The 110,468-nt window shown below is 42.3% G+C and overlaps 2 protein-coding genes and 1 long non-coding RNA gene across 3 annotated transcripts; 1 reads left to right on the forward strand and 2 right to left on the reverse strand.

The window, feature by feature from the left end:
* Positions 1-1,289: 1,289 nt before the first annotated feature.
* Positions 1,290-19,185, reverse strand: LOC107973209 (acyl-coenzyme A synthetase ACSM5, mitochondrial-like). The gene is made up of 12 exons (XM_063796324.1): positions 19,101-19,185; positions 18,254-18,424; positions 16,251-16,422; positions 13,496-13,649; positions 9,694-9,773; positions 7,759-7,882; positions 6,449-6,529; positions 6,202-6,303; positions 4,632-4,759; positions 4,444-4,543; positions 1,897-2,016; positions 1,290-1,472 (listed from the first exon to the last, which is right to left on the reverse strand). Exons 1-12 carry the CDS (start codon positions 19,183-19,185, stop codon positions 1,389-1,391), a joined length of 1,401 nt encoding a protein of 466 aa, XP_063652394.1. The 3' UTR covers positions 1,290-1,388.
* A 421-nt stretch (positions 19,186-19,606) lies between these two features.
* On the reverse strand, positions 19,607-108,683 carry ACSM1 (acyl-CoA synthetase medium chain family member 1). The gene is given in 15 exon segments (XM_009430451.3): positions 19,607-21,076; positions 30,333-30,427; positions 30,548-30,716; positions 38,148-38,267; positions 39,476-39,575; positions 41,243-41,370; positions 50,710-50,811; positions 51,341-51,421; positions 54,431-54,554; positions 75,881-75,960; positions 83,978-84,137; positions 85,682-85,822; positions 96,390-96,597; positions 99,316-99,526; positions 108,598-108,683. Coding segments are annotated over 14 exon segments (1,659 nt in total). The 5' UTR covers positions 108,622-108,683; the 3' UTR covers positions 19,607-21,076; positions 30,333-30,416.
* LOC107968806 (uncharacterized) lies at positions 88,538-96,315 on the forward strand. Its single transcript, XR_010152304.1, has 3 exons — positions 88,538-88,622; positions 88,819-88,967; positions 93,293-96,315. It is a non-coding gene; the product is annotated as an uncharacterized LOC107968806 (long non-coding RNA).
* Positions 108,684-110,468: the final 1,785 nt, after the last annotated feature.

A 110,468-nucleotide genomic window follows, 5' to 3' on the forward strand; every position in this document is an offset into this window, starting at 1 on the left:
ATATTAGAGATAGAGCCATAGACTAAGAAAATCTGCCCTCACCCACGTGGGCAGGCATCATCCAATCCATTAGGGCATGACGAGGAGAAAAAGGAGAAAAGAGGAATTTGCTCCTTCCTTTTGGGCTAGAATATCTGTGTTTTCTTGTCCTCAGACGGTGAAACTCCTGGTTCTCGATACTTTGCACTCGGACAGGGAGTTATAACATTGGCTCTTCTGGTTTTCAGGCCTTTGGACTCAGATGGAATTATACCACGGGGTTTCCTGGATCTCCAGCATGCAGATGGCAGATTGTGGAACTTCTCAGCCTCCAAAATCGAGTGAGCCAATTCCCATCATAAATCCCCTCTCCTGTGTCTAAATATGTCCTATTGCTTCTCCTTCTCTGGAGAATGCTGACTAATACAGACATAATACAGCAGTCTTTGGGGTTGATGTATGAGTATGTGGAGGAAGAACTAGACATGAAGCAGAATGTGCTTTCTTTAACATAACTTTTTCATTAAAATAGTTCTATGTGCTTAGTACAAAACTTGGAAAATACAGAAATGTAGTGAAAAAGGAAGAAGAAAAACTACCATCCATTATTTTCTCTCCCTCCCTCCTCAATCTCCAGGAGGATTACAATTAACTACAGTTTTCCCTTTATTTTTCAGACTTGGGATTCTCCAGTATGCAAATATTTTTATTCTGATTTTTAAAATTAATATAGCTTACACTTTTCCCAAGACATACTAAACTGCTCTTAAATATTTTAGTGGCCACATCATATGTTATTGAGTTAATCTACTACAATTTTGTTAATCATTTCCTTGTTGTTTGGATGTTAATTGTTAATTTTTTCTTTTTTTTTTTTTTAGTTTTAATGCTGTGTGATCATCTTAGTGCACCACACATTTTCTGCATTTTGATTTTTTCTTTTGTGGTGACTCCCGAAGGTAGAATTTCTGAGCTAAAGGATATTTTATTTTATGTTCCTGCATATTTTTACCAAATGGTTGCATACAAAGGATGAAAGCTTTACATTCCCACTGGCAGAGAATGAGTACCCACAAGTGCCCCAAGTCTATGGTAACCTGTCCTGTGGAGGGAAATCTGAAAGCTCTTAGTGAGACCAGTGGGCAGATGCTGAGCCTGCCCCCAGACAGAGGGAGAAGTCGAACCACCAAGCATTTGCTAGGCGGCGCAGCATCTATGTGGTCAGGGCCAATGATATTCTTTTGCTCTTTCCAGCATTGCCCAGTGATCCTGGGGATGCCATTTGGAAGCTGCACACCTTTGACATCTTTAGGGTTGAAGAGATGATGCTCCCCATGGGGGCTGACCAGTGATCCATTAGTATCTCGTGGACTCTTAGGAGGTCTACGGGGCCTTCCTGGGGTTGCACCTCATTTCCCCCACTCCTGACTTCGCAATTTACTCCTTTGGATCTTTCCAGAAACCATCTTTGGCAGTTCTGAAACAAAGGCCACCTAGTGACCAAACACAAAACAAAAAACACTTGGAAATCATCATTTCTCAAAAAGACTTTTGTTTTGAAAGAGACAATACTGTCTGCCTGTCCTTGGAAAGCGTCAGTGATTCAGGGTTTCCCCCTAAATGGCCAGAAGCAAAACAGCTGGAGCCTGGAGCACAGGATCATTTTGACAGCATTTGAGCACTACCTCTTGTATCTGATTAGTGGTAGGGATCAGGCTGTTCTTAGAGCAGGAACAAAATGTGCTTTGGGGAGAATCCAAGTGAAGAAATACAGAAAAATGCTGAAGCAGCAGCCAGGGTTACAAGTTTCTCCATATCCCCAGTGCCTGGCACAGGGCCTGGCTCTGAGTGGGAGCCTAGGCAGAGCGTGCCCATCTGATTCCCAGATCACTGTGCCCTGGAAACCCTGATGTTTACCTTCCTGGGGTATTTGTATGGAGCAGTCACCCTTTTCACATGTTCCTGGAGTTCCCGCGTTAGTGCCTCTGGGTCATGAGAGGAGTAGGCTGGAGTAAGGACTATAAATGCCTTTACCACCTGCAGGAAAACAAAATACCCAGAAAAGATCAGGCCTCGTATAACAACTCTTTTCTCCTTAAGTGAGCCTTGAATAAGTGCCTACATTTACCTTTGCACCATGAAAGTTCTACTAGTTTTTTTGGGCACAGCCAGTGACACAAACAACATCAATTTTTCTTTTGCTGGCCCTTCCAGGTGTGACTATTAGGAGGATTGACCTTTCCGGGATGATTTCAAACTCCTACCTCTTTCTCAAATTACTCCCCATACTTGGAATGACACCATTTGAAGCCAACATCGCTTCTCTTAAGAAGCAAATATTTTGGAGAAAAGAGGTTCATAAACTCCTAGGGCCATTTTCTTCCAGATTTTCCTAATGAGAAAGGTAGGTAGGCATGAGTTTGAACAGGTGGGATTGAGGAAAATGCAGGCACTTTCAAGGGGAACTAGGTCTTTGGGGGTCTGCATGGATGAACATTTGCAATCAGCAGACCCTGAACTGCACCACTTCTGTTCCAGACATCCCGAGGGACATTCTGCACCTTGGGTCTCTCTGCCCACAACTTTCCTTCAGGCTATCTTATGCCAGGCAGGAGGAAGTGTCCCAGACTCAAGCACAACATACATAGTTTCTGTTAGGAATGGAAGGTCACTTGGATGCTTATTAATTCCAGCATTCCTATCTGTTAACAGTAGTCTATTAAAGGGGTAGCTCACTGTCCTTGCATACTTCCCACAGGGAGGAAGGCCACTATCATTTCATGTTCAGACAGATATGCTTTTAGAAAGAGCTTCCTCTTACTCTTACTACTGTAACTACGAAACATTTGTTGGACACTTTTTTTTTTTTTTTTTTTTTTAAGGCAGAGTCTCACCCTGTCGCCCAGGCTGGAGCTCAGCGAGGTGATCTCGGCTCACTGCAAGCTCTGCCTCCTGGGTTCACGCCATTCTCCCGCCTCAGCCTCCTGAGTAGCTGGGACTATAGGCGCCCACCGCCACGCCCGGCTAATTTTTAGTATTTTTAGTAGAGATGGGGTTTCACCGTGTTAGCCAGGATGGCCTCGATCTCCTGACCTCGTGATCCACCCGCCTCGGCCTCCCAAAGTGCTGGGATTACAGACATGAGCCACCGTGTCCAGCTCATGTGTTGGGCACTTTCTACACACCAGACTTAGTTCTAAGCACTATACATGGATTAAGTTTGAGCAGACAGCCATTTGTCACTGTCCCAGTTAACTCACGGCATGCAGAACTAGGCATATGTTTGAGGTAGATTTCTTCAGCACATCAATGGGACTCCACACCTCCCTTATTATACATTAATGGCTTTGGATTTTAGAGGGGAATCACTTGGCCAAGAATGGCTGGCTAAAATGCAGATTCTCTGGGCTGCATTCCCAGTCATTATGATTTGGTAAGTCTGACTTTAGGTCTACAAATCTATATTTTAAACAAGAATCTCAGATGATACAGTTGCAAGCAGCCCACGAACCAGACTTTGAGAATCTCTCCTGTGGTCCTGGTGCTTCTGAGAATGCAGGCTGATGTTGCACTAACTTTCAAAAGGTAACTGTTGTGCTTTAGGATTATGTTGGATGTAAGCCAGTGAAAAGTACCTAAGTCTGCCTGGAACCTGATCTTTCCCATAATATGCATTCTTCTGGGACCCACAGAAAGACCTCCTGGCCGGGCACGGTGACTCACACCTGTAATCCCAGCACTTTGGGAGGCCGGGGTGGGTGGATCACCTGAGATCAGGAGTTTAAGACCTCCAGCCTGGCCAACAAGGCAAAACCCTGTCTCTACTAAAAATACAAAAATTAGCCAGGTGTGGTGACATGTGCCTGTAATCCCAGCTACTGGAGGGGGGCTGAGGCAGGAAGATCACTTGAACCTGGGAGGCGGAGGTTGCAGTGAGCCAAGATCATGCCACTGCATTTCGGCCTGGACAACACGGCAAGACTCCATCTCAAAAAAAATAAAAAGATTTCTCCCATGAAAGCCCAGCTTATTAAATTTGGCCCATCTTTCTAGTATATCAAGGTCATTTTGGATACATATTCTATCCCTCTCAGGTTACAGCCATCAGCAACTATTACTGGTGTGCTTGCTATGTCCTCATCTGCAAATAGAAAAGACTTTTTATTAGATAGGATGGATACAGAGCCTGCACCTCCCCCTAAGATCTCCTGCCCCATAGCCAGCCTCTCTGGGATGTAGTTGTGTCCATTTAAAAGCAAAGTGTTGGTGTTTTCCCATTATGTCCCTTTAGAGAGTAATCGTATCTCTAAAGACATGAAGGCAACGTGTGTCTGATGGTGGCATTTCAACTTTGTGGCACATGGATGGAGGTGAAATACAGGACAATCTGAGCCTTCCTGCTTGTTCTGCTGGGTGCTAATAGGTACAGAAGCAGGAGGCCATGTTCTTGGGTGCACTGGTTACCTCTCCCCTGATGGGGTCTGGGCTGCTGACCACAGCCGACTCCAGGACAGCAGGATGCTCTGCCAGGGCACTTTCTACTTCAACAGGCCCGATCTGGTAGCTGGAAGGGAAAAACAAACTCTTCCAAGTGGGCTTCCCTCAACCCCCATGAAACTTCAAAGGGAGGAGGAAAGTGCAGACAGCTTGACCTTGAAGAATTGATCACATCGTCGTTTCTTCCCATAAACCAAAAGTAGCCATCCTTTTCCATGCGAGCTCGCTCGCCTGTGATATAAAAGCCCCCTTGTTCTGATGCAGCTGTCTTCTCAGGATTGTTCTGAAAGACAAAGACAACCCGTGAAGGACCCTCTGGGAACAACCGCTAAGGCCAGTTACTGCCCCAGTAGCCCCCTGTAGGAAGCTGGAGACCACTCAACAGAAAGTTCAGCAGTTCCTAAAGTCCCGGCTGCCCAGAGTTCCCCAATGGACAGGGAGCTATGGCCCTGTTTAGTTGTGGGATTTCCCTCTTTTGATTGGAATCAAGCTGCCAGCCAATGGTTAAGGGCAGCCACCCACCACCATCCTTAGAAGGGGGTCTAGAAAGCACAGTTGAAAGCAGGAGGGTGGGCACAGGGCCACTGGCTGTGTTTTTTAGGACAAGAGAACACATGAATACTCTTTGTGCTCAGGAATCACTGAGGGTAGAAAGTGAAGGGCTAGGCCGGGTGTGGTGGCTCATGCCTGTAATCCCAGCACTGTGGGAGGCTGAGGTGGGTGGATCACTTGAGGTTTGGAATTTGAGACCAGCTGGCCAACATAGTGAAACCCTGTCTCTATTAAAGATAAAAAAATTAGCTGGGTGTGGTGGTGCATGCCTGTAATCCCAGCTACTTGGGAGGCTGAGGCAAGAGAATTGCTTAAACCTGAGAGAAAGCTGTGAAGAAAAGAAAGCCCAACATAAACACCAGCCAAGATGAATACAAAAGAGAAGCAGTTACTGAATTATCCCAGAAACTTGGACTGAAATCCCAGGTTTGTGCCCTGCTAGCAAACCACAAAAAGAATCCTGAAGACAGCTCTGACACAATAGTGCAGTTTGACCTTTATGTATTTATTTATTTATTTTATTATTATTATTATTATTATTTGAGACAGAGTCTCCTTCTCTTGCCCAGGCTGGAGTGCGGTGGCATGATCTTGGCTCACTGCAACCTCCTCCTCCCCGGTTCAAGCGATTCTCCTGCCTCAGCCTCCCAAGTAGCTGGGACTAGAGGCATGTGCCACCATGCCTGGCTGATTTTTGTATTTTTGGTAGAAACGGGGTTTCACTATGCTGACCAGGCTGGTGTTGAACTCCTGACCTCAGGTGATCCACCTTCCTCGGCCTCCCAAAGTGCTGGGATTACAGGTGTGAGCCACCGCAACCGGCTGCAGTTTGACCTTCAGAAGCTCCTTTCCTTTACTGCGCCTCGATTTTCTCCTCATTAAAACAATGGTGCTGCCCTCATGTCATATGTTTACGCTTTCAGACACACCCACGTTTAAATCCCATGTCCTGCCTGTACTAGCTGCATGATGCTGGATAAGTCACTTCCCCTTTGTACTAGCTTCCTTATCAATAATAGTCTTCCTTATCAATAACAGAACTTTATTAATAATAGTAGCAACCTGCCTCATGCAGTCATTGTAAGGATTAAACAAATAGATATTTACAAAGTGTGGTGCACAATGCTTAGCACACAGTAACTGTCATGAGAACAGCTGTTCCCCGTCTCTTACCAAATAGCAATTGAAGAAACAGAAGGGCCGGGTGGGTCTGATACGGATGGCAACATTCCCCTCTTCTCCAGGAGGCAGGACGTTGCCCTCATCATCCACAATCTGGTAAGGAGATCATCACAGAGGTGCATACATGAGTGTCTACACCCTGGGCCCCTCCAGCAGCCCAGCAGCCCGTGCCAGCCAGGACTGTGTGTCTTTCTCCTCTCCATGCCAGGCCTTGCCAGAAGTTGGGGGAGGCTGCTACCTGCACATCGTAGGGTGGGGACGCCTTCCCCATGGATCCAGACTTGATTTTCATGCCTTTTGGATTGGCACAGATGACAACCTGGGGAGAATGCAGTACAGATAAAGAAGAGCCTTTCCACTTAGCTTCTTTCCTGGGCCATGCCTGTCTCTCACCCTGCCTGATAACTCTTTCTCTCATCCTCTTTTTTCTCCTGCCTCACTTTCTTCTTTCTTTCCCTTCTCCTCTCTCCATTTCTCTCCGTTCTTCCTCCCTTCTTTCTTTTCTTTTTTCTTCCTCCCTCACTCCTTCCCTTCCTTCTTTCCTTTCCTCTTTCTTTCCTTTCTTTCCCTTTCCTGTTTTCTTCCTTCCCTCCTTCATTTTCTTTCCTCCTTCTTTTTTTCATTCCTTTCCCCGATATTTCATTCTCCATTTTCCTCTCTCCTCCCTTCTTCTTTGTTCCCTATTTCCTTCCTTCCTTTCATCTTTTTCCTCTTCCTTTCTTCCTTCCTTTCCTTTCTCTTTCCTTTATTTCCTCCCTCCCTTCCTTCTTCATTTTCTTCCTATTTTCTTCCCTCTTTCTTGCCTGTCTTTCTTCTTTTCTTTCCATAGTTAGCAAACAATTATGGGGCACTCCAGTGGGCACTCAAACCTAAAGAACTTAACCCATCTCTAAGCCAAAAGACTCAGTTGATCCCCAGATCTCTTCCTAGATGACTATAGAGGACGCTGCTTAGAATCTTGGACTCTGAACAGTGGCAGATGTAGACTGTCTTGGTGGAGACAAACAATGCCTTCAGCAGTGAGGGCTGGTTTGCTGGCATGGTATAATTGTAAAAATACTTTAAATTACCTTTTTTTTAATTTATAAGTTGTGTGTGTGTGTGTGTGTGTGTGTGTGTGTGTGTGTGTGTGTGTATTTCAATAGCTTTTTGGGTACGAGCGTTTTTTGTAACGTGGATGAATTCTATAGTCGTGAATCCTGAGATTTTAGTGCATCTGTCACCTGAGCAGTGTACATTATACCCAATATGTACTTTTTTTACCCTCACGCCCCTCCTCCCACCTTCCTCCTTCTGAGTCTCCAAAGTCTTTTATACCACTCTGTATGTCTTTGCATCCTCATAGCTTAGCTCCCACTTATAAGTGAGAACATATGGAAATCAAAAGGGAAGGAAAGCTGATGGAATTTTGTTATCGGCTTCTCCCCTGGGGGAAGGGTGGTCCCTGAGAAGCTTCAGGGAGGTGACAGCTGGAGAGGCAGGAAGCTCTCGAGGGTACCTGGGGGGTGGGGACCTGGGGGGTAGGGACCTGGCCCCTCCAGCACTCACCGTTTCAGACTGGCCATAGCCTTCGTAGAGCTCCACACCGGTCTGGTGTTTCCACTTCTCCCTCACGTCAGGGTTGAGGGCCTCTCCTCCGGTCAGACAGTGCCTCAGGCTCTGAAACTGGTACCTTTCTCAGGCAGGAAAACAAGGCCACCTACGTCAGGATCTTCATACCACCCCGCCCTCTGTTGCCACTGCCCAGATGCAAACACCACAGGCACTAGAGGGTAGATGCCCCTGCTTTTTAATCTTCTCTAAGTGAGTCCACCCACTGGCTTTGCAACCATGCTCCTCATGGACAGATAATTTTTAAAAGATCCATCCTATCTGAGTTTGAGATAAAATCAGAAGCTCATATAATAGGTTTTGGCATAATATGGTGAGTTCCAGGTAACTTGGCCAAAATAATTTAGTTGGAAAAAAACTGATTGATAATAAATTGGTTAGGACAGTAATCTGATTGAAAAGGATAGATCAATTAGAAATTGAAAAGATAGGCCAGGCACCATGGCTCACACCTGTAGTCCCAGCACTTTGGGAGGCCTAGGTGGGCAGATTGCATGATCTCAGGAGTTGAAGACCACCCTGGTCAACGTGGTAAAACCCCGTCTCTACCAAAAAATACTAAAACTTAGCCAGGTGTGGTGGCACATGCCTGTAGTCCCAGCTACTTGGAAGGTTGAGGTGGGAGGAAAGCTGGAACCTGGGAGGCGGATGTTGCAGTAAGCCGAGATCATGCCACTGCACTCCAGCCTGGGCAACAGAGCAAGACTCTGTCTCTAAAATAAATAAATAAATAAAAATAAAAGAAAAAGGAAAAGAAAGGAAAGAAAATTGAAAAGATAAAAATTAGACCCCTAAGAATCCCAAAAATTCCTACAGATATTAATTATGTTGCAAAATGCCCTCTCTGTTCAACAAATCATCCAAACTATAAAAAAAAAATCAGTGATTGCAAGTACATTTTTAATCTTGGAGGAGAGGGGAGATCAAATTGGCTTGATTAAGTTACTTATTATTACCAAAGAGCATTCAACGACATTGTTCTTAACGAGGTACTTGGAGCTTGCTTTCAGCCAAAATCATCATGTGGAGATGCACACATCAGATCAATGAATGGGATGATTTTCTTACATTGGAGAAGAATTCACTTTTAGAAGCATGTAAGAACTCCCTCTTTTGGACACTTGGTGGGTAGATTCATGTGATTAGGAAAGATGAGAGGACGACTCCTCATGACTTGGGGGAGGACAAAAGAGGGAGAACAGATCAGGGTTGGTGGATACTGAAGGATGGTGGGCCTCTCTCCATATACCCCAGCAACTAGCCCTGTTCTGCTAGAAGATGTTGCTTTGGCTTCACCCAGGATGGAGCCATCATCAGTGCCTTGTCCCTTTCTCTTGGGTGCCCAATGGCATGTGCTCAGAGAACAGTTGGCTGGGGTTAGTCTGAGGCTGAGAGTTGGGGCATCTACTGTGGTGCGGGCTTGTTAGTTTCACCACACCTGAGGGCCCTGGCCACAAACCGCACTCCATAGGTGGCTAACAATTGTCCAATCATTTCTCTTCCCTCACAGAGGTAGCAGACACACTGCTGACAGAATAGCCCATGGGTGTATGGTGTGAGGAGAAGCCTATCTCAGGTGCTAAAATTTCAGTCTGCCTTAAATCTATTTAGTTCCATCTGGATGCAAATTTTGGGGGGCCAGAAGCTTGTTCTTGAGGGGCATCTGTGAGATTTACAGGTATGTTGACTTGTCAATGTGTATGTGTATAAATGTGTGTGGGAGAGAGAGACAAAGAGAGAGGCAGAAAAATATATAGAGGGAGAGACAGAGAAAGAAAGAGAGTTGGAATGAGAGGGTAGTTGTGTGTGTGGATACCCATGCTATATATTCACATACTTAGGCCCTCAAAGCACGAAATAGATGGGCTGTACCTGGTCAGATCCTCCTGCACAAGCAGCCGAAAGATGGTTAGAACACAGCAGAGGGTGGTTATCGGGAATGTGGAGAGAGTCTAAACAAAAACAAAGGGTGAAAGATGTCCTTAGAATCACTGGGGTGGGACCATGAAGATGGAGCCAAATGCATCTTTATAGTCTCAGTACCAAAGCAGAGAAGCTGAAAACTATGTGTGGAATCCAGCAGCCAACATGGTGTCCAGTGACCCCTACTTCCTGGCATGTGCACCTTTGGAGGATCCCCTCTCACCTCATACCAAAGTGGGTCTGTGACAGCAATGGCATACTGCCAAGGTGATGAATACCACTTTCAAGATTTGGTTATACAAAGACTATGGCTTCTTTTTTGGATGTTCTTTCTCTCTCCCTTTCTTGGATCCCCTGTTCTGGCAGAAGCAAGCCACCATGTTTTTAGTATGCTCAAGCCATCCTACGGACAGGTGCACACAGTGAGAAACTGGAGACTAGCAAACACCCAGTGAGAAATTGAAGTCTACTAAAAACCACCAGTGAGGTTTTTGTTTGGTTTTTTGTTTGGTTTTTTGAGATGGAGTCTCACTCTGTCACCCAGGCTGGAGTGCAGTGGCAAGATCTCAGCTCACTGCAAACTCTGCCTCCCGGGTTCAAGCAATTCTCTGCCTCAGACCCCTGAGTAGCTGGGATTACAGGTGCCCACCACCAGGCCCGGCTAATTTTTGTATTTTTAGTAGAAACGGGGTTTCACCATCCTGGCCAGGCTGGTCTTTAATTCCTGACCTCATGATTCACCCGCCTTGGCCTCCCAAAGTGCTGGGATTACAGGTATGAACCACTGTGCCCAGCCACCAGTGAACTTTTAAGCAATTTTCCAGCTTCAGTCAATCCTTAAGACGATTGCAGTCCTAGCAAATATCTTCTTTAAAATTATTGTGGCAAAATACACACAACATAGGATTTGCCCATTGGAACGGTTTTTAAGTGTATAGTCCAGTGGGATTAAACATTTCCAGAGTGTTGTGCAACCATTGCTACCATCCACCTCCAGAACTATTTTTATCTTCTCAAACTTAAACTCTGTACCCATTACACAATAATTTCCCATTACTCTCTCCCCTAACTCCTGGTAAACACCACTGTACTTTCTGTCTCTATAAATTTGACTACTCTTGGTATCTCATGTAAGCGGAATCATACAGTATTTGTTCTTGTATGACTGGCATGTTTCACTTAGCATAATGTCCTCAAGGGTTATCCACGTTATATCATACAACAAGATGTCCTTCCTTTTTAAGGGTAGGTAATATTCCATTGTACATATACACCACATTTTGTTTATTCATTCATCTGTGGATGGACACTTGCGTTGCTTTCACCTTTTAGTTATTGTTAATGCTGCTATGAACATGAGCATACCTTGCTGACTTCTTGATTGCAACCTCATGAGAGACCCTGCTCCCAAACCCCCTCATTAAGCTACCTCCAGCTTCCTGACCATCAGAAACTGTGAGATAAATGCTTGTGTTTTATAGTGCTAAGTTTCAGTATAATTTATTACATAGCAATAGATAATGAAAACACTATATCAGAGCTGGGGACAGTGCAAGGAGAAGGTCCATACATTGGCTGATCAAGCACTACATGGATAATGATGGTGATGAGTTTGATCATGATGATAATAATCAATATGGGTTAAGAATCTACTATATTTGGTCCACCATGCGATACCAGCTTACTCCTGCAAGAATGGCCATAATCAAAATATCAAAAAATAACAGATGTTGGCATGGATGCAGTGAACAAGCAACACTTCTACATTGCTGGTAGGAATGTAAACTAGTACAACCACTGTGGAAAACAGTGTGGAGATTCCTTAAAGAACTAAAAGTAGAACTACCATTTGATCCAGCAATCCCACTACTGAGTATCTACCCAGAAGAAAAGAAGTCATATGAAAAAGATACTTGCACATACATGTTTATAGCAGCACAGTTTGCAATTGCAAAAATGTGGAACCAACCCAAATGCCCATAAATCAACAAGTGGACAAAGAAAGTGTGGTATATAAATATATATAATGCAATGCAACTCGGCCATAAAAAGGAATGAATTAATGGCATTCGCAGGGACCTGGATGAGATTGTAGACTATTATTCTAAGTAAAGCAACTCAGAAATGGAAAACCAAACATTTTATATTCTCCCTCATAAGTGGGAGCAAAGCTATGAGGATGCAAAGGTGTAAGAATGACACAATGGACTTTGGGGACTTGGGGGAAATTGTGGGAAGGGGTGAGTGATAAAAGACCTCAAGTTGGGTGCAGTGTATACTGCTCAGGTGATGAGTGCACCAAAATCTTACAAATCACCACTAAAGAACTTACTCATGTAACCAAACACCACCTGTTCCCCAATAACCTATGAAAATAATTTTTTTAAAAAAAGAATCTACTATGTTTTGAAGCAACCTAAGTGTCCATCAACAGATGAATGGATAAAGAAAATGTACATATACACAATGGATCCATAAAAAAAAATGAGGTCTTGTTTTTTGCAATAACATGGGTGGAACTGGATATCATCATGTTAAGTGAAATAAGCCAGGCACAGAAAGACTAACTTCACATATTCTCACTTATTTGTGAGATTTAAAAGTCAAAACAATTGAACTCATGGAAATAGAGATTAGAAGGATGATTACCAGAGGCTGGGAAGGGTAGTCGGGGGCTGGGAGAAAGGTGGGGATGGTTTGTTGGTACCAAAATAATAGAATGAATGAATAAGACCTGTTATTTTAAAGCACATCAGGGTGACTATAGTCAATAAAAACTTAATTGTACATTTTAAAATAACTGAAAGAGTGTAATTAGATTGTAACACAAAAGATAAATGCTTTGAGGGGATGGATACCCTATTCTCTATGATGTGATTTTCACGCATTGCATGCCTACATCAAAACACCACATGTACCCCATAAATATATACACCTACTATGTATCCACAAAAGTTAAAAATTATTTCAAAAAAGAACCTATGATGTGCTGGCCCCTTTGCCTTGTATCATTTCATTCACTCAGCAACTCTATAGAGATATCTTATCCCTTTCTTACAGATGAGGCTGAAACTGCAGCTCAGGAGATTAGGCAACTTCCCCAAGGCCACACAGCTAGCGAATCAAAGGTGTAGGATCAGAGTCCAGGTCTGACTCTTTGACTGATGGCACAGCCTGTGCAGTTAGCTACCATGTGATACAGCTTATCTCAGTACAAATAATAAGAGCAGAAGGAACCTCTGACGTTTTAAGGAATGACAGTTAGGATGTGGGGGGCAGAAGAAAGGTGACCTGTGTCTTGACTGGGGGCACCAATCTCCTCCCTCCCCATGAGAAGACCCTGGGAGGCTGAGCAGGAGTCACCAGGACTCTCTAGTTGGGCCAGCTACTCAGGTTAAGCACCATGGACAGTAGCATTTGGAGTTGAGGCGTAGACTGATTTTGCCTAAGGGTTTGACAAATACCTAGGGTTTTGGCAGGAGCATTGGGAAGAAAGTGGTGGAGACAAGGGCACCCCATGCAGGAGAAATAGCAACGAAATAGTCTTACATCTAAGAATCTAGCTAGAGCATAGGCAATGATTGAAGGGAACCAGGTGGTCAGGAACCAGATTATGGAAGGCCAGGGAGCCACACCAAAGAAGCCTTAAATTCACTGATTTATATGTTTTCTCCTGCAGCCTGAAATTCTATATCCCACTCATCTCATTTGTATCCAACACATATGGGGTATTATTGGTTTTTCCTCTTACATTCAGGATAACTTTGGCATCAACTCGGGACAGCTCATGCACAAAAATGCAAGATCCATTAGGCCAGGCAGAGAAGAGAGTCCAGGCTGCCTTCACCCAGCCAGTGTCTGTCGTGTTCCAGAAGACGTCCGATTTGGTCAAGGCCAACCACCATCTGCCAAAAATTAGAGAATGTCAGTACCCTTGGCAATGACTCTACCTTTAAAAAGGATTGTATTATCTATATCACCACATTTGGAGCCCTGCTCAGTGGGTACTCACTTATACTTGTGAAACCTGAACAAGAACCTTCAAGTCAACTATTGTCTCAACCAGCATTTATTGAGCATCTTCCATGTACCTATGCCCTAGGCTAAGAATACAGAAGCAAAAAGAGTTTCCAGAAAGTTCACAGTCCAGTGGATGTGATATACAAGGGAAAAAAATTAACCTCAATACTCTGTGCTAAGGTCACTTTATTTAGCCAACATTTATTTAGCATTTAGTCTGGACTTAGCACTAGGGATCTAGAAATGAACGATTAGTCTTACTTTGAGGGCCTTATAGTTTAGGAAGTATAAATATCTAGGAAGCCCCTGGAGAGCATGTTTTAATAGAGCTAAACACAAAGCCTTGTGCAATTATAGAGAATAGGCACCTAACCCAGAGCAATGATGGACATGGGTTTCTGAGAAATGCTGTGGTGGAGGAGGTGACACTTGAGTTAGACATAAACAATATATAGGGATTATATAGGTGAGGCAGAGAAGCAGGAGCATCCCAGGAATGGGAAACAGTGTCTGCAAACATGGAAGACAGAAAAGCGGTCATGCACTTGAATCCTGGGACACACGCACTACTCATTCTCCCCCTTTCATTGGCTGTTCCCTTCTCAGTCTCCTCTGCTGAGTCCTCCTGGTCTTCCCCTTCAGTGCAGAAATGCCTCAGGCACTTGGTCCTGAGACCCATTGTCTTTTCAGTTTATATTGCACTTTGCTGATCTCATCCCATCTCATGGTATTAAATACCATCTTTACACTGATAAGTTCAGCATGAATCTTTCTCATTAACTTCAGACATGTGTATCCAAATGCCCACTCAACATCTCCACTTTTAACAAGGGGATGGAGATGTCTAAGAAGACTCTCAAATTGACAACTCCATAAACAAACTGTTTTCTTGCCACCAGACAGCTCATCCCACAGTTCTTCCCCCATCATTTAGTGCTTCCAGTTGTTCAGGCCATTCCTCTTAGAGCTCTCCTTGACTCCTCCTTCTCATTCCACACTGATTCTGTCAGCAAGTCTTATTGGGTCTAGGTTGAAAATACATTCAGAATCTCATCTCTTCTCCCACTACTGCTCCCCGGGCAAGCTACCATGCTTGCCTCTTAATGCACTGGTCATCTTTTTTACCTGTTTCCCCTACAGTTTCATTGTCAACCCAACATCCTGAGTGAGCCTTTAAAAAACATATTAGATTATGTCACTCCTCTGCTCAAAATATCCAACACTTCTCAAAAATAATTAAACATAGAATTACCATATGATCCAGCAATTTCCTTTCTGCATGTATACCCAAAAGAAGTGAAAGCAGAGACTCTAACAGATACTCACATGCCATTGTTTATAGCAACATTATTGACAATAGCCAAAATGTGGAAGCTACCCAAGTGTCTATCAACAGGTGAATGGATTATTTAAAATGTGGTCATGGCCAGGTGCAGTGGCTCATGCCTGTAATTCCAGCACTTTGAGAGGCTGAGGCAGGAGGATTACGAGGTCAGGAGTTCAAGACCAGCCTGGCCAACATGGTGAAACCCGATCTCTACTAAAAATACAAAAATTAGCCGGCTGTGGTGGCAGGCACCTGTAATCCCAGCTATCTGGGAGGCTGAGGCAGGAGAATTGCTTGAAACCGGAAGGCAGAGGTTGCAGTGAGCGGAGATCGCACCACTGCACACCAGCCTGGGTAAAAGAGCAAAACTCTGTCTCAAAAAAATAAAAATAAAATTAAAATTAAAATAAATAAAATGTGGTCTATCCATACAATGGAATATTTTTCAGTCTTAAAAGGGAAGGAAATTTTGACACATGCTATGACACGGATGAACCTTGAGGACATTATGCTAAGTGAAAGAAGCCAAACTGCAAAACAAAAGGACAGACTGCATGATGCCAATCACACGAAATACCTAGAGTATCAAATTCACAGTGATTGAAAGTAAAATAGAGGTTACCAGGGGTGAGGGGAGAGGGTAATGGGGTGTTATTGGGTAATGGGGGCATAGTTCTCATTTGGAAAGATAAAGTAAATTCTGGAAATGGATGGTGATCATGGTTGCACAACAATGTGAATGTATTTAATGACATTAAACTGTACACTTAAAATGGTTAAAAGGGTACATTTATGATATATGTATATATATGTTTATGTGTATGTATACATATGTATACATACACATATTTATGTGTATGTATATATATGTGTGTGTATGTATATATATATGTGTATGTATGTATATATATATATATATATATATATATATATATATATATATATAGCACGATTTAACAAGAAACCTCCCGTGGCTTTTCACCTCGCTCAGAGTAAAATCCAGAACCATCAAGATCCTTCCTAAGCTGCTCCTATTGGCTTCTCAGTAATTCTGCTGGCTCTCTGACCTCAGCTCCTGACACCTTTCCCCTCACACCACCCCCTCCAGACCACTCCCCACTTTCTGTTCTTGGATCCTCTAGACAAGCTGCTCTGGTACCTTCTGCTGGCCACAAAACCCAGTCCGTAGCTGCTCTGGGAGTGCTCGACCATCTCGGGGTCCCCGGTGGTTCCGCTGGTGAAGTAGATAGCCAGTGGGTCTCGACTCTTTGTCCTCACGCAGTTGTGCTCTGTAGATGCCTCCCTGTAAAACGTAAAAACACTAGGTGGCACTACCACAGTAAAAACAGTTAGTAGCACCAATAATATGTATAACAACAATATGACTACCGTTTCATAAATACCACATGTGAGGTGCTGTGCTGAAAGCTCTGGCTTGGGTAATCTGCAACCACTTCAAGGGGCAGGTACTATCATTATAACCCTTTTGCAGACCAGGAAACTGAGGCTCAAAATGGTTACATAACTCACTCAAAAGAGCCCATGCTTTCTTACCAAGGTATGAAGACTTTCTGGTAGAACACACACATGTCCATGTCTATAATTCTGCACATTTAGGCACAGCTTCCACCCCCATCCCAATTTCTAATAATTTAGAACTCTTTTCTAAAGGTTTCCCCCAATGTGGGGTTTTGAGATCTAGGTAATTCCCAGAGTTCTGTGATCTGGATGATCAGCTAATCCACGGGCTCTCATCCCTGGCTGCACTGTGAAGTCCCCTGGTAAATTTTTGGAAGAAACTTGTCTGTATCCACCCTGAACAAAATAAAATCAGAATCTTTGATGTTTTCTTAAATGCTTCTCAGTAATTCTAGTAACAGCCAAAATTGAGAACCACTGATCTAGGCCCACCTGACAGCTCTCAAAATCATATGAGCTGATTTTTTTTTTTTTCTTTTGAGATGGTGTTTCGCTCTTGTTGCCCAGGCTGGAGTGCAATGGCGTGATCTTGGCTCACTGCAACCTCTGCCTCCCGGGTTCAAGTGATTCTCCTGCCTCGGCCTCCCAAATAGCTGGGATTATAGGCATGCGCCACCACATCCAGCTAATTTTGTATTTTTAGTAGAGACGGGGTTTCTCCATGTTGGTCAGGCTGGTCTCAAACTCCCGACCTCGGGTGATCTGCCTGCCTCAGCCTCCAAAAGTGCTGGGATTACAGGCGTGAGCCATGGTGCCTGGCCCTATGGGCTGATTTTTTAAAAAAGTTCCCCAGGGCTCTTGCTCAGCTATGTCTGGTTAAGTAGGTCAGATGTGAGGCCTTGTCATCTGTATTCAAAACAGCACCCAGGTGAATCTGATGCAGCTGGTCTGTGGGGTGAGCATGCGTGACTCAATGGTTCAGGCCCCTGAGAGGCTCCTTTTGGGTTCTGGCTTCCAATCAGGACAAAGTCTCAAATTCTGAGATGGGTTTCCACCAGGCCCTTGCTCTAAGGCAAATATGGTCTCGGCTCTGCCCACTCCTGACTTGACTACTTTTTAGCACCTTGGGCAAGTCACTTTAGTTTTCCAAGTCTCAGTTTCCTCATCTGTAAAACTGGGTTAAAGGGCCCATCACAATGTCCTTTTCAGGGATTAAATAAGATGATGTTTGATCCATTATGGTGTTCTGAACACCAAACACAATGCTTGTCATGAAATAGATGTTCATTAAATCTTTGCTGCGTCAATGAATGAAGGTGAAGGCTTACATAGCACAGTATCTAGCAATACACTAAGTACCCAATACATGGGCACTAGTTTATTATTAACTGATCACCTGCTATGTGCCAAATGCACCATATAGGTTATTTCATGTACTCTGAATGGTAGCTCTAATAACTACCACCGCATTATAGAAGCAAATGAAGCACAGAAAAGCTGCTGACAAATCCAGCACTGACTGAATGAGGGACCTTGAACATTAAGGTAGGGACCAAGATTATGCTCAAGTCAGCCTGGCTGCCAATGGGAGTGTTCCTCTCTGATTCGCTCTCTATGTGTGGAATCAGCAATGCATTTCATCTCTTGTTGCTTAAAGGGGAAATGACTTCATTTTTCTGCTGTTCTCCTGGAGAGCCCCAATTCACTGGAGGAGTTCCCTGAAGTTCAGCCAGCCTGGCCGACTGCTGTCTGACACCAGCAGCTTGGTCTGGAGGGAGGGGCATTCGGCACTGATGGCGTCCACCCTTGGAGCTAGGGAGTCACTGGTGATAATGGACTTGGCCCTGGACGCCTGCAGCCGGTACTTGAGGTCCTTCTCCGTCAGCTGAGTGACACCTGGAATCATCACAGTCCCTGGCATAAAACAGAAGGGGATGTTGAGTGGATAGCGGGGAAGGCTTTGGGTATAGAGGTAAGAGATGAAGGCAGGAAGGGGCTGGGGAGGGTTGGAATGCATGAGCTGGAAGAGGTAACAATAATAATAATAACAGCCTAAAAACCCTAGCCTTCTGAATAAGTGCATGATCACTTACTCACTCAGCATCACTTAGTAGTCATCTTATGATTAGACAGAAATTTCTTTAAATGCCTGAAACCAATAAATCTCCCAGCCTTTGGGTGGGTGTTGGGGCACACCTTTAGCACTCAGCCAGGCAATTAACAATCCTGCCTTAGTCTTAATTTCCTGCATGCTCCAACTCTCAGTCTGCCAGAAGTGGGAGCCTAGAGTTTCCTCAGATCTTTCCTAAGCATGTGCAAAGCCCTGGGAAAGCACACAGCCTTACTTAGGTGTGTTGATTTCTAGATTTCCAGGAATACAATAGAATTTTTTAAAGCTCCCATAGACATTGGATTCTCCAGCTTTTCTTTTTTCACTCTTTGGTGAATCTATTGTTTGTCCTACTGTTATCCATCACCTTAGGCAACAATGAAGCTAAAACATTTGTCTGTAATTGTTTTGGACAAAAACCCCCAGGGAAAAGGCTTTTCTCATTGGTTGAGCTTCAAGTTGATTCAAATACAGTTTTACAAGTAGGGTCTTCCAAAGGACCAATGGGCAGCTCAAATAATAACAGTTCTTCATAAGTGAAGCTTTGAAAAAACTCCAACTCCATTCTGGCCCATCTAATGGTTGCCGTGATGCACCAGAAATGGGGGCTGTTATTTTTCAAGGCTACTACATAGCTGGAAAGTCCTTATTCTACCATTTTTTTTCCTGACCTAATCCTGCTTGCTTGTTTTTATCATTAGGAGAAGTCTTCTAAGGATGCCCCTAGTATTGCAAAAAGAACTTAGATTTTTGTAGGCCATCAGTAATGGAGCATCCTGGCTTCATCTCTTACATGCAATTCTCATTTAATTCTCACTATTACTCTAAGTAGCATATGGTCTGACTACCATTTTACAGATGAGAAAGTTGAGATCTAAAGAACTTAGGGCACTTGTCCAAGGTCACACTTCATGTACATGGATGAACAATGTCTATCTGACTGCAAATCCTGCTTTTAAGTCTCAGTCATCCTCATACCACCTTCATAAGTTTCACCACATCTGCTGACAGTTAATTTTATTGTATCTACTAACAATGCCATTTACTTCATATTTTTTCTTTAAACAATCTCTTCTTACAATTAACATGAATACAATTCTTTGAATTAAATTTTATGTTTCCAGTTTTGTATTCTCCAGCTTTTCTTTTTTCACTTTTTGGTGAGTCTATTGTTTGTCCCTACTGTTATCCATCACCTTAGGCAACAATGAAGTTAAACATTTGTCTGTAATTGTTCTGGACAAAAAGCCCCTAGGGAAAAGGCTTTTCTCACTGGTTAAGCTTCACATTGGCTGAAATACAGTTTTACAAGTATGTCTTCCTCTTATAAATGAAAAGTTAGTATCATGTAACACAAATAAAAGGTAACCATGAAATAGAGAGACCCAACAGACACAGATATAAGGGAAAATAAAGAAGAAAGCAGAGGCACAGAGACACACAAAGAAATCAGGGTTATCTTATTCAATTCTATGTATCTGTTATGATCTGCAAAAAGCTTTGAGCCTGAGCCCTATTCTTTCCTTATTTTATATTGTTTTGTTGTATTTTATTTTATTTTTTGAGGTGGAGTCTCGCTCTGTTGTCTAGGCTGGAGTGCAGTGGCATGATCTTGGCTCACTGCAACCTCTGCCTCCTGAGTTCAAGCAATTCTCATGCTTCAGCCTCCAAAGTAGCTGGGACTACAGGTGTGCACCACCATGCCTGGGTAATTTTTTTTTTTTTTTTTTTTGTATTTTTAGTAGAGACGGAGTTTCACCATGTTGGCGAGGCTGGTCTTGAACTCCTGACCTCAGGTGATCTGCCCTTCTCGGTGTCCCAAAGTGCTGGGATTATGGGCATGAGCCACCGCACCCGGCCTTCTTTCCTTATTTAGAAGAGAAGGGCATGACAGTGAGAGAGAGACATCAAAGACAGAGTAGCAGCAAAACAAAACTTCCTCCTTCAGTTGATGAACAACTGGAAGGGAATCAGAAGGGACATAACTGTCTCACTGTATGATTTGGGCTCAAGAATGCAGGACACTTCAGAGAAGGAACAAGCATGTCTAAGGCTCACAACACTGACTCAGAATTTTTTTCCTAAGTCTCAAATGCCAACAGTTTACATTTTAGAACTAGCAAAATTCCCAGGTCCAAATTTCCTCATCAACATGTCTTGGAGCCTTGAGTCTCATTGTGGTACATGAGGGCAGCCTCAGATGCCCCAGATGGACTCTAGGACAGAACAGCCTTCATCTCTTCCAGCCGACTCCACACATCCAGCACTTCATGGGCAAAGTTGAAGTATTCAGGCACCGGCTGCCTTCCCAGGCTGATGGCTTCCCAGGTGGCCACGATCTTCTGAGGAACAGGTAGAGGTGCTGGCTGCCCACAAGACCCACAGAATGCCCTGGAGTTCCTCAGTGCCTGGAGGACTAGGTGTCTCAGCCATGGTCTCATGCGGTCGCCTCCTGTCTGTCACCAAAGAGAGGAAAGAGGGCATTGTCATAAATTCTGGGCTTTGGGGACAACACAGAGGTTAGGAGAAACCTGTGGTCAGTGCTGATGGTGACTGTGGTCCCTACTGACTTGTAGAACAAACTCTCCACATTTCTGAGCAGAAAGTCTCAGTTCTGCTGTGTGATGGTCATTTCTCTCCTCTGACCCCGAGGTCCGTCCTTTTGACCTCTCACTGACTTGTGGGTCTCTGGGTCTGAGGTCAGAACTCAGAGCCCACTTCTCAAGGCTCAATACTTCAAAGGAAATCCCTCAAAAAGCCTTTGGCCAATCCTGAACTGACCTTGCAAAGCTGAAGACAGCTCTGGGGCAGCACCGTCCAAAAGAAATAGAATGTGAGCCACCTGTGCAATTTACAATGTTCTAGTACCATTGCCAATAGTTTGCCAATCCTCTCCCTTGGAAAGAGATATGAGACTTGTTCTTCCCATTTGGTCTTTGTCCTGAAAACAACAAAACCCAGAAAGCAGCACCTCTGCAAGATTTCCCTGTGTATCCTTGCATTTTTGCAACTACATGGCCAATTGACAGGGAAAAGATCCAATTGATAGAGTGTCTCAAATTGTTCCAACATATAGAACATGAATAATAATTATTTTCGAACTCTTGTTCAAAGGAAAACTCACTGACATGAGACAAGTGACTTTTGGCAATTACCATCAACATTTTATTATAAAAATGCTCATACATACAACATTGATTTGTTAACATTTTAATGAACATGACAACACATATCTACCCATCTTTCCATTCCTCTACCCATCCCTCAGCCCATCTTATTTTACATGTATTTCCAACTGAATTGGAGGCATCAACATACTTCCTGCTGAATAGTTTGGCAAGACTAACATTAACTAGAATTCAATATTTCTTTATAAAATTTTCTTCTAAAGAAGAGTGACATAGAAGAAAATATGCAAATCTTAAGTGTGAGTTTACTAACTTTGAAAAGTACATACACCAGCATAACCCACCTCCTTTTCAAGATCTACACTATTATGTCACCACAGAAAGTGAACTCTCCCTCTTCCTAGCCAATCCCTTTCTCATAGTAGGTTAATTTTGCTTATTCTGGAATTTCACGTATATAGATGCATGCCATGCCATAGGTACTCTTTTGTGTCTGCCTTATTCTGCTCAACACAATGTTTCTGAATCATTCCCATTGTTGCACAGATCTCTAATTCAATCCTTTCCATTTTGGACTCAGCATATTCTTAGTTTAACCTGTTGAATGGCTATCTCTTTTTAATTCGCCATCTTGAAACATTTAAAATTAAGATGTTTTCAAGAATATACAGTTAAATCCAAGGAATCAATGTAGGAATGTTATCAGAAGGTGTTGGAAGTTACTCAGGTGAAATCTTTGTCTTAATTCACATAAGAGTCTAATGGAATTAATATCAAGAATCTTAGAGAAACCCCATACTATTCATGCCATTTTTACGACCTCTACATTGGTTATGTTTAAGCACTAAAATTTGATACTTATTTCTGAATGAAATCATCTCTTTATTGTATTTTTTTACTTATGCTGATCTTTAAATAGCAAAAATTCATGTACTCTAAGAAAGAAGTATGATTCAGAGGGATTCTTTCATCATATGGTACATGACAAATAGATACAATGTCATATTCAATTTAAAACATAAGTAAATATAAGTAAATAAGTAAATAAAAGTAAATAACTTTAAAGAAAAGGTAATTACCTTATACCTAGCTTGTCTAACCCACAGCTGACAGGCCACATGCAGCCCAGGACAGCTTTGAATGCAACCCAAAATGAATGTGTAAACTTTCTTAAAACATTATGAGTTTTTTGTGTGTTTCATATAGCTCATCAGCTATTGATAGTGTTAGTGTATTTTATGTGTGGCCCAAGTTGAAGAAAATTCTCCATCTTCTAATATAGCCCAAGGAAGCCAAAAGATTGGACATCCCTGCTTTAGACCAAGAAAAAAGACACACCACATTCACAAAGCCTAAGAAGACTACCAGCCATGCGAGAAGCATGAGACTGGTAATTTCCAATCTTTCTTGAAACAGTGGAATCCCCTGGTGATATCTGAGGGTGCACTTACTTCTTGGAGGAGGTTGAGGGTTTCTAAGGATAATTCTTTGTGACTGAAATATTGTAAATGTCATTGACCCTTCTCATTATTTCAACTGTTATTATTCCAGGTCATCAATTTTCTGCCTGGCCATCTTCATCCTGGGCCTGACTTTTTTTGAATTCCTTGGATGCTTAACATTGTTGTTGTGTTCCTGGGAATTATTAAATTTGCCATTTTCTTCTGGAATATTAGCCTTGGTGTGAGTATACTGACTTCCTGTAGAGGTATACTTGTAATCATAAATAAGAAGAAATCATTTTAAACAATTCATGGTTCTGGACTTCATTATGAATATTGGGTTTTACCAAAAAAATCAGAAAAAAATAATTTATTCGCAGAAGAATTATAAAAATAGCTGCCATTTACATTATGAAAATTATATAGGTTTGTGTTTGTTTAGTAGGATGCCAACAGAGCTTTTGGTCAAAAGTATTTTTTTTTTTTTTACCTTTGTTCTCTTTATCCATGAGGGCAAAGATCATGTAAAACAATTTTGAGCATATAGTAGTTGCTTAACTAATAGGCATTGGATGAGTTATTAATTTGTGATAATAGTTCTTTCCCCTTAAATCCGATTGTTTGTTATTACGTTAATTCTGAGTCCAGAAACACAAATTTTTTAAGTGTTGATTTCTTGGATTTTTCAATGTGCTATTGCGCTTATTTTAAAGGCTAGTAAAACTGATCTTATAAACAATTGCTATTCTCCTAGTAAATGTTCCTTCAATGGTAATGGAAGCCATGTGCAGACAAGACACCCTGCAGCCCTTCAATAAGAGCTGGCAGGCTGGCTGGATGAGAGGCTGGCCAAGGGGGCAGCTAGAAGGCTGGTCCAGAGGAAGTCTGAGACGCCGGCACTCAGACCTCTCAGAGAGACTGGCTGAGAGGCTGTCTGGATTAAGAGCCAGACAAGAGGCTGCCTGAGAGGCTGTATGAGAGGTTGACTGGTTGAAAGGCTGGCTTAGAGGCAGGCTGAGAGGATGGCTGGATTAGAGGCTTGCTGAGATGCTGACTGGTAAGTTGGCTGGCTGAGAGGCTGGACAAGGGGGTGGCTGAAAGGCTTGCCAAGAGGCCGGCTGGCAATTTGGTAAAGAGGCTGGCTGAGAGGCTGGTCCAGAGGATGGCGGCATGGGAGGCTGACCAAAAGGCAGGCCAGGAAGCTGGTTGGGAGGCTGTTTGAGAGACTGGCTGGGGAGGCTTGGAGAAAAGCTGGCTGAGAAGATGGCAAGCTGATAATCTCACTGACCGAGAGGCTGGCTTAGAGGCTTGCTGAGAGGGTGACTGGCTGAGAGGCTTATTGATAGGTTGGCGGGAAGGCTGGCTGGCTGAGAGGCCAGTCAAGGGGGTCTTGGAAGCTGGCCAAGAAGCCAGCTGCCTGGATGGCCAAGAGGACACCTGAGAGGCTGGCCGAGAGGCTGACTGGGAGGCTGTTTGAGAAGCTTGCTGCCTGAGAGGCTGGCTCAGAAGCTGCCTGGTTGAGAGGCTGGCTTAGAGGCTTGCTAAGAGGCTAGCTGGCTGAGAGGCTTGCTCAGACGCTGGCTGGCAGGTTGGCTGGCTGAGGGGCCACCCAAGGGTGTGGCTGGGAGGCTTGCTGAGAGACCAGGTGTCTCTCTGGTTGAGAGGCCAACTGGGAGGCTAGTCGAGAAGCCAGCTGGAAGGCTGGCTGAGAGGCTAGCCGGGAGGCTCCTTGAGAGGCTAGCAGTCTTGCTGACTGAGAAGCTGGCTGATGGGCTGGTCCAGAGGATGGCTGCATCAGAGGCTTCCAAAGAGGCAGGCTGGGAAGATGGCCTAGAAGGCTGTATGGGAGGCTGTGTGACAGGCTGGCTGGCTGAATGGGCTAGCGACTGGCTGAGAGAATGGCTGGCTGAGAATCTACCTGGCTGAGAGAGGCTGGCTGCCTGAGAGGCTTGTTCAGAGGCTGCCTGGCTGAGAGGCTGGCTTAGAGATTGACTGAGAGGCTGGCTGAGAGGCTGGATGGGAGGCTGTTTGAGAGGCTGGGTGAGAAGATGACTGTTTCAAAGGCTGTCTGACTGACTGGCTGAGCTAATTAGAGGCTTACTGAGAGGCTGGCTGGCTGAGAGCCTGGCTGTGAGGTTGTTTGAGAGGCTGGGTGAGAAGATGACTGTTTCAAAGGCCATCTGACTGACTGGCTGAGTTAGAGTCTTACTGAGAGGCTGGCTGGCTGAGAGGCTTGCTGAGAGGCAGGATGGCAGACAGCCTGGCTGAGAGCTGGCTGCCTAAAAGGTCGGCTGAGAGGCTGCCTGAGAAGCTTGCTTGCTGAGAGGCCAGCTGGCAGGTTGGCTGGTTGAGAGGCTGGCAAAAAGGGCAGCTGTGAGTCTGGCCAAGAGGCTGGCAGTCTGGCTGCCAGTCTGGCTGGCTGAGAGGTTGACTGGAGGGCTAAATGAAAGACTGGCTGCATGGCCAAATGGCTGGCTGGGAGGCAGGCAGAGTGGCAAGTGAGTGAATGGCTTGCTGAGAGCCTGGCTGTGAGGTTGCCAGGCTGAGAGGCTTGCTGAGAGTATGGCTGGCTTAGAACCTGGGAGAAAGTCTGGATGGGAGGGTGGCTGGCTGGGGAACGGGCCAAGGGGCCACCTGGGAGGCTGGCCAACGAGAGGCCAGATGGGAGGGTAGCAGAGCGGCTGGATGAAGGGTGGCTGCCTGAGAGGCTTGCTCGCTGAGAGTCTGGCTGACTAGCTGTATTAAAGGTTGGCTGTGTGGTTTCCTGGGGGTCTGGTAGAGGGGCTGGTTGTGAGGCTGCATGACAGGCCTTCTGGCTGATAGGCTGGCAGGCTGGCAGTCTGGCCAAGAGACTTGCTGGGTGGCTTGCCGAGTGGATGGCTAAGAGGCTGGTTGAGAGGCTGGCTGCTTTGCCAGCGTAGAGGTAGGCTGAAAGGCTGGTCCAGAGGAGGCTGGCTGTGAGGCTGTTTGAGAGACTGGCTGGGAAGGCCAGCAGAGAGGTGGCTGGTTGGCTGGCTGAGAATCTGCCTGGCTGACAGGCTGGGTTAGAATCTTGTTGAGAGGCTGGCTGGCTGAAAGGCTTGCTGAGAGGTTGGCTGGTTGGTTGGCTGGCTGAGAGGTCGGCCAATGCCGGGCTGGGATGCTGGCCTAGAGGACGCCTGGGAGGTTGGCCGACAGTCCAGCTGGGAGGCTTGCTGAGAGGCTGGTTGGAAAGTCGGCTGAGAGGCTGCCTGGAAGCCTGGGCGACAGGACAGATCGGGGGCTGGCTCTGAATCTGCATGGCTGAGAGACTGGCTTAGAAGCTTTATGAAAAGCTGGCTTAGAGGCTGTTTGAGAGGCTGGCTGTCTGAGAGGCTGACTCTTGAGACCTCCTTGCTGAGAGACTGGCTTAGCGGCTTGCTGAGGGGCTTGCTAGCTGAGAGGCTTTTTGAGGGCCTGACTAGCAGGCTAACTGGCTGAGGCAAGTCAAGGGGGCGACTTGGAGGATGGTCGAAGGGCCAACTAGCTCACTGGTCAAGAGGCTCGCTGGGAGGCTGGTTGAGAGGCTGGCTCCCTTGATGGTTGGGAGGCTGGCTGATAGGCTGGTCCAGAGGATGGCTGCATGGGAGACTGGAGAAAAGGCAGGCTGGGGGGCTGGACGTCAGGCTGTTTAGAGGCTGTTTTAGAGGCTGTCTGGGGAGTCTGGCCAAGTGCAGGCTGTGTAGTTAGCTGAGAGGGTGGAGGTGAGAATGGCTGACTGAGCATCTGCCTGGCTGAGAGGCTGGGTTAGAGGCTTGCTGAGATGCTGGCTGGCTGAGAGGCTTGTTGGGAGGTTGAGAGGTTGGCTGCCTGAGAGGCTAGCTCAGAGACCACGTTGTTGAGAGGCCAGCTTAGTGGCTTGCTGAGAGGCTGGCTTGCTGAGAGGCTGGCTTGCTGAGAGACTTGCCAAGAGGCTGGGAAGCAGGCTAGCTGGCTGAGACGCTGGTCAATGGGGTGTCTTGGAGGCTGACCGAGAGGATGGCTGAGAGGATGGCTGGCTGTGTTTCTGCCTGGCTGAGAGGCTGGCTTAGAGGTTTGCTGAGAGGTTGACTGGCTGAGAGGCTTTCCGAGAGCCTGGTGGTATGTTACAGAGGATGGCTGCTTGATAGGCTGGCTCATAGGCTGCCTGGTGGAGAGGCTCGCTTAAAGGCCAGCTGAGAGACAGGTTGAGAGGTTTACTTGCTTAGAAGCTGGCTGGCAGGCTGGCTGGCTGGCTGGCTGGCTAGCTGAGAGTTTGCTTGGTTGGCTATCTTAAAGGCTGGCCAAGCAGCTTATTGTGAGGCTGGATGGCAGGCTCTCTGGCTGAGGGGCGGTCTGTCTGACTGAGTGTCTAACTTAGTGTCTGGCTGAGAGGCTGCCTGGTTGAGAGGCTGGCTTAGAGGCTTGCTGTGAGGCTGGCTGGCTGAGGCTTGCTCTGCGGATGGCTGGCTGAGGCTTGCTGTGCGGATGGCTGGCTGAGGCTTGCTGAGATGCTGACTGGCCGGTTGGCTGGCTGAGATGCCAGCCAATGGTGCAGCTGGGAGGCTTGCAGAGGCTGGCTGGCTCGCTGGTATAGAGGCCACTTAGGAAGCCAGTCAAGAGGCCAGCTGGGAGACGGACTCAGAGGCTGGCTGTCCCGCTGGCTGAGAGAGTGGCTCATAGCCTGGTCCAGAGGATAGCTGCAAGGGAGGCTGGGGAAAAGGCAGGCTGGGGTCTGGCTGAGAAGCTATCTGGGAGGCTGGGGAAAAGGCAGGCTGGGAGTCTGGCCTAGAGGCTGTCTGGGAGGCTGTTTAACAGGCTGGCTGGGGAAACCAGCTGAGAGGCTGGTTGACTGGTTGGCTGAGAAGCAGGCTGAGAAAATGCCAGGCTGAGAATCTGCCTGACTGAGAGGCTGGCTGAGATGTTTGCTGAGACAATGGCTGGCTAACTGTCTTGCTGAGAGGCTGGCCATGAAGCTGTTTGAGAGACTGGCTGAGGAGGCTGAGCAAGAAGCCGGCAGGCAGGCTGATTGAGAGGCTGGCTGTCTGGCTGTTTGAGAGACTGGCTGTCTGGCTGTTTGAGAGACTGGCTGTCTGGCTGTTTGAGAGACTGGTTGAGCGGAAGTCTGGCTGAGAATCTACCTGGCTGAGAAGCCAGTTTAGAGGCCTGTTGAGAGGATGGCTGACTGAGAGACTTCTAAGAGTCTGTTTGAGAGGGTGGCTGCTTGAGAGGATGGCTGAGAGGCTGCCTGGCTGAGAGGCTGTCTTAGAGGCTTGCTGAGAGGTTGGCTATCAGGCTGACTGACTGAGAGGCTGGCAAAGGTGGTGCATATAGGCTGGCCAAGAGGACATCTGGGAGGCTGGGCAAGAGGTTAAATGCATGAGAGCCTGGATGAGAGACTGACTGGGAGGCTGTTTGACAAGCTGGCTGCCTAAAAGCCTGGCTCAAAGGCTGCCTGGTTGAGAGGCTGGCTTAGAGGCTTGCTGAGAAGCTGGCTGTATTAAAGGCTTGCCTGGAGCATGGTTGTCAGGCTGGCTGGCTGTCAGGCTGAGCAAGGGTTTATCTGGAAGGCTGGTCAAGATGCAGTCTGGGTGGCTGCCTGGCTGAGAGGCTGGTTGCCTGGGAAGCTGGCTGAGAGGCTGCCTGCCTGCAAGTCTGGCTTAGAGGGTTACTGAGAGGCTGGCTGGATTAGAGGCTTGCCTGGAGGCCAGCTAGTAGGTGGGCTGGCTGAGAGGCTAGCTGCTTGAGAGGGTAGTTGAGAGGCTGGCTGAGAGGCTGGCTGGGAGGCTGTTTGAGAGGCTGGCTGCCTGAGAGACTGGCTCAGAGGCTGCCTGGTTGAGAGGCTGGCTTAGAGGCTTCCTGAGAGCCTGGCTGGTTGAGAAGCTTGCTAAGAGACTGGCTGGCAGGTTGGCTGGCTGAGAGATCTGCCAAGGAGGTGGCTTGGAATCTTGCCCAGAGGTGGGCTGGCTCCCTGGTTTAGAGGTTACCTCGAAGGCTCACCAACAGTCTGCCTGGGAGGCTGGCAGAGAGACCCACAGGCTAGCTGTCTTAACGGCCAGCTGGGAGGCTGGCCGAATGGCTGGGTGAGAGTCTGACCTAGAAGAGGGCTGGGAGGCTGGGCTGGCTGAGCTGCTGGCTGGCCAAGTGGCTGGATTAGAGGCTGAGTGGCTGGCTGGCTCAGACACCTCAGAGCCCTGGTCCATGGGTTTTCTTAACTATCAACCGCCTCTGGACAGGTAGGGCTCTAAGAAGCTACAAATGAGCTCTAAATCAGGGGTTCCCAGTACACATCAGAAAAAAGATCACTCATCCTGTAAACAGAGACTAAAATTTAAAATAGAAACAGCCATGGATTGGAAGAATATCAATAAACCCTGAAAAGAAACAGCACTGCTCCTTTTCTTCAAATCGTATGGACATTTAAAGTTCTGTACATTTATAGCTACTTTAACTTTCATATCTGTCCAGGTACTATCAAAATGTAAGAACAGAAATGGACATAAAATGACGAGAAGTACTGAGAAAAGGTAAGAGTGTCAGAAATTAACTGAAAAGTTTTAGGGTTATACCTAGAATGTTAGAAGAGTAAGATCACATGGAAATTTAATTTACTAATGGAGTTATATAGTCCACAATAAACAATTAAACAAAAAAATGAAGCTCCAAAAAATGTAAATAAATGCTTCTTTTCTTAAAGCAGACCTCATGGTGCAATATTGATCTATGAAGACATAGCCAGAAAACATCTGCTCTCATCAGCACATATAGCTCCCATTCTAAAATGTTATTGGTATTACTTTTCTCAAATGAAGGAAAAATAAAGCCTTGATGCTGACTGAAGGTGGAAGGGGAGCTGGTCCCTTTGCTTTCTAGGCTCCTCTTCTCAGTTAAAAGTAACCAAGATGTCAGAGTGGGGCAACGTCCACAGTCAGTGGAGGATCCTGAGCTCTGCCATTCTCAGGGGACCATCGAAAAGACATTCAGCTAGGGCACCTGAGAAAAATAGGGTCCTGCCACCAAGCGAGACACATGTTCTCTGTAGTAAGTGCTTAGAATTGCTTCCAGGAAATATAATTGTTACCCCACCTGAGCTCTCAACCCCAAAAGGAGAAGCAGGGTGTGTGGATTGTGCAGCAGAAGTGACTACCTTCACAGTGAGCTCCTACCTCTCCAGAAAGTGCTCTCTAGGCCCAGTTGTCCCTGGGCTGGCTCCTGACTCTTGTGTATCTCCATGACTCTCTGCTTTTCCATCATTTCCCATCTGGAAGACAGAGAAAGAATTCACTTGAAGAAGAATTAAAACACCAAGTTCTTTACTAGACACTCAAAGCTTCATCTTAAAACAAAAACATCCTTAAAAATGTCTATCACAATTACCTACCTGTGCTGCTTGTAGGCAGCCTTCCTCTCTGCCATCTCCCTCTACAAGGCTTTTGCACAGAGCTGTGGGGAGAAAAATACATCCACGTGCTGACCTGGCAGACTATGCCCAAAAGCAAGGGGGGAAAAACTGTCCAGTTGTCGAGGGCCTTTCTTATAGAAGGGACAATCTGAAAAAAACCAACACATGAGAAATTATATGTTGAGAGAGTCTAATGGCCATGGCATCATCCACATCAGCACCGAAGGAGCCTACAACTGTGGGGAGGAAGCTCCTTATCTTGCATCTGTAGTAGCTTTCTACTCACCCCCAAAGCTCTTGGGTGTCTTGAATTATTTTCCAATGGTTTAGAATCACTTTCATCAAATAAGCACCATTTCAGTATGATTTTAAATAATCTGCCATGTTTCTGTTATCCTCACAACTGCACCCTTACACTATCTATACACAGAAGATGTATTTCACATGGTTTTCAAAGTACAGTATGATCAAAACTGTTGCTATAATGATTCTTCCTCTTTTACTTAATACCTGCTGGGTTCTGAGTTCACATTGTCCTTACCCATTCTCATTCATCCTTCATTGGGCATCTTTGATTATAAAGCTCTAGTCTCCTTGTATTAATATCCTTGCCATATTTCACAGAGTAGAAATGGCTGGGCACAGTCCATTTGAAAAAATGTGGTTGATCCTACAACACGCTTTTCTAAGAATGACGGCAACGGATACCACCCCTACAATGGCAGAAATGAACTGAGTTTCTACACAGTCTGACCCCATTGGGGTCAGATGTTTTGCTACTTCACATGTCTTGGTCACTGATAAATCTTAAGGTATTTTGTTTTCTCTTGTGTGAATTCTCTCTTTCTCTAAATATTTCTTCTGACCATTTGTTTGTATTTCTGTGTTAACTGGGTCTAAACATTGTACAAAAGTTAAAAACAAAATACTCCAATGGAAGTTTCCCATGTAGCTGGTGTTCAGTTTCTGAACTCACTTGTAGGTGTGAATTTTTTCCATAACCAATTTCCCTTTTTCCTCCACCTCTGACAGCTGCCTCTCTTTTTCTGCTCACTCACATTCTTTCATTCTCAGCTTCCTGAGATGAAAACGGAGAGAAATGCACACACATGATCCACTTGCCCATGTGGGATTCTTTCTGCCATTCTGGCATCTGAAGGCCATGATTCAAAGGTCCCCCACTGCCTTCCCATACATGAAACAACTGATATTCAACACTGGGGAGGAAGAATTGACACCTCCCATTGACAGACAGAAATAATTTAAAAAAAAAACAACACTCTGGCCTGTTAGCAAGTCACCTGTAATTTCCAGCTCGTCTTTGTGGCTCCATAGTCCTATTCTTAAGTAAATAAGGACCATTAGAAGCTTCTATGAGATGTGCTATGTGTACTTCTGGGGTCAGTCTTGTGCTTGACACACTGAAAGCTCAGTTTAGTTCACTGTGGAAAATCAGATCTCACCAACTCATCACAACTAACTCCATCAAGATGGAGCAGGGGATCACTCTTCATCTGACTCCTCCCATAGGAAGACCTGATTCTCATTTACAGGCTGATGCCAGAACCCAGACAATTAGCCTTTGAGAGATCCTTCCAGGACATGATGTCCTTAACCCTGCAGTTCACTACAGCATGTTTCCATGACTCAGGACTGGAACTCTTGTCATTGACCTGAAGGCAAGAAACTGTTCTTCTCCTTTCCAGGGCAAACTCATTTCCATACTATGGGGACTCCAACAGACAGCATAACTTCCTGGCTATGCTTGTTGGACCTCCAAGCTCTCTGCTGCAGATCTGTGGATCCGTCATTTACATTTCATGACTTTGAGATAGACTTGGGAAAAGACATCTAGGAAATAACTGAAAAATGACGTGAGAATACCTCACACCTGAACTGTACACTTCAACATTGTTAAGACGGCAATGGTCATGTTATAAATGTTTTATTATGAATATTTTACCACAGGTTAAAATGTTTAACAATTTGAAAAGGAAGTAATTATCTTCAGTTCTCTAAGTTCTAGAATTTGTAACATTTCACCCCCTGCTCCTTCCCGATCCGGAGCAGAGCATCTTATTCTTTCCCTGCTCTACTCAGGATTCACTTTCCCTTATGTAACAAAAACATTGCAAATATTTTTTAAAATAATTACAAAACTTTACCTAGAAATCTGTAATTCAAATTAAAATGGAGATTAAAAATACAAACTCACAATGGTCAGGAAGCCAAGATCTTTTTTTAAATATTTATAAATTTGCATTACACTATTTGTAATATGTCCAAAAATATGTCCACACTGTATGGAAGAATGGGAAAAATATAAGAAAAAAAGGCTTACGGTTATAGATGAAAATATTACATAAAGACATGTTTATATATACACAAAACTGAGAGAGGACAGCTGCTGTAATAATAGTACCTGGGTTATATTTCAACAAAATAAACACAGATTGTTGTTTAGCCCAAGTTTATAAAAACATTAACTTTTGAAAATTAATGTTCACTTTGCTGCTGAAACAGCTGCACTTCATGTCAGATTTTCAAAGTCCATAAAGATTTGCATAACATAGTCTTCCTGGAATTATAATTCAAACTGAGAGAATTGAAGTTAGTTAAAAACACAATACCAAGACACCAATAACAAGAGTTCCCCTTCATATTTTAGAGCATTGCACATAAAGAAAGCAATCAGTAGCAACCTTGGAAATCCATATGGAAAGCAATAAAAACTTTCTGGGATGTATAGCCACTGCCACAAAAGGCACACATATTATTTTACAAACACTAGATTTATGAGTACTGGGGGAGAAAATGAATACGAAATGTAATTCAGACCAACTGACATACCAAGACTCACTTTTGTGCAAACAAAACGTCTCTAAAAAGCAGCCTCTGAGCTCTGCAGCACTTTCATCTTCAGCCTCACAGTGGAGGTGAGTGCGGCCTGGGCTCCTGGGAAGGACACACTGTTTCTGAGTAGCCTCTGTCTGAAAGGGACCAGGAGCTCTGGGCACAATGGTTAAAGATGTGGATCAAATGCACGAGAAGTACAAAGGCCATCTTTTCATTGACCAGGAAAACATCCCCCATCTTGGGCACTGTTGTCACATCTGACAACTATCTGGATGCAGCTTATCAGTAGTGGGCTCCTACCTAGATTAGGTCCAAAGGGGCAAGGAAAGCTTAGGTTCTGACAGTCGACGGCCATGAGCAAGGGGGAAGGTGGAAAATGCAATGAGGAAAACTTATCCAAGTCTTCAAAGGTGAGGTAGGGAAAGAGAGTTTAACTGATCTATGAAAATGCAGCCAGGTAAGGAGAAAAAAATTCCAACAAAGATTATCAAGACATTTCCTTCTTCATAACCTCAAAAGAAACAACAAATTCTTCTTTGGTTGGAGGTACTCATGCGAGGTGATTCTGCCTTGATGCAGTGGTTGCTCCCCATCACTAGACTTTTCCAGATCCCTCTCTAAGAATCTGGTGCATGCCGGTCAGAACAAATACTCTCATCTCTATAAGGTGCCCTCTCCTGAGGGTAGTAGTGAGGCTTATAATGTGAGGGTGGAAACTTTCAAAGTAAAAACCTGTCATTTCTTTATGTTTGGACACTCATAGGACTTTAAGACTCTTTCTGCTTTGGGTAAATCAATGATCTACACAAGACACATTTTACAAAACAAAGGTCAGTAGAGTTCTCATTCACATCCTGGTCATGTCACTCCTAGTGACTCTCGCATTGCAAACATCCCAGCAGGATGCAACCCTTTCCTCTCCCATCTGATTGGCTTCTCAGGCTACCTTCACACCGATTGGACATAGACTCCCTGGAGGCAGCTCCCAAGAGGAGAACACATGGATGACTCCGAAGTTTCTAAACAAATCATCAAACCAGATGACACAAAACTCAAATGACATTTCACTTTTTTGTTTTGTTTTGTTTGAGACAAGGTCTCACTCTGTCACCCAGGCTGGAGTGCAGTGGCACAATCTTGGCTCACTGCAGCCTCCACCTCCTGGGTCCAAGCGATCTGCCCACCTCAGCCTGGGACTACAGGCATGCCCCACCAGACTAGACCAACTTTTTTTTTTTTAATCTTTCATAGAGACGGGGTTTTGCTATGATGCTTAGGCTGGTCTTGAACTCCTGGACACAAGCGATCTGCCCACCTCGGCCCCCACAGTGTGCGAGGAGTACAGGTTGTGTAGTTTTATGCCGCCTGACACTACCCAACAAAAAGGAAGAAACCCCATGGGTCCAGCATCTACTTACATGGGTGGGTTGATGGCTAGAAAACCCCTGCAGGAGGAGCCAAAACAGCAGCCACCACACAAGTATGTCCTGGTCCTCTCAGGGCACCCTGAGGTGGCCAGGACAGAGGTGGGAGTGGCTTAGGACTGGGGGAAGGAAGGGGATAGGGATGGGGGTGGGATTGCAGTTGAGGAGGGAGGGGGAGGGCAGGGAAAAGGAGGGAAGGGAAGGGAGGGCTGTTGGGCACCCAGAGCAGGAGGAAGACAAGGGGCTCTGGGAAAGGATCCGGTTCAAACTAAGTCCTCAAGCACCGGTGGGAGATTCAGCTACAGGTTAGAGAGAAAGGCGATCAGCTATCAGTGAAGCAGCAGGACACTTGGGGCAGGGGAGTGGGAGGCTCAGGAGCAGGACTCTGGTTTCCGCCAAACCTTCTCCTGTCTGGAAGCTGCCTTAGCAAATCCTGAGGCTTTATACTCCCTCTTCACAAATCCCCGGCCCGGTACTTGGTGCCTCACAGTGGACAATCCACAAGAAGCTCGTGTTCTTCCAAGGTCCCCTCCCCCCACCTGAACCCCCACCCCCAACCCAAGGACAAGTCCTCTCTGGAACCTTCGCAGACCTTCTGATTTCTGGGTGCCAGCCCACTCTGGCCCAGGGTAGGGTCCTGGGGGGCACACCTCTCTTTCTCTCTTGACTTCTAGATCTGCTAAGCGCCATGCAACACCGCCCTGTCTAAACATACCGACACAGGGTCCCAGGCTCAACCCTGTGCCCCTGTCCCCACAGTCACCAACCCTGGCCTCTCTGGCATCTCAGGGCCCAGGAACAGCCCTTCTGAAGGCCCTGGAAGGGGCACACACCCAGCCCTGGGTTTGGAACCTGGAACATATCCCCGTCCAAGAGAGCTCAGGAGGGCCAGGTCATGCCTGGGTCTGTTCTCTCCACTGCCTTAGGAGTGCCCTGTGGAGTGCCATTGCCGTGTGGTTGTCCTGTGGGCTGGGGTCTGGGACTGTGTGCATGTCTGGATGTGTTAATCTGCACGTATGCACCTGTGCGTCTGAGTATCTGTGAGTATGTCACCGTGTAGCTGTCTCTGGATAGCTCTGTTTTTCTCTATCTTTGTATGCATTTGTGTGTCTTTCTTCCTGAATGAGTGTGTGTTTGTTGTACAAATATGTGTGTTTGTGACTGTGTAATGTGTCTCTGGGCATGTATGCCCCTGTGAGAGTGTCTGTGTATGTCTGTGTTCTGTATCTGTGTGTGTTGTTTGGTGTGTGTGTGTGTGTTGTGTGTGTGTGTGAATTCGCCTCTCCTTTGGGTGTCCCTGATTGTGTCTCTATTTGAGTGTTTACGTTTCTCTTAATGTCTGTGTTCTCTGTTTCCCTGCCTGTAGGTCTGTGACTGTGTGTGTGTGTGTGTGTGTGCATGCATGAGTGTCCATTGTGTGTGGGGTCTGCCCTGTGGGGCTGTGTCTCATGGCCTTGTGTATCTGTGGTCTCCTGGTGTGTGTGTGTGTGTGTGTGTGTGTGTGTGTGTGTGTGTGTAAGCCTGTCTGTGGGCCATACTCCTGAGTGCCCAGGTGAAGCTGGGGCGGTTCTGTGCCTTTGTGTCTCTGTGCTTGTGGTGTCTGTTTATTTACCTGTGAGTTCCTGGGTTTGTACACCTAAGAAATTGGCAGTCACAGAGGGCCCTCTGTGGGTGAGAAGGGGACAATATGTGCTCCTCTCATTCCCAGGCTAGGCCCTTTCTGCCCCTGCTCTTCTGAGCCTCCATTGGCCCCCTGGAAGTTCCCTCTTAGGCCCCAAGGAGGGATGGAGAAAAGGGTCAGGTTACAGAATTCCAGGCCAAGGATGTGAGGAGGGCTCCAGATGCCTGGACAGGGTTACATTCGAAGAAGGAAAATTGTCTGTGGTCAAGGAATTCTGGACTACAGGGACCCTAGGCCCTGGGAGGGTGAATGAGTGGGGTCCTCTGGCAAGGGCTGGGGGACAGAGTTCCTGGGTCACTGGGAAGATCTGATATGTAGGGTCCTACAGGGGAAAGCTGGAGGCAGGGCTCCTAGGCCCATGGCAGGGCTGCAGGAGTCCTGGGTCCCTAGAGGTCAGGGCTCTCACTCACACACACCATAGGTTGGGATGCATGTGCACACGGGCATTATTGGGGGACACAAAGGCAGAAGCCCATTGGGTGGAAGATCATTGAGTGGAAGACCACTGAGTGGAAGCCCATTGGGTGGGGTGGCAGAGGTGGTCTGGCAGGCAAATGTAGTCCCCAAACCAAGGCTGACCACCCTGGACATCCGTCCTGCCCTGGCCTTGCTGGGGCCTCATCCAGGCCATGGGCAGGAGCCATGGAGCCACATGGGGCATCCCTCCTGTACCCCTGTGTCCTGGCTATTGAAGGGTGCTTAGGTCTACCCTGAGATGCTGGTGCCAGGAGGGAGAATCTGGTCCCAAGTTATCTCAGGTTAGAGATTAGGGAGAATTACAGAGGGAGGGCATTTAACATAGGTTAATTCCCTGAATAAATGCTCAACACAGGGTATTGTTGATATCAGTATTTTATTACTTGCGTTATGAGTGCTCACCTGGGAAATTCTAAAGATACAGAGGACTTGGAGGAAGCAGAGCAACTGAATTTAATTTAAAAGAAGGAAAACATTGGAATCGTGGCACTCCTGATACTTTCCCAAATCAACACTCTCAATGCCCCACCCTCGTCCTCACCATACTGGGGAGACTAAAGTGACCAGGGATTTGCCTTAGGTGTGCAGTGGGTTCTGAGTTCACTGCCAATTACATCTGACCAGTCTCCTTTTTCCGCAAATCCACAGTGATTGAGTCCTGCTGCCATTTCCTAACAATTCTCCACTCTCCTCCTCTGCCCCTCCACAGTCTCCCATGCAGGCTGACACCATATGGTGGCCTTAATGGAGTCCCCAAGTATTTCAGGTTCTCCCCCTGGCCCCTAGAAGGTGGATGTACCCATGGGATTTGCTTTGACCCAGGAGATGTGAGTGGAAGTGAAGCATGTAACCTTGAGGCAAAAGAGTTGGGAGCCATTGAGACTGACCACCCTCTCCTTCATCTCTTAGAGCAGCTGACAGGTCCCATATGGAGGCTGCTCCTTTATTCTGGTGGCAGAATGAGATGTGGAGGGCAGGGCCAAGGAGAGCCATGGAGGACATGAGGCATGAGCAGAAAAAGAGCCTTCAGTGTTGTAAAGCTCCATTGTTTGGGGCTGTTTGTTACCTACGGTGATACCTAGCCCGTCCTAGCAGGGAACGCTTCAGGGGCACCAGATCCCTTCCATCTGCCCTCACTCACCTTCCTTGGGTACTTGTATGGGGCTGTCACTGACTTGACATGCTGCTGCAGTTCCTTGGTCAGCTGATCCTTGTCATGGGACAGGAACTGTGGGGTCAGGACAATAAAGGCCTTCACCACCTGCAGAATGAAGGCATGGGCTCACAGTGAGTGCCAACCTACTCCATAGCTTAAAAAGTCAATGTTTATTGAATGAGTGGTAAAACAAGGTGACACTGAACCCTACAGTGTTTTGGAAAAGGAGAGGACCAGGCGTAAATCCCTGTGTTTCCAATTCCCACTCCATGCCTTGAAAAGTTATTTGACCTCTCCTTAACCTCAGTTTTCTTTTCTGTGAAATGGGGACAATAAACCTTCCATTCTTCGTTTGGTTTCTTTAAAGCTTCCATGAGATAATACATATAAAACATCCAGCTGGATTTCATTTATTATTACTCCCGTCATCAATATTTTCATCATCATTTTTACTGTTATTATATATGTAATTCTGTGCCAGAAACCCAATGGACATTTCATAATTACTGGCAATTTATTATTTTTAGATTAGCAATGTTATCCAAGTTTTACTGCCCAAGGTCTCACATATAGAAGGTGATCAAGAAAGACTTTTTTTTTTTTTTGAGATAGAGTTTCATTCTTGTCACCCAGACTGGAGTGCAGTGGTGTGATCTTGGCTCACTGCAACCTCAGCCTCCCAGGTTCAAGTGATTCTCCTGCCTCAGCCTCCCAAGTAGCTGGGACTACAGGTGCCCATCCCCCATTCCGCCCACCTGCCCCCACCATGCCTGGCTAATTTTTTTTGTATTTTTAGTAGAGGTGAGGTGTCACCATTTTGGCCAGCCTGGTCTTGAACTCCTGACCTCAGGTGATCGGTCCACCTCGGCCTCCCAAAAGGTGGGATTACAGGCATGAGCCACCGTGCCCGGCCTAATAACACTTTTCAATATACAAATGCATGTATGTTCGGGAGCCACATTGCTGAGATGCCATTCTGCCTCCACCCCTCACTCTAGCTGGGTGATGTGGAGAGATTACTTAACCTCCTCCTGCTTCTCTTTCCTCATCTATAAAAAGCATAAGTGTTCTTATATTACTACATTGTGTGAGAGTTAAGTGATTTGGCATATATAAGTGCTCATTACATAGTATCTAGCATCCTTTTATTCAGAGCTACAGAGTCCACACTGTCCCCTGGTGCCATACCGTGTAAACGCACATGCACACTATGCCCTTCCACCAAGGCTGCACAGGTAAAGCCTGGATGCTTCCCCTGCACCTGCTTTCCTAGTGCCCACGCACAGACATGATGATCTCTGTGTTCTCCTCACCTCCCTTTGAATCGGGTCTGGGCTGCCCACCACGGCTGACTCTGCCACCGCTGGGTGCTCCACCAAAGCGCTTTCAACCTCTGCAGGCCCGATGCGATACCTGGAGGATGAAGGGTTCTGAGGCAGATGCCAGGGCTGGGGTGAACCAAGTCCCCAGATCTTCTGCTTTGGAGTCACAGCTTCCTTTGGCACAGAGGGTGGAGGTCATAGGAAGCCAGAGACCCCTGACTTGTCTGTGTCATGGGCCCAAAGTGTAAAGACCTGGACATTATAGGCTGAGAAATACAAGACTCCGGTGCTCCCGGCTTCTTGTCTCACTGCCTGTACTGATGGAGGAGGGCTAATGTTTTGTATCCTCAGAGCTTGGCCCAAGCAGCTTCCCCCAACACGAAATCTCTTGGAAGCCTCAAACTTGGTCTTAAACATGCGTGCAAATTCTGCATACTATTTCCCATTGTATCAGCAGGATTTTCGGCTTTTATTATATATATTTAAGGCTTACAACATGATGTTTTGATGTACATATACATAGTAACGCGATTAAAACACTCAAGCACACTAGCATATCCATCGTCTCACATAATTGCCTTTTTTTTTCTTTTGTGGTAAGAGCATTTAAAATCTACTCTCTGTGCAAATTTCCAGTACATCATGTTTTAGAAATAAAAAAAAAAAATCCCATCCAGGCTGGGCATGGTGGCTCACACCTGTAATTTTAGCACTGTGGGAGGCTGAAACAGGGGGATCACTTGAGGTCAGGAGTTCAACACCAGCCTGGCCAAGATGGTGAAACCCCATCTCTACTAAAAGTATAAAAATTAGCTGGACATGCTCACTTGAAGCCAGGAGGCAGAGGTTGCAGTGAGCCAAGATCAGGCCACTGCACTCCAGCCTGGGTGACAATGCGAGACTCTGTCTCAGAAAAATAAAATAAAATAAAATAATAAAATAAAATAAAAAAATAAAAATCCCATCAATTTCTCCAAAATATCCAAGGGAAATTGTTGCTGTAATGTAATCTGCCTTTTTAAAAATCATGTAGGGGTTAGGGACAGGGGCTCAGAGCCAGACTACCTCAGTTCAAACCTGGATTGCATCCTGTGCTATCTTTGAATCTTTAGGCAAATTTCCTCGCTGGTCAGTGACCCAGTTTCCTCGTTAGTAAAATAGGGATAATAATCACATCTCCCATCCAGCTTTGAGAGGTGGGTTATATAAAGCATTAAGGACAGTGTTTTCACATAGTAAGTACTCTAGGTTAGCTAAATAGTTATAGTAAATAATATATTTATACTAATAAATAATTTTATAATAATAGATTTATTATGCTCATAGATTTATAACAAATATATTCATAATAATAAAAATAAACAATAGCTAAAGCTTAGCTATTATTATTACTATGTTTGTCCTGTGACATTTCGTGCTGCATTAGAGGGGCACAAACATGAAATAGGCTCCCTGAACCTATGGAGACCAAGACAGAGTCTCCCTTCTCAATTCCACTCCCCCCACCCCACTGTAAATTGCACAGTGTCTTATTATGGCTCCTCTTCCAGACCCTCTTGAATTTCATTTTGCTTGATTCTTCTGTGTGCAGAGAAGGTTCGGGAGGTGCACTGAAGCCTGGAATCAGGGCACCATAGACACGGCTCTATTCAGATTTAGGCTGAAATTTCACCAGTGCATGAAAAAATGTCTAGGTAAGCAAAATTCCATGAGGCATGTGACGGCAACAACAGCCAGCCCAGCATCAGCCACACCTACCCAGAGGCATTAATGATGTCATCACTCCTCCCCAGGAAACAAATGTAGCCCTCTTCATCCATCTTTCCTCTGTCCCCAGTGTTGTAGAAGTCCCCACATTCCACTTCAGCTGTCTTCTCTGGGTCACCCTGCAAAAAGAAGAGAGCTCCTTTGTTGAAGGCAGTGAATTTAGAGGTGATGAGCCACAACCTTGGGTTCCAATCTGGGTTTGAATTCTGCCTCTGTTTCTACTCGGTACCTGGGCAAGTTTTGCCATTTCTGAGTCTATTTTCATTACATGTAGCGCATGATGCATGCGACTGCTCTATGAGTGGTTGTGATTAAACCAATTTCAATGACAATGTTTAAAAATATCAATTCTGCCATGTGCGGTGGCTCACGCTTGTAATCCCAACACTTTGGGAGGCTGAGGTGGGTGGATCATGAGGTCAGGAGTTCAAGGCCAGCCTGCCCAACATAGTGAAACCCCATCTCTACTAAAAATACAAAAATTAGCTGGGCATGGTGGTGCATGCCTGTAATCCCAGCTACTGGGGAGGCTGAGGCAGGAGAATCGCTTGAACCTGGGAGGTGGAGGTTGCAGTGAGCCAAGATCGCGCCACTGCAATCCAGCTTGGGCAACAGAGTGAGACTTCATCTCTCTCTCTCTCTGTATGTGTGTGTGTATATATATATATATATTCATTTTGTGTGACACTACACTAGAATGAAATTTCCATTATGGTGTGAACCTTGCTTACTGCTATAAGCTCAGCATTCACATAGAGCCTGGACAGATGAGAGGGGTCAATAAACATTTGCTGAGGGAATTTTCTTCCCTAAATACTATCTCATTTCATCCTCACAGAAAGCCTATGAGTCTAGTATGTTTTTAAGTTAACTTTTCATTTTAAGACAAATGTGGATGGCATGTAGTTACAAAAAATAATGTGGATTGATGCCCTGTACTCTTCACTAGTTTTCCACAGTGGTACCATCTTGCAAAACCATATGATCAGTATCTTAGGCAGAATACTGACCTTCATACAATCCACCAGTCTTCAGATGTCCCATTTCACTTGTGTGTGTGTGTATTTAGTTGTATGCAGTTTTATCACATATGTAGGTTTGTGCTTCCCCACCTCATCAGGAAGATCTCTGATGGTGCTCTTTTATAACCACACCCACCTCCCTCTCATTTCCTCTTCCTCTCCTCTCACCTTCCCTGACCCCTTGCTAACAACTAATTTGTTCTCTATTTTTATAATTTTGTTGTTTCAAGAATGTTATATAAATAGAATCATACAGCATATAACTGTTTGGGACTGTTTTTTTTTTTTTTCTCAGCATAATTCCCCAGAGATTCATCCAAGTTGCATGCACAAATGGTTTGATCCTTTTTGTTGCTGAACAGTATTCCATGTTATGGATGTAGCTGAGTTTTTGTTTAACCATTTACCTGTTGAAAGCCATCTGGGTTGTTGTCTTCAGGTTTTGACTATTTAGAGTAAAGCTGCTATGTACATTTGCATACATGTTTTTGTGTGAAGTTGGCACTTTTTTTGTAGCCCATTTTAAATAAGAAAAAAACCTAGGCTTGAGGGAGGCACATTTGCTTGCTCAAAGTCACTCAGCTGCTCGCTGAGAGAGTTGATATTTGAATTTAATTCTTGCTTCATGACCGATTCACTTGACCCCTAAGCAATAGCTCTTGTGGAACATGAAATGGTTTTAAGAGCTACCCGAAAAAAACATTTTAAAAACATCAAATTACATCCCTTTTTGGATTCACTTCTGATTGTTCTGAGTATATCAAGTTGATTCTTAGTTTAGTGCTGATATGCTTTGAACTCTCTGGAAGTCTCAAGAGGAAGACATGCTTCAGGATCAGAGCTTCCAATGAGAATAGGATTTAGGGAGACTATGAGAAAATTGTTTTTTTTTTAAGCCTATAGTTATGGTTATAAATGCCTTCTGTTTATGGCAAGTAATACTGTTTTCCACTCATGATATTAGATCAATGTGAGTGCCTTTATGGACTGAGTTGAGAGGTACAAGATGACATCAACAACATAAATGGAAGATGGAACCATACAGGAGTACAGTTTTTTTTTTATACAATTGAAGTTAAGTAGGTATTAATTCAAATTAGATTGTTACAACCTTAGGATGTTGTATGTAATATAGTAATCATAAAGAAAATATCTGTAGAATATAAACAAAAGAAAATCAGAAGGGAAAAAAATGTGTCACTACAAAAAGGAAACTAAACGTAAAAGAAGGCAGTTATAAAGGAAATGAGGGCCAGAAAATATTAAGCCACACAGAAGACAAATAGCAAAATGGTAGAAGTCCTTCCTTATCAGTAATTACTTTAAATGTAGGTAGAGTAAGCTTTCCAATCCAAAGGAAGGAATTGGCTAAGTGGATAATAAAACACGATCCAAATATACACTATCTACAGGAGATTCATTTTAGATTTAAAGACACAAATTCCACTGGGCGTGGTGGCTCACAACTGTAATCCCAGCATTTTGGGAGGCTGAGGCGGGTGGATCATGAGGTCAGGAGATGGAGACCATCCGGGCCAACATGGTGAAACCCCGTCTCTGCTAAAAATACAAAAATTAGCTGGGTGTGGTGGTGCGTGCCTGTAATCCCAGCTACTGGGGAGGCTGAGGCAAGAGAATCACTTGAACCAGGAAGTCAGATATTGCAGTGAGCTGAAATCGCACCACTGCACTGCAGCCTGGAAACAGAGGGAGACTCCAACTCAAAAAAAAAAAAAAAAAAGACACAAATATGTTGAAAGTTAAAGGATGGATAAAAATATATTCCCTGTGAATTGTAACCAAAAGAGAGCTTGGGTTGTGGGTTGTTATACTAATATCCGACAGAAAAAACTTGTTTTGTTTTTTTTTTTTTGAGTCAGAGTTTCGCTCTTGTTGCCCAGGCTGGAGTGCAATGGCACGATCTCAGCTCACCACAACCTCCGCCTCCAGTAGCTGGGATTACAGGTGCATACCACCGTGCCCGGCTAATCTTTTTTATTTTTAGTAGAGACGGGGTTTCTCCATGTTTATCAGGCTGGTCTCAAACTCCTGACCTCAAGTGATCCACCTGCCTCGGCCTCCCAAACTGCTGGGATTACAGGCGTGAGCCACGATGCCCGGTCAAAATAAAGTTTAAGTTAAAAATAATTGCAAAAGATAAAAAATGATATTATCTATTAATAGAAGGGTCAATTCACCAAGAAGATATAATAATCATAAACATATAAGCAATAAACCTCAGAGCCCCAAAATACATGAAGCAAACATTGTCAGAATTTAAGGAAGAACTGTACAGTTCTACAGCAATAGTTGGAGAATTTAATATACCACTTTCAATAACGAGTAGAAAAACCAGAGAGAAGATCAATAAGAAAATGGAGGACTCGAACACCACCACAAATTAACTGGATCTAGCAGACATATACAGGAAACTCCATCCAACGGCAGAAGAACACACATTTTTCTCAAGTGCACATGGAACATTCTCAAGGATGGACCATATATTAGGCCAGAAGATAAGTATTAATTAACTTTAAAAGACAGAAATTATACAAAGCATCTTATCAAGTCACATGAAAGGAATTAACAGAAGGAAAACTTTTAAAAAATCACAAATTTTCCCAATCTTTGCAAAATTAAACAACATACTCTTAACTAACCAATGAATCAAAGAAGAAGTCACGAGGAAATTTAGAAATTATCTTGAGACAAATGAAACAAAAAACACAGCATATTAAAACTTATAGATTGTAGCAAACACAGTGCTAAGAAGGTAATTTACACACATACTGTCTTAGCCCACTCAGGCTGCTGTAACAAAATGCCATAAACTGGGTGGGTTATAAACAATAGATATTATCTCTTAGAGCTCTGGAGGCTGGGAATGCAAGATCAAGTCACCAACAAATTTGGTGTCTGGTGAGGCTTCATAGATGGCTGTCTTCTTGATGGGGCCTCACATGGAGAATGGGACTCTTCTGGAGAACCCTACTGGAGTTGCTTTTTAAAGGGCACTAATATCACTAATCATCAAGGAAATGCAAATTAAAACCACAATGAGATATTACCTTACTCCTGCAAAAATTGTCATTGTTAAAAAAATCAGAAAACAATAGATTTTGGCATGGTTGTGGGAACACTTTTACACTGCTGGTGGGAATGTAAATCAGTACAGCTGCTATGGAAAACAGTATAGAGATTCCTTCCAGAACTAAAAGTAGAACTACCATTCGATCCAGCAATCCCACTACTGCGTATCTACCCAAATAAAAAGAAGTCATTATATGAAAAAGACATATGCACATGCGTGTTTATAGCACAATTTGCAATTGCGAAGATATGGAACCAACCAAAGTGCCCATCAACCAACGAGTGGATACAGAAAATGTGGTATATATACACCATGGGATGCTATTAAGCCATAAAAAGCAGTGAAATCATGTCTTTTGTGGCAACTTGGAAGGAGCTGGAGGCCATTATTCTAAGTGAAGTAACTCAGAAATGGAAAACCAAATAGCGTATGTTCTCACTTCTAAGTGGGAGCTAAGCTATGAAGGCACAAAGGCAAAGAATGATATAATGGACTTTGGGGACTAGAGGGCAAAGTTGGCAGGGGGTAAGGGTTAAAAGACCACACTGTTCAGGTGATGGATGCACTAAAATTTCAGAAATCACCACTAAAGAACTTATCCATGTAGCCAACAACCACCTGTACCCCCAAAACTACTAAAATAAAAAAATTAAAAGGGCACTAACACCATTCATGAGGACCCTATGCTCATGATATAATCATCTCCAAATATTGCATTGGGGGTTAGGATTTCAACATATGAATCTGGGGGACACACAAACATTCAGTCTTTAGCACATACGTTAAAAAAGATCTCAAGCCGAAAACCTTACACTTTAGGGAACCAGAATAAGAAGAGCAAACTAAACCCAAGCATAGCAGAAGCAGGAAATAAAGATTAGAGTTCATATAAATAAAATGGCAAATAGAAAAACAACAAAGAAAACTTAATCAAAAGTTATTTCTTTTGAAGAGATGACAAGTCTTCAGCTAGATTGATTAATAAAAAAGTGAAAATTAAAATTACTAACATTTTACAGAAATGAAAAGAATTATAAGAGAATACTATGAACAATTGTATGCTAAAAGGTTTGATTACCTAGATAAAATGGAAAAACTACTGGAAACACACAATCTACCAAAAACATGAGTCACAAAGAAATAGAACTCTGAATAGATCTGTAACTCATAAGGAGGTAAAATTAGTTATCAACACCTTCCAAAAGAGAAAAGGCCTAGGCCAGATGGCTTCACTGATGAGTTCTGACAAATATTTAAAGAAGAATTAAGACCAATCCTTTTCCAACTCTTTTTACAAAATTAAAGAAAAGGAAAAATTTTATAAGTCAATCTATGAGGCCAGCATTACCCTGACACCAAAGCCAGACAAACACTGCAAGAGAAGAAAACTACAGACCAATAACTCTTAGGAATATTGATGCAAAAATCTCAGCAAAACACTAGCAAACCAAATCCAGAAACACTTTAAAAGAATTATACATCATGACCAAGTGGGATTTATTCTTGTTTCAACATACAAAAGTCAACAAATATAATAAACCACATTAATAGGATGAAAAGAAAATAACCACAAGGTTTTCTCTCAGTTGAGGCAGAGAAAGCACTTGACAAAACTCAATACCCTTTCATGGTAAAAACACTAAATAAACTAGGAAACTTCCTCAACATGATGAGGCCACATATAAAAAACCAACAGCTAATATTATTCTCAATGGTGAAAGTTGGAAAGATTTTCTCCTAAGACCAAAAACACGAGGATGCCTGCTTTCACCACTTCTATTCTACATAGTCCCGGAAGCTCTAGCCAAATCAATCAGGCAAGAAAGAAAAATAAGAGGCATCTGAATTGGAAAGATGAAGTAAAATTATCTCTGCATGCAGATGGCATGACCATATATAGAAAACCCGAAGAATTTTACACACTCAAAAAAAATGTTAAAACTAATACATAAATTCAGTAAACTTGTAAAAAACAGAATCCATACACACACAAAAACTCAATTGCATTTCTGTGCACTAAAAATTAAAACTCCAAAGAGGAAATTAAGAAAGCAATTCTATTTACAATAGCATCAAAAAGAATACAAGACAGTAGTACTCGTAATAAATTTAATCAGGGAGGCAAAAGACTTGTACACTGAAAACTACAAAACGTTACTACAGAAATTAAAGAAGAGATAAGTAAATGAAAAGACATATGATACTCATTTATTGGAGACTTAATATTAAGATGACAATACTGCCCAAAGCTATCTACAGATGCAACACAATTCCTGTCAAAATCCCAATGGCTTTTTTGTTGTTGTTGCAGAACTAGAAATACCTATCCTAAAATGCATATAGAATCTCAAAGGACCCCAAACTGCCAAAACAATCTTTAAAAAGGTGAATAAAGGCCAGGCACGGTAGCTCACATCCATAATCCCAGCACTTTGGGAAGCCTAAGGCAGGTGGATCGCTGGAGGCCAGGAGTTCAAAACAAACCTGGGCAATATGGAGAAACCCTGTCTCTACTAAAAATACAAAAATTAGCCAGTCTTGCAATCTGGCCTCAAAAATAAAAGGAAATAAAAATTTTTGAAAAAGGAGAATAAAGTTGGAAAACTCACACTTCCTGACCTCAAAACTTACTACAAAACTACAGTAATAGAAACAGTGTGGTATTGGCATAAAGACAGACAGATCATTGCAATAGAATAGAGAGTCCTGGAAGAAACTCTCCCATATATTGTCAATTGATTTAAGTATAGGTGCCAAAACCATTCCATGGAGAAAGGTCAGTCGTCAACAAATAGTGCTGGGAAACTTCAATGCCCAATTGCAAAATAATGAAGTTACCTTACAACACATACAAAAGTTAACTCAAAATGGATCAAAACTATTCTGGTGAGTATATAAAATGGTGCAGCCATTGTGAAAGTGGTTTGGTAATTTATTTCAAAAAGTTCAACATAGAATTACCATGGAACCCAGCAATTCCACATCTAGGTCTATACTCCCAAGAAATGGAAGCAGGAACTTGAACAGATACTTAAACAACAGTGGTCATAGGAGCAACATTCTCAATAAGCAAAATGTGGAAATAACCAAAATGTCCATTAAGAGACAACTGAGTACACAAAATGTGTTGTATACATACAGTGGAATTTTATTCAGACTTACAGAGGAATGACATTTTGTTACATGCTAAGACATAGATCAACCTTGAAAACGTTATGCTAAGTGAAATAAGCCAAACGCAAAAGGGCAAATGTTGTATATTTTCACTTATATGAGGAACCTAAAATAGGCAAATTCATAGATTTTAAAAAGCAGATTAGAGATTATCATGTGCTGGAGACTGGGGCGGTGAGATGTTGCTTATTAGTAGAATTTCTGTTTGGGATGGTAAACATTTTCTGAAGATGGGTAATCGTGATGGCTGTACAACACTGTTACTTTATTTGATACTACTGAATTGTACACTTAAAAATGGTGAAAAGAGTAATTTTATGTTACATTTTATATAAATAAAATATAAAGTAAAAAATAAAGTATCTGTTCAAGTTCCTGCTGCCACTTCTTGGTAGTAAGTAGCCTTAGAAGTAGAATTGCTGGGTCTCATGGTAATTCTGTAATTCTTTTACATAAATAAGGAGGGAAAAAAACCCAAAGAAGTCTCAATGGAGGAATACTAACATTTCATGGATACGTAGGTGTGGGTATATGTTAGGAGTTCTTTGGAAAATAAAATATGTCATGCTCAATCAAAAAAAAATTAGCTGGGTGCAATAGCTCACATCTGTAATCACAGCACTTTGGGAGGCTAAGGCAGGGGGGTTACTTGTGCCCAGGAGTTTGAAAGTAGTCTGGGCAACATAGTGAGACCTTATCTCTACAAAAAATCAAAAAATTAGCTGGGCATGGTGGTACCTGCCCGTGGTCCCAGCTCCTTGGGAGGCTGAGTTGGGAATATCACTTGAGCTCAGGAGGTCCAGGATACAGTGAACTTTAATCACGCTCCTGCACTCCAGCTCGGTGACAGAGCAAGACCTTGTTTTTTTCTTTAAATATATTTCTTTGGATTATCCCCATTTCAGCTCAATCAAAATCTCTGGTTGCATCCAAGTACTACTATTTTTAAAAATCTCCTGAAATGATTGTAATATGCAGATATATATCTGTGGTCCTCAAAGATGCCTGGACATTATATAAAATATATGTGTTACCCCATGTTTAATTTTTCTTTTTCTTTCTTTCTTTCTTTCTTTCTTTCTTTCATTTTGAGATGGTGTCTAGCTCTGTCACACAGGCTGGAGTGCAGTGGTGCGATCTTGGTTCACTGCAACCTCCGCCTCCCGGGTTTAAGTGATTCTCCTGCCTCAGCTTCCCAAGTAGCTGAAATTACAGGTGCATGCCACCATGCCCTGCTAATCTTTTGTATTTTTAGTGGAGATGGGGTTTCACTGTGTCAACCAGGCTGGTTTCGAACTCCTGACCTCGTGATCCACCCACCTAGGCCTCCCAAAGTGCTGGGATTACAAGTGTGAGCCACCCCACCCTGCCTAATTTTCTTTTATCCAATCTTTAAGTTGTGTTGCTGAGAATTAATGCTAAGTAAGGCCTGTATGTTCCCCTTTGGTCAATAGTATCACAAAGGAACCATCGCTCCCTTGAAACCACAGTGTGAGGATGGCAGTGACACCAGGACAGCCGCCAATGAAAGTGTCTTTAGAGAAAGGAGATGAAGTCTGAAATCAATTTCAGGGTCTGGTCATCCTTCCATGGCCAATATTGGGAGCTAAGATTTTCCTCTTTGTGGCCATTCCTATCCTGGGAGGGCCATTGCTTATTTGATCAGGAGTTTCAGCAGGTTTCCTTGTAATCCATCTCAGTTTTCTATAATCTCTGGTTTTTACTTTTTTTTAATCCTAAACCTACCATTTATTTGATGTGCAGTAGATGTGCAGGGCTTTTAATCTGCAGCTTTTCTCTCTGTAAAATGGGATAATAGAGTTCCCTGGAGGCTCAGCAAGGATAAGTGATTTGTTTACACTCTGTTGTTGGTAAGTGAGATGGTATTATTTGAATCCAGTCAAAGCCTATATTCTTGACCACAGTAGATCATTGAAACCCAAGTCTGATGGTTCTGAAGCCAGTCTTCATTCTACCCCATCATCCCAAAAGTTCCAGGTGGGTTCGGACAGGAAAGGATGGGAGAATGCACGGTGAGCTTCGAGTTGAATGAAAACTCATTCATTTCATTGAGTTAGAGCAAATAAAAGAGGACTTGAAGAAGCCTCAGGATGCAGAGCTCCCTGTTGGGATCCTTGGGGCCAGGATGGGGGCAGATGGGGGGTCATTACCTCATAGCACATGAAGAGGCTTACAGGCCTGACAGGTTTGATTCTGATGCCAATGTTTCCTTCTGTGTTAGGTGGCAGGATGCTGCCCTTGTCATCAATGACCTGTAGCAAGAGGCCTGTGAATCATACACTGCAGGAGGCCGCAGCCCTTCTGCCCCACCCAAGCACTGTCTGGTTTATGCATGGGACACCAGTGTGGATGAAATAACAGAGGAAACATCAGAAAATGGAATAAAACTGTCAAAAGCCTTTAAAATACGCAAATGTGAAACTCAAGCCAAGGGTCTATGTTTCATGAGTTAGTAGATGTCACCAATGTGTCTTCAAGTTGGAAAACACTGATCAAAAAAAATGAAAAGCACCACTTGCTAGAGAGGGCTCCCAGTGCAGCCTCTAGGTATTCTTTCCTACCTACTGTGTGTGATGCCCTGGCTGCCAGGGTCAGTGGTGTTCATGCTCACAATAATGCAGTTTTCAACTGAGGCCTCCATATGAAACTAAGGGATAAATGATAAGAGAGGAGGAAGGATGACTGGAGCAGGGAAGGGCGGCTGGTGTTGTCACCTGGTGTCAAATTGTCCAACCCCCGCTGAGCCCTAACTGCTCCCTGCCAATGCCCTTAGGACCAGACCTGGACGTCGTAGGGTGGAGTGGCCTTCCCCATGAAACCCGGCTTGATCTTCATTCCCCAGTAGGTGGCACAAATTAGTCCCTGTTCACAAAAGAAAGAAGATTTGGGTTGATCAGAGAGGCCAGGCTGATCACAAAGCAGTCAGAATCATACACAGCATCCTCTGCTCAGAGATGTAGTATTCCTCTCAATGGATGCTGCCCAAAGAGCCCTCGTAGGGAAGCTGGAAGGCCTTAGTCTAGGCTCAAGGTGTTGACCCAACTCTATTCCACAGTCATTTTCTGCAGCCAGTGTGGTCTGGCTCTGTACTAAGTGGAGTCTACAGAATCCAACGGGGAAACAAAGAAAGAAGAAACAGGGTATTCCCCTGGCTGTGGGCATATAATGTGGGGTGTGGCATGCCCACCATTGAACAGGCATGTGTCAGTTTGCTAGGGGAAGACCACTAGTCTATCTAACAAACATTTACTCGGGGCTGTTGAGCAGTGATAGGGATTCTGCCACAATTTCTTGACTGATCCTGATGCCAACTTTTCCCCCTGTGTTGGGTGGCAGAATGTTGCCTTTGTCATCAGTGATCCGTAGGAAGAGGCCTGTGAATCTCACCCTGCAGGATGCCCCAGTGTGTGTGGAGGTTGTCTGGATTGCTTGTGCTGTTCTCTCTGTTAGCACTGCCCTATCTTCATCTTTCTTCCTGATGAACTTGATTCCTCCTTTATTGTTCTCACAAATATATTTATTTCTGTAGCTGCGTGCTTTACATTCAGACCAATGAGGGTTTGACCCTTGACTCCACCACACACTAAATGCATGCCAATGAATCCCTCTTGATCTCCTCCATCAAAGGGCAATAATGATAACACTTACCTCCCAGAGTGCTTGTAAGCATATGGAAAATTCTGCATAATACAAGGCACACACCACGTGTTCAATGAATGATGACTACTGGCTATTACTCAAGCTACAAGAGAGGTCAAGGGAAAGATTCTCTTTCTGCAGCATTTCTCCTATACTTCCATTGCAGCCCACAGGGCATTATAATTATTTTTGTTTGTCTGTTTCCTTCAGTAGATAATGAGCACCCCAAGAATAGAGACTGCCCTATTTATCCCTGAGCTTCCAAAATCTGGAACAATAGCCACCAAAAATAGCAAGGACCACAGCAGCTGCAAGGTGAGCATATACAACAGGCGGGACACCAGCCAGAGCATTATATAATTCTTTTTATTTACCTTATCACAATCTGTTAAGATTGGCATTATAATTTCCATTTAAAGGTGGGGGAGCTGAGGTGAGAAAGCATACATAATATCCTTATGGTCTTCAAGCTGTAATTGGCAGAGCTGAGACTTGGACCCAGGTCTGTGCTCCTGGGATAGGAAGATCTTTGCCCACTGCCACATCACTGCTCACACTGTAGGCATGTGAAAAACATTGCACACATGAGTGAACAGATGTGAAAGTGTTTTCAGAAATTAAGCACCATCTAGTGCTGCAAATATTGGAGTCATGGGTGGAGTGTGTCTTCCTGGCCCACCCTCCTCCTTGTCCAAATATGACCTGTGAGCCATTCAAACATAGGCCCGAAGTGTCAGCATTTTTCAGGTCTGGAAGCAGACAAATTAACTGAATTGCTATATATTTTTTACAAAATAATATCAGCTGAGTATGTGAGTTGGCACTAAAGTAATAATTTTGCACAGGGCCTGGGATAGCAGTCATCCTTTATGTGCTAGAGGGATAATGGAGACAGAGGGAGAAAGTGGCTCTGTCCAGCATTGGAAATGGATTGCAAATATGTTGGAAGAGATGCTCACCCACACTGTAATTGATGAGGTCCTTGAACTTCCAGACATGCATAATACTCCAAATGCCCCACTCACCTGGCAGCTCAGTGATACTCTGGAATGACACTGTTTGTGTGTACATGTGTTTGGCATATACAGAAAGTCCCTGCTCCTCACCCACCCTGCTAGTATCCCACAGTCAAACCTGCGAGTTGTCCTCCTAAACCCCAAGCAATGCACTTTTTGAGCCAGCTTCCTCCTGCCTCTGCAGCCCTAGGGAGGGTTAGTGGAGTTGACAGGACTTCCTGGAGGAGGTGGTCTCCATGTTGCTGGAGAGAGTCTCCTATCCCACCCACCCTCTGGGGATCCTCTGAGCTGATGATAACAGGGACAGTGTGAAAACGCCTTTGGACCCCTTTTTAAGGTTTTGTCCAAGAGTTTTAAGCACATTAGTCCCTTGGTAAGATGACGAGTTGTACATTTTCTTTCTGCAGATAGATTTGGGACAAATTAGCCTAGAACTCTAGAGCCTCTGGTTGGCATCAAACAATGCTGTGCATGCGATGGGGCTGTGTCCCGCACATGTGGCATAATTCAGCACATCTGCTGGGCTCAATCGCTGAGCACATCATGACTATCCAGAAGGGACCTTTCCACTTTGAAAGGAAAACAAACCCCAAAATCACTAAGGCAAAGGGAAAACTCAAGTTGGGAACTGCATCAGTCAAACCTGCCTCTCATTTTATTCCTAAACAAGAGCTAAAAAGATAAAAAACAAAACAAAACTACATGCCTCCGCCACAATTTTCCCACTAAGAAATTCCTTGTGGGCCCCAAGATCATTACTGTCAAACAGTTCTGCTAAATTTCACCCTGACATTTATAGCTCATCTTCACAGGTATAGGACAAAGAACAGAACTCAAAAATCATCTCTCTGCTCACCTGAGACAAATATGTACCTAGTTGCTTTCTCTGACTTATGTTTATCTTATGTAAAAATGCAGATTCGCTGATCTAGATGAATGCACAAGTGACTCTTCCTCTACCCTTCTCTCATATGTAAACAGCTGATCAAAGACTCACAAGAAGGCAACCATTTGCCTCGTAACTACCCCACCTTTAGAAAATTTCTTCCTTTTTCCCCAATATCTGCCTTTTCTCCCTTAAATATTGAAGCCCTCAAAATCATCTTTGGGGAAAGGCACAAACCTGTTTCCCAGATGCGTGTCATTAACCTTAGCAAAATAATCTTTTAAATTAATTGAGACTTGTCTCAGATACTTTCTGGTTTGCACCACCTACCGTTTCTGACTGCCCATAGTTCTCGTAGAGCAGAAGGCCCATCCGTCTTTTCCACTCCTCCTGATCCTTGGGCAACACGACCTCCCTGCCAGTACAGCAGTGCTCCAGGGCAGGGAACCTGATGCTTAGAGGAAGACAAGGTGCCAGGCATTGGTGAGCCACCCTGGCTCTGTGCATTCAGAGCTCTTAAGTCTGTCACCCAGATCATTCATCCTTCTAGTTCCTCACTTTCTTATTTACCTTTTGGTCATTTTACAGTTGGCCATGGCCAAGTGGATGTCACTCACTTCCTGCCAGTCCCTGTGAACTATTCTGGCAGATGGTGGATGGGTGGTGGTGAGGCTATTGTGTTCAATTGGGAATGTTTGGATTAAATTTGGATATCAGTGTAACAAGAGGGAGAACTGTGTGTTTATCAGAACTCCTCTTGGGGAAGCATTCTGTATAGCTAAGAAGGACATTTTTATAATCATAATGGGGTAAAGGATGAGATCTTAAGGACATGCTAGGGTGATAATAGAACTATACATTCTTTTATGGAGCTTACACTACACTAACTAAAGGGCTTTTGTATTTCTGAATGGGGAATGCATGTTAGGGATTGGAAGTGAATTGCTCAGGACATCAGAGCAGATTGAGCTGAGTAGGGAAAGAGAGAGGCAGAAGCATTACAGGGAACAGCCCTGACAGAAGGAATTTCAGAGAAAACAGAAAAGGCTGATGTGAACAGGAAAAATTAAAATATTTTACCCCAAAATATATTTCTTTGACATATTTTGAAATGGCTGCCATTTGGCTAGCTAATAGAGGTGGCCTTGCAAAGCCATCTTTTATGGGGGGAAGTGTACATCTATAGAGAATATCTATTAATGCAGCCATGCCCTGCCCTCTTTTTGTAGGGAAAAAGCTGAGTGTGGGGAAGAAAGCTGAGGCAGGGCTTGCATGTCTGGTGTAATGTCCTCTGGAATGTGTCTAGACTTGCTGGCTCCTTGCTTCTAGCCTTCCTAGGCTCCTAGATTGATTGTATTCCCATTATCTAAAGTAGCAGAACATGCTCCTTATAAATGCTAAACCATCACAGGTGTTCATCATGCACCTGATCTTTTGACCTCCTCATTCTCACCACCTGTTTCTTTGTTGGATTACCAATAAATAGCATGGGGTCCCAGGGCTCGGGGCCTTCACAGCCTCCACAGTCTTGATGGCCCCCTGGTCCCACTTTACTTCTCAAACTGTCTTTTTCTCAATCCTTTGGCTCTGCCAGACTTCATTGCCCCCACAACCTGGTGTTGGGCCTGATCAGCCCAACATTCCTGGGTGCCCAATGTGGGGTGATGAAGACCCTGGTGAAGGAACGCTAGATCATGTGAAAGCAGAGGACACATCATCAAGGGACACCCAAGAACGTCTAAAAGAAGCTCGGTGGGAAAGTGGAGTGCTCGGAAGAATCAGGGTAACAATGGGACAAAGTGAAAGCAGACATTCTGCTTATTTAAATATCCTAAGACATGTATTACGAAGAGTGGGAGTGAAAGTTAGTACTCAGAATTTGTTATCACTCTTTAGTGCAGTGAAGCACTTTTGCCCATGGTTTCTGGAACAAGGGACTATGGAGTTGGATGAATGGGAGAGAAATTGACAGAGATTTTAAAAAAGTATATAAAGATGGAGCAAAAATTAAAGTCTTGGTTTGGTCAACGTGGGCACTAATAAAAGCAACTCTTGAGCCATTTTAAACAGATCATGAGGCAGATTTAGATGAGGAAGAGGAGGACAAGTGTAAAAAACTAACCTCAGATTTTGAATGTGAGGAACAGGAAAGGGAGGAAATTAAAGAAAAGAAAGGGAAACTGAAAAAAGCATGTTTTACTAACCCATCAGCCCCACATGCTGAATTAAGTGAAGAGCCACATCCTCTCTCTCCTCTTAATGGGTGAGAAGATGAATTAGCTACAAAACTTACTGCTCCTGTAGTTGCAACTTTAAAACCTGGAGCAATTGGTGGTGGTATACAAAATTCTATTCAGAAGGCTAGAGCCAAGGGAGAACTTGAAGCATGGCAATTTCCCATAACTATAATCCAGCAGGGAGGACAGAATATAGCTAATTGGACCACATTTCCTTTTAAGATGCTCTCCTCCCCAATTTCTACCCAGCTTATCCCCCGTGCAATACAATCTCCAAGCCTTGACTCCTTGGCCAGGGCCTTAGAACTGATAACCCAGTACTTTAACAACTGGAACTGGGTCTATGACAACGTAATAGATCAAGATGAAAATGAATTGAGTAAGTTAAAGGGAGGCACATATTCCTATAGTGGCAAATGGGGGCAACAAGTAAAAATCCTTCCACTGTGTTTCCAAAATCCACCTACAAAGGAGAAAGAAAGAGATATACAAGTAGTTAAAGAAAATGCAGTGTGCCCTATTCCTTTAAAACCAAGGTAAATTTAAAACCTATAATTGATAATTGAAGGTATTCTCCGTGACCCTATAACACTCAATACTGCCTTGTTGTCAGTGTAAACAAGGGCGTAGTCTGAAAGCACTTCACTTTGAGAGTTCTGCTCATGGCCCCAGGGTCAACCAACTTGTTGTCGAACCCTGGAGCTAATGGCTTTCCTCTCTGTTGACCCTTGGCTCAGCCTAGAAGTACAGGAAAAGTGGAAGCTGGTTCCAGGCAAACCAATGCTCCCAACTCTGAAGAGTTGGGGGTTGTTAGAGAGCCCTTTTCCAGAAAGCCTGACACCCATGTCTTTAGTCTGGCAGCCGCCCTAGTTGCTTTTAACTCGCTGGCAGGTGCCTGGTATTTAGCCCCAAATTCTAAGGAAAAATAGGAAGGAATAGCAAGTGAAATGGGTCCGATGGTGCTCACCACTTGGCGATAGGTGATAGTCCCTTTGTGGTTGCCAAACTGTATCTGGAATTTATTCCTTCCAGTGGGTTCTTGGTCTCACTGACTTCAAGAATGAAGCCGTGGACCCTTGCAGTGGGTGTTACAGCTCTTAAAGATGGTGTGTCCAGAGTTTCTTCCTTCAGATGTTCAGAAGTGTCCAGAGTTTCTTCCTTCTGGTGGGTTCATGGTCTCGCTGACTTCTGGAGTGAAGCCGCAGACCTTCGCAGCGAGTGTTACAGCTCTTAAAAGTGGTGTGTCCAGAGTTTGTTCCTCCCAGTGGGTTCGTGGTCTCACTAACTTCAGGAATGAAGCTGCAGACCCTCGTGGTGAGTGTTACAGCTCATAAAGGTAGTGCAGACCCAAAGAGTGAGCAGCTGTAAGATTTATTGTGAAGAGCAAAAGCCCAAAGCTTCCACAGCAGGGAAGGGGACCCAAGCAGGTTGCCACTGCTGGCTCTGGTGGCCAGCTTTTATTCCCTTATTTGGCCCTGCCCACATCCTGCTGATTGCTCCATTTTACAGAGTGCTGATTGGTGCATTTACAATCCTTTAGCTAGACAGAAAGTGCTGATTGGTGCATTTTTACAGAATGCTGATTGGTGCATTTACAATCCTTTATCTAGACACAGAGCACTGATTGGTGCATTTTTACAGAGTGCTGATTGGTGCTTTGACAATCTTTTAGCTAGACACAGAGTGCTGATTGGTGTTTTTTTACAGAGTGCTGATTGGTGCATTTACAATCCTTTAGCTAGACCCAGAGCACTAATTGGTGCATTTACAATCCTTTAGCTAGACACAAAAGTTCTCCAAGTCCCCACCTGACCCAGAAGCCCAGTTGGCTTCACCTCTCAAGACCACTGACAGCCAGCAGCCTTTCTATCAAAAATCCTAACCAAGTAACCCACGGATGGCCCAAATGCATTCAATCTGTAGCAGCAACTGCTTCGCTAGCAGAAGAAAGTAGAAAAATAACTTAGAAGAAACCTAATTGTGAGCACACCTCACCAGTTCAGAGCTATCCTAAGGAAGAGAAAAGCAAAAGTGTAGCTTACTAACTTAAAAATCTTAAAGTATGGGGCCATTCTGTGAGGAAAAGGTGATTTAACATTAACCACTGAAAATTCCCTTAACCCAGCAGATTTCTTAAGGAGGGATTTAAATCTTAATTACATACAGAGGACCGACAAGACCTAGGAGGAACTCCATTCAAGACAGGACAATAGATGGTTCCTCCCATGTGATTGAGGAACACACACACACACACACACACACACACACACACACACACACAATGGGTATTCAGTAATTGATAGGGAAACTCTTGTAGAAGCAGAGTTAGAAAAATTGCCTAATAATTGGTCTGCTCAAACATGCGAGCTGTTTGTACTCAGCCAAGCCTTAAAGTACAAAGCCAGGAAGGAACCATCTATACCAATTCTAAGTTAGTTTAGACTAAACAAGGTCTTATAGACAGCAAAAGATAATGGAAATCCCAAACTTACAAGGGTTTAAACAAAAGTAAAATTTGCTAAAAGTTAATGGTGTAACATGTATTATCCTAACTTCTAGTCTTGTGGCCTTCCTTATGTCTATTCCATAGACATAAAGGAAGTTCCCTTTGGAAAAGTGGTTATCTTCAAAATATAAATAAATAAATTACTCTATCTCAATCCTGACTCAAAACATTGCCTACATCCTCTCTGAAATGAATTTGCATAAGAACAGTTGTTTATGGGAGTGCATCTTGATGGGGAAGCTGGGTTGTTATGAAATACTCAGGAACCTAGCCCAGCTCTAGAACTCACCTCTGAGTGCAAAGGCAATGTTGGGCAAGCTGGTAAAGGACCACTAGAATCCAGCAGCCCATACCCCTTTCTTTGTGGTCAAGAAAGGTGGGAAAACAGGTGCAGGACTGCTACATTGGTGAGCATAACTAATCTGATAAGCAGAGGTCCATGGGTGGTTATGCACCCTGGAAAGGAAGAAGTATTAGGACTATAGAGGATGCTCTAGGACTAATACTCATCAGAAAATGACTAGGGGTGCTGTCATCCCTATGTTCTTTTTTCAGATGGGAAACGTTCCCCCCAAGGCAAAAACACCCCTAAGATGTATTCTGGAGAATTCAGGCCAGTCAGAGTGTATGTACCTTTTTCCCTCTCAGACTTGAAACAAATTAAAATAGACCTAGCTACATTCTCAGATAACCCTGATGGCTACATTGATGTTTTACGAGGGTTGGGACAATTATTTGATCTCACATGGATAGATATAATATTACTGCTAAATCAGACACTAACTCCAAGTGAGAGAAGTGCCGCCATTACTGCAGCCTGAGAGTTTGGTGATCTCTGGTATCTCAGTCAGGTCAATGATAGGATGACAACAGAGGAAAGAGAACAATTCCCCACAGGCCAGCAGGCAGTTCCCAGTGTAGACCCTCATTGGGATGCAGAATCAGAACATGGAGATTGGTGCTGCAGACATTTGCTAACTTGCATGCTGGAAGGACTAAGGAAAACTAGGAAGAAGGCTATGAATTATTCAATGATGTCCACTATAATACAAGGAAAGGAAGAAAATCCTACTGCTCTTCTGGAGAGACAAAGGGAGGCACTGAGGAAGCATACCTCTCTGTCACCTGACTCTACTGAAGGCTAACTAATCTTAAAGGATAAGTTTATCACTCAGTCAGCTGCAGACATTAGAAAAACTTCAAAAGTCTGCCTTAGGCCTGGAGCAAAACTTAGAAACCCTATTGAACTTGGCAACCTCAGTTTTTTATAATAGAGATCAGGAGTAGCAGGTGGAATGGAACAAACAGGATTAAAAATGAAAAAAAAAAACACCACTTTAGTCACAGCCTTCAGGCAAGTGAACTTTGGAGGCTCTGAAAAAGGGAAAGGCTGGGCAAATCAAATGCCTAATAGGGCCTGCTTCCAGTGCAGTCTACAAGGACACTTTTAAAAAGATTGTCTGAATAGAAATAAGCCACCCCCTTGTCCATGCCCCTTATGTCAAGGGAATGACTGGAAGGCCCACTGCCCGATGGGACGAAGGTCATCTGAGTCAGAAGCCACTAACCAGATGATCCAGCAGCAGGACTGAGGGTGCCCAGGGCAAATGCCAGCCCATGCCATCACCCTCCCCAGGTATGCTTGACCATTGAGGGCCAGGAGGTTAACTGTCTACTGGACACTGGCACAGCCTTCTCAGTCTTACCCTCCTGTCCCAGACAACTGTCCTCCAGATCTGTCACTATCCAAGGGGTCCAAGAACAGACAGTCACTAGATACTTCTCCCAGCCACTAAGTTGTGACTGGGGAACTTTACTCTTTTCACATGTCTTTCTAATTATGCCTGAAAGCCCCACTCCTTTGTTAGGGAGAGACATCCTAGCAAAAGCAGGGGCCATTATACACTAGAATTAGGAGAAGGAAAAAGGGTAAATATATATACAGACTCTAAGTATGCTTACCTAGTCCTCCATGCCCACACAGCAATATGGAGAGAAAGGGAATTCCTAACTTCTGAGGGAACATCTATCAAACATCAGGAAGCCATTAGGCCCCAAAATTCTCCTTACCTCTGAATATACTTCCTCCAATTCCTGCCTAAAGATAATTTTATGGGGAAGAGTATTTGCTTGTGTCTCTCCAGGTGACAATCAGGTGCTTATGTGGGTGCCCACCAAACATCTGAAGATCTACCATGAGCCACAGCATATAGTGGACCCAAACTGAAGGTTTGAAAAGCCTCAATTTCCTTTCCCTCTGCCTTCTGTTAGAAGGTGCCTGTTTCTCATTATCAGTGGCCTCCTGGCTACAGACACAAAAGTTTTTGCTTCTGTTTCAGTAGATTTACTAACATGGAGGGGAGGGTATGCTTGTGTTTTTGCAGGAGATAAATGAACCATGTGGATGCCCTCAAGACGTGTATGACCATGGAACGGGAGACTGGAGGGACCCTTGGATTAAAACCTTGGACCAGGTTCCCCCAGTATGAGTCATGAGCCAGCTGAACATGAATGCAAAGAAGGAATGAAGACCGACTAGAGTCATGCATGCTTAATGGACCAATGCTTCCTGACTCAGCTCCTTTCTATCTGAATACAAGAGACCCTAATAGTTAGGCAGGAATATCATCACCTCTATTCAGCATGAAGTTACAGAAGATAGACCTTCGTCCTTCTGCAACCCCTAGGATTAAGGGTCCTCTTGTAAAAGGGAAAGGGGAGATATGTGGGAAGCATTCAAACCAGAGTGACTCCAGTTCAAATAAGGGCTAAGAAAAATGAAGCTGGATGACCAACTGGCAATTAAAGCCTTCACAGCCTGCAATTGCCTTGTCAATTAAAAGAGGCCATCTTTTATGCTACTAATAACGATATCTAGTAATAATGATAGTAATAATGACATTTCTCTTTTACAAAAAAGAGAAAGGGGGCATGTTGGGAAAAAGCTGAATATTGGGAAGAAAACTGAGGCAGGGCTTGCATGTCTGACATAATGTCCTCTGGAATGTGTCTAGACTTTCTGGCTCCTTGCTTCTAGCCTTCCTAGTCTCCTAGATCGATTGTATTTCCATTATCACAAGTAGCAGAACACGTTCCTTATAAATGCTAAACCATCACAGCTGTTCATCATGCACCTGCCCTTTTGACCTCCTCATTCTCACCACCTGTTTCTTTGTTGGATTACCAATAAATAGCATGGGCTCCCAGAGCTCAGGGACTTTGCAGCCTCCACAGTCGCGATGGCCCCCTGCTCCCACTTCACTTCTCAAATTGTCTTTTTCTCAATCCTTTGACTCTGCCGGACTTCATCACCCCCACCACCTGGTGTTGGGCCTGATAACCCCAACATTTCTATGCCTTTCTCATATCCAGGAGAGACTGAGAATCTGATAACTTTAAAAGTCTGAAAAGAAACATTTACCATCCATTCTCTCTGAAGGAGTCTTCATGTACCTAACAAGGCCAGCTTTGCTAGCTAATGTTTTTCTTTTCTCTCTCTCTTAACCTTTCTTGCCACTCAACCTGATTTACCAACATAACCTGTTTCTGGCCATGCTGTCAGTCTGCATTCTTTACTGTAGCCTCAGGATGGTAATGTAAACCAAAACTGAAATTTTAAGCAGCCCCAGCCAACAGAATGGACCCCTCCTCTCAGTCAATTGCATTCCAATGTTAACCTAAGACAAGAGGTCAGGCCATGATGGAAATGGGTGGTTGGATGTACCTCATTATACCCTCCTTCCTTTGGAATTCAGGCAAAACTAACCAGCATTAACATTAAAACAGAGACCTTAAGATAATTTATTCTCTCTGAAGCCTGCACCTGGAAGCTTCATCTGCATAATAAAAACTTTTATTTCCACAATCCTTTATCCTAACCCTCTCTTTCATTGATTCCAGGTCTTTAGATAAACTCAACCAACTGCCAATCAGAAAATCCTTCTATGAACTGGAAGCCTCTGCTTTGAGTTGTTCCACCTTTCTGGACCAAACCAATATACACCTTACGTGTATTCATTGATGTCTTATGTTTCCCTAAAAATATAAAACCAAGCTGTAGAGCAATCACCTTGGGCACATGTTCTCAAGATCTGCTGAGGCTGTGTCACAGGCATGTCTTTAACCTTGGCAAAATAACCTCTAAATTTATTGAGACTTATCTCAGTATTGGTTTGTAGTATGAAAATTTCTGTAAATCCTTGAGAAGTTGGGTTTTCATTCTGAAGGCTCCCATGTATACATGTTAAATAAATTTGCAATCTTTCTCTCCTGTTAATCAATCTGGCTCATGTCAGTGATTTTATAGTGAACCTTTAGGGGTCCAAGAGCCTATGACCCTCACAGAATGTTGGTAGTGAGGACAAAGCTCTGTTTTATTTTATTTTATTTTATTTTAATCTTGCCCAAATTCCTACCTAAAGGGTCTGGGGAGTCATGCCCTACAAACCATAAATTCTCATCAGATGGGTTTTATTTAACCCTTTATATCATGACTTACTTTCCAATCTGACTCTGGCATACCATTATGAGAGAAGGAAGAAAATCAAAATATTTTACCCCAGAACATATTTCTCTGCCGTATCTTGAAACTGCCCTGCAAAGTCCCTTGTGGGAAAAGTCCACATTCTATAGAGAATCCCCTTTCCCCTTTGTTTTCCATCTTTCCTTTCCAGATCCAGGAGATAATAAACTAAGAGCCAGGCACTCTTTTAAATCCAGTAAGAAGCATTTTACAACCTGCTCTCTCTCTCTCTCTCTCTCTCTCTCTCTGATGTCTGGTATCTGACAGGTTCCTCTGCACAATAAAACTTGGTCTCCACAAACCTTTATCTCAACCTGAACATTTCCTTTGATCCCAGGTCTTCAGATAAACTTAACCAATTATCAATGAGAAAATGTTTAAATTTACCTATAGCCCAGAAGCCTCCACTTTGAGTTGTCCTGCCTTTCTGAACCAAACCAATGTATTTCTTAAATGTATTTGATTGATGTCTCATGCCTCCCTCAAATATATAAAACCAAGCTGCATCCTGACCACCTTGGGCGTATGTTCTCAGGACCTCCTGAAGGCTGTGTCACAGGCCACGGTCACTCATATTTGGCTCAGAATAAATCTTTAAACATATTTTACAGAGATTCACTCTTTGTCAACAATAGTTTGGTGCCCAAACACGTGGGGCCTCAGAGAAGACTCAGGACCTTGAAGGAGTTGCCCAAACTTGGAGCTAAGGTACCAGCAGGGCCCACTGAAGCCTACCTGACTTTGAGCTTCTCCTCTGGTGGAACTGGTAAGTGCTCCTGAACCCCAGACATCCCTTTGGTTGACAGTCCTTGATTTATTCTGAGTTGGTTTTCTCCTAGGTAGTTGTTGTTTCAGGATCCTTATTCTAGTTCAGAGATGCATTCTAAATGGAATTCTCTCCTGCATTTTCTCCTAAAATTTATCTTGATTTGGTTCATCTCAGCACATTTGCGTGAGGAACTGAAGTGTCGTTTTCATAGATAAATGAGAGACTGAGTTTTTCTGCTCCAAAGAGAAAGGTCATTTGCTTCTCCTAGTCAAAAAGGTGCCCCTGGGTGATCAGGGGACTCATGGGAGTGTCTGGGAGCTTGACCCTCCACAACGTGCAGCGGCCCTACAGGGAAATCCCCAACAAAAATTAATTTAAAATTGCCCATCCAGGAAGTGCACATAAGGGCTGATTACCCAGTGTTTTGAGCCCTCTCAATGGTCATAGACCTCTGGAGAGAGAAACCCAGACACCTAGGAGGTGGGAATGACTCTGTAGTGATACACGGTGGAGTCCTGCCCACAAGCAGCATGCACTGATCCACCACAAAAAGCCCTAGGCTACAGCTCAGTTCCTCCTCTTAAGAAAAAAAAAAAAAAAAAAAAAAAGCAGGAAACAAAATCTAAGAATAAGGAGTAAACAAGGAGAATGAGAATGACCCTCTTTTGGGCACTCTGTAGGTTTTATGGCACCTCCACTTGCCAGAGTTTATATAAAATGGAAGTAATATGGTCTTTGTGCACATTTACATTAAGGAAAAAGATTCCTAAGGTCGACCTGCAAACTATCGAGTACATAGCTTCTATTTTCTTGTCTGCCTGCTTTAAAGCTGCTGTTACTTTTCTACTGAGATAAAAACCACCATTTGGATCTAACCGCTTTTTGCAAGCTGGCAAAGTTGTATTTATCCCATGGCTAAAGTACTGAAGTAATAGCTATGGGAACTTTTTGTGTGTGTGTGCGTGTGTGTGTCTATTTAAAGCCTTCTATAATTTTATGTTCAATTGGCAGTTGAATCCATTTTAATTTCCCTCTAGCATACCAGACTTTCTCTTCATACCTTATGATGTAAATTTTGCTATCTGATTTCACCTGAGTTGCCTTTAATATGCAAATTTAAGATGATTTAGCTGACAACTGCCTAGGGTAAGATTTTTTAAAATGGCGAAAACAAAAAGATCTTTATGAGTCTATGTGATGTGCTTCTACCAGCATGCCTAATACATGTATATATTTATGTGTGTGTAAACAATATTTTCACGACTAAAAATATATGAAGAGGCTAGGCCCAGTGGCTCATGCCTGTAATCCCAGCACTTCAGGAGGCCGAGGTGGGCACATTACCTGAGGTCAGGACTTCAAGACCAGCTTGGTCAACACGGTGAATCCCCATCTCTACTAAAAGTACAAAAATTAGCCGGGCATGGTGGCACATGCCTGTAATCCCAGCTACTCCAGAGGCTGAGGCAGGAGAATTGCTTAAGCCCGGGAGACAGAGGTTGCAGTGAGCTGAGATTGTGCCACTCCAGCCTGCCTGACTGAGCAAGACTCTGTCTCAAAAAAATAAATAAATAAAATAAAATAAAATACTATATATACACACACAAACACACATGTGAAGAGCTCTAATTAATTGGCTTTAAAAAGTGCTTAAATCAGATACTAAACAAAAAAAACTAGTCAAATGCTTTTTCAAGTTCATGTGACTTAAGTAAAATCTTTACTAAATAAGATTTTATTTTAGTAAGGATCTAGCCAGCTTTAAAATTATTGGTAAAATAATATCAGCAATGTCTTTAGAATTGTTAGAATTTTTTTGCATCTATTGATCAAATGGTTTCATGTTTATTCCCACAGAATACTATTAGATTTGCCGTAAGTGTTATAAACTATAAAATCCAGCCCAAGACAGAGTGATCTTTGATTGTATATGCTTATGAAATATTGTTAGCTTAAATGAAAACAGCTAAATACTGAAATATTGGTATAAATATCCTTAAAACTAACCATAAGTTTTATTACTTAAGTAAACACCTCAAATTCACAGCTATAAAAATCATTAATAGAAAAATAACTTAAAATATTGGCTATCACTTTTTTGCAAATAACCTAGGTAAACTACTAAATTAATCAGGTAAATGTAATGGAATAAATGCTTGTAAACACACTTGTCATAATTTGGGATTTAAGGTTATTATTTGATATTAAGTTTCTGGGTAATTTCCAATTTAAGAAATTTTTAACGTTCTTATTAAGGTAAAATATCTTTGTCTAATTAAAACCTTATTTAAGGGTTATATATGAAACAAGTAAACCAGGAAATGAGAGCAATATAAAGAAAGTTATAAAAATAAAGAGGTATTTTTGACAAAAAAATTTAAAAAGACTTAAAGAAAAGATATTTTATATAAGAAAGAATCTTGTATGGTAAATTTTTGTCCTAAAATAAAAATGATGGGATTACACAAGAAAGAGGGATATTTTAAAAAATGATAAAGGGGATATCACCGCTGATCCCACAGAAATACAAACTACCATCAGAGAATACTATAAACCCCTCTACACAAATAAACTAGAAAATCTAGAAGAAATGGATAAACTCCTGGACACAAACACTCTCCCAAGACTAAACCAGGAAGAAGTTGAATCCCTGAATAGACCAATAACAGGCTCTGAAATTGAGGCAATAAATAATAGCCTACCAACCAAAAAAGGCCCAGGACCAGACAGATTCACAGCCGAATTCTGCCAGAAGTACAAGGAGGAGCTGATACCATTCCTTCTGAAACTATTCCAATCAATAGAAAAAGAGGGAATCCTCCCTAACTCATTTTATGAGGCCAACATCATCCTGATACCAAAGCCTGGCAGAGACACAACAAAAGAAGAGAATTTTAGACCAATATCCCTGATGAACATCGATGTAAAAATGCTGAAGAAAATACTGGCAAACTGAATCCAGCAGCACATCAAAAAGCTTATCCACCCTGATCAAGTGGGCTTCATCCCTGGGATGCAAGACTGGTTCAACATATGCAAATCTATAAACATAATCCAGCATATAAACAGAAACAAATATAAAAATCACATGATTATCTCAATAGATGCAGAAAAGGCCTTTAACAAAATTCAACAGCCCCTCATGTTAAAAACTCTCAATAAATTAGGTATTGATGGGACATATCTCAAAATAATAAGAGCTATTTATGACAAACCCACAGCCAATATCATACTGAATGGGCAAAAACTGGAAGCATTCCCTTTGAAAACTGGCACAAGACAGGGATGCCCTCTCTTATCAGTCCTATTCAACATAGTGTTGGAAGTTCTGGCCAGGGCAATCAGGCAGGAGAAAGAAATGAAGGCTATTCAATTAGGAAAAGAGGAAGCCAAATTGTCCCTGTTTGCAGATGACATGATTGTATATTTAGAAAACCCCATCAACTCCACCCAAAATCTCCTTAAGCTGATAAGCAACTTCAGCAAAGTCTCAGGATACAAAATCAATCTGCAAAAATCACAAGCATTCTTATACACCAATAACAGACAAACAGAGAGCCAAATCATGAGTGAACTCCCATTCACAATTGCTTCAAAGAGAATAAAATACCTAGGAATCCAACTTACAAGGGATGTGAAGGACCTCTTCAAGGAGAACTACAAACCACTGCTCAACAAAATAAAAGAGGACACAAACAAATGGAAGAACATTCCATGCTCATGAGTAGGAAGAATCAATATCGTGAAAATGGCCATACTGCCCAAGGTAATTTATAGATTCAATGCCATCCCCATCAAGCTACCAATGACTTTCTTCACAGAATTGGAAAAAACTACTTTAAAGTTCATATGGAACCAAAAAAGAGCCTGCATTGCCAAGGCAATCCTAAGCCAAAACAACACAGGTGGAGGCATCATGCTACCTGACTTCAAACGATACTACAAGGCTACAGTAACCAAAACAGCATGGTACTGGTACCAAAACAGACATATAGACCAATGGAACAGAATAGAGCCCTCAGAAATAATACCACACATCTACAACCATCTGATCTTTGACAAATCTGACAAAAACAAGAAATGGGGAAAGGATTCCCTGTTTAATAAATGGCTCTGGGATAACTGGCTAGCCATATGTAGAAAGCTGAAACTGGATCCCTGCCCCTTATACAAAAGTTAATTCAAGATGGATTAAAGACTTAAATGTTAGACCTAAAACCATAAAAACCCTAGAAGAAAACCTAGGCAATACCATTCAGGACATAGGCATGGGCAAGGACTTCATGTCTAAAACACCAAAAGCAATGGCAACAAAAACCAAAATCGACAAATGGGATCTGTTTAAACTAAAGAGCTTCTGCACAAAAAAAGAAACTACCATCAGAGTGAACAGTTAACCTACAGAATAGGAGAAAATTTTTGCAATCTACTCATCTGACAAAGGGCTAATATCCAGAATCTACAAAGAACTCAAACAAATTTACAAGAAAACAACAAAAAACCCCATCAAAAAGTGGGTGAAAGATATGAACAGACATTTCTCAAAAGAAGACATTTATGCAGCCAACAGACACATGAAAAAATGCTCATCATCACTGGCCATCAGAGAACTGCAAATCAAAACCACAATGAGATACCATCTCACACCAGTTAGAATGGGGATCATTAAAAAGTCAGGAAACAACAGGTGCTAGAGAGGATGTGGAGAAATAGGAACACCTTTACACTGTTGGTGGGATTGTAAATTAGTTCAACCATTGTGGAAGACAGTGTGGTGATTCCTCAAGGATCTAGAACTAGAAATACCATTTCACCCAGCAATCCCATTACTGGGTATATACCCAAAGGATTATAAATTATGCTGCTATAAAGACACATGCACATGTATGTTTATTGTGGCACTATTCACAATAGCAAAGACTTGGAACCAACCCAAATATCCATCAATGATAGACTGGATTAAGAAAATGTGGCACATATACACCATGGAATACTATGCAGCCATAAAAAATGATGAGTTCATGTCCTTTGTAGGGACGTGGATGAAGCTGGAAACCATCATTCTCAGCAAACTATCACAAGGACAAAAAACCAAACTCTGCATGTTCCCCCTCATAGGTGGGAATTGAACAATGAGAACACATGGGCACAGGAAAGGGAACATCACACACCAGGGCCTGTTGTGGGGTGGGGGGAGGGGGTGGGAGTGCATAAGGAGATATACCTAATGTAGATGATGAGTTAATGGGTGCAGCACACCAACATGGCAGATGTATACATATGTAACAAACCTGCACATTGTGCACATGTACCCTAGAACTTAAACTATAATAAAAAATAAAATAAAATAAAATAAGAAAGAGGGATATTTAAGATAAAACAGTCTGAACACTTGTGAATGAACTATGTAAGTCATAATAACATTAATAAAATAAATTTTTAAAGGAGTTGTGTAATTCAGTTGTCTATAACTAAAAATAAATCATGATAATCTTTCTAGAGATGGGTCTTTAATATTTTTTAAAATGCACTAGTACAAAACTAATTGGTTAAAGCAAGATTTTATTACAAATATTGACTTATTATTTTATTTTGTTTTGTTTTGTTTTTGAGATGGAGTCTCACTCTGTCACCCAGGCTGGAGTGCAGTGGCATGATCTCAGCTCACTGCAACCTCCAGCTCCTGGGTTCAAGCAATTCTCCTGCCTCAGCCTCCTGAGTAGCTGGGACTATAGGTAGGCACCACCACCCCTGGCTAATTTTTCTATTTTTAGTAGACACGGAGTTTCATCATATTGGCCAGGCTGGTCTCGAACTCCTGACCTTGTGATCCACACACCTCGGCCTCCCAAAGTGTCAGGATTACAGGCATGAGTCACTGTGCCTGGCTGACTTATTTTTAATGCAAGAAGTTTTTAAATTTTTAATTGTTTCTTTAACATTCTTCAGATTGATATCTTAAAAGTGCTACTCTTTCTCTTTTGAAAAGGCTTTGAAGGATGGCTCTTTCCTTCACCTTTTGTTGGCTCCTGTAACTTTTACTAGTTATATAAATAAGGGAGAAAAATTGTTTTTGAAAACAGGCAAATAAAGTAACTTTTGAGCATGTCTTTTATTCTGCATGCCTGTTATAGCTCTATATTTGTATGTGTCCTGTGGAAGTGATATTTCACTTCCAAACTACATGAAAGAGTTCTAATCAACTAACTTTAAAAAATGTAAGTGCCCATCAGATTGGCAAAAACTAGCTCAGATGCCCTTTTAATTTACATAACCTTGATAATCTGTGGTAAAATTTTAATTTGGTAAATTTAATCTCAAAATTCTCCAGTAATTTAAAAATCTTAACGTCATGATTTAACCCTCGGGTTTTGCACCCCCCGCCACCCCCCGAGTGGCAATTTGGGTGACTACAAAGTTAAAATAATAGAAGCACAAAATATGCATTTGTTAACATTTTATAAGCACAAAGATGTCAATTCTCAAAAAATGTAAATTTCTTTTTGGTTAAGAAACATTTAAGAGTTGCTTTATAATGAAGGATAGTAACTCTCCTAACTGTCAAACTATAAATGTTATTTATCTTTCCTTGTTTACTTCAAGGAAGCCAATATGATGGTATTCTGAAGACCATATGAAACTCATTTGACATCCCACTGGGCCTGGATCTGTTTCACTGCAAATGCTCTGCTGCCAAAACTATACAAGTTGCTCCCTCTGGGCCCAGGAACTATCACAGAAGAAGTGGGCATGTAAGATTGTAAGGGCCAGCTTTGAGGGATAAAATTAGAACAAGACCAAACCCTCCAAATCAAGAACAGGTTACAAAAACAAAAAAATGCCTAAACAGCTGGTAAAACAAGTTTAGTTGTCTTCTAAACTATTATGTGTCACTTCTGCATACATCCCAACCACAAACATTTTCTGCTTCCTATAAAATTAAAAAATATATATATTTACTAATAGGATAAAATACCTTGTAACAAACCCTCCTGGGTATAATACTGCCAGTTATAAGTTGTGAAGATAAATATGTCTATACATATATACGTATTTTAAATTATTTTTCAGAACAATGCTTATATTTTGAGTAGCTAATTGCTATAAGTCTGTAATAGAAACTAAGCTTACAGTAACTCAACACATGAAAGTTAAAAAGAAGCCAGTCTTGTAACTTTGCCTTTTGGTTCTATTGTTGGGTTTGTTTTTTTGGTTTTGTTTTTTGTTTTTTGTTTTTTGTTTTTCAGACAGAGTCTCTCTCTTGTCACCCAGGCTGGAGTGCAGTAGTGCGATCTCGGCTCACTGCAACCTCTGCCTCCTGTGTTCAAGCAATTTTCCTGTATCAGCCTCCTGAGTAGCTGGGATTACAGGTGCCCACCACCACGCCCAGCTAACTTTTATACTTTTAATAGAGACAGGGTTTCACCATGTTGGCCAGGCTGGTCTCAAACTCCTGACCTCAGGTGATCCACCTGCCTCGGCCTCCCAAAGTGCTGGGATTACAGGCATAAGCCACTGTGCCCAATGTTTTGTTTTTTTTTTTTTGGTTTTCTTTTTTTTTATTATACCTTTAGTTTTAGGGTACATGTGCACAACGTGCAGGTTTGTTACATGTGGATACATGTGCCACGATGGTGTGCTGCACCCATTAACTCGTCATTTAGCATTAGGTATATCTCCTAATGTTATCCCTCCCCCCTCCCGCCACCTCACAACAGGCTCTGACGTGTGATGTTCCCTTTCCTGTGTCCATGTGTTCTCATTGTTCAACTCCCACCTATGAGGGAGAACATGCAGTGTTTGGTTTTTTGTCCTTGTGATAGTTTGCTGAGAATGATGGTTTCCAGCCTCATCCATGTCCCTGCAAAGGTCATGAACTCATCATTTTTTGTGGCTGCATAGTATTCCATGGTGTATATGTGCCACATTTTCATAATCCAGTCTATCATATTTGGACATTTGGGTTGGTTACAAGTCTTTGCTATTGTGAATAGTGCCACAATAAACATACATGTGCATGTGTCTTTATAGCAGCATGATTTATAATCCTTTGGGTATATACCCAGTAATGGGATGGCTGGGTCAAATGGTATTTCTAGTTCTAGATCCTTGAGGAATCGCCACACCAACTTCCACAATGGTAGAACTAATTTACAGTCCCACCAACAGTGTAAAGGTGTTCCTATTTCTCCACATCCTCTCTAGCACCTGTTGTTTCCTGACTTTTTAATGATCGCCATTCTAACTGGTGTGAGATGGTACCTCATTGTGGTTTTGATTTGCAGTTCTCTGATGGCCAGTGATGATGAGCATTTTTTCATGTGTCTGTTGGCTGCATAAATGTCTTCTCTTGAGAAGTGTCTGTTCATGTCCTTCACCCACTTTTTGATGGGGTGGTTCTTTTTTTTTTTTTACTTAAAATCATTTCTATAAGTAATCAATGCCTGTCCACATCCATTCCTATCTGGCCTAGAACAATTAATTGGCTATAAGTCTTTTGACTTTTAAGGTCTTCAGCTATGGGCAGTCCTGCCAAGGAAAAAATGACAGTGCAGAATTATGACTTCTCCTGTGACAAAACCTTTTCTCTCCCAAATACCAGTATATGGTGCAATACAAAAGTGGTGGGAAGAATAGATTCGTCTATATTAACAAGTCTATAAGAATTTAGATATTGAGGAACAGGTATTTCTTGCATTTAATTTACACCCTCCTCAGGATGCTATACCTATGGAGAAAAATTGGCCGGAAAAGAGATTAAATTTATTAAATTCTAATTTAATGTTGGTCCCATAATTTCCAAATAAGATTTATCATAGGGTTGAAATAACCCTTAATAAGTAAGGTAACCACATTGTGAGTCTGATCAAAGAATATGATGATGCATGCAGTGTTTATTCTGGCTGAAATATTCTTTCTGCTCTCTGATGCCACCTATAACCTTGGATGCCCAAATCTTCACTATCTTTATGATAGACATTTTCTTGTAAATGTTATGCCAGATACAGCAAAAGGGAAAGGCACAATTAAAGACTCAGATCATGATAACTCAGAACATAGATCTGATCTGGGATTTTTTTGTAAAAGACTAAACCCTAAGCCTGACTCCATCTCACCCCTTAAACTCCAGGTCTTCCCCCCATTATCCAAAACGCTAGTATTTAAAACTATTACCATCAAATCAGAGGACTCTAGGAACAAGCTTTCCTAGCACTGTGGGACCCTGCCAGATGGCCAAATCAGACAACTCTAGGAATGAGTCTTCCTAGTGCCATGGGACCTGCTGCTGTTTGTTGGCCTACATGTGCATTCTATGGAATGCTTTTTGGCCAAGAGCGGGGACTGAGGACTAAGCTCTGATTTTTACAATCTTGCCCAAATTCCTATCTAAGGTGTCTGGGGAGTCATACCTTACAAACCATAAATTCTCATCAGATGGGTTTTATTTAACCCTTTATATTGTGACTTAACTTTCCAATCTGACTCTGGCATAACATTACGAGACAAGGAAGAAAATCAAAATATTGTACCCCAAAACATGTTTCTCCGCCATATCTTGAAATTGCCCTGCAAAGTCTCTTGTGGGAAAAGTCCACATTCTATAGAGAATCCACTTTCCCCTTCATTTTCCTTCCTTCCTTTCCATATCCAGGAGATAATCAACTAAGAACCAGGCACCCCTTTTAAGTCCAATAAGACACATTTTACAACCTGCTTTCTCTCTGAAGTCTGCTATCTGAGAGTTTCCTCTGCACAATAAAACTTGGTTTCCACAATCCTTTCTCTTAACCTGAACATTTCCTTTGATCCCAGGTCTTCAGATAAACTAATCGTCAATGAGAAAATGTTTAAATTTACCTATAACCTGAAAGACCCCGCTTTGCGTTGTCCTACCTTTCTGAACCAAACCAATGTGTTTCTTAAATGTATTTGATTGATGTCTCATGCCTCCCTAAAATATAGAAAACCAAGATGCATCCTGACCACCTTGGGCACATGTTCTCAGGACCTCCTGAGGGCTGTGTCATGAGTCATGGTCACTCATATTTAGCTCAGAATAAATCTCTAAAAATATTTTCCAGAGTTTCACTTTTTTCATCAACAGTAGTAGTTTCCTATGTACAGCATGTGATATAAAGTCTCTTCTCCCTTTTTCCCAAGAAATTTTCCTAAAGAATACAAAAACAATCACAAAATAATAATTAGATTCCCTGAAGAAAATGGAGAAAAGTGATGGAAGTTTGAAAGCCAGCTGGATGCATCTAGCATGAGGCTCAGCCCAGCCAGCTCTTGGTGATGAGGAAAGTGGCACCATCTAGACCACTTTTCCACCTCACTACCCTCTCCCGATACAGACAAGGTCAAGAGTGAGGATAGGAGGGTTGTGTTCACTGAGGATCTCTTCCTCATTCTTTTGAAGCTTAAACCAAAGTACATAAAGTGGGCAGAGTCTCAGATGGAGTCATTAGTTATGCCATGATAAAACGTGTGCCAAGTTTGGACCAAGGCCATCATGTGAGGAATGTTCCAAAACTTGGCTGTCATATGAGCTTTGAAATACAGATGGAAACAGAATACAGCCAGACTGAAGCTTCATGAGTAAAATCAAATTATAATTCACAGTTAGCTCTGTAAGGGCAATCATTAAACTCTGATATTTTAACTTTTATGTCTAAAACATGTTAGCTCTGATTTTTGAACTAGCCATTTCAATTTCAGAGTCCCTAAAAGATACATAAATATCCATAAGTTTCAAAGAGTGTGTTTTGGTTTAGCTTAAAATTAATTCTCAAACATAGGAAGATGCAAAAATAAAGTTGTATTAAGATAACACCACACACCCACCAGCCTGGCAAAAATTAATAAGTCTGACAATACCAAATGTTGGCAAGAACATGGAACAATGGAAATTCTCCTGCCCTGCTTATATAAAGAAGCATAAATTGGTTTGGAAGATAGTGTGGTATTGTGTTTTATCAGTGTGACCCGCAATTCCTCTCCTTGAAAAACTCTACAGAAATGCATGCTTGTACACACCAGGGTGCATGTCCTAGGATTCTATGTAGCATTAAACATCAATAGCCTCAAAGTGAAAACCACAGAAATGTCCATTAATGGTAGGACTGGTATAAGAAATTGTGGTATTTTCATAAAATAGGATGCTGCACACAATTAACATAAACTACAGCAATATGCAACAACAGGGACACATCTTAGAAACACAATTATTATATAATAATGTAGCATTACCTGTTTAAAGTTCGAACACATGTAAAATAAAATTTTGGTTAGGGATAGTTCCTTAGGAGGTAAATTATAAAGGCAAGTAAGGAATTAACAACATAAAGGTCAGGATAGTTGTTTCCTTTAAGGGAGATGGAAGTCTCTGAGGTACTGGCAATGTTATGTTTTTTTGACTTGGTGAGTGGGTTACACAGATATTTTAATTTCAATAATTTATTAATCTGTAAATTTCTGTCTTATGCATTTTCTGTACAATTGTTATTTTACAACTGAAATGTTTAAAAAGGAATCAACCCACAATCATGCAAGGCTCACTGAGTTTCCTTTGGATCTCTGGATCTGCTTTAATTTAACTAATTAACTTTTGATCATTATCGCCACCAACACTTAACACACAAACACACACACACTCCTCAAAGAACCAGAAGAAAAACAGACCATGATGTATCAGATTCCTTAAAATCTTACCCAAAGATGTTGTTACAAGCCACTTCTACCATACCTGGTGAAATCCTGATGCAGAATCATTCGATATATAGATGATACCCCCCAAAAGTGGTTGATGGGGTATTTCAACAATGTCTGGAAAGGGAAGAGAGAAGAAATTTTATTTTTACAGTTAAGGTTAAACTAACAGCCAATAATTAGCAGTCTAGTTCTGACCTTCCCACTAGAAGAGCCCATTTGTTAATTTCTTAATCCTTTAAATACACATATATTGAGCATGGATTTCATACATGGTATGCATCAGGTACTGTTGGGGAAATACAAAAACGCAGATAACGTTCCAACTCCTATGGTGAGTAGCCACTAGTAGGATAAAACAGGACTCGAATGATAAGGCAGAAGTGGGTAGATGTCATAAGAAATACTTGAAGTAGAAAAGTTCTGTAGGAACACAGGAGAGGGAAATACTCTTTCTAGTTGTGTGTCCCAGGGGCTTGATGGAAGAGGTGGTATTTAGTCAGCACATTAGCAAATAGATATGGTGTCTACAGGCAGAGAGAGTGGGAGTCTCTTGGAGATAGATGAAATAACAAGAAATAGGGTCTCAGGAGCTAAAGAAACATTTCAGTCAAGTCAAATAATATGATTTATTTAGACCCACTAGAGAGGAGCAAGAATTAAATTTAGGAAGATAAGGTAAGTTGGAGCCAGGTTATTTAGACTCTAAAATGTTTGGTACTCATGATTAATTAGTTGGATGTGTTTTCTTTCCGAGTTTCAGATCAGGGTGGAGATACACTATGAGAGTGAAGAACAGTAAAGAGAAGAGAAAGTGGGTTTGGGTATCTTAATTTAAATCCTGTTACTTAATTTGTCTGTAATTCAATTTCCTTATCTGTAAAATGTGAACGTCCATATATTCCATTTAGAATCATGATGAAATATAATTGTCATTTGTGGACAAATCTAGCTCTACTTCCAGTCCCTCCCTTCATAAAGACCCAATCGGCTTTCAATCTCTAGCCTCTATCTCTTTAATATCTCACATTTATATACGCTTTTAAAATTTTTGTCCTACTCTCACCCCTGGCCCACTGCTCCTACCCCAACAGGTGTCTTTCCATGTCTGTGAAAGTCTCAGGCCCACTCCAGCAATGCCTGTGTCAGTAACCTCACCCCAGGCACAGTGAGTTGGATTGCTGACTTGGTGACAGACAATTGCCTTAGGCTGTGTTGGTAGAAGAGCTGAGGTAGGACTGGCTTCTCTGTCATGATGTAAAAGAGTCTTGGAACATGTCCTGGGTCCAGGGCCTAAACCCCCTTGTGGCCTTTGGGACACCAATTTCTGTGCCAAAGGGTGGAAGGCTGCCCTGCCGCACCATAATCTAAGCCCAGGGCATAAAACCCCCTGTGGCTTGGATGGAATCCAGTGCTCAGGGCATAAAATCCCTTGTGGCCTCTGGAATGTGCACAGACTTGTTGGCTACTCTCCCAGGCTCATAAACATGTTCTCCATTATCTCAGGTAGCAGAGCATATTACATATGCATCAAAGAAAATGCTAAACCGTCACAGTTATGCTTGATGCACTGCTACTTTTCTACCCCCATGTCCTCCCATTCTCACCTCTTTACCCCCACATCTGCGTGTCCTCACCACCTGCTTCTTTGTTTGATCACCAATAAATAGTGTGGGCTCCCAGAGCTTGGGGTCTTCACAGCCTCCATACCAGTGTTGGTCCCCTGGACCCACCTTATGCACTCTTAACTTGTCTTTTCTGATTCCTTTGACTCCGCCGGACTTTGTAGCCTCCACGGCCTTGTGTTGGGTCTGATCACCCCAACATTCTGGACCACTCACTCAGCCTCTAGTTGACCTGGACTGGTTATCTGGGAAGGGGAAATGTCACCCTGAAATGCTGTGATTGCTATGTTTGACTATGTGCATGTGAAGTAGCAAAAGTGTTTCTACAAACAGAAACAAGGAAGCACATCTATAGAGAAAAGCAGAGGAGACACTGAAGCTGCCTTAATTGCTGGTATCTTTCTACTTTCTGTTTTAGATCTTTATCAAGCTCATATTGCTCTTCTCCTACAGAATAATGAGCTATTCTAGTTCCCCCTTCTGTGTATTTCTTTTTCCACTAAGCTACATTGAAGTAGGCTTCTGTTACTGGCAGCCAAGGGAGCTCTGCTTAGTAGGTAAGAATTAGACATCATAGGTGTCTAAGGCCTTTCCCAGAACTTGGCACTTAGTAGGTGTTCATCAAATGTGGGCTCTGGCTATTATCATGTAAGTTGTAATCTATGACTACTACTGGTGCTTTGCAGCTTTCAGTAGGGGTGTGGAACGGAGATCAGCAGACTCTTGCAACAGATTTGGCAAGAAGGACTAAGTTGACAGGGGTGGGTAGAGAGGAAATAGAAGGAATGTTTTGTTTTACTAAATTGAATAGTATTTATTTATTTATTTATTTATTTATTTATTTATTTTTGGTCTAAATGCCCCCTTTAAAAGGCAGAGTGGGAAGATGGATACAAAGAAAATACCCTACTATCTTCTGTCTTCAAGAGACCCATCTCACATGTAATGATGCCCACAGGCTCTAAGCAAAGAAATGGAGAAATATCTGCCACACAAATGAAAAACAGAAAAGAGCAGGAGTCCTTATTCTTATATCACATAAAAACAGACTTTAAACCAGCAATGATTAGGAAGGACAAAGGAGGGCATTATATAATGATAAATGGTTCAGTTCGACAAGAAGACTTAACCGTCCTGAATATATGCACACCAAATGTTGGAACACCTAGATTTATAAGATGAGTTCTTCTTGACCTATAAAAAGATTTTGCCAAACAAAAATAGTGGGGGACTTCAACAACACACTGAAAATGTTAGACACATGATTGAGACAGAAAACTAACAAAGAAATTATGGACTTAAACTCAACATTTGACCAACTGGACCTAATAGACGTCCACAGAATAATTTACCTAACAACCACAGAATATACATTCTTCTTGTTCCCACGTGGAACATATTCTAAAATTGACCACATGTTCAGTCATAAAGCAAGTCTCAATAAATTCAAAAAATCAAAATCTTACCAAAGTACATTGTTAGACCACAGTGCAAGAAAAACAGAAATCAATGTCAACAAGATCACTGAAAACCATATAAAAACATGGAAATTAAACAATTTTCTCCTGAATAACTCTTGGGTGAACAAGAAATCAAAAAAGTTTCTGAAATTAATGAAAATGAAAATAGAGATACCATCTACCAAAATCGTTGAGATGCACCTGAAGCAATGTTATGAGGAAAGTTTATAGCACTAAATGCCTTCATTAAGAAGTTAGAAAGATCGCTAATTAAGAATCTAATATCACTTCTAGAGGAACTAGGAAAAAAAAGAACAACCAACAAACACCAAAGCTATCAGAAGAAAATAAATAATTAAAATTAAAGAACTGAATGAAATTAAGATGCAAAAGTTTATACAAAATATCAATGAAACTGAGAGCTTGTTTTTCAAAAGAATAAACAATATTGATAGACTGCTAGCTAGATTAACAAAGAAAAAAATGAGAAGATCAAAATAAGCCCAACTGGAAATGACATAGATGACACTATAAATGGTCCCACAGAAATATAAAAGATCCTCAGAGACTATTATGAACACACTGATGCACCTGAATTAGAAAATCTACAGGAAATGGATAAATTCTTGGGAACACACAGCCTCTCAACATTGAACCAGAAAGAAAGTGAAAACCTGAACAGACAAATAACAAGTTCTGAAATTGAATCAGTAATTACTAATCCCAAAAAGCCCTGGACAAGATAGAATCACAGCTGAATTCTAACAGATATACAAAGAACTGGTACCAATCCCTCTGTAACTAATCCAAAAGATTAAGGAGAAGGGACTCCTTTCTAACTCATTCTATGAAGCCAGAATACTTTTGGCACCAAAATATGGCAGAGATACAATGACAAAAGAAAACTCCAGGCCAATATCCCTGATAAACGTAGATGCAAAAATTCTCAACAAAATACTAGTAAACTGAGTCCTGCAGCACATCAAAAGTTAATTCACCATGATCAAGTAGGCTTTATTCCTGGGATGCAAGGTTGGGTCAACATATGCAGATCAATAAATAGGATTCACCTCTTAAACAGAATAAAAAACAAAAGCCATATGATCCTCTTAGTAGATGCAGAAAAAGCTTTCAAAAAATCCAATCTCTCTTCATGATAAAGCCCCTCAAGAAATGAGGCATTGAAAGAACATACCTCTAAATAATAGCCATCTATGACAAGCCCACAGCCAGCATCACACTGACCAGGCAAAAGCTGGAACCATTTCCCATGCGAATTGGAAAAAGTGTAGGATGCCCACTCTCACCACTCCTATTCAACATAGAATTGGAAGTCCTACCCAAAGCAATCAAGCAAGAGAAAGAAACAAAAGATATTCAAATAGAAAAAAAGTCAAACTATCTCTTTTTGCTGACAATATATGATTATATACATTTAAAAACCCTAAAAACTCTACCAAAGGGTTCCTGGAACGGATAAACAACTTCAGTAAAATTCCAGGATATAAAATCAGTGTATAAAAATTAGCATTTCCATACACCAACAATGTTCTAGCTGACAGTCAAATCAAGAACACAATCCGATTTACAACTACCACTAAAAATGAAATACCTAAGAATACATCTAACCAAGGAGGTGAAAGATGGCTACAAAGAAAACTACAAAACACTGCTGAAAGAAATCAGAGATGACACAAATAAATGGAAAAAGATTCCATGCTCATATATTGGAAGAATCAATATTGTTAACATGACCATATTGCCTAAAGCAATTTATAGATTCAATGCTATGCCTATTAAAATACCAATGTCATTTTTCACAGAATCAGAAAAAACAACTTTAAAACTCATATAGTACCAAAAAGGGCTTGAATAGTGAAAAGAACAAAGCTAGAGGCATCACGTTGCCCAACTTCAAACTATGTCATAAGGCTACAGTAACCAATACAGCATGGTACTGGTACAAAAACAGACAAATACACCAGTGAAACACAATAGAGAAGTCACAGCTATAGCCATATGGTCTTCAACAAAGTGAACAAAAATAAGCAATGGAGAAAGGACTTCCTATTCAATAAATGGTGCTGGGAAAACTGGCTAGCCATATGTAGCAGAATAAACCTGGGCTCCTACCTTTTGCCATATACAAAAATTAACTCAAGATGGAGTAAGGATTTAAATATAAAACATTACACTGTAAATATCCTAGAAGAAAATCTAGGAAATACTCTTCTGGATATTAGCTATGGCAAAGAATTTATGGCTAAGTCCCCAAAAGCAATTGCATCAAAATCAAAAATTAACAAGTGGGACCCAATTAAACTAAAGAGCTTCAGCACAGCAAAAGAAATTATCAAGAAAGTAAACAGCTTACAGGGTGGGAGAAAATATTTTCAAACTATGCCTCTGACAACATCCAGAATCAAATATCCAGATTCTACAAAGAATTTAAGTTCTTTGTAGATTCTTATATGTGATGTCTAATTAGAACTAATATCAGAATCTACAAAGAACACAAATCAACAAGTAAAACCCAAATAATCCAATTAAAAAATGGGCAAAGTACATAAACAGACACTTCTCAAAAGAAGACATGCAAGCATCCAACAAACATATGAAAAAAATGCTCAATGTCATTAATCAGAGAAATGCAAATTAAAACCACAGTGAGATACCATCTCACACCTATCAGAATGGTGATTATTAAAAGGTCAAAAACAAATGCTGGTGAGGCTTTGGAAAAAATGGAATGCTTATATACTATTGATAGAAATGCAAATTAGTTTAGCCACTGTGGAAAGCAATTTGAAAATTCCTCAACAAACTTAGAACTACCGTTTGACCCAGCAATCCCATTACTGGGTATATATCCAAAGGAAAATAAATGGTTCTACCAAGAAGACACAGAGGCTCATATGTTATTGGCAGTGCTATTCACAATAGCAAAGACATCGAATTGACCTAGGTGCCCATCAATGGTGGACTGGTATAAAGAAAATGTGCTACATATAAACCATGCAATACTACACAGCCATAAAGAAGAATGAAATCATGTCTTTGGCAGCAACATGGATGAAGCTGGAGGCTGTTATCCTAAGTAAATTTATGCAGGAGTAAAAAACCAAACATCATTTTTTTTCTCACTTATAAGTGGGAGCTAAACATTGAATACACATGGACATAAAGTTGGAAACAATAGATGCTGGGGATAACAATAGACACTGTGAGAAGGGAGAGACAGGGAGGGGGTCGTGGGCTGAAAAACTTATTGGGTACTATATGCACTACCTGGGTCATGAGAATATTCTTACTCCAAACCTCAGAATCATGCAATATACTCATGTAATGAATCTGCACATGCACACTCTGAATCAAAAATTTAAAAGACTTTTTGTTTTAGTCTTCAATAAGATGGACTAATACAATATATAAATTAAAAATTATTATGAATAATTCATAAAAATAGTAAGTGGGAAATAGTAATGCAAATGCTTTTTTGGTAAATTTGTAGAATTTTAAACTTTAAGCATTTACTAAGGCTTAAAATACATAAAGACCTTTTGGGACACTCTCTATAGCAGCGGAAGAATTAAGCATGAGGATGGGAAGGGTGGTCAGTCTTGTTTGTGGTGCTTTAAGTCTCAGGTGCAGAATGTGGTACAGAAAATAATGATGGTGACACAGGAGGAGGCATTGATATAGAGGTAGGGAATGAGATATGGGAAGTGCAGTTTGATGTTCTGGAGGAATGATCAGATGGGCTTTACCAACTAGCAGGTTGGAAATGTTTTGCTAGCCTGGGAGAATCAGCTTGGACCGAGAAGACTAGACCCTAGGTACAGTCCTGACAGCCACCTGCATTGATGTGCTTGCTGAGAAAAATGGAGGTGAAGGAAATTGCTTAGAAAGAAGAACAGTAAGGGCAGACCACTGGAGGACTGCAGTATTCAGGAGCAGGCTAGGTGAAGCAGAGGTGGCTGCAGCAAATGGAGGATGTTCTTTGGTGAAGTTTGGTATTAAGGTGGAAAAGATGGGTTGACCCAGTGTGTAGCAGGTTCAAAGGAAGGCATTTTAGGATAAGTACACTGAATATGTTTATGGACTGAGGGTGTAAAACTAGCGAAAAGTGAGAGACTGAAAATACAGGAGAAAATGCATAGTAGATTAAAGATTAATAAAGAAATGCTGTTTATCCAAGGCCAGGAGACAGAACTCTGCAGTGGTTGTGCAGAGCGGGTGGATTTTGAGAGGTGGAGGGCAAGGTCTGCCTCTGAGAGGGAAAGCAAGGGTGTGAGTGGAGACATAAAGAAAATGTTGGGGTGAAGGGACATAGACAGAAAGAGTTCATGCAGGTGACTTGAATTGTCATCATGATGTACTCATCATAAAAATAGCAGCAGCTCCCATTGATAGAGTGTTTTCTAGGTGCTAATGTCAGGGTTAAGTACTTTACACATATCGCCTCTATCATCTCATTAATATTACCTAAGACTTTATGAGGTAGTAATTATTAAAAGACCTATTTTGCAGATAAGGAAACTGATGCTTAGAGTGGTATGTAACCTGCTAGTTAATTTCAAAGGTGGGATAAGAAGCTAGATCTTTCATAGTCCAAGGGCTGTTTTTAAACATTTCATCATATTGAGTAAGAAAACACACACACACACACACACACACACACACACACACACACACCAGCTGCTTGGCCCTGGCAGCATCAGGGTCCAGGATCTGGGAGACTTGGACTTGTTGTGCTTGCTTTAATTTTTCAAAATGCACATCCTGGGTCCCAAGTCTACAAAGACTGATCTACAGGTCTGAAGGATCACCCAGTAATACACATTTTCTTCAAGGTCACATTTTGATGTGACTCGGGTATAGTGACTCAGATTCAGTGCGTCACACTTTGAGAAGCCCAGGCTCAGGATCATCTTAGGCTCATGGGCTTCTTTGCTTAATAAAATATTTTTTTAGCAAGGTCCAGCTTTCAGCCTGGAAACATGGATTTTTTCTGGAATTTTGCTGATAGGGGAAGGTGAGTCTTCTTACCTGTATGATGACCTTGGTGTCAAACTGTGGCAGATGGTGGATAAAGACTGTACAACCCGCTGTCCATGGTTCTAGCAGGGTCCAAATGGTAGCCACAATCCATCCTGAGTCCGACAGGCACCAGGAGACATCAGATGTCTTCAGGCTCCGTAATTTCCTACTAACTCCAAAATGCAGTAGCCTCAGCTGTGTGATCATGGCTGATGTGATGAAGGGCTGTGCACTCTGGTTTTTAGCTACGAACCCACCTTTCTCACTCTCAGTTCATGTGATTTGTGTGGGGCTCCATACGACCCTCAGGCCAGGTCTCAAAGGTGTACTGCCAAATATTTCCCAATTACGTACAACTGAAACTGGTTCAGTCATGCTACCTCTCTTGAACTGATTCTCCTCCAGTGTTCTCTGTAACCAGACATGTCATCCCTATCCATGAAGCTGTCCAAGCCCCAAACTTTGGCATCAACCTTGACCTCCTCCCATCTCCCATGTTTAACCAGCAGATCTGGTCCACTCTATTTCCTGAAATCTCAACTGTGTTAATTTCCATCATATGTCTAGTACCTGATCCATGCCACTACTAGCTTGCACCTGGATTAGACTAGGAGCCTTTAACTGGTCTTCCCTAACTCTATTCTAATTTTCTCCAATCCATCCTGCATCCTGCAGCCATGATGATCTTATCAAAATACAAATTTGATCAGATCTCCTCCTCCCTAAAAAACTTCCAATATCTCCCCGTTGTTTTCCTAATAAAGTCCAAAATCTACTACAAGGTCTGCAAATCCCTGCACGGTCTGAGTCCTGCTCACTTTTCCAATTGTTCCCATTGGTCCTTCACCCTACACCCTGAGCACCAGATATTCCCAAGTCTCTGTAGTTCTATGAATACTACTTTTTATATCTTTGTGTCTTTGCACATATTATTCCACCTGCACAGAAGCTCTCCCTTCTCTCACCTCCATTCCTCCCTGGGTTTTGCTACTCAACTGTCATCATTAGTGTAAATACCCACTGCCCCTCTTCGGGTTAATACAAAAAGACATCTGTGCTCCATATTCTGTTTAATATGTTAATACATTAAAAAATATAAAGAATTTGGTCCATTCTGAATATTACTAGTTGGAGATGAGAAGGCGTAGAGAAGGACAGGTTTGGTTTGCAGGTGATTAAATAATTAACCCAAGGATAGAGCTTTGCCCTCTTAGGGGTGATGGCTTGGCATAGCTTGGTTCCAGATATTTTCTTCCCTAGAAGTGAATAATTGAGGAACCCTAAGTCTGATTTGCCCATAATAGGGGAGAGGTGAGGCTCTGTCATCTCAGGTCACCCTGCTAGAATATTCTGTCTTTCCCTACAAAATCATGGAACCACTGTCAGGCTTGTCATGTGTGTGGCTTCTGGAATGTCTACTGTCTCTACCCACATTTCCTCCACATCTCCTATGAAGATGCTCTGGTAAAACCTAAATGTGCCTCCTTTGTCACTCTCAGGCCTCTGTCAGCAAACATTTAGGATTCCCAGCCTTCACCTCTCAGACCCTGAGAGGTCTGAACAAAAGAGAGTGGAAGGGAAAAGGAGTATGTAGTCACTTCTACTTCCAGTTCCTTTCCCAAGACACACACACACACACACACACACACACACACACACACAAACTTTGCCCACATCTGGATCCAGCCTCTATGTCGGTGCCCTCTTTCCTACCTTCCTGGGAAGGAGGGTTGTAAGGCCAACCCATGGGAGTGTTTTGCCATCTTGGGGAAGCCTGTGGTCCCACTGGTGAAGAAGATGACCATTGGGTCCAAGGTCTTTGACTTAATACAGGTGTGTTCTGGGGATGCTGATCTGCAAAGGGGTTCAAGACAAAAGGAAAAAAGTCATGATTGCTGTTTCTTCATCTTCTGGGAATGCAAAAGAAACATAAGGCACGGACAGGAAACTGGGAGTTTGCAACACTAGAGGAAAACTGGCTCTCCCGGAGTTAGGCATCACACTGACTTGATGAGTGATTCGGACATGTGGACCAGCATTTTTTTATTTGAAAAATTAGTAAAATACAATGAATCTTAAGTAATTTAATCTTAAGTAATTTAAGTAATGAATCTTAAGTAATTTAATGAATTCATTAAGTAATTTAATGAACATTTAAATAGCACTTGCTATGTTCCAGGCAATGCTCTCAATGATTTACAAATATGAACCATTCAGTACTCAGAGCAACCCTAGGAGATGAGTACTACTCTAATCATGCCCATTTCGCAGGTAAGGAAACTGAGACTCAGAGAGGTTAGGTAATTTGCTTGGTAATATACAGCTAGCAAATGGCAGAGCCAGGATTCAAACTCAGTCTGCATCCTAGTCTGTGCCCTTAACCAGACTGCTAAGCTTGTTTTTTAAAATTAAACTCTGTGACCTTGGTGATGAGGGGTGGGGAAGAGAAAGAGAGAAAGGGGGAGAGTAAAAAAAGTATATTTAGTCGGGCATGCCGGTGGGCGCTTATAGTCCCAGCTACTCGAGAGGCTGAGCCAGGAGATTAGTTGTGAACCTGGGAGGCCGAGCTTGCAGTGAGCCGAGATCACACCACTACACTCCAGCCTGGGTGACAGAGCAAAACTCCATCTCAAAAAAAAAAAATATATATATATATATATAAAAAAACATATTTATATATTATATATCATATATTAAATTTATACATAAAATTATATATAAATATATAAAATATATACTTTTATGTCATATATAATATATACTAACATGTCATATATAAATATAATTATAGGATATATAATTTATATATAAGTATATATAATATATATTATATAGTATATATTGTATATAATTTATATATAAGTATATATAAATATATATACATATACATGTATATGTAAGTATATGTAAGTTATATATAATATTTATGCTTATATATAAATTATGCTTATATATAAATTATGTACAAAATATGTATAATATATTATATATTATATAATATATAAAAATATAAATATATAATATATGTAATATATTATATAAATATATAATATATAATATATAATAAATATAAATATAAATATATATAAAACATATTATATATAAATATATAAAAACATTTATATATTATATCTCATATACAAAATTTATATATAAAATTATACATAAATATATAAAATATATACTTATATGTCATATATAATATATATACTTACATGTCATATATACATATAATTATATGATATATATACTTATATATAAATTATACTTATATATAAATTTACATATTATATATATATTATATATAAAATTACTGTGATCAATGTACCTCTGTCCTAGCATGAGCTTGAGATGGCAGATAAGATCTGTGGTTCCCTCAGTCTCTCTTGTTTCTCAGGAGCTTCCCCTAGACTGAGAGGGCCTTGGGCCTACTACAATTGTAAATGCAAAGCTTCTATGGTGTTCAAAGCAACTGTAAATAATCCCAACACGAGAGGAAACACTAGGTCTGCTGGTCTTGCTGTGAAATGGTATCATACTGACTTTGGGAAATTCGAGGGATTTTTCAAGAGTACTCTGTTTTAATTAAATTCTCTGACATTAGACTACAGCATAAGATGTGACTTTGCTGTAATGTTTGCCTTTTGGGGTTGAAATAAAGAGCTTTAAAAACTCAAGTATTACTCCAAGAAAACAAACCCAGCATGGTTTGTGTGTATAACATGAGCCATGACCGAAGGCTTACAGAATCAGAGTTTTGGAGGCAGAAGGGGCCTTTCTTATCTCCAGCCTTCCTTCACTTTGCCCCCAGATGTCTCTGAAGGCACCCAGTCCCTGGGAGATGGAAAGAGTTTGCTCCCAAAGCTACCTGTAAGCCATAGTTGGCAATTCCATTTTTCTTGGGGTCTTAAGTTTTACCTTAAAAATTCATTTTAACCTTTCATTCAACTACTTCATATATTTTTAATAGAAAAATAAGACTTTAGGTTTCCCACCTACAAGGAATATGTAACACAATAACCCCCTGACTTTACAAATCTCCTTTGCACAGTCCCAGGGGTGAGTATATTTTAATGAGAGGAACATGGAAGGTTGACTTGCTGAAAAATGTGAAATTTTACAGATAAAGCAACTGAGATCAAGAGAGGGCAAGGAACTAGGTCAGGGTCACATAGCAAAACAGTGACATAAGTGAGGTTTCTGACAACTGACTTGATGACCTTCCTACCACTGGCTGCTTGTCTCTCACCACTTGGGAGTGAATGGCATTCTTCTACCTGTGGAACAGGAATTAAAAGAAATTAAAGAATGTGTAAGCAAAAACTCAGTTGTATGTAAGAAAACCCAGTTGCCCCAGAGGAAGAGAAAGAGGTGGAGTCCTTTAAAAATTAACTGCCTGTTTCTCTGTCTGTGGCTAGTGAGCCTTATCTCTCCCTTTCCCAGGCATTGTGAAGACCCTGTTTCACTAGCTGTGCAGCTGCAAGGTCACTAGACAGATAAACCCAAGTTGCAAAACATGTTTTTCCTTGAAAAGTAAGAAATGATGTAATGCATGTCTCAATTGAATAACTGTCTTTGTTTCTCACTTCTGTAATATGCTTCCCCCTGAACAGATCTCTCCCTCCCCGCTCTCCACCCCTAAAATGCTTAAAAGGTAACCTGACTCTTTGTTCTGGGCTCAGTCCTTTGGATATTAATCTGACTGGGTTGGCTGGTGCACCTAAATAATACATATATCCTCCTCAACCCCATCAGTCTCTCTGATTCCTAAATCATCCCCAAACATTTCTGGTGGCCCATATGGGGATTGGAGATAACAGATTTACTGTCTCCTTTGCCCGTGGGACTAGGGCCCTGGGGCTGTGGAAGACCTGGCATCCAAGGCATGCCATGGGGGAGTTTCACCCGGATGGAGACTGGCTCTCCCCGCATCCTGCCCAGCAGTGCAACTGAACCTGAGATGGGGCTGCAGGATGATACCAGCACTTCAGGAACCGCGGTAAGGAGAAAGGGCCCAAGGTAGGAAAGCCCATCCCATAGGAATGAAGGTGAGCTTGATCACCTCCCAGGGACCAACCACTCATCCAACCCAGAGTGGCTGGGGGTGGCAGAAGTGGCCCGCCAATTTGGATGAACCTCGTGTCCCCCTAACAAAGTGAAAGTGGTTCACTGGTGGAGAAAATGGGCCGATACAGCGGCAAGTGCAGCAAGGAAGAGTTTGCTGGCAGGATGGTAAGAGTGGCTTGCCACCCCAACTGGGAGTGTGTGGGTGTGTGCAGACCTACCCAGGACACCAGAGAGGTTCATTTCCTCTGATGAAGAGTCCTGGGGTAGGAGTGGTGTGTGTATGTGTGTGAATGTGGGAATCTAACTAGGCTCACCCAGGACACGAGAGAGGGTTGTTTTGTCCGATGAGGAGTCCTGAGGCAAGGGAGGTGTGTGAAAGTGTGTGAAAGAGACGGTCTCAGGAGAGGCCAATGCGGGGAGTAATGTGGGGAGGCACAGATCCCCTAGCGCAGGCAGTGTGCTCCCAGGCGAGTGTGGGGGAAATCAGTCCTAGGATGTTGCATATGGCTGATAGGTTGAGCTTCACAGCTGCAGCAGTCTGTGGCAGGGAAAGGCACGTTCCTGGCTAAGCAGCGTCTGAAACTCCTGTAATAGGACCCAGTCTGGTGGACCTTAGAGTGAAAGTGCACCTCAAGGGAGGAAATGGGAGGAAAAGCATGGAAACCAACTCCTTTTGGAGTGCATGATAAAGAATTTTTAAAAAGGATTTAGAGCTGATTACGGGATGAAACTGGATGTTCAGTTAAGGACATACTGTGAATTAGAATAGCCCTCTTTTAGTGTTGGATGGCTGACCAATGGCACTATAGGTAAATTGGCTGTGTGTTTTAAGGTAGTGACTAGCCCTGGAAGACAGCCAGGGCATTCAGACCTAGTGATTCATGGCTAAATGAATGCAGCCCTGCCTAGCAGTTTATTGTAGAACGTTCACAGCTCACACCCAGAGAAACCAGCTGCGCTGGCAGCTACGGAGTTAAAGGTAAAGTCACAGAGGCTTGTAGCACCAAAAGTGAAAAGTGAAAGCCAAAAGTAAAAGTAAAAATCAGCTGCCCCGGCAACTATGGAGACAAAAGAAAAGTCTCAGGAAAGAGAAAACCAGTTTTGCAAGAACCACAGGAGGGCATAGAGACCCCTCCTCCCTACATTCCAATCTACCTCCCTTTACCAAGGCTAACTGCCCCTAAGGAATTAAGTTCAAAGAGATACAGGCTCCCAGTCTCACCTGAGAAGGAGAAATTAGAGCTCCAGGAAGTTAAAGTGAAAGGCTGGAAAAGTCAGGGAGGGTGTCTCAGGTCTGGTCATGCCCAAGTTATGCTTACGCCTCTTAAGAGGACAAGAGGACACCCACTAGGACCCAGATGATGCAGTCCAGCTTCAGCACCTACAAAAGTGCGAAGAAGCCCTTCTGCAAAGGCTAAAGGCTGGTAAAAGAAAAAGGCAACCAATATAAAAAATCTCAGAGGTGCTCCAGGGTGCAGATAAAAGCACCAGCCAGTTTTAAGAAAGACTTTTTGAGGCATTTTGGTTGTACCTGTTTAACCCTAAGGCTGCTGAAAATCAGTGCATGGTGGACACAGCATTTGTAAGGCAGGCCCAAGGAGATATCAGGCACAAATTGCAGAAGTTAGAAGCTCCGTAGGCGTGAATGCAACTCAGCTTATTAAAGTGGTTACAAGGTGTACATTAACTGAGTTCAGGAGGCAGAGAAGAAAGCTGATCAGAGGCTTAACAAAGGCTAATTTACTAGCAGCAGCCCTTATGGGAAGAGAAGCTGGCTTTGCAAGGAGGCATGGACGTGGGCGTGAACACAGTCATGGAAAAGGCTGGTTTGGACAGGAGTTTGAAAGCTGGCCAAGGCTAGAGAGAGATTAATGTGCACGGTGCAAAAGGAAATGACACTAGAAGAATAAATGCCCAAAAAAATAAATAAATAAAATAAGGAGAATGGTCAAGGCCATGGTATAAAAAAAAACCCTCCAGCCAAGGGCTACTGCACCCAGGAGAAACCCAAGACTCCCTGCACCTGCTGTGAAAGGCAGGACATAAAGTGTCAGAAAAAAGCTCAAATCTGCTCTAAAAGTCTCCAGTATTTAAGCCTTTATATAAGCCAAGAGGAAAGATGGCTTAGTAGTAAACAAAAGCAATCTGTTTGTGCACTTCCTATTCCAACCACCTGGTGTCAAATAAGAGAGTTCCTAAGGGCAGCAAGGTTCTGCTGCATTTAGATCCCAAATTTCTAGCTTATGGCTAAGCCACAAAGAGAAGGAAAGAAAGAGCCCCTCCTCTAGGAGGCTAACCAGGAGAAGATTTTTAAAGAAATTAAAAAAAAAAAAAAAGCCTTGACTCAGGCCCCAGCTTTAGGACTGCCAGATCTAACTAACTAAACTTATCTTCTTGTATGTCTACAAGTGAAAGGGAGGTCATGAAGGTTCTAACTCAAGCCATAAGGTCATGGCATCACCCAGTGACATACTTATCCAGGCAATTAGATTCTGAGGCACTTCACTGGCCTTGTTTTAAAGCAATAGCTGCCATTGCCCTACTGGCTCAATAAGCTAACAAACTAATTTTAGAGACTGTGAATACCCTAAACCCGGCTACCTTGCTCCTCGTCAAGTCAGTACCAGGAGACCCCCTTCATGGCTGTGTAAACGTGATAGATGAAGTGTTCTCAAGCCAGAGAGATTTGACAGATAGGCCCCTTGGGGACCCAGACATAGAATATTTTACTGATGGAAGCAGTTTCATACGAAAGGGAATCTGCTGAGCTGGGTATGCAGTGGTGACTTTGGATTCAGTAGTAGAGGTGCAGTCTTTGCCTACAGAAACTTCTGCTTAGAAAGCAGAGCTAATAGCTCTGACAAGAGCTCTCTGGCTAGCAAAAGACCAAAAGACAAATATTTGCACAGATTCCAAATATGCTTCTGACACTTTCCATGTTCATGAGGCTATTTACAAAGAAAAAAAGGCTTTTAACTGCTGAAAGTAAAGAAATAAAGTACAAGGAAGAAATTCTACAGCTCTTAAATGCTGTATAGGCCTTAAAAGTTGTGGCAGAGATGCACTGCAAGGGGCACCATAAAGGAAGAATACTAAAGGCTAAAATAAATAAATAAATAAATAAATAAATAAATAAATAAGACAAAGAGGCAAAGCAGGACAACCCCACCTTCTAAAGAAGAAGCCTTAGCTATACCTCTCCTCCCAGAGATTCCCCTCCTGTAGATCCCAAGCTACACTCCAAATGAAAGGGCTTGTTTTGCCCAGAAAAATATCAACTACATTGAAGAAGGATAGTAAAAATTTTCCAGTGGGAGGCTAGCCATCCCTGAAACAGTGGCCCCCAGATTTGTAAAACAGTTCCACCAAGGAACTGACCTGAAATAAAACACACAAAAAAACAGCACTAAAGACATTATTAAGGCATCATTTCTATGTGCCATGGCTCACTGCTATTACTCAAGCCATTTGTAAATGAACAATATTTAACTTGTGTTCAGAACAATCCATGACAAGGGCTTACTCTGCCCCCAGGAGTTCAGGAAACAGAAGCCATGCCATGTGAAAAACTGCTTATGAACTTCACTGAATTACCCTGTGATGGGGGCTATCAGTACATGTTGGTGTTCATTTACACCTTTTCAGGATAAGTCAAGGCCTTCCTCACCGGGACAGAGAAGGAACTAGAGGTGACCAAAGTGTTGTTAAAAGACATTATTCCCAGATTTGGAATGCCTCTAACTCTAAGATCTCACAATGGACCAACATTTGTGGCTGAAATAGTTCAGGACTTAACCTGACTATTAAAAATAAAATGGAAATAACATATAGCCTACAGACTGCAGAGCTCAGGTAAAGTGAAGAGCATGAACCAGACACTAAAACAACTGCTGAAGAAATTGTGTCAAGAAACTCATCAAAGGTAGGATCAGGTCTTGCCCATGGTCCTCCTCCAAGTCAGGTGCACCTCCACCAAGCAAACTGGGTATTCGCCCTCTGAGATTTTGTTCAGCCAGCCACCCCCCATCATCTGTAAACTAGAAGAACTAACTTTAAGAAGGCAAATGCAGACTTTAAGTATGGCCATGCAAAAATGCATGGCTAGGTATAGAAAAATGCCTATAAGTCTAACAGACCCAGTACACCCTTTCAAACCTAAGGATTTTGTTTAAGTTAAAAAATGGAATCCAACCACTCTAGGACCCATACAGGATAGGCCTCATATTGTAATCATGTCTACTTCTACTGCTGTTAAAGTTGCAGGTGTCACACCTTGGATTCACCATAGCTGGCTGAAACTAGCGGCAGCAGTGACTCCCGACTATGACCAGTGGATTAACCAACAAGATCCTGATCGCCCCACCCGAATAGACCTACGGCGAATCCCAACCACCAGTAAGAAGGACAACTGCCCTGCTCTGACCACACTGGAGGCTGGTCAGTCTACACATGGCTGAAGCTTGAAGATCTTGCAAGCTCTGCTCTAGTCACATCCTGGAAGCTGACTAGTCTACACACAGCCGAAGCTAAGAGGACCATCTCTAGATAAGTAAATGTAGATAAAATTTATAAGCCTAGTTATAATTGTTCTGTTGTTACATTATTACTGCAAATGCTGCAAATGTCCATGCCCAGAGGAAGGTTTGCCATGCCTATGTGTAGTGTAAGCATGTTTCTATTACATATACTAATGTTGTTACCATTTCTGCCTATACTAGAAGGGGAGAAATCTCTAGAAGGATGCCCACACTGTGTACATACTACCTGGGTAAGGAATACCATAGTTAAAACTCTACTGTACCATACCTACAGTACAGGAACCAAGTTAGGAACCTGCACATACAACCAGACCACCTATTCAGTCTGTGACCCAGGAAATAACCAGCTATATGCATGTTATGACCCTAAGCTCTTACCCTATGAATTCTGGTTTGAAATACATATTAAATCGGAGGGAGAAAAAGAAGGAGAGTTATAGCTCGAACAAAAGAAGCCCCTCCCTCCTGTAAAGGGCCTATTTCCTTGTACTTTGATGCCTGCTATGCTGCATATGTTCACAATCCTAAAAAAAACAGAAGCAGTCTGCAATGGTGTAACACAAGAGAGGCTTAGCAGAAGCAGCCCTAAGCATCTGTACAAAGAACCACAAATCCGACACCCAGACTGTAACATTCAGTGGTCCACACTAACACAACTCCAATATTTATATTCAGGAAGGAGTGCTCTGCTAAGTAGTATGTCAACCAAACCAAACTGTAAGACAAGAACATGCAATCCTTTAAATTTTACTATCTTAAAGCCAGAGATACCTTTCTGGTCTACAGGACAGACAGCACTATAATGACTTGATAGGCTAGGAGCAGGCCTTGGAGTTCCACTACTAATTGTCAAAAAGACTAAAAGGACTCAAATGCATCCAACCCCGCAATTCTGGGTCCATAATCATTCTATAAGCATTTGGATAAGCCAGTGCCTGAGCTTCCCCCACCAACCAAAAACTTATTTGCTCAACTAGCTGAAAACATAGCTGGCAGCTTAGGAATTTCCTCATGCTATGTACGTGGAGGAACTCATATGGGGAACCAGTGGCCATGGGAGGCAAAGGAATTAATGCCACAAGATAACTTCACTTCGCTTAACCCTGCCAGTGAACCAACAGCCTCAGCCAGTGTTTGGTTGTTAAAAACCTCCATAATTGGAAAGTACCGTATCGCCCGTTGGGGAAAGGCTTTCACAGAGGCAGTAGGAGAAATAACCTGCCTAGGGCAACAGTATTATGATGAGACTAAAAACAAAACTCTATGGAGAAGCACCCAGAATTACTCCTACTTACCAGATCCAAATCCTTTATCTCCATTCTCTACCCTAAGCCACACTTGGCATCAGCGAGAGGTTCCAAATGCTTCGAAAGCACCCTCTGGCCTATATTGGATCTGTGGAGCATGGGCATATTGGCAACTGCCAGCTAAATGGACAGGAGCATGTGTGTAGGAACAATCAAGCCATCCTTCTTTCTAATTCCTCTAAAGCAAGGGGAACTCTTATGGTATCCAGTTGATGATGAAAATAAAAGAAGAACTAGAAGAGCATAATCACAAAAATAGACACAAATGTCAAAAAGGATGTGGACATAGGAGACTGGAAAGATAATGAATGGCCTCCTGAAAGAATAATTAAATATTATTGGCCAGCTACCTGGGTGCAAGATGGGTCATGGGGTTACCACACCCCAATCTATATGCTCAACTGCATCATAAGGTTGCAGGCAGTCTTTGAAATTATAACCAATGAAACGTCAAGGGCACTAGATTTATTGGCAATACAAGCAACACAAATGAGAAATGCTATATATTGAAATAGATTGGCATTAGATTATCACTTAGCCTCTGAAGGAAGAGTATGTGGAAAATTTAATTTAACCAACTGTTGCCTAGAAATTGCTAATAATGGCCGGGTTGTCATGGAAATCAGAGCTAGAATGCACAAGTTGGCCCATGTTCCAATTCAGACTTGGTCCTAATGGTCCCTGGATTCTTTGTTTGGAGGATGGTTCTCAACCTTTGGAGGATTCAAAACCCTCATTGGTGGGTTTTTGTTTATTCTTGGCATCTGCCTCATCCTCCCTTACCTTTTACCCCTGTTTATTAGGAGCATTCAGTCAACTATAGAGGCAGTAATAACTCAACACACTACCGCACAGTTGATGGCATTAACCAAATATCAGCCACTGCCAGTAGAAGAAGCTCAGCTCTGTGAAGAGGTGGCAAATAGTGGTGCTTTCTATTAACACCTTTGTTATAAAAAGCAACAAAGGGGGGAAATGGAACAGGAATTAAAAGAAATTAAAGAATGCATAAGCAAAAACTCAATTGTAGGTAGGGAAACCCAATTCCTCCTGAGGAAGAGAAAGAGGTAGAGTCCTTTAAAAATTCACTGCCTGTTTTTCCGTCTGTAGCTAGTGAGCCTTATCTCTCCCTTTCCCAGGCATTGTGAAGACCCTGTTTCTCCAGCTGTGCAGCTGCATGGTCACTAGACAGATAAACTCAAGTTGTAAAACATGTTTTTCCTTGAAAAGTAAGAAATGATGTAATACATGTCTCAATTGAATAACTGTCTTTGTTTCTTGCTTCTGTAGTATGCTTCCCCCTGCACAGATCTCCCCTCTCACCCCATGAAATGCTTAAAAGGTAACCTGACTCTTTGTTCAGGGCTCAGTCCTTTGGATGTTAATCTGACTGGGCTGGTGCACCTAAATAATAAATAAATCCTCCTCAACCCCACTGGTCTCTCTGATTCCTAAATTATCCCGCAACAACTATACTCAGAGATCATATTCATCAGACCAGAGACTCACTTAACCAGCTATCGGAAGTCCAGCCACCCTTCACGGCTGTGATCAGACACCAGGAGCTTGGTTTTCAGAGAGGGGCACTGAGAAGCTATGGAGTCCACCTCTGAGGCAAGGGCATCTATGGTCACAATGCCCTTGGCTTTAGACAACTGTAGTCGATAGAGAATGTCTTTGGCCTTCAACAGGATGCTCGCAGGAATGAAGATGATCCCTGGGGATGAGAAAGGAACTGATTGTTTTGGTTTCTTTTTCACAACCATGGGCTTTAGACTTGGCTTGTCTGCATCGAAATACCCTAACTTCTTGTTATGTAAAGTACGGGCCACAGAACAACAGCAGCAGCACTATCCAGGATGCAGAATCTCACACCCTGTTTCAAACCTACAGAATCAGAATCTGCATCTTAACAAGTTTTCCAAGTGATTCTTTTGCACTAAAATTTGTAAGCCCTGCCCTAATCTTTTCTACTGTAAATGGATCTAGCCAAAAAATGGGTGGACACTGCTTTACACACGTTTACACAGGATCTGGAAGTATAGATGTAAACAGAACAGTGTCTCTGACATCAAGAATAGCTGCATCTCTCCCCTATCTTTCCCTTCTTTTTCCCCTTTCTGTCATTCCTTGGATGTCATCTTGAATGTCCCCTCTTTCCTTCATTCTGTATTTCACCACATTGTCCTTTGAGTTTTTTGCATTCCCTTCTATCTCCATTGCCAACAGTGAGCTCAAGGCTTTGTGTTTCCTTCTGGATTCTCATCCCTCCACCAGTTTTGAATCTTCCTGCTACCCATCTTCCATATTATTATTTGCTTAGTTCCATAAACACTGACTTTTTTTTCCTCTGAATTTCTTTTTTTTCTTTTTTTTCTTTTTTTTTTTTTAAGGTGGAGTCTCCCCCTGTCACCCAGGCTGGAGTGCAGTGCTGTGATCTGAGCTCACTGCAACCTCAGCCTCCTGGGTTCAAGCAATTGTCCTGTCTCAGCCTCTCCAGTAGCTGGGATTAAAGGTGTCCACCACCACGCCCAGCTATTTTTTTTTATTATTATTATTTTTAGTAGAGATAGGTTTTCACCAGGTTGGCCAGGATGGTCTTGGACTTCTGACCACAAGTGGTCTGTCTGCCTTAGCCTCCCAAAGTGCTGGGATTACAGCTGTGAGCCACCATGCCTGGCCTCCCTACATTTCTTCTCTGCACTAACACCTGTACCCTCTCTCCAGGAAAACACCACACTTCTCGTCCTGACTTTGAAGATGCTGCTTTCTTTCCATCTTTCTCCCCTACACCTTATTTTCTATTTCAAAATGGCCATGCCTCACCCCATGCTTGGAATGTCCTTCCTTTGTTTCTAATCCTCTTTAATTCTTCTTAGCCCAGAGGGCTCAGCTCAAGTCTTTTTTTATTTTTGAGAGTCTTGCCACCACGCCTGGCTAATTCTTTCTTTCTTTCTCTCTCTCTCTTTCTTTCTTTCTTTCTTTATTTTAGTAGAGATGGGGTTTCACCATGTTGGCCAGGATGGTCTCGATCTCTTGACCTCATGATCCACCCACCTCAGCCTCCCAAAGTACTGGTATTATAGGCCTAAGCCACCACCCAGGCCAAGTCTTAGATTTCCCATGGACCATCTTATAGGTCTACAGATGACATGGCTTTTCATCTCTATACTCCTTCCACCAGTTTTATTACTTCTTGATTTCACATGATCTGGCTGAATGAATCACATATTTTATTTGTGAGAGAATATGAGACGGAGAGAGAGAAAATATGATCAAGAGTATGGCAGAGTGCTGTACACATGATAAAATGAGAGAAGTGATTCAAAAAAGAATCTGTGAGTCACTGATTCTAATCTATATAGACAAAAAATAAGTCATCAAAAGGGGAAGGGAAATCTCTACATAAGAATTCTAACTAATAAATGAAACTGACAGAAATAGAAAATTTCCATGTAAAACCAACATGGTAATATTCAATTCGGTAAAGAATCATCACTAGGTACTCAAACCATAATGTGAAAGAGTGTTAGGGAATAGGAATATTCACACAATCGCTTAAGGATCACACAATGAATTATTTATTAATTACAAGGAAAAATTGTGCCTTTGTAAAGGATAAAGGTTTTCTGTGAAAACCACCTTGCTCAAGTGATAAAACAGTATAACTGAAGAGGGAACAAACTGACTTCAGAATACACCCCCTGATGTGATGCACAGAGGAAGACACAACTTTGTCCTTGCAATTCTCCTGCCTAACGTGTCTAATCTGAATATAATCACAAAGAAAGAGTCAGAAATACAAATTTGGAGGTATATTCTACAATACAACTTGCATTCTTCAAAAATGTCACTGTCATGCAGAAAAGGCTGTGGAATATTTTGGATCTTATCAGATGCCTGCTTTTGTGTTTATGAGTGTTTACCTGGTGTTCATAGGTGTCACAATGCCCACTAGTGATTCTTAAATAATTCAGTAAGAAAGGGAGAGAAAGATAGAGGGAGAGAGTGCTCAAATATGGAAAAACATTAACAATCGATGAATCTTTAAAAAAGTAAGACTCTCTGAGGCTGTGCAAGAGAAAGTGTATGTGTGTTTGTGTGTGTGTGTATGAGACAAAGTTTGGCACTGCACTTGAGAGTGTATGAATGTGAGAGTGTGAGGAAGAGAATAAGAGAATTTGTGAGGGAGTATGAGAAAGACAAAGACTGTGAAGAAGAAAGGAGGTACAGAGAAGAGAAATTGTTTTGTCTCTAATTAAACTGATAATTCCCACAGGGCAGGAAGCCTTGCTTTGTGGTCCCAGCACAGAAACTGGGGCGAAGGCTTCAAAGCTGTGTCAGTGCCAGGCTGGGTGCACAGCACCTAATATCTCAGGACCCATTGGTTCTAGAACAGCCCCGAGGTCCACCAGGTCCCTCTTTCATCACTGACCTGTTCGCATGCAGCCCACAGCCACCAGCCACCACTCAGGAACTCGAGGCAGCATCAAGGCCAGATGGTCTCCCTGTTGTAGGCCACAGGTCTGTGTGAAGACGTTGGCTACACGGCGGGTTAGGTCTCCCATCTCTCTGAAGCTCCACTTTACTTCATCCCCTTGGCCATTCACCCACCAAAAGGCTGGATTTGGACCTCTCTTGCCCTCCTGGTCAAGACCATATATTATGTGTTATTTTCTGCTTCAAAGAAAAAGGGCACTTAGTAAACTAATCCACAGCCATAGTCACGTTCCAATGTGAACACAGCTTAAGGACTGAGATCCCATTTTAAAACATTTATACAGCCAGGCACAGTGGCTCATGCTTGTAATTCCAGTACTTTAGGAGGCAGAGGCAGGTTGATCATGAGGTCAGGAGTTCGAGACCAGCCTGACCAACATGGTGAAACCCTGTCTCTACTAAAAATTTAAAAATTAGCTGGGCATGGTGGTGCATGCCTGTAATCTCAGCTACTCAGGAGGCTGAGGTAGGAGAATTGCTTGAACCCAGGAGGCAGAGGTTGCAGTGAGCCAAGATTGCACCATTGCACTCCAGCCTGGATGACACAGTGAGACTCCGTCTCAAAAAAAAAAAAAAAAAAACTTATAGCATCAGGAGAGGTTTGGGGGTGGAGCGGGACTTCTGGCCTACTGTAGCCACCCTGCCTCAAGACACATAAGACCATAAACAGCCTTTATGCTTCCTATTGAAGATTTAAAACTCCATTCCATCACATGCCTGCCTTAATTCCATATGGACTGTGCATTCCTCTCTGTGCCTTAGTTTCTCCTCAATAAAATGCTGACAATAATTATTACCTAGAAAGCAGCAAAGTTTAAATAAGTTATTTACATAAAGCATGTAAGAGTGCCTGTCACATAGTAAATGCTCAATAAATATTATTATTATCACAATAAAACAAAACAAAAGAGGCTTACTTAATTGCTAAATTTTTGAAAAAAATTTTCAAAAATTGCTAAATTTTTGAAAAAACTACCTTCTCTCTGTCTTTCATCTAATTAGGACGTGCATGTTCTTTCTGTAATTAACTGGTACTTTAAAATCAGACTTATCTCCAGCCAGTGTTTAGGATGAGATAAACTAAGCATTGCCAAAGTAGTCTAGGCAAGGTTTGATGATGCTAGACCACTAGAATCCATAGAGTGGAGGGCTGGCTCTGCCACTCCCCAGCTATGGCCAAATCTCATATTCCACCAATGGGCACAACCACATGGACCTTCCAGGGTTGCTTAAAACAGTAGTCTCTAGGCATTTTGGGTTGTATAATCTATCAATAAAAATATTTAGAATACACATCTTCCCATCTGAGTGTAGCATTTACATTGTTCTACTGCACTAATATAGTATGCATACTATAAAACATAGATGAAAATGAGATAAAAGCATTAAAAGAATTGTAGTATCTCAGTAATTTTTAATTTTATTAAATTATTAACATTATTTTAAAAATTAAATACAGATGGGGTCTCACTGTGTTACCCAGGCTGGTCTCGAAATACTGGGCTCAAGCGACCCTCCCATCTTGGCCTCCCTATGCACTGGGATTACAGGTGTGAGCCAACATGCCCAGCCGATAATTTTTTAAGTTTCTGTTCTCATTTCTTAGCCCCAGTGGATTGTCCCAAAACTCACTTTGGAGACCGTTGGTTTAGAGGATTGAGTGAAATATTGCTCATGAAATGTGTTATAAGCTGTAAAGTGCTATTTAAGTGGTACATAATAATAATTTAGGTCGAGTGCAGTGGCTCACACCTGTAATCCCAGCACTTTGGGAGGCCTAGGCAGGTGGGTCACCTGAGGTCAGGAGTTCGACACCAGCCTGGCCAACATGGTGAAACCCCATCTCTACTAAGAATACAAAAAATTAGCTAGGCATGGTAGTGGGCGCCTATAATCCTAGCTACTTGGGAGGCTAAAGCAGGAGAATCTCTTGAACCTGGGAGGCGGAGGTTGCAGTGAGCCAAGATCATGCCACTGCACTCCAGCCTGGGTGACAGACTAAGACTCCCAGACTGTGTCTCAAAAAAAAAAAAAGATTCAAATATTACATTAAAATGTTACATAATAATGGCCCACCATAATAATGTCTACTATATTCCAGACACTTATTATTGTTATTCCCATTTTACAGATAAGGAAAAAAAGACACAGAGAGATCAAGGTCACAAAGCTAGTAAGTTGCAAGGCCAGGATTAGGCCCATCGTCTGTCAGACTCTGAAGCCAGTGCTCTAAAAATCTCTCAGGGATCAGAGTCTTGTACAATATCATTGGAGAATCAAGGCAGAGGTAACTGAAGGATGGATTGTAATGCTCCTCCTCACCCAGGCACAAAGCCCAAATCTTCCACAGTCCACAGAGTCTCACTTAAGGGATGGCGGTTCTGTTTAGTGTCCTTCCCAGGGATTGTCTTCATGCCAGGAACAATCCAGCTGACAGCAAAATATATCCTCTACCGGCTGCAAGCATCCAAGGCCAAGTGCATTGTGGCCAGTGAGGAGGTGGTCCCAGTAGTGGAGTCCATTGCACTGGAGTGTCCTGACTTTAAGACCAAACTCCTGGTATCTCCACAAAGCCGGAACAGGTGGCTCAGTTTCCAGGAGTTATTTCAGTGAGTATTTTTCCCAGCCAATCTACGCTGCCAGCAACAACACAAATTATTGCTACATCTTGGAATATCTTTGCCTCCAAGGACTCAGGAACACTGTGAGTTGATCTGGGCTCCTACTCGGAAAAGAATTACCTAATAACCAGATTTAAGGGCGTAAGGAAAGGATGTAGTTCTGCCTCCATCTTCCTGCTTCCTAGTGGTCTATAATGAGTATCCTGCATTATTTGGCTGTTGCTTAAATCTGAACCAACCACGTATCCCACCACTCTTCCTTTTCTTCCTCAAACATGCCCTATCTCAGGGCCTTTGCACCTGCTGTTTCTTCTGCCTGGAGTGCTCTTCCTATTCCTTTTCATGAGTGGTTCCTTCTTGTCAAATTTTGGCTCAAATATTTTATCCTAAGTGAACTTCTCCTTGACCACATTACCCCAGCCTCGCAAGTAGCTGGGATTACAGGCATGAGCCACCACACCTGGCCCTGTTTTTGTAAATAAAGTTTTACTGGAATGCATCCACGCTCATTTATTTACATGTTGTCTATGTAACAACAGCAGAGTGGAGTAGTTACAACAGAAACCTAGGCCCACAAAGCCTAAGATATTTGCTATCTGGCCCTTTACAGAAAAAGTTTGCCAACTCCTGCCCTAAACCGTAAGTTCTAAGAAAGCAGAGACTCTGATTGATCTTCCTATCCTCAGTTCCTAACACATAGACAGTGCTTAATATTTACTGAATGAATGAGCAAAAGAAATCACAACTACAGTTTTCTTCATATGTAAAATGAGGATAATTATACTGTACATATCTCTTGTTGTTTTGAGGATAAATTAAATGAATATGTGAGAAAGTGTTTCCTAAGATGTAAAAAAAAGAGTAAAATATTAATGGTATTATTCTTTGAAGAGGTGTTGAGTAGCTTATGTTTAAAAAAAAAATTATTCCAGGCCTGGTGCAGTGGCTCACGCCTGTAATCCCAGCACTTTGGGAGGCTGAGGTGGGTGGATCACCTGAGGTCAGGAGTTTGAGACCAGCCTGGCCAACATGGTGAAAACCTGTCTCTAAAAAAAAAAAAAAAAATACAAAAATTAGCCAGGCATGGTGGCAGGTGCCTGTAATCATAGCTACTTGGGAGGCTGAGGCAGGAGAATCTCTTGAACCTGGGCAGTGGAGGTTTCAGTGAGCTGAGATGGCACCATTGCACTCCAGCCCAGGTGACAGAGCAAGACTCTGTCTCAAAAAAAAACAAAAACCAGAGAAGTTTATAGAAAGAGATGACATGTAAACCCTGCTGAATAACAGTTTTATTTGTTAGAATAAAATTTTCTCCCACTGATTAATATATACAAAATACTATTTGTCCAATCCCAAAATTCTTTCCCAAGGGCCACATCAGTGAATATTGCTTGTGTCTTTTATAAGCTGTGTAACCTTGGATAAGTAACATTTGCTGAAACTCTGTATCTTATCCATACAATGGAGATAATGATAGTATCTACCTCATGGGGTTGTAGGAGAATCAAATGTGATAAAACATGAAATTCTTAGCTGAATGCCTGGCATAGAGTAATCACTCCATAAATATTACAGTAATTATAACTGCAATCATTATTATAATTTTCAAGTTAACAAAGTCATTCAACAGTAGTGATTCCTAAGGTAGTGGTATTTATATTATTTGAATATACATCTCCATTAGTAAAATACTTTTTAACATACCCCCCATACATGTATTTATTTATTTATAAATTATATACATGTACTTTTATGCATTATACGAATACCAAAAATAAAAATTTTAGAGGATGAGTAAAAAAATACAATTGTGCCACTGCACTCCAGCCTGGGTGACAGAATGGAACCCTGTCTAGAAAACACAAAACACATAATTTTCAATTCTTGTCTCTTCTCTATCCCAGTTGCCTTGCACACTTCCTGAGCAGCAAGCACTTCCACTTCAGAGACTCCTGTCCTAAACAACTTTGCAATATTCTGTAGGGTCCCCAAGAAACCTTAAAGGAGCCACAAAATTTACAAAAGATAAAGGACTTTAATTAAACTCATGTGGATCTCAAATTGAAATGTGCATATTTTGGGGGTAGTTTTCAAGATGGAAAAAATCCTCATTTCAAACTTTGAAGTGCCATAACTCCAAAAAGGGCGCAGATTGTTTCTCTAAAAACTAGGGAAGGGAAAGCTGTCTCATTGCCAACAGTTGGCTAGTTTTTCAGAAGACTACACACGGCAATAATGTGGGCTAATTTTACACTGTTAGAGTTGATCTTCTATTCAAGGAGTTCATTTTAAGGCTTCTCACCCTCCTTCTGACTCTCAAGTGTATAAGTTCATGAACACTTTCCAGAATATTCATAATGGATGAGGGAAAAGGTCAACATTATAAGCCAGAATTATATTTCTCTTTTTCTGTCCTAGTACAGAAGACCCTGTCCAGGACTCTGGATTCTGATCTTGAGGGGGTCAAGATGGTGCTCCAGTTTCAGGAACAGCAAGAGCAAAGATATGGAGGCAAAAAAAAAAAAAAACACCCTAAGGTGTGGAAGGAATAGACTACACACAGTTTGGGCTAGCTAGAGAACAAAATATGGAGATAGAGTGAAGGCTGTAAGAGCAAACAGAGGCCAGATTATGGAAGATCTCATATGCCATGATAAATCTTAAATTGCCCCTGTAAACAAGGGATGCCATTGATGGGTTTAAGAACAGAAGTACCAGGGCCAGGTTTGGATTAAATTAAATTAAATAGATTTATCTGGCAGCTATGTAGAGGATTAGTTTGAGGAGGACCAAACTGGAATCAGACCATCTTGGAGCCTAATCTAGGAAAGAGATGACAAAAATCTAAACCTGAGCTCTGACGAATAGGATGGAGGGAAAGCAGCAAACTAAAGAACTAGCAGGACTTAGAGAATATTGGATGTGGAAGATGAAGGAAGAAAGAGTCAAGGTTGATCTGCTTTTTGACTTAGGTGATCAGTGGGTGGGTACCATCGGTTGGAGAGAGAGAGAGAGACAGTCGATGTTAGGATAATAAGTTTACAGTTGGACATACAAGATCGAAGGTTCTGTGAACATTCAAATGTCTAGCAGGTGGTGGATATATGAGTCTCAGGAACAAGAGGCAAAGATACAAATCTGGAAGTCATTAGTATATACTTAGCTCTGAAAACCTGGAAAGACATAACTCAGAACTCAGGTATTCAAGGAAAGGAAGACAAGTTGGATAATGGAATCACTGCTTGTCACTCACAGATTGTGATGTCTTTTCTTTTAGATAGACAGACAGATGGATAGATGAAAGATAGATAAATAGATAGGTAGATAGATGGATGGATAGATGAAAGGTAAGTAGGTAAATAGATAGACAGATAGATGCCTCCTACCAAAAGATTTCCATACTGGATTGAGAAGTATTTAAATATGAGGGGTCTCCCTGCAAGGTATCAGATTCTGTGAAGAAATCCCCCTCTCTCTAGCCCAACACATACCAATTTGACTCTATATTTGAATTGAAAAGAAAATCAATATAGCTGAATGAATGATCTTTTTCTATTTTAAGGGGAGGAAGGAAGTTACCAAGAAAACCATGTTAATATTTTCTGAAACTATTTTTAAATAATCTTCACTGCTCGACAGTCATGGTGGCTCACATCCGTAATCCCAGCACTTTTGGATCCTGGGGTGGGTGGATCACCTGAGGTCAGGAGTCTGAGACCAGCCTGGCCGACATGGTGAAACCCCGTCTCCACTAAAAATACAAAAATTAGCCATGTGTGGTGGCACATGCCTGTAGTTCCAGCTACTCAGACAGCTGAGCGAGGAGGATCAGTTGAACCTGGGATGTGGAGGTTGCAGTGAACCGAGATTACACCACTGCACTCCAGCCTGGGTGACAGAGTGAGACTCCATCTCAAAACAAAACAAAACAAAAAAAAATCCTCACTGTTTTTACAGTTTCAATGACAATCTCATTCATCATCAAGATGAATTAAAACAGCATCCTTAACCCTGTTCCCTTCAACCAGAGAAATTAAGACTACGATACACCAGTTTCAAAAATCCTTAGATATTGTATCAGTTACCCATCACTGAGTAACAAACCATCACAGCACTTAGTGGTGTAAACAGTAGTATTTTATTTGCTCATGATTCCATGGGTCAGAAATTCACACAGGGCTCAGCAGGGGCAGCTGGTTTCTGCTCCACATCAGCCTGACTGGGGCTCGAGTATCCAAGGCAGGTTCACCCTCAAGTCAGGCTGGCTGCCAGCTGAAGCACCTTGGTTTTCCTGTACATGGCCTCTCTCTCCAGCAGGACAGTCTAAACATCTTTATATGGTGGCTAAGTTACCCCCCAGGGAAAGTGAAATCTATGAACCTTCTTGAGGCCTAGGCTGAGAAGTTCCAGAACTTGTGCCACAGTGCATTAATCGAAGCAAGTCGTGGGACCACCCCAGATTCAAAGAGAGAGGACATACGCTCTGCCCTCCAATGAAGCAATGGCATACAGGGGTGGTTTGTTACTCAGTGATGGGTAACTGATAACAATATCTAAGAATTTTTGTATAGGGATTGTTGGCAGAAGAGCTGAGGCAGGACTGGCTTGTCTGTCATAATATGAAAGAGTCTTGGAAGATGTCTGGGGTCCAGGGTCTAAAACCCCTCGTGGCCTTTGGAACAGCAAGCTCTGTGCCAAAGGGTGGAAGACTGCCCTGCCACACCACAAATCTAAGCCCATGGCATAAAACTCCTCGTGGCTTGGATGGAACCCAGGGTTCAGGGCATAAAACCCCTTGTGGCCCCTGGAATGTGCACAGACTTGTTGGTTGCTCTCCCAGGCTTATAAACATGCTCTCCATTATCGCAAGCAGCAGAGCATATTCTATATGCATCAAAGAAAATGCTAAACCATTACAGCTACGCTTGATGCACTGCTACATTTCTACTCCCACATCCTCACACCCTCACCTGTTTACCCTCACGTCCTCACCACGTGCTTCTTTGTTTGATCACCAATAAATAGTGTGGGCTCCTAGAGCTCAGGGCCTTCGCAGCCTGCATACCAGCGTTGGCCCCCTGGACCCAACTTATGTACTCTTAACCTGTCTTTTCTCATTCCTTTGACTCCGCCGGACTTCGTAGCCCCCACAGCCTGGTATTGGGTCTGATCACCCCAACAGGGATAAAAGGAATCATGGAGCTATCTTTGTAGACAATCTTACACAGAGATTGTTATCAGTTAGAATGTCTTTGGATTTAGTAACCCAAATACAAGCGACTAAAACAATACAAACAAGTTTATTATCTGACAAATGAAAATACACAGGTAGGGTGGACTGAAAGTTGGTGAATTCAGTGGTTCAATGAAATTAACAGGGACTCAAATTTATTCATCTTCCTAACGTGCTACCCTTGGTATGAACCCAACATAGCTATGGTATGGATGTCCAGACATCCTGTACGTGCACAAAACTCAAAGGCCATAAAACAGGATGGGGCAAGGGAAGAAGGCTGCATCTCTTCCTCATGACTCTTTTTAGAACAAAGAAATATTTCCCATTAAAGCCATATATCTCATTGTCCATACTGCATCATGTGCCTAATCTTAAACCAAAGGAATGACTGTGACTTGCTTAGATTAATCAAGCTCCCCCAGGAGCTATACAGGACAGTCTTACCGGAAGCACTTGATTGCCTGATACCTGAACAAAATCAGTTTTATCAGTGAAAGGAAGAAGAAGAGGACAGCTATTTGATAAGCAACTCATTCTGTCTGCTACAGATGTCAAAGATATTGAACAAGAATTATTTATAAGTTTGATTCAAATATCAAAAGGTGCCAGCTGAAGCACCTTGGTTCTCCTGCACATGGCCTCTTTCTCCATCAGGACAGTCTAAATGTCTTTTAATAATACAAGATGTCCTTTAAATAATAAAAACTCCTGAAACATTAACAGCAATTTACAAAGATTCCATGCTGATTTTTAAAAACTCGTAGATTTTTCTAAAAAGCACTTGGAAAAAAAATCTTACAATAGATAAAATGCATGTCCTTTTGTTATTAATATTGAAAGTTATCTTGGCTATTTATTTAGTCTATAGGGAGATGAAGCTTAAAAAAAGAAGAAGAGGAAGGAAGAAGGAAGAAGAAGGAGGAGGAAGAGGAGGAGAAGGAGAAGAAGGAGAAGGAGAAGGAGAAAAGGAGAAGGAGAAAAAAAGAAGAAGAAGAAGGAGAAGAGGAAGAGGAAGAGGAAGAAGAAGAAGAAGAAGAAGAAGAAGAAGAAGAAGAAGAAGAAGAAGAAGAAGAGAAAGAAAGAAGAAGAAGAACTGGACTGTTAAATTTTTTAGCAGGGACTGATCTTCCAAGTCCCTCAAGGAGAAGGAAAAGGAGAAGAAGAAGAAGAAGAAAAGAAAAGGAGAAGGAGAACTGTAAAATTTTAGCAGAGACTGATCTTCCAAGTCCCTCTAAGATTTCTTGAGAATCCCTCTCAGGAAAGCTTTGGATTAGGTTCAGTTCTGTTAACTATCTTCTGGTAACAAGAGGGCATAAGTAGTTGAGCAGAAGAAATATCAGAGTTAAACTGGCCATCTTACACCACCATCTTGGGGTCCATCCATATTTTGCAGATCCACCTCTGAAAAGCACAGCTGTGTGGAAACAGGAAGTCAAGAACCAGTGGCCATTTATTTCACCAGTGGGACGACAGGCTCTCCTAAGATGGCCCAGCACTGTCAGAGCAGCTTCAGCATTGGGTTCACCGTCTGTGGAAGGTAGGGAAGAAAACTCTGGTTTTGGTGAACTCCCCAAAGAGCTGCCAATATGTGTATCCAACTAATCGATACTTCTCCTTGAATTGCTATAAGATATTGCCAATTAATTGCTACCAAACAGAACTTGTGCTGGCCGTGCCCAACCTAGCTTAGTAAATGACACAATCTAACCAGCTGATCAAGCAAGAACTTAAGAATCGACCTTAAATTCAGTCCCTTAACAACATGTCTGGCTTCCTTTAATCATTGCTAGGTAAATTTACCTACCCAGAAAGGCCTTCCTAAAAGAGAGACTATCCTAAGTTGTCACGTTACCCTATTTTATTTTCCTAATAGCATTTACACTATTTAAAATAATGATATACTTAATTCACTTCATTGTATATGTATTCGCTGTCACCTAAAATAAGAGCAGAGGTCTGGTCTCTTGCTCACTGCTGTAGAACAGTGCTTAGCACATTTTTACTTAACAAGTATTTGTTGCATCAATGGACAAACTCAAAAAATCATGCCAAACCCAGCCTCCCACTCTACTCTCAGACAACCTAGGATTCTGAAAAGGCCTTTAAGAGTAGAGGTAGAATCTGTCAACTTGCCTGGGGCTTCTTTTGACCCTTCTCTGCAGCCCTTAAGGTTTGGGGGCAAGGTCACTCCTGAAAGATACCAGTTGTTTTTAATTTTTGTTTATTTTTGGTCTGTTTTGTGGCTTCTTCATATCATTTAGATATTGGCTGGATATCTAAGTCCTCAGATAGCATATGGAATGTGTCTGACACAGGCTGGGTCAAGGCCACCTTTGGCAGTATATTTTCTTCCTGGCTTTATGGAACCTGTGTTTTTATGCATCAGATGGCACAGTTTGACACTGACACCTTCCTAGATGTAAGTCATGTCCTCCAGCTAGATAGATCTTTAGAGCTCTTCCTTGTCTCCCATAAAATCACAAAGAAATGATACCTCAGAATACCAGGCTTCTTGGGCTTCTGCAAATCATTTCTTTATAAGAAGCAAAGTCTCCAGGGCCTTGGCTTTTGAAACGTATTTAACAGAGTGGGGCGGGGTGGGGGAAACAACTGCAACACTCTCAGGCAGGAAATCCAGACTTCTGCTTCAAATAGTTCAGGATTTGCTAGTGTCACTGAAACTGTAGCTACTTAAGAATCTGGTTCTAAATAACAGATTAGAAGTCTCAAATCTAAACAAATACTTCATTTCTAATTCAGTGAAACCAAGATAATAGCTGATAAACCATGACTCTTGTGCAGAGCAGAGATTAAAAGTGCAGGCACCTTTGCCCAGAGCAGCTCCTCTTACTCTTCCCCAAGTTGTTAATTCTCAGAACGTAATACTCTTCTGGAAATCAGTCATGCATGCCCTGCCTTCTCAACCAGGGACAGCTAGATTGAGATATCAGATAATTCTAATTTCTTTAGCCTTTAGAAAAATGCGATTCAGGCCAATTATTTTCAACCATGACAAATCAATTAAGTTTAAGAAAATACATATTATTACATACAAACTACACCTATGTGTGAATAAAAGCTGTTCACCTGTTATTTTGCTAACTGGCCTGACAGGGTGGTTTAAGGCAGAAGTCCCCCAGCCTTTTTGGCGCTAGGGACTGGTTTCATGGAAGACCATTTTTCCATGGTCAAGGGGGAGAGGGAGGGATTCGAGCTCATTACATTTATTGT

Source organism: Pan troglodytes, chromosome 18 (assembly GCF_028858775.2).
Source record: "Pan troglodytes isolate AG18354 chromosome 18, NHGRI_mPanTro3-v2.0_pri, whole genome shotgun sequence".
Taxonomy (NCBI): domain Eukaryota; kingdom Metazoa; phylum Chordata; class Mammalia; order Primates; family Hominidae; genus Pan; species Pan troglodytes.

Excerpts from the sequence above, each read along its gene's own strand:
- LOC107973209 (XM_063796324.1), bottom strand. The coding sequence starts at position 19,185 with ATGGAGTTGGAGTTTTTTCAAAGCTTCACTTATGAAGAACTGTTATTA. Across the intron at positions 18,425-19,100 it reads TCCTTTGGAAGACCCTACTT|GGACTGTGATGATTCCAGGT; the intron begins GTAAAACTGTAT and ends GTTTTATGCCAG. Across the intron at positions 4,760-6,201 it reads GTTTCTTCAATTGCTATTTG|AACAATCCTGAGAAGACAGC; the intron begins GTAAGAGACGGG and ends TTTGTCTTTCAG.